Here is a 120,237-nt window from a genome sequence, read left to right on the forward strand (position 1 = left end):
TATATCCCATTTTTACATAACTAGCTTCAGAAATGTTCAACTCCATTACTGCATATAGAGAAGACTCATATTCACCATCTTAAAGTGGTGCTGGTTCTTTACAGTGTAGCCCTGTGTGGTTTGGGCTATATTTCTGCTCTCCTCCTGGCAGTAATTCCTGTGTAAGGGCAGGGTTGCCAGGAGTTATCATGGATTTTCCCTGCTTCAGACATTGCACTGAGTCAGTGAAGGTAGGTCACCTGACCCTGTGTCCAATCAAGAGACACAGGGGCGGTGCCTGCTGAAGCTACTTAGGGCAGTATCATTTCCTATTTAGTGGTTCTGTAGAGTGAGCTAGTGAGAGGAGGAGTAGAGCTGTTAGACCTATAGGGCAATAGGTGGACCAAATACCTCCTGCCCTGTATAGGGGGCAGGGGAAGAGCTAGAGCCACTCTGGGTGGCCCTAGGCCCAGAGTGGCGTCAGGGGGACATCCTGAAGGAAGACAGCCGGCTGAGAGCGACTGCCTGCACCTGTAAGCTGCTGCTTACAGTGTATGAGACTGGAATCTCCCATCCCTGGGAGGGAAGCTCTGCTGTAGGGATTCCACCCCATATCCCTGGGGCCTGCTACAGATGGAGGCGCTGCACCATTGAGAGGAACAAAAGCACAACCCCAGAAACCTGTCCTGTTGTCCCCAATGTCACCGCGGGAGACTAAGGCCCTCCTGTTGCCAGCAGGTACGCACCACATTCAGACATGTAGCCGGAGCTTGAGACACCCTATGTGAGATTGGGGGGGGCGGGGTCGAGGGGCTACAACAGCAATGCTGCTTTATGGCAATATGACTTCAGTAGTCCTGTACTCATTGGACTCCTTGAATCACATGACACAAGCAACTCTGAGGCTGCCAAGCAGACTGTCACAAAGCATGGAAAGAAAGGGTTTAGGTTGTCCATTTCGTGTTAGGTATTTAAAATCCCCCCACAGGCCCGCCCAAATACCCATCTGTGTCTCGCCCCAGTCCGGTAAGTCAGGTTTGTCCCAATGGTGTGTCTTTACATGTAGTTTGTGTAGTCTGTTTATCGCCATGTTGAAAAGTTATGGTCTTCCCGACAAAAATGGGTATATAGTAATGTATGCTAATGGGTGGTGATGTCATGTATGCACTGTATTACCAAATAAAAATGAAAGTTATAAAAAAAAAATAAAAAAAAAAAATTCGGTCGCAATCAGAAATGCTTTTGAGTTTATATAGGAGTACAATTTGGGGGTTCATTCTGCACTGTGCACACGGAGCAAAATATATAAGCCGTGTCAAAGTGAGTTAAATTATACACAATATAATGGGCTGTTTGCTCTTCCGATCGGCACTATCTGAGTATCACTGCCACCTTGTGCCTATCTATCACTGTATTCCCCATTTATCAGCCGTAAAGTTTGTGGGGGCATAAACCTTCCTGGCTAAATCTCTTTGCCCAATCTAAGCAAGACCTACCTACAAAGTGTCATTTGAAGTACTCTTTACTGCTCACAAGTAGGGGTGCAGGTAGCTTCTCCAAAAATACTGGACACAATGGTGAAAAGCGTGACACTCTAGGCACACGCCTTTCTCCGCTCCTTGCTGTTTCCTCCTCTCCTTGACACCCCTCCCCCCCAGGCTCCAGACACCTTCTCCTGATTAGCTGTGTTACCCAGCAGCAACCATTGAGGATGGAGGAAGCTGCCCAGCCCCCTAGCAACAGCCCTGCTCTCTCCCTGCTCAGGGAACTCCCACGCCGCCCCCCCCCCCCCCAAGCCGGTCAGGTCACTATGTCCAGAGAGGTAATAAAGGTATACACATACATGTCCTGTATTACCTCTAATCATATACTGGACAGGGTGTCTAAATACAGGAGAGTCTGGTTCAATACTGGACACCTGGCAGCCCATTTTACAAGTGTGAGAGAGTGTAGTCATACTAATCATACTTTCATTTGTATTGAGAGTAACATTTTACCATTTAATGCATATAATGAACAAATTATACGCACTAGAAATGAAAAAAAACACAGATAATGTTAGATGTCTTCCTGTGTTAGTAATGACAGGTGCATTCCTTGCAGCTTTGGCACGAAGGTGTGCGATTTGCACATACCATGAGACAAAAACACTTAAATGTGTAAACTTTTAATGTGATACTGTTTAAAGCAATTACATACAATAATTGTTTCTAATTTGTTAGTATTATGTGTGTAGGTATTTGGTGCTAATTGCCGCATTTATGATAACTCAACGTGCTCACCTCCTGTAAATTAGAAATGACGCGTGGATGTTCTAGGTCGCACAATTATACGTCAAATAATACATCAAACTATGAGAAGAGCAATTCAGCACGGTACGCGCTTGGCTTCCATAGGGGTCAGGAACGTATGGCAAAAAGCAATGTATTACTGACTGCCAAAGGTTAAAAAAAAAAAAAAAACACGTGTGTGTTTTTCAGGGAGGATAACATTTCATGGCTGGTGGGGCTTGGTTATCAAAGAAGACATCAAATGCAAACTTGGCTCATACGCTAGCCTTCCACGTCGGTGACACGCGCGACACGTAGGTCCGCCTCCATTCCCAATTTGGCTGTGTCATAGGGCACACCAGGGTGTCCCAGCAGCCTATGGGATTCGATTCTTCTGCTCCGCCCTGGCTCTCCATTGGCTGTAGGTTCCTTTAATACTTATTCAGCCCAGACCTCATTGCTGAGCATAATCTTGTGTGAAGCCGTGCCTTGCTGCATTCTGTTCCTGTTTATCCTGCCTTGCAAGGACACACAAGTATGTTTAACAAACTATTATATCCGACTGTAACTTTCTTAACTACATTTTATTATCCGTCTTTCGCTGTAACCCATTTTTCTTCATGTTTGCGATATTTACTGCAGGAGAATGTTAATGGCAGCGAAGACCTGGGGCTTTAATTAATGCGCCGAAACGAACAGCAGGAAATACAAAAATGGATACATCCCCTTGTCCTATGTATGTTAAGGAATTTCTTCCCTTCATCCATATCAACATTCTTTGATACATTGTGAGCAGTAATTTTATCTATCTTATACTATATTAGTGAAAGCACTGTATGTTTGCCTGCCTGCCTGCATGCATGCCTGCCTGCTGGATGTCCGGTGTCCCTAGGGGAAATCTCATTGGTCCCTTGGGCCGCCCCCGCACACCTCTCATTGGCCTGAGGCGGAGTGACGGCCCAAAGGACACACAGGGACAAAAACACACACACAGGGATATACACACACACACGGACACACGGACACACGGACACACACACACACACACAGTAGGGGGGGGGTGTACATTAGCAGCATGTATAACCCGGGGGGGGGGGGGGCCCTCACATACCCGCCGGAGCCTCCGCCTCTTCCTCCCCGAAATCAGCCTCCCCCCCCCCCCCCGGCGCCGCTACAGTCAGCGGAGGAGCGAGTGCCCGGGACACAGCGGGGGAGCGGCCACAACAAGCTGCCTCCCGCCTCAGTTCCACGTGGGAGCGGCCGGACGGGTGAGTGAGCGGCCTTCACCTCCCCTCACCCCCCTTCAAATCACCTCCCCCCCCTCTCACCCCCCTTCAAATCACCTCCCCCCCCCCCCGGCGCCGCTACAGTCAGCGGCGAGTGCCCGGGACACAGCGGGGGAGCGGCCACAACAAGCTGCCTCCCGCCTCAGTTCCACGTGGGAGCGGCCGGACGGGTGAGTGAGCGGCCTTCACCTCCTCTCACCCCCCTTCAAATCACCTCCCCTCCACCCCCCCCCCCCCGGCGCCGCTACAGTCAGCGGAGCGAGCGAGCGCCCGGGACACAGCGGGGGACCGGCCACAACAAGCTGCCTCCCGCCTCAGATCCACGTGGGAGCGGCCGGACGGGTGAGGGAGCTGCCGAACGGGTGAGTGAGCGGCCGGACGGGTGAGGGAGCGGCCTTCACCTCCCCACACCCCCCTTCACCACCCCTCACCCCCCTTCACCTCCCCTCACCCCCCTTCACCTCCCCTCACCCCCCTTCACCTCCCCTCACCCCCCTTCATCTCACCTCCCCTCACCCACCCCTCACCTCCCCTCACTCCACTTCCCTTCCCTTCCACCTCCCTCCACCCCCCCTTCACCTCCCCTCCACCCCCCCTCCACCCCCCCTTCACCTCCCCTCCACCCCCCCTTCACCTCCCCTTCAACCCCCCCACCTCCCCTTCACCCCCCCCCCCCACCTCCCCTTCACCCCCCCCACCTCCCCTTCACCCCCCCCGACCTCCCCTTCACCCCCCCACCTCCCCTTCACCCCCCTTCACCTCCCCTTCACCCCCCCCGACCTCCCCTTCACCCCCCTTCACCTCCCCTTCACCCCCCCCCCCCCACCTCCCCTCCACCCCCCCCCTTCACCTCCCCTTCACCTCCCCTCCACCCCCCCCTTCACCTCCCCTCCACCCCCCCCTTCACCTCCCCTCCACCCCCCCCCCTTCACCTCCCCTTCACCTCCCCTCCACCCCCCCCCTCACCTCCCCTCCACCCCCCCTTCACCTCCCCTCCACCCCCCTTCACCTCCCCTTCACCTCCCCTCCACCCCCCCCCTTCACCTCCCCTCCAAACCCCCTTCACCTCCCCTCCACCTCCCCTCCACCCCCCCCCTTCACCTCCCCTTCACCTCCCCTCCACCCCCACCTTCACCTTCCCTTCACTCCCCCCTTACAACCTCTCACCACCTCCACCCCCCTTCCCACCTCCCCCACCCCCCTTCCCAACTCCCCACCACCTCCCCCCCCTTCCCACCACCTCCCCCCACCCCCCCCTTCCCACCACCTCCCCCCCCTTCCCACCACCTCCCCCCCCTTCCCACCACCTCCCCCGCACCCCCCCCCCTTTCCCACCACCTCCCCCCCACCTCCCCTTCCCCCCCACCCCCCTCCTTCCCACCACCTCCCTCCCTCCCCACCCCCCCCCTTCCCTGAGGCGGAGTCACGGGCCAAAGGACACACAGGGACACAGACACACACACACACACGTACACACACACGCACGTAGACACACACGCACGTACACGTAGACACACACACATGTACACGTAGACACGCACACACACATGTACACGTAGACACGTACACACACACACACACGTACACACACACACACACATGTACACGTAGACACGTACACACACACACATGTACACGTATACTCACACACATGTATACGTACACACACACATGGAGACATACACACACACACATGGAGACATACAAACACATACGTGGAGACATACACACACACACATGTACACATACACACACACACGTATACACTCACACACGTATACACACAGGTATACATACACATAATGTATACACACACACACATGTATACACACACATGTATACACACACACACATGTATACACACACATGTATACACACACACACATGTATACACACACACACACACGTGTATACACACACGTGTATACACACACGTGTATACACACACACACATGTGTATACACACACACATGTGTACACACACACACGTGTACACACACACACATGTGTACACACACACACATGTGTACACACACACACATGTGTACACACACACACACATGTGTACACACACACACATGTGTACACACACACACACATGTGTACACACACACACATGTGTACACACACACACATGTGTACACACACACACATGTGTACACACACACACACATGTGTACACACACACACACATGTGTACACACACACACACGTGTACACACACACATGTGTACACACACACATGTGTATACACACACATGTGTATACACACACATGTGTATACACACACATGTGTATACACACACATGTATACACACACACACACGTATACACACACACACACGTATACACACACAAACATGTGTACACACACACACACACATGTGTACACACACACACACACACACACACACACACACACACTTATACACACACACACATACAATGTATACACACAAACATGTATACACACACACAAACATGTATACACGTGTATACACACATGTGTATACACACACACGTATACACACACACAATATATACATACACACAATGTATACACACACACGTGTATACACACACGTGTATACACACACACACACACACACGTGTATACACACACACGTGTATACACACACACACGTGTATACACACACGTGTATACACACACACACGTGTATACACACACACACACGTGTATACACACACACACACACGTGTATACACACACACACGTGTATACACATACACACACACACGTGTATACACATACACACACACGTGTATACACACACACACCCCAGCACCACCACATCAGCACACCGGTATCCCATGCCCCCCCAGCACACTGGCATTCTCGGCTCCCCACCATTCCCAGCCCCCATCAACACCATCAGCACCCACACATCGCCACCTTTGCACCTCCCCCATCGGCACACCCACATCCGCACCCCCACATCAGCACCAAACCCTCCCAAATCAGCACACCAATACAATCACCATCAGTACAGCCACAGCAGCACTACCACCGCACATGGGCCGCGTGGACCACTCCCCACCCAAATGCCACACCCACACCACAAACATCCCGGGCAACGCCGGGGCTCTCAGCTAGTATTATATATTATCTTGAGAGGCCAACCCAAACGAGGGTTATTGGGAAAAGAAAGAAACTTGTGTCGCCCACAATGTAAAATTGAACACAGTAGATATCTTCCCATAAAATGCCATGTTGTGGCTCTTGCTCCATAATGGTATTATAATTAATATCACTAGTTCTTGCTTTTATGAGTTTATTATGAGTTTATTTTTGACAATATAGCACCTTTTCTTACAGAGCATTACTAGTGAACACTGCATTGAACATCTCAATAGAAGAAAAAAATGTGTGATGCTCTCAAGACAATTGTGTAGTTTAAAAAAATATATAATGAATTGGAAGACAACCTGTTCATATAAATATGTCCTATTGGATCAGGTAATCAGCTATCCCACAAGGCAATGAGGTAAGGATAGTTACCAGTTGATGATCCCTGGATATTGATTGAGGCAAAGCTGGAATGGACTCACTTGGGAAAGCAGATTCCACGATGAAGAGAAAGTCCTTGTAGATATCCAGCACCTCCAGGTTGAATGTGCCTCCGTTGTAGAAATCTTCACAGACAGGGAGAGGGAAAAGAACGGAGCACTATCTCCAATGCTGTAAAAAACAGCCAATAAACCACAGGGTATGCGTTCCCAAAATAAAGCTATTTAATGGGTCAAAAAATCAGTTACAAAGCACACCAACGCGTTTCAGACCTTAGTGGTCCTTTATCAAGATCTCACCCTGACGAGCTTACAATATCATTTTTGGTACCATAGAGCAGCGGTGCACAAACTGGGGGTCGCGCCCGAGACTTTTTGGGAGGGGCGCGGCTCACTTACCAGGCTTCCATGTCCACTCGTCTCCATGACCCCGAGGTGTCATTTGACGCTGCAGGGGGGACGCGACACAGGGGGAGAGCAGGCACGGGGGGCGCAGCGTTGGAGCCAAAGAACAAGGGTGCGCTCACTTTTCAGCATGCTCTCCCCCCCCCCCCCTGCCCTTATCTCCGGCATCAAATGATGTCGCGGGGTCACGTGAAGACATGTGACCCCGCGGCATCATTTAACGCTGCATTGCCGAAGACAAGGTAAGGGAAACTGCAGGGGCCTCACGCGATCCCCCGGCGTTTAATTTACATACCCTGGGGAAGAGCGCGGGGCCTCTGTAACCACCGCACCCCCCCTGTAAAACCTTGCATCCCCCAATTTGCGCAGCCTTGCCATAGAGCACAGAAAGACATATACTATATAGAGAGTGGTAAGTGGCTGAGGGCCTGAGGCAGCAGTTGAACCTAAAAGGTTCTCAAGAAGTACACCTGGGAAACCATGACACTCCATTTGTTGCAGGAGCACTAGGATCTAAAGGGTATCACACACAAGAGTAACTCAAGTAATTCTGTCTGCTTTACAGCACTCTGCTTTACAGCCTTAAGCCAGGTCCCCACTGCCTGCTACAGAGCCCGTTGTAGCGGCCGCTGCGGGGACAAGAGCCGCCCCTCAATGGGGCCGGGCCCGCTGCAAGGCCGGGCCGCCGCGCTGTGTGGCCAGTTTTTCCTGCAGACGCGAAAATTGTGCTCAATACTAGCAACAGAGCGCAAAGCCACACCCCCTGGCGGTTCAGCCAATGAGGGCGAACCTGCCGGTTGACATCACGGCTGCGCCCCCATCATGCCCCCGCCCCTGTCTTTCCCCCTGCAGCTCACTGCAGACCGGGGAACTCGGCTGCACGCACCGCCAGCAGCGCAGACAGCGGGGCCGTAGCCTAATAGATGTTTATTAGTTTGTGTTTCATCCATGTGCAACCAGCTATGGGTCATGTGTTGCCGTTAAGCAGTGACGCTCTTGTGACCAACATACATTTAAGATGCCATTTCCAAGGGAGAATCACCCACCTGCTTTGGCCTATTTTGGGAGAGTAGGTTGCATTATAGCAGTGGTTCCCACTTCCAGTCCTAAAGAACTCCCGAACGGTCAGGTTTTAAGGATATCCCAGTGTAGCCCTCTTTCCCTCTAGTGTGAAGGGTCTACTAGTGCTGGCGGTACCTGTCGGCTCACAGGGATCTGAGCCTCTGCTACTGGGAGCCGGGAGTAAGGAATATACTGAGTGGCAGTGCCTCCACCTGCACGAGATCCGAATTGGATGGGATAACCCCAAGCAGGAACTATTCATAACAGTCCACAGATTATAAGATTAACACTTATAACCTTTACTGTGAGAAATAACCATAAAACATAAATACAATACTAATGGTTACAGCTATACCTCACCGCGCAGGGCGTTGTCCCACCACCGTGTATCCCCACACCGTGTCCACAGTACCAGAGGTGTCCCTTGGTCCCTTCACCCAATAAGTGTCCCCAAAAACTGCCCACCCCTCTAGGCGTGATCAGCGCCTTACTGTACAGATGTTGGTGCACGTTTGGTGAACGGTACGTGCCGGGTGTGTCCACACCCGGGCGCGCTAACAACGAGAAGCAGGGGTTCCACCGATCCAATTATATCCTCCGCTGGATGGGATGTCTCCCTCTGGAGTGACCTCCGTAATGATGGTCGCTCTCTCTCTGGCAGTCTGGTCCCAGACTGCAGCAGCAATAGTTCAAATGAAACCACTGTGGCCCTAAGCTGTCTAACCACTAAAAGGGCAGAATCCCTAACTGAAGGGGCCTTCCCTAAAGCAGCCACAATCTAGGGTGAGTTGAGGCCTATCTGGGGCCTAAGGGATCTCTGGCCTAGTGCAGAGGGTCACAGACCCCCGCACCTACACAACCTCCAAAACGAAGAGCAAGAACAAAAAACCTAGTATGGGCACTCTAGTGTAAAGATGAATACGTTAAAAATAATCTTTATTGTCAACCAAGAGATAAAATAATGGGTATGAAAAAAACTAAGATGTAGCTGTGATCCCAGTGCGAGTGTTAAGGCCTACACTCTGGATCAACTACTAGTGAAACACGGTGACGTGAGCATATCCGTCACTCATTACCAATTCCAAAATTGATCTAGACCAAACAATATTGATCAGGTGTTCCCAAGATAGGTGAATACCAGAATAAAATATATAATAATCAGGTAAATAAAGTAACCTATAGCTAGATACTAAGGCTCTGGTACACTAAAGGTAGGTAGTGATCACTAAATACTATGGTGTTCCCAGGTCTCACTGCACTATACTGTTGGGTGAAGGAAACCGAAACAGTAACAGACACTAGGACAATTTCCCAAAGGTGTATCACAGAACCTTATATATAGATGTATCTGCTTAGATATAAATATGGAGATATAATCCCACAACTAACCCTAGATATGAGCTAGGTAGTGGGATGAGGTGGTAGTGGATAAAGCATTAATAGCTAAATACCAAATATACGTAAATTGCTGGCCTTAAATTACCCATTCCATATGCTGATAAATATCAAAGGGGTTAATAGTGGATGGCCACCAGAACACTATCCCAATTGGATAAAGGGGAACAACCATAGAGATCAACTATAATTATGATAGAGATATACAGATTGCCTCCAGACTCCCCCTAGTGTTAACAATATTGCTATGGGTATAGTAGAGTGAGTGCACAGGACTCTCAGTTCTGGACGGCACCTACACAACCTCCCCTAGCTGCGTCCCAGCTCCAACTGCCAGCAAGCCCTCAGAGTGCCAACTGTAACAACTGCCTCAGCAGGGAATCCTAACACTCCATTGGCCAGGCCTAGCCACCTGACTCCGCAGCCCCGTGGCCTTCTGGGGACTGTAGTCCCCGCGGAACCCTTTTATCATTGGCGCCGCGAGCGCTACCTGTAATGGCCGCCGCAATGCTCCCTGCGCATGCGCAAACCTTGTAATGGCCGCCGCGACTCTCGGCAGCCACTGCGCATGCGTGCGCATATCTAAAATGGCGGCGCCCTGAGCGCTCTCTTCTCCGGAGCTCCGGCGATGCTCTCACCCAGCGTGTTGGCCCCCCGCAGCAACCCCCCTTCTCCCAAGCTGCAGCGGAGGTAAAAGCCCAACCAGGGAACCCAGGCCACACCCCAGCCAAAGCACAGGTGGCTCAAACAGTGGCTCAGTCATTTTGACTGAACCACTTGTGCTGAAGCAGGGATATCATTATAACCTGAACTGTTCGAGGGGTTCTTGAGGACTGGAGTTGGGAAACACTTCATTACAGAATAGATGGTGTAACCGGCTCAGAACTCTGCCGCTGGGCTTCCATGCAATGTGCGACGTACAATGACTTATTCAAAGTAGCGGAGGAGTTGGCAACGTTGCTTTATTCGTGTGGTGGTCTTCCTAACCTTCTGGTCACTGTGATTATCTGCCCGGCCTTTCAAGTGCAGTAAATACCTGGCAAGTGATCATCTGTTTTGCTGATCAATGTTAATTACCCTCCGCAGCGTTGGGGGATTTCGGATGAATAATAAAATTGGTTACAATCCTACCGACAACCGTGTGGACCTCACAAGCATAGCCGTCCTTCCACTCTCCCCAGTGAGACATCTTACCTTCCCGATCAAGTCCAAGATATTAATCAAGATAAATCTACCTTAATTTTGAGATGATCTGCTCACGTAATTTATCAAAATTATGTTAATTATTTCTGCAGGGCAGCAAAATTATTACCTCTTCCGTGTATGATTTGTATTAATATTCATAATTTAATAATTCAGCATTCACGCCATCTGGTTTGGGGATCATTGTACCTTTCCTTTGTGTTATCCGAGCCAAAGAATTCAGCTCTCTCCATTTCTACTCAAATGAAGCCCGTCCTTCGGGACTTTAAATCAAGAATAAGGCACCAGTCCCCTCCCAACTGTTCACAGAGTATCACCAACCCCCCCTCCCCCCACCCCCCTTATCTGTACCTTTGGTTTTGGTGGTACACAAGCATTTTCCATCATCCACCAGCACTAAAAAAAATATCTCCATTCCACAACTGTGTCTGTCATACACATACACAAACACACACACTCACTGGCATTTCAACCCGGCAGGTGAACACAGCTGAATTGACATTTTCCACACTTTGTGATTTTTACACTGTAATTTGACATAATTAATGCCTACATTACTGCTGATAATTTAGCTAGTTAATTAAACTCGGAGGAGATAATTAAGGAGAGGCTACTGCTTGGATTGCTAATTGTTTTTGTCATTATTTTAGGAGGCCGACAGCTGCTGGCTGAGTCATCCTGTTTTGTCAGGTGACAGGTCACGTGACTGTGGAGTCTCTTAACAGAGGGCTGGTGGTAACGTGCAAGGGTTTCTGGGTTGGTTCCTGGGAGTAACCAATCCACCCGACTGTTTGGAGCCAAGCCAATCTAAATAGCTGCTCCACATATATAACTAGCTAAGTCAGCCAGCATTTGCTATGGAGCACGCGGTGGATAGTCTTAGCTCCTTGCAGTTCTGCGCTCCAGCAGCAGCACCAATAAGGCATTCTCTGTTGGGCTAATTGCACACACTGGGTTCAGTCATGACCTCGGAGCCTGCGAGGAAGCTCCCCCTCTGATCCCGCCCCGCCCCCCTAACACACAGAAATAAACACACAACAAAGGTCTGGAGGTTCAAGGGCCACGGCTTTATTTACACAAATAATAATAAACCTTGGTGCGTGCTACCTCTGCCAACGTGCTCTCCCCCGGGTAAAGGCCATTGGCACCCCAACCACAGCCCGCACCCCCACCAAGCCGGGCGCCCGTTGGCCCGGCTGTTAAGCGATACTGGGCTCAGGGAATCACGCACAAATGAGCCCCGCCCACTCGCTCCCCACACGAAGGCTTTAGGGGTTATCTGCACCATAGAGCCCCCGCTGGCAAGGATACCGTGCACTCACCCCCCCCCCCCCCAACAGCCACCGTGACGAAGGCAACACCTGCCTTAAAAATGTCCACCATCAAAGTTTTTCTTTTATCCACATTCTGAAAGGGGGAAAAATACAGCATACACAATATAATTAAACTCTGTCATGTTTATCACACAAAGGGCCGGGTGGGCGGGAGTTCCTTCTTGTGCCAGACTGCCTTCCCGCTCCCTCCCCAGTTTAAATCCCCTAAGCCCCCCCTGTTGCATGGTGGAAAGAAAAGGGGGGGGGGGCGCGCAGGCAGAAGGGAGGGGAAGCATAATCCATCCGGGACAGGGAGGCATTGTGCATCCTAGCGCTGCAGGTGAGGGGACCCCGCAGGGGGGAGGTTAGGTGGGAAGAGGAGGGAGCCTGGCCCCAGCGGTCATGAGCCCCGTCGCTGAGGGGCTCCAAGCTGCCTTCTTACTGCCTTTAAACGTCACCAGCACCGACTTCCCAAATGCTTTTCTTTTACGTTTCTGATTGATTTGTGACAGGAAGAAAAATTATATAAAAATGGAAAGTTGTAATTATTACTGTTCTGTCCCCGGTATATGTTTTTCCCTTTGCCCTATGGCTGCAGTTACTGTTTAGTATTAGTTTGTGTTACTGTGTAACTTCTAGTTGGCGTCTCAACTTGTTGCCTAGCAACCCCTTCTTCTGGCCCCTCTGACTTGGCATAATCCAGGGGACCCCTCACACTTGGTTTCACCCTGCCCTATTTCCTGCTTGTCTGGGTAAGCGTCGTCCTTCCTTTCCAAACCAGCAGCTATTGCTTGTGGTTCTTCCCTCTCTGCTCTCCCCTGAGATAGCTTTGTCTTTTTACCTTCCCCTTATTCTGACACCCCCAAGTCCCCTTCTGTTTTCTGTTTGTACTCCAGTAAAGTTTTCAGAAACTCAAGGAGGACTCTGAGTCCTGGAAAAGGAGATGAGTTTAGCTGCCTGTTTTTACTCATTCCACCTGGGACAGAACAATTAGGCCTGTAATATAGTGCTTAATTAATAAAAATAAACCGGCGCCAAAAGGAATGAAATTCTGACCAAATATAGTCCAATTCAAAGGGTTGGGATGAGTTCCATAGAAGTGTCCTCAATGCAATCTCAAACAAACAAACATATAAGACCACAACTGATATTAAAGATGTTTGACACTTCTACATCTCGTCTTCTAGCTCTAGTTCGCCTATTAATACCTCCTCTCTGTCCTCTACGTGGTTTTTTCTTTTTTTCTTCTTGCTGCTTAGGAGCACTAAATCTAAAGGGGGTTTGGATATCGTGGTGACTTTGACCTCCGGAAAGATGTGCTCCCTTTCTTTGCGCCACTTGTGTCACCTTGTAGCATTCCTTAAGAACTGGAGCACAGCAGGACTGCTTCACTGGAAGTCCCCAATAGGTCTATTGAATTGGACCTTTGAATTGGACTATATTTGGTCAGAATTTCATTCCTTTTGGCGCCGGTTTATTTTTATTAATTGTGTATTTTTTGGTTTGTGTCACCTATTGTTCCTGGCAGCCTTTGCCTAATATTTTAGGAGTTTATATATATTTATTAGTTGTTTAATTGACACTAATTTTTGTAAATTTAGCATTAGCGCTGTTCCCACTGCCCTTTCCCTTTATCTATCTGTAATATAGTGCGCTACCGTGCGTGCGTCAATGTTAATTGCCTGTGTGACCCTGACGTTGCTATAGTTGAGACGTGTGCGCCGCGGCCGTGAGCGTTGGCGCGGCAGATATGAGGAAATACAAGAAATTTGTATTTTCGTGCTGTTGCCGCGCCACGTGACGCTGTGAGCCAATCACAGTGCGGCCTAACGCTGTGACGTCATGGCCATGCCTCCTAGCCGCGCGTGTCACCGCTTGCCCTTTAGGCACTAAACGCGTGCGTAACACTGTGCGCCCGCCCGCACTCGCGCATACTATATTACAAGCCTTAGGGTGCGGCCAGGGTGAGGAGATGCACGCTAACAAGGCGCGACATCAGCGTCTGCCCAAGCAGGAGCGATTGGCTGCCGTGCTCATGACGGAGGGGGTGTGCCACAGATGGGAAGTGGGCATGTCAGACTAGAGTGGGCGAGCCAATGACAGGAGTACCGTGACGTCACATCACATGCTAGATTTTCATTGGTTTGCCAGTCTGCTGTACTTTGATTGCCTCTTACCTGGTCACGCGACGCGCCATCGGGCCGGAAAAACATTTTACTGTTTCCCCAAGCACAGGTCTGGTCCAAGCAAACGTGCAGGCCCGCACGCAACAGCACCTTGGACGCGTACATCAGGAAGAAGGTATATAAACGCGCCGAGCACACGCACGCGTCTCTACACCCTGGCCTTACTGAGAATAGGACCCAACTAGTGGAATGTAACGACAGTACCAGTTGAATTGGTCTTTTTTGGGGTCAATAAGGCCCTAAGTCTGTTCACTGATTGATAACCCCAACACGTGAATAGTACAGTGTATTTATAAGATATGAGACATTAATGTCCGGGATTTTATGCTGAAGAAGTTATAGGATGCTAATGAATGAGAGATTAATGCAGAATTGTTGACATGTACCATGATAGTACTGTATGTTCACACAACTCCTTCTAAGCTCCTCCTATTGCTACAAAGAAACCACAAACAGCCTGACAACAAACAAGCGAATATACTAATACAAAAGCACGTCAGAGCCCTCTGCAGCAAAGAATAACATTGCTACGATTATTACATTTATTCATGATCATCATCACTACGATGATGAGAAATATAGGTGTAAAAGGAGGGGGGAGGGGAGGCGGGGATCTCACCCAACCCCCCCTCCCCCCCCACTCTTCCTAAACCTCCTGGGCATATATCTGGTCCAATATCCGGGTGATTCATTCCGTTATAGGCATTTAGTCGCTATCTCCTCTTCCTGTTGATATCACAACTTCCGGCTGCTGGATTTTCTCCCTTCTGGTTCTGCCGGCACCATGCACCATACCTTGTCCTGGCTCTGCAGCAGAGCTGCCGCGAGGTCAGGTGGCCTCACCTTCCTCTGATATATCACAAGAAACACACTGTGGGGTGCTCATAAACACATATGCAAGTAGCTGTAGGAAGCACAAGTTGATATAAAGTCCTTACATGGAAGATCCTTTAGGTACATATTTTGGACCCGATAGTAAATCTTGAAGATCCCACATATAATCGAATTAAGCTGGAAACATCCCACTTAGCACTGCAGTAAGGATTTAACACGATAAAGTGTCCAAACAATTATACATCGATGTGGTATGATATCTTGGTATATGAGATATACCGCAAGGACTCACGTGTAGTGCAGCATCCTTGGGCAATGATCCCACGTCCTAGGGTACAGGTGTGCTTCAGTCTTTCATGACTGTATCGACAGACATACACTTATTTGTTTGCGTTCCCTATTTCAGTTTTTCCATTAAGTATTTATTCACGGGGATTCAATACTCAAAAGGGTAGATTTGCTTTGAATGTTATTCCTTTTTATTTATTTATTTATTTTTAAATATGCATTATGGATATTATTTCATTCATCACGCTGTACAATTCTGTACTGTTTTGGAGTGCACTTATTTTTCACATTGATAAAGAGCTTAGGCGTGAAACGCATAGGTGTGGGCCTCCTACCTGTGTATGCCTTTTTTATGATCCAATAAATTAGTCCATTTTTTTCACTTACGGAACGCTCTCATTTTGATCTTTACCTATCCTGCATGGAAGTAGCATGGAAGTAGCATGGAAGTAGCGCTGTGTCTTTTTTAACCTGTTCCTCACCCTCCTCCGAGGCTGGCCCGGTGATCCGACCCAACAGGCCTTCAAGCCAGCATGCTCCATGCTCCTCCACTTCCTATTGTAGCAGCTGCAGCAGCTGCACCCTATTCATCCGGGTATGCAACGCTGCTGTGGCTGGCGCCCCTGACTCATGGGTGAGTGCCACCCCTACCAGTAGCCATTTTGCCAACTCCTTGCCACTAGAGATGCACGAAATTTGCACTGCCTATGTTTTGCCCAAACTTTTGGAAACGATTAGAAACGTTTGCTATAGCATTTTAACTCAAAACGTTCAGACAAAATTGACACAAAAGTCAAATTCAACATTTCTCATCGAACTTTGTCATTTTTAATTTTTACAGAAGAGAATCTATAGAGGAGAGAGGGGGGGAGAGGGGGTGAGGGGGAGAGAGGGGGGGGGGGTGAGAGAGCAATTTAGTAGTTTACCCATTGACTTTACACCTCTCAAATACAACACGTTGAGAGATACCTATTAACACACCTGACATAAATGAGATGTCGTCTAATTTAAATATGCGATGTATATTCAAATGTTTTTCATTAGACTATTTTCCAGGTATCTCAGGTGTGCTCACAGTTATTTTCCCACATGTTGTATAGAGAGGAGTCTCTATCTCCCTCTGACTCATCTCAGGCTGTGCACACTTTCCTTGGCCAACTACTTGCAAAAAGTTCCATTTTCAGCTAATCGGAAAACAAATGGCGAATTTCACACAGTTCTAAAGTGTGGGCGAAAAGTTTGTACATCTATACCAGCCACGATCTAGCAAGAGGGTAAGCCTCCCTAAACCTCCCCCTAAATACCACCCCCTTCCTCCTGACCTACCTTCCTTAACTCTTCCCCAACACCAACCCCCAGCACTGGGGCTCCTCTGTCCTCTGCTCTTGCCACGCTTCAGGGTTTTGCTCACTGCTTAGATTCACATTTCTTACTCACTTTCTATCCATATTAAACGTTCTCGTCGTCCTCGTTACGAAGATTTTTTTTCATTACGCAGCCCCTTCAGTTTACAAATCTCTAGTGTCAAAGCTTCGCATAACTCGCTGCATTTCAGAACAAGGTTGAAAGAATGCAGCGTTACCTGCCACACTCCCCCTGGTGGTTCCACGTGCGAATAACAGCGCAGACCCACTTACCACCATGTATTAGAAATGATATGGTAACAGAACAATGTTCCTTAATCGGCGCTACTAAAACATGGTTTACACATATGAATCAGTATTGATACTGACATTTGGTCTGAGGGAATAAACTTGCTTGTAGAGAAAATCCTCATAACAGTATGGTGTGTCGGGGGTTAATAACCATATGCAGGAGTGTGGCTCACTATAAGGAGATGTATTCATACAAAAGTCCTGGAAGAAATAACAGGTGACAACTATATATATATATATATATATATATATATATATATATATATATATATATATATATATATATATATATATATAACACACACACACACACGTCATCCGGTAATCCTCCTATGAGGGCCTATCTCCCTTGAGCTCTTAAATGATCCTGCCATAAATGATAAAGTGTCCTCCCATATTCATAGCCAATGTAGTGAAAAACTTGATGTTACTCACAGTCTGCTGTTGTCCTTCTCATCTTTGGCGTGCCTCACGTGATGATGAATGAGATACAAGGTTGAAGAGAAACGGAGAGCAGCAGCAGCAGCAAAAAGTGAAGGGGCTACAAAAAATTAACTAAAAACATCTTTATTGAAGCGGTAGCAACATGACCCCAAAAACAAGTTTTTGGGGTCATGTTGCTACCGCTTCAATAAAGATGTTTTTAGTTCATTTTTTGTAGCCCCTTCACTTTTTGCTGCTGCGCTCCGTTTTTCTTCAACCTTGTATATTAGAAATGAAGTCCAGCGAAAGCACTCAGTTTCGCAACATCTTTGCACCATTCCAGGATTCCTTTCGCAATTTATGATAAGGATAAAAAAAAAAAAAACGACAAAACTGCATAATCTGTACAACACGTGTTAGTGACTTGTTTAATTGTGGAATACGTTCTTCAGCAATGACAGGTATTCTCCACTATATCTTTTTTTAACTAATTATCTTAAGCCTTTTGCTGCCAGGGAGACGCACAATGCATTGCTTAGCAGTACTGCTACTTATTTGCCCACTTTTAGAGACATTTAGGTGGAAGAGGGCAGAGTAGTTGGCCTTGCTCTAGGTTAATTTAATTTTGCCCACCAGCCAACCAGCTCTAGTGCGATAACGATACAGGACAAAGTGGGCATCATGCAGAACAAGTACAGAATCATTATCGCACACCTGTATATCTGGAGATATCTATTACACGCCACGCCGCGAACACATAGCAAAATATTATTTAACCATAAACAACATATCCGTTCCCAGGAGGACCTTCATCAAGACTGGATCAAAACATTAATTATCGTTAGATGCATTTTTTTTTTTTTACATTTCCCTTACTAGAGTGTGCCAGGATACTGGGACTATGATCCTGCTGGTTTGTAACATCGTTAATAGATGAGCCAGGAATATCAGCACAAATTTGAGTGCATCAATGAAGTACATTTGGACCCAGGGGTGTCAGAGTGATCTAGGGGTAAACTGGCTGTTTTGGAAGACGATCTGTGTGTGAGGCCTGGGAACGTCTGTAGAGAGAGCTGCATACACGCATAAGGTTTTACTAGAGTATCCTAGTTGCGCACACATGGTTGTATATGTATCCCTTCTTACCCGGCTCCGAAGGAGGTTGCATCACATTGATGTAACACAGTGGCAGGACTCGGTCTCTCCAGGTGATGGGGAGGTGCAGGCAGGGCGTGGATAGGCAGATACAATAAGGATGGACGCCAGGAACTTTTGTAAAAGATAAAGGTGTGTTATTTGACGTCCATCTACAATGCTGCATAGGGATTGATATACATCCCACAACAGAAACACACCTCCAAGCCTTCATCATGGGGTACACTAGTGTATAAATTGGCTACATCCATGGTAACCTTATCATTAGATCGAGGGATAGCTCTTAATTTGTTCAAAAAAATCTGACGTATCCCTTAGATAGGAGGCTACTGAAAGGACTACCGGCTGTAACATTTTATCTACATAAATCGCCAATGGCTGATTAAGAGAATATGTAGCTGCAATGATAGGTCTCCCAGGGGGTCTGACCATACTCTTGTGAATCTTAGGTAACATGTAGTATACCGGGCATTTTGGATGTTCCATATAAAGGAATTCAGCCTCCTTCTCTGATAACCAACGGTTATTAAGGCCCATAGCAATGATGTCCTTAAGTTCATGTAATGCCTGTATGCCCGCAGACCTGGCCAGTCCCCAGTACTGAGGTGGGTAAGGTTATAACACGCACCCACAGCAGTGAGGGCGTGCCCGGAGTATGGTAATGCGTTGCCGGGCCTGTTAAGAAAGGGTTAACGTATACTTGCAACATCCAGGATGCCAGAGTTTGGATAGTAATGTCCGTGTGCCACAGTTCAGGGATAATAGAGAGCAGCGTGGTGATGTCCGTAAGCCAGTGTTCAAGGATTGGAGAAGGCAGCGTAGTTGTATCCGAATGCAGGGTTCAAGGGCAGGAGAAAGCAGAGTAGTCAAATTCAAAGCAGAGTTTAAGCCAGGAAGATCCAAAGGTAAACAGGGACAGGAACCAGCGCTGAAACAAACAGGAGAGCCAAGCATAGAGACTGCACACACAGGGGTCACAAGAAGCTATGCAGAGCAATAAGCTAGAGGACAGACAGGGGGTTATAAAGGAGGGAGCACCAATGGGAGAAAAAGGAGGAGCAGAGGGTTGAGTGAGAGGTTGCAGGGATAGGTCAGAAAGAGCAAGGGAGGAGACAGGTGAATCAGACAGGGATATGGCTTGCACGCTATGAGGGGCAGAGCCAGAGCTCCGGGAAGGCCTATATCTGGAGCGTGTGCGCGCCCTCTGTAAGGGTTGGACGCGCGCGCACAGTGTGTGCCAGGGAGCGCGAGGAGCATCTCGCCGCGGGGGCGTTCGCCAAGGAAGGCGAGAGGGCAGGAGAGGCGGCATAAGGAGGTAATGTGGCAGGTGGGGGAATAGAGAGATGCCGCAAGCTGTGAGTGCCGCGGAGAGGATCGAGGGTTTGGGGATGCGTGCGCACCTTGCGGGAAACGCGCGTGACAGCTGGACGCGCGTCCGGGTACGCCACAGAGGAACGGGTGCGGGAAGAAGGGACAGATAGATGAGAAAGCGAGGGGGAAAGGTTAGAGGCAGAAGGAGCAGAGGTGACGGGGACACATTGGGAAGCACGTGTCCCCTGAACCGTCACAGTTCATGAGCATACTTGTGTGTGGGGTCTCTAGACAATTTAATGTAACTATCGGTATCAGAGAGTTGACGCAATGCCTCTATAATCTACATAGTTTTATGTCCACTTATTTTCACTGTTCCCTACTGTATATATACTTCTAGTCTTTTACGTGCGAGTTATTTATGTTCTTATGGGTTATTACCCTTTTTTTATGGGAACTTTATGTGGCACTGTTAGGGTGTTGGTAAAAAGGTTCTTTTGTCCACTTTTTTATTACCAAGAGGCTTAGCCAGGTGCGAGTCTTTGCTCTCCGTTGGCTGGGTCCAACCCCATATGCAGCGCTTTATTGTTGTGACTAGCGCCGAGTCCGGCGTCTTGGTAGCCATGCCAACAAGGGGGAGGCAGTTCCGGGTTTGCTGCTGCGTGCGGCCATCAGGCGGTGCGCCGCACGCATGCGCCGGGTTCACGTGTATGTGAGCTTGATGGGGCACGCATGCGCGGACCTCGGGCGCGGACCTTTTCCAGCTGCAAGGACTTTAGATAGGTAAGCATAGGGGTATATATATGTTCTTTTGTATTATATATGTCAGCCCTCACCTTGATAAAGACTGCGTGGCAGTTAAAATGTTGGTTTGCTTCACTGCTGCTGAATAAATCTCCTAAAGAGAAGACCGTGTACCTGGATTTTCCCCCCTCATCTTGAATCCCTTCTGCATAGTCATCCTACATCACATAATGAGGAGGGGGGAAACCTGTGTGGTCTCACACTGTTAACCCATTAAGGCCGTTAACCCCTTAACTGCAATAGTAGTCTCCAAAGGTGGCTACATATAGATTTGCAATAAAACGCAAGTTTGGGGCAAAAATCAACAGCATTAGGTGTCGAGGGGGAAAAAAAGAACCGATTGGTCTCAGTGGGGTGGTCTTCTTGGATAATTCTCGTGCAATTTTACGGCTGTCCAGATCTGCGATATTGGTGCCAAAACGAAAAAAAAGACACCAGATTTCTCGAAGACAGGTATCCCAATTAAAACATATAAGGTGCCTTTTTTTTTTTTGCATCATTATTGCATCACTTCTTCAGTAGGGACCTCTCTGATAAATAGCACCCACAGACTATAGCAGGCAGCTGTATCAAACCACTCCAGGCAATATAACATGATAAATAATCAATCTATCTCTGCACAATCCTTAAGTGCTTGATGTATCCTTCTGCAAATTGAATCATGCCAGCTACCAGGAAGTTCTCCCTTGTAAATAAATGAAGGGAGAAATGGCCCATATTGAAAAATAATGTTATTAAAGCCGCTGATTAAGTTCTACACAAGCATATGAGAGCAAACTAAAAGCTTTTAGCTTTTTAATTTAAGAAACGAGGAATATGATATAATTTCAATTTGCGGCGGAGATAAGATGTTCTTGATATTGCGGTTGCAATTGGATTACATTCTAATGTACTTTATAAAGTGTCAGGCTAGCTGCAGATTAAGGTATATGTGTAATGTTCTTTATTAACAATTTAATGGACTTGTGTTCACTCTGTCCTAATCAATGATTTTGCCCACCTGGGAGACTCCGTTAATGCAGCACCTGAAACTCCGACCTGTTGAAAGGAGAAACTCAGATATTTATCAGTGTCAAAGATGTGAAGAAAGCGCTGATAACATGAGCACGTCCTTATCTCCCTTTCAGCTCCTTACAGTTCGCAGATAACCAGCCAGTTCAGTCCCGAGGTGATTTCTTGCGGAAGACTGGGGATCGCCAGTCTCGTGTCCTTCTTTTTCATTGGGATCTTGTATATAACCAGATATTTTACACACAAGAGCAATACAGAGACATTGAGCCATGTATGTATCACGATCCAATATGGATAGGGTGACCAGATTTTGAAAATGAAAAACCGGGACATTTTTTTTTTTACATAACAGTTTATTTATTGTAGTACACTTATACTTACGACCATTAGTCTTTGTTACATAGTTGTGTGTGTGTGTGTTGACCTCACTAATCGAACAAAAAAAAACCCAGATGTGAATGATTCTGAACCCCTTAACCAGTGTCTGGATGCCCCCTCTTCACAATTTCTAAAGCAGCAATCCCGCCTGGGATCTTACCTGATCCGCAGTCCCTCAAGGTACTATACTGGAGGGGAGGTGTTCCCTACCTGTCTTCCGAGGTCTCCCGTGTGAAACTTGAGTCAGATCTGGAAGAAAGAAGGGTAGGTTACTTCGGTGTAGGTATACGGCAGTTAAAATAAGACAGGGAGGGTGAGAGAGACAGAGAGAGAGAGGGTGAGAGAGACAGAGAGAGAGAGGGTGAGAGAGACAGAGAGAGAGAGGGTGAGAGAGACAGAGGGAGAGAGGGTGAGAGAGAGGGTGAGAGAGAGGGTGAGAGAGAGGGTGAGAGAGAGGGTGAGAGAGAGGGTGAGAGAGACACAGAGAGAGAGAGAGTGAGAGAGACACAGAGAGAGAGAGAGGGAGAGAGACAGAGAGAGAGACAGAGAGAGAGACAGAGAGAGAGACAGAGAGAGAGACAGAGAGAGAGACAGAGAGAGAGACAGAGAGACAGGGTGAGAGAGACAGAGAGTGGGTGAGAGAGACAGAGAGTGGGTGAGAGAGACAGAGAGTGGGTGAGAGAGACAGAGAGTGGGTGAGAGAGACAGAGAGAGACACAGATAGAGGCACAGAGAGAGAGGGTGACAGAGAGAGGGTGACAGAGAGAGAGAGGGTGACAGAGAGAGAGAGGGTGACAGAGAGAGAGAGGGTGACAGAGAGAGAGAGATTGTGACAGAGAGAGAGAGGGTTACAGAGAGAGAGAGCGTGACACAGAGAGAGAGCGTGACACAGAGAGAGAGAGAGAGAGAGAGAGAGAGAGAGAGAGGGTGACACAGAGAGAGAGAGGGTGACACACAGAGAGAGAGAGAGGGTGACACACAGAGAGAGAGAGAGGGTGACACACAGAGAGAGAGAGAGGGTGACACACAGAGAGAGAGAGAGAGAGAGAGAGAGAGAGAGGGTGACACACAGAGAGAGAGAGAGAGGGTGACACACAGAGAGAGAGAGAGAGGGTGACACAGAGAGAGAGAGGGTGACACAGAGAGAGAGAGGGTGACACAGAGAGAGAGAGAGGGTGACACAGAGAGAGAGAGAGGGTGACACAGAGAGAGAGAGAGGGTGACAGAGAGAGAGAGAGAGAGGGTGACACAGAGAGAGAGAGAGGGTGACAGAGAGAGAGAGGGTGACAGAGAGAGAGAGAGAGAGAGAGACAGAGGGTGAGAGAGACAGAGGGTGAGAGAGACAGAGGGTGAGAGAGACAGAGGGTGAGAGAGACAGAGACAGAGACAGAGACAGAGACAGAGACAGAGACAGAGACAGAGACAGAGACAGAGACAGAGACAGAGACAGAGACAGAGACAGAGAGAGAGAGAGAGAGAGAGAGAGAGAGAGAGAGAGAGAGAGAGGAGAGAGAGAGAGGGGAGAGAGGGGAGAGGGACAGAGAGGGAGAGGGAGGGAGAGAGAGAGAGAGGGGGAGAGAGAGAGGGGGAGAGAGAGAGGGGGAGAGAGAGAGGGGGAGAGAGAGAGGGGGAGAGAGAGAGGGGGAGAGAGAGAGGGGGGGAGAGAGAGAGGAGGAAAGAGAGAGGAGAGAGAGAGGGGGAGAGAGAGAGGGGGAGAGAGAGTGGGAGGGAGAGGGGGAGACAGACACGGGTACACACACACACACACACACACACACACACTGGTACACACACACTGGTACACACTGGTACACACACACACACACACTGGTACACACACACACTGGTACACACACACTGGTACACACACACTGGTACACACACACACACACACACACACACACACACTGGTACACACACACACACACACACACACACACACACTGGTACACACACACACACACACACACACACACTGGTACACACACACACACACACACACACACACACTGGTACACACACACACACTGGTACACACACACTGGTACACACACACACACACACACTGGTACACATACACTGGTACACACACACACGCACACTGGTACACACACACACACACTGGTACACACACACACACTGGTACACACACTGGTACACACACACACTGGTACACACACACACGTACACACACACACTGGTACACACACACACTGGTACACACACACACACACAGGTACACACACTGGTACACACACACACACAGGTACACACACTGGTACACACACACACAGACACTGGTACACACACACACAGACACTGGTACACACACACACACAGACACTGGTACACACACACACACAGACACTGGTACACACACACACACACAGACACTGGTACACACACAGACACTGGTACACACACACACACACAGACACTGGTACACACACACACACACACACACACACACACACACACACACACACACACACAGACTGGAGTACAGACAGAGGCAGCCATGAGCAGATGGCTCTCCGCCTCCCCCTGCACCCACCCCCGCGCCCATCTCCCGCACCTGGGGGGGGGGATAGGAGCGCCGGGACACAAAGGTAAACTGCCGCCCCCCTCCCCCGGAGGGCAGCCACGGGCTCCCGGGGCAGAATGGGGGAACACCGCGCAGCCACCACTGCCAGCCCCCGCGCCCATCTCCCGAACCAAGGGGACAGGGGGGGGAAGGGAGCGCCAAGACAGGAGGCAAAGGATAAAAAACCCACCTCCTATCCCCCCGGGCGGGCAGAGGGGGGGGAGACACCGCGCAGAAGAGCCAGGAGCCGTGGGCAGAGACACACACCACGTGTACTCTGCCGCAGGAAGCGGAAGCCCCGCCCCCAGGCACCCTTCCTTCCATCCATTCCACATGCCGGTCCTTGGTGAAGGATGATGCCGGGGGGCGGGGCTTAATGCCGGGACGCAGGGGATTGGCCAACAAGGTAGGAAACTGCCGGGGGGGGGGGGGGGCGGGAATTAAAAAAAAAAATACTTACCAGCCGGGCTGCTGCAGTCTCCTCCTCCGCGCCGCCGCAGACTCGCGCACAGCGCACCGCAGCTTACTCCCCCACCGTCGGCGACAAAAAATAAATAAATGGGGACACATTGAGGAAAATCCGGGACATTTCCGGTACACACAGAAAACCGGTACAGCTCCCGAAAAACCGGGACTGTACCGGCAAAAGGGGGACGGGTGGTCACCCTAAATATGGACCATTCCCATGGCAGCTATTTATTATATTCTCCCGGCTTCAAAATGAAGACGTGAACAACAAACCTCACGAGGCCGCCCATCGAGCGCGCGGCTGCGCGAGCGATTCTGGAGAAGACAAAACAATTTTTGTCTTTGCCGTGCGACGGCCGGGTCACGTCTGCGGTTCAGCCAATGAGGGCAAGCCGCTTGCGTGACGCATGGCCACGCCTCTCCTTCGCCTCGGACCTCGGTGCAGGTTTCGCGCTTGCGACAGGCGCATGTGACGTCATGCGCGCGGCGACTATAAATCGCGGCCTAACAAGACAATCTCATTGGTGTTTTGCAAGTTGGAGACTCTGATAAGGAACCCCCTTCGGGGTGCATATGTATATGCTCTGAAGCAGTCGTTCTAAACGTTTGCTGCTGAAAATCCACCGTTATTGTGAGTGGGAGATTGAATGTGAAAACGGCGATAACAGCCGATTCGGAGCATATAGAATTAACCCCCTAGTGTAAATCATTCTCTCTCCCTTCACTCTTGGTGTAAAAAAATACCGGTCGTCTGTAGCAATGTGCCGTGCTTGGTGAAAGTTTGGCAAATGTTGTAAGACATTCGCCGGAGAGCGAACGGTTTTGTCAACTTGATGTTGAAGTTGTCAATGTCGCCAAATTTGGTGAATCATGTGGGTTTCTATAAGGAGTTTAGATGGTGATATTTAATGAACTTGGCATGGAGGAATGTCCCAGGTTTATGAGATTTGCAGACCTGGGTAACATCATATGCTGACCATGGGAATTTAATGGCAGAATGGAAAATGCTTTAAGATGCAGAATTGTATGACACAGCTCCCGAAACAATGTAAAGTGAAAGGATCTAGATGAATCGTTTTGGGGAGTCGTTTCTCATCCCCGATCAGCTCCAAAGGCAATAATATCTACCCCAGACATATTGAATGAAATATGAAAAAGCTATATAAAATAAAAAGATTCTTCCTTACATGAGGTGGAAAAAATACATATGTCCATCGAATTTAACCCTATATTAAATTTAGATGACAGATATGTATCCTATATTTGTATTTTCAAAATTGTGATCCGTGTTACATAAAAAGTGAATTCTATACACATACAATTAGCAACGCTTACCAGCTGCTAAACTGGTGCAAACATTGATTGCTGACAACGTTTCTTCCTTTCATTATGAGGGCTTTTTCTTGTTAGTATTGCATGAATTATCAGTAACTGGGAACTCTGAGAAGTATTGATATCTCTAAAAGAAATATTGGGAGTCTTAGAGTTAATGTCAAGTTCTCCTATCTATTAAATTCGCTGCTGCCTACATTAGCGATGGTTCGTGAGGTCCACCCATGTCATCAATGTTAATCAAACTGTGGGGTTTTTATCATCAGCCTCAGGTATGTTTATTACCACCAGCTAATTACTGACAAATTTATCGTACATATCAAATCATTACAGTCAAGACAATCGCTTCCTTACCATCAGTAATGAGACTTTGATATCTATATGTGTCCCTTAATTACGGTTAATTAAATCAGGGGTGCGCAGACTTCCCCGTGCGCAACCCCTGCCTGCTCTCCTTGGCGCCTCGCATCCCCCGCCCCGGCGTCAAATAACGCGTGGGGTCATGTGACGTCACGTTGCCGTGGTAACGTGACGTCACCCCCGCTGCGTCATTTGACGCCGGTTACCCCGACGACGCTTCACTGGAAGGGAAGTTTGTTATAGAGGCCGCGTGTGGTCCTCCGGCATTTCATTTAAATGGCTGGGGGGAGAGCGCGGGACCTCTATCACTGCAGCACCCCCCTCCAGAAAATCTAGCGCCCCTCCCCCCCAGTTTGTGCACCCCTGAATTAGATCAAAATGCCATCAATAGATATAGGTTATATCTTCCACATGACTTCTTTTACTATCTCGGGATCATCTTGTGAGGTTACGTCATCTGCAAAACACTGGAACGCAGATAAAAAGGCCACAGAACCTGCAAATAATGTATACACAATGCCACCTATGCTCCAGTATATTGGGGAGTGGTACCCCGCGTAGGCACTCATTGAACCCACCAGCATGTCTGCTTCCCTTACACGATACTGGATCCCTGTAAATTTGTGTCACAAATGTTAACGGTGCAATCCCATAGTCCGACTGTTACATTTCTCAAGGGCCTGTGAATGGGGAATGTTTGTCAATCAAGTGTTTTCTTTCCCCTTATCTCCCCCTCCCCCCCCTCTCCTTATCAGAGAACCAATAAAGATAAGGGGAGGTGAGACACTGGCTGATCACACAGTGACATCATCTCACACAGTGACATCATCTCACACAGTGACATCACACAAATGAGAGCAACCCGGGGAGATCACACCCCCCCCCCCCCCATGTCTCACTTTAACAAAGAAATTAAAGATATTTATAGGTGTCAGATTTTGGAATCGATTACCCAGAGAGGAGCCCTAAAGTATGTGACTAGATTTAGTTCACTTTGGAGGGACTCCCCCCTTTATGTGCAATTGTTTTCAGTGGTAAAAAGTTTCCATTGTTAAGGCTTAAGTGTGTAAGGCTGTTAAACACTAATTGTGGAAAGGCTGTTAGAAGTAGCAGAAAAGCTGTTCTATGGCAGTGTGTTCATTTTGGGATCCCTAATATATATGTTTTAAGGTGCAGTCTTCCCATAAAGTTTTAGAAATACATATAAAACCCTGTTTTGAGGTCTCTGCTTAGAGTCCATATAATACATGTTGGATGATTAGCCAGAATGAAACAGTAATTTTTTCCCCGTAGCTGAATAATTATAAACAGATACATAATAAGATGTCACTTTGAAGAGCAGATTAGGGTAGAGATGTTTGAATCTGTTTCTATTCAGAAATTCCTACAATTGTTGTTGTTATTTTTAACATGTTGCTGATGGCCCAATAAATATTTTTAACAATCCAGCCTACATGGCTTTTTTTCAGCAGTGCACCGCGTATTCCTTCCCCCATGGGATTCTACTTCCTGATCTCAAAGAAAGGCATCGAACACAAAGACGGAATCCCCTTAAACATGCCAAAACTATAGGTTTACTTTGGTGTACCTTTAATATCCGAAGCATTGCACTAAAATGTTACTTTGTGATAGTATAGCAGGGGCTAAGGTAGTTAATTAAAGGCAAAGCAGCAGTCCAATCTGATGGTTTTGTCCCCCTTTAATACTTGCATCAATACAATCCCCACAATGGTAAGTAATTAGCTAAGTTGCCGATCAATCTGTTCTCCTGTGATCGATCCGCAAAGATTCGGCTCCAGTTCACTAAATGGCTGTCAGTGCAGCAGAAGAGGACCAAAGAAGATGCAAAGTTCTGTGGGGAAGATCATGTGACCAGGCAGTGTCACGGTAGCTTATGACAAGATATAATGAACACCAAATATCTGGGTTGAACTGAAAGAGGCTTAGATATAATAAAATATATTTATTCCTTAAAAAGGTGAACACAGCAATATAGTACAATTAACAGACAAGAAGGTAACACTTACTTAGGGTTGGGGGATGGAGAAGTATCAGCTAGCAATTCTCCAGCAATCCGGTGACATTCCAGGAGGAATCAGAAGCACAACTAAAAACTGTAGGGTTGACACAGTGTATATACCTGAGTAACCCTATTCTTAACATTGAATACAGACTATTGGTGAACAATTATCTGTATCCAATCCCTAACGTGGAGACACAAATTAACCCATGCCCCCCAGCTAATTAGCCCATGTGTACTGGGACTCTATGGGTAGCCCCATAATTAAATCAGGGGCGACGACCAGTTTACCAAATGAAGTATCTGCATTGTTTGTAGGTGTAGACATAACACTTACAAACCACTCCAGTTTGATGATTCTCTACCCTCAGGTAACAATTAGAGTGGCAGAGTCTGCTGATTAGTACTTGGTCGGTTGATTAGTACTTAGTGTAAACAATCCGGGCAGTTAACTTTTGATCACAGTGCTTAGGCTCAATCAGCCGGCTGCCCTTCATGACCTATTAGCATAGCAGATGGTCTGCATTTTCAGAGCAGATCCAAAATACCATACATATATACTTTAATATCTACACATATTAATAAGTTCCATTCTGGTGGGCTCAGTGGGTCGAAATTTGCCAGTTCTTAATGCCTACAGTGACTCCACACATTGGCCAAGTATCAACTCTCTGTGACGTCCAGAACTGGAGATACAGAAATGCACTTTAAAACATTAAAATACATGATTTTAATGAAACATGTGAACAGGGGAACATACATTTTTCATGACATGACAAGGTGTAAACCACATTCCTGGACCGCAGTCCAGTTAACCCCTTGCCTCCCTGGTGAGGTCAGGGGGTGGCCATATGGGGTGCAACCCCTTTAATACCGGGCCAACCCCCTTCTCCCTCTACAGGCAGTCACTAGATACAATTGGTGCACTGCTAGAGAGAGGGCAAGGCTCAAAAAGGGGTGTGCCAGAGCCTGTTTCAGAAGAGGAAGGGAATGTGACTTTGGAAATGGTTGCTATAGAAACAGAAAATGCTTGTTACATTATAATACATTAAACATGTAATTCAGAGTTGTTTTTTTAAATAAAACAATGTTACAAGTATTTTCTCACAGTACAGAACTGATTTATTTTTAAAAAAAAATAAAAAACACACACGTAGGATGTTGCTTGGTCTGCAGCTTTAATATCTTTCCAGCTTTAATAATTAATTGACTGATTTACAGGATTAAAAAATGTACAATTGTGTATTTCGCATGGGAATTTTGGTGAAATTGGCCAATTTCTCCATACGCTCTTTCCTCTCTATTAGTGTTTCTTAACCTTGGGTGTCGGCAGCGGCGGATTTCCACATTTGCCGCCCCTTGGCACTTGCCGGTGTCGCCGCCTCCTTTCTGCCACCCTGCTGCTCATTTGGTACCGGGATTCCAAATGAGCAGCAGGGCGGCAGAAAGGAGGTGGCCAACACAGGCGTGTGCATTCCCATTAGGTCCGATAGGACTAACGCACAGCAAAGTTATATGGGGGCGTCCCCAAATTTTGCCGCCTTAGGCCCTGGCCTAATGAGAAATCTGACACTGGGTGTCGGGGTGTCGGGGTGTCCTGTGGTGCTGTGAACCTCTACCGAGGGTCCCGCGGCCTCCGGGGGGAAACGCTGTCTGGGCACCGATACTCTGCGCTCCGCCCATACTCGCTGTCCTCTCTCAGCCCGGCGCAGAGGAATGGAGAATCGCAGCCTCCCCGCTGTGAGTGTGGGGGTGTGTGAGAGAGAAAGGGGGAGTGTGTGCTATGTGAGAAGGATGGGGGAGGTTGTGGAGTGTGTTAAGAATAAGGGCGAGTATGAAGTGTGAGTGTGTAATAAGGGTGAGTGTGGTGGGTTTGTGCATGAGGAGGGTGAGTGCAGTGCATCTGAGAGAGGAGGGTGAGTGCAGCGCGTGTGAGAGTGAAGGGTGAGTGCAGCGCGTGTGAGAGTGGAGGGTGAGTGTGGTCTATGTGAGAAGGGGGGGAGGTTGTGGAGTGTGTTAAGAATAAGGGCGAGTATGAAGTGTGAGTGTGTAAGAAGGGGGTGAGTGGGTTTGTGCATGAGGAGGCGAGTGCAGTGCATGTGAGAGGAGGGTGAGTGTGGTGCGTGTGTGAGGAGGGTGAGTGCAATGCATGAGTGAGGAGGGTGAGTGTGGTGCGTGTGAGAGAGGAGGGTGATTGCGCTGCGTGGGAAAGAGAATGGTGAGCAGAGGTTCCCCTGAGATTTAAATATCCCCCAGTGGTGCCCGTGCTCAAAAAAGTTTGAGACCCCCTACTCTAAATGTTCACACAAGTCAGGGCTGTGTGTAGTTTTCGGTGACATTTTCATCTTCAGCCCTTTCTCCAAAATTGAGAGTTTTATTGCAAGAGGAGAGGGCACAGTTACAGCCGCCCGCTCTCTTGGGGTTTCCTTGTTTAACAGACCTAGCAATGTGTTACAATCTCAACTTAAATCGCGATTTTCTATGGGAAAACAAGAATTTGGGATTGTTTGTAACTCAGACGTTTTCTCTACCCTCATCCCACCCTCATCAGAGAGCCGATGTATGGAGGCGTTGCCTGTGTAATAATCATTAATCACTCACATGTCACGCCTTAACCATTTCACTGCCATTAGTGCACTTTGGTCCTAAAACGGGATGGCCCCTTTAACTGCTGGAGTCTGCGGAGGTTTAGCAGAAAGTAGGAGGTAAAGAGACCAGAAAATGAAGTTGTTTGCTTTTCCTGATCCAGGCCCTGGAATTATTTACCGCTGCAGGCTATATTAAACTGTGTATGGCAAGTGTCCTCATTTACATACTAATTCATTTATACCTTCTGGATTGATTTATCCAATTTATTTTTAACCCACTAACCTCTGGTAGGAATTGTACTAACATCCCTTTGAAAAGGAAAAGCATAGAGATGAAATGGATACGTTTACCCAGTCCCCCCATGATTCCAAATTGTGGGTACTCTTTGAAAGAACATTGGTTTAAAAATACATTGGCCCAACAAGACGGTTCTGAAGACTTTGCTGCCCGGCTACTCCAGCGAGATATGGCGTTAACGTCACGCATATACAATAAACATCTGATCGAGTCCTCGACAAATTGAAGGCCTCGTCCAGGGTGGAAACAGACGCGCTGGCGCTCCAGCGCTGTGCCCTGCCCCGACGTGCGTTTCCTGGCGGGCTAGGTGCGCGCTCATCTGGGGGGCGCGGCAACGACATCACGGAGCTGGTTCGCCCTCAATTGTGCTTGCTCGGCATTGTCGCAACGTGTCCAGCGTGAGCGCGCTCGCCCGCTCGGCACCACCCTGGACGAGGCCTTAGCCTTAGAGAGAACAAGTGGATGCAGAAAATAAAGCAGAAAACGTGGCATCATAACGTATCAATACGTGGCAGGAAGAACAAGGAAAACATTTTCCAGAGGATTCCGCTGTAATGCTCATGCAGTGTGTCATGATATATCACAACATGTCACGACATGGTGTGGGTCACAGTTGCAAAGATAATGACACGCAAAGTAGAAAAGAAGAGAATGGTTTTCTTAGGCCGCGCTTATAGTGCCGGCGACGCGACGTCACCCGAAAACAAATGCATTGTCGCCGCCGCCGCGTGCGCTTATAGTAAGTGTGACGGCGACAAAGCGACGGGGCGATGTGGTAACGCGATTTTTGGAAGCCGGGAATATTTGATTTTTCAGGGGCTGTCGCCTCATGTGACAGCCTCAGAACCAATCAATGCCCTGGTCGCCCGCGCCGCCGCAAAGCGAAATACAACTTTCGCTAGCTCGCCGTCGCGGGCACTATACGCGCGGCCTTAGAGATGTTGGACAATCTCTAGATAATGGGGGTAACGGGACGGGCTCGATGTGGGCATACCCAGGGTGCCGATATCTGCCTTATAAAGATGGCACCGTTTGGTCTGTGGGAGACTAGAAAGAAATAATATTTCCGAGTGTTTATTACTTGTTGTTCTCTTTTCTCCCAGAAGCTCTTTGGGCAAAGATCTCATTCTCCTTGTGACCTTTCATTTTAATGCCGGCTCTGTACAGCATTACATGCTCAGTGGATGCGATTTAAATAAAAATACACATATACCTTTTCAAATACGAGCCTCTCGAACAACTAATCACCAGACTGTAGTGACTGCTTGTTGTAAACACGCTCTCCTCTTATGAGTCTCCGTAAACATTGCAGCCCTGCCTTACCGTTTCATCATCACATCGTGCAACACTCATTGCTCCCGTGCCCAAGCTGTCCTACAATACTCCAATGAAGGGGTGCGCAAACTGGGGGGCGCACATTTTTTTGTGGGGGGCGCAGTGGTTGGAGCCCCCCGCGCTCTTCCTCAAGGCATTAAATTAAATGGCGGGAAACTCTGCGAGGCCTCTGTAACTCGCTTACCTCCATTCAGCCAGCTTTGGGCAACGAGTCGCCACGGCAACGCGGCATCAAATGACATCGTGGGTCACGTGATGTGACGTCATTTGACGCCGGCACAAAGGTAAGGGGGGGGGGGCACGAGCACAGGGGGAGAGCAGACAGGGGGGCGGCGCAGCACCAAAAGTTTACACAGGTGGGTTTTCGACTGAGCCTCTGATTGAGCCAGCTGTGCTGAAGCTGGGATATCCTGAAAACCTGACCTTTTTTTGGGCGGGGGGGGGGGGGAGGGTTTGAGGGCTGGAGTTGAGAACCCCTGCTCTAGAGTATTTCTAACTGGCACAAATATGTGCTAATACTTTACTATGGATTGGAAATTAATCAGGTGTCATTGGTGATCCATGATACTCCGTCACAAAGAAAAAGAAAAACCGATTCCGCTCACGTCATGTTGTCCACTGTGATTCTCACCTTTCTATTGAGGCTCTAGACTCTTGCGAGACACCCAGTAGCTTCTTGACCTCCTCTGTCAACAATGAAGTTGCAGTAATGCAAAAACCTGTCAGCCACAAACCCCCCCATATCAATGTCCCAGATATATCGGCCCCTGATCAAAATGCTGTGAAGCGGCGAAGAGATCCGCTATATCCAATGACTGGGACAAAAGTCCTATCTACAGCAGGGGAAGACAACATATTGAATGAGGGCCTTATTATGTGTGTATCCTCATCGTCCGCCCTCGTCTCCCCACTGCTGGGTGAAGCCTCCCCCACGATGTTCCAGGTGCTGCGGCTGCAGACTATTTTCTCCATGTTACTCCAACACGTTTCCTCGTCCCATATCAGTTTTGGCCTTCATCTTGGTTTGCCGAGATCCCCTGGAATCCAGTCCAACAATGTTCGTGCGATATATCTGGCCCAGCGCTATTTTCATTTCTTCACCCTTGTGATTATGTCACAGACTTCTGTAAAACCATTCATTCTTATCCGGGCTCTTCGGGTAATACCCAGCATACACCTCTCCATACTTCTTCCAGTTGTCTAAAGCAGGGGGTGCTCAACGCCAATCCTCAAGCCTCTCCAACAGGTCAGATTTTCAGGATATCCCTGCTTCAGCACAGGTGGCTCAATCAGTCCTAGCCTCGGCACAGGTGGCTAGATCAGTTTCAGCTGCAGCCAGTGGCATAGCGGGATATGCGCGGGCCCCCGGGCAAAATCTTGCCGGCTGCTCTTGCGCATGCGTGATTCGGAGCTTGCTGGTAGCGCATGCGCTGTCGGTAAGCAGATTGCCAGATGTGCGCATGTGCAGTTGGGGACAACTATGCGAGAGAGCGGGCCCCCCCAGAGCACAGGCCCCCAGGCTTTAGATACCCAACTGGTTTAAGCACAGGTGGCTCAGTCATTATGACTGCACTGCCTGTGCTGAAGCAGGGATATCCTGAAAACCTGGGCTGTTGGTGGCCCATGAGGACTGGAGTTGGCCGCCCCTGGAATGCACAACGCACAATGATTTTGCCTACAAGGGCTGTTGAGCTGAAACCGAGGTTGCAGCGATTCCAAGGCTGCCGTTATCAAGGCCGAGTTATGAAACCGGTTGCTCTTTTAACCGCAGGTGAGCACGTTTTGCGCTGAAGCGGCCGCTCTGCACGGAGAGAGCCGCCGTGTAATCAGTTACTCTGTGTTTATGGCATCTCGTTTGGAGACGTGACCCTTGTTTATTTTGCACCTTTAATGATCATTCAGAAATTACCGCTGGGAATGTAATTAAGGGGAATGCTGCAGCAGGGAAGGGAGAGAGGAGGAGTCTGGGAAACGCAGAGCCCTGGAGGGATACTTACTGTTCCTTCGCTTCGCTGGAGTGAATTGCTTTAACCCATTAGCTCCTGGAGGGCCCTTCACTGCACACGTTATGTTCAACTGCAAATGATACAAATAGGGCGTTAAAAAGGGACAAAGATATTACACCTTAGTTGTCAAATTCATAGTAAGAAATAAGAATGGGGTGTAATGTTACTTGTTACTCTATTACTCTGCCAGAAAAGCCTGGAACGCACGGCGGTCTTTTCTGGCAGCGAAGGGGTTAAGCGCGAGAGAACCTGGTCCTGATTTCTATGACGCCGAGGAAATGCGCTCAATTCTCCGGCTTTTCCAGGGTCTTTGTCTTCATTGGCAGCCAGGAGAACGGTGCGGCCAACGCCAGTCCTCAAGGGCCACCAACAGGTCAGGTTTTCAGGATATCCCAGCTTCTGCACAGGGGATGCAATCAAAGGCCGAGCCACTGATTGAGCCACCTGTGCTGAAGCAGGGATATCCTGAAAACCTGACCTGTTGGCGGCCCTTGAGGACTGGATTTGGCCGCCCCTGCTGTAAAGCTTTCAAATGGATCATCAAGGAGAAGAACACACAATCTGTCAAATAGGCAGTGTGGCCTCCCCAGATACCACCGCGGATGGATCATCTGAGGTTCACTTCATGCCTGCAACATAGATACCAAACCTCAGGCGTAATGGGGCAGCTCCCCTATAGGTCCATTCAGACACACGCTTTGGTTAAAGGTTCTCTCCCACAGTGCAGGTTAAACCACGGTGATCCCTCCGTTACTTATAATCTAATCTGACAATTAGCATTATTTTAAATAAGTCTAGAAACGTCCAATTATTTTCACGTACAATGCAGACATTGAGTAGGAAGGGAGGGAGTGTACGCTCACACTTGTTTGCTGTAGTAACAAAGAGGGAGAGGGAGTAGGGGGTATGATATCTTTTATAGAACCAACACCTAGTTGGTCTGTTACAAGCTTTCCAACCTCAGTGTCAGGGAACCTGATGAAGGACCATGAGAGGTTGGAAAGCCTGTAACAGATCAACTACTTGTTGTTCCAATAACAGGTATCACACCCCCTCCTCCCTCTCCCTCCTGTGTTACTACATGGAAGAAAGGACCAACACCGCTCCCCACCCTTCTATGCCTCTTGTTTACTGTATTTTACTGAGGAGGTATTTAGATCAAGTCACACCTTGAGCACGTTAACCAACCAACTAAAAATACATGTTAAGCAATGAAGCAATGTATTGCTGATTCCCAGTAACGGAGAGTGGAGATGGTTACCTAAACAGACATAAATAAGTTTGACGCCAAGTTCTGGCAGAAACTGCAGCTGCCAATATCTATATATACTGTACACATCAGAGGAGAGGAGGGGACACCAGACTTTACAAACGTCAAAATAAAGTTTTAACACCTTCTTCAGGACTTGCGTCTCTTGTGAAGTATTTGCCCCCTTCAGCAGCCTCCGCTTCCAGCAGTTAGAATAAGCCGTGTGTAACCAGATGGTTATTTTAATATTGTTAGTGTGCTTTCATTCTCTCTTTTTTTCCGATCTCGAAAGGTGTTAAAGATCATTTCTATATTTCCTGGAAATCCTAATGCAGCACTATTCCTCTCACTACCCCGATGTATAATATTGCGCTGTAATGACATCGCCGGCCTGTTTGATTGGTGTAGGGAAGAGAGAGACATTTTTCTCATCCTTTTGACCTCAGCCATCAGTAACCTCATCATATGTTCAGTCTCTGTGAAATGGGAAGAAGTTGCTGTGGAAGTGGCTTTTACCCGGTGATTTAGAAAATAACAGCATCACATTGATATTAGCACTTGGGGAAACAATGCTTGTGTATGAAACCTGATGCTTTGTGCACATGGCTTTCTGCATCTACTGCCAATGTGGGTATTCTGCAGACGTCCGTGCCAACGCTCACCCACTTTGAGAGTCTCAGAGGAATCTCATTTATACAAATCGGGGGTTTCAAGACGCTTAAGTTTTTTGGGGGCCCATAAATCTCACAGATTTTGCTCCTGGGAGACTGGTATCTCTACTTTTGAGAGAGGAAAATCAGAATATGTAGAAGAGATAAGCTAGGATTATGCTGCTGTGTTTAGGGTATCAGGATATTATTTATTATGTTAATTAGATATTAACCTGTTAGGAAAGAATGTGGGGAATATATAAGGGGTGCGCATTTTAGTTGTAAGATGCGCCTAAAACTCATTTGTGTTTGGGAATCTTGGTCCGCTTCACAGCAGAGCAATGCATTGCAGGCTACGAATGGGCACGGTTCGGACAGGGCCGCCATCATGGGCAGAGCACAGACAGTACCAGACCCGGACACATTTGGGAATCTGGGCCCAACAGGAAGTAGGTCACCACTGAGGTCCCGGGCTCCTTCCTGTGCTGGGAGTAAAATGCAAGTGGGCACACTTCCCCCCTTCATCAGGATCCCCGTTCCCGCCCCACGCTGTACAAGCTGACAGCGCCCAAACCCCCCCTCCCCCACCCCCTGAGTCCACGGGTTCGAAATCCGCACTTCACCAACATTCAAGTTCGTTCACAAGTTCGAGTCGACCTTTTCAACGATCATTCAAATCAGGGCAAGAGGGACATCTTCTGCTCCCTGTGGGTGGGTTGTTTTTAAAGGAATGAAGCTAGGGTATTCCAGGTGTCCGGTATTGAACTGGACTGTCCTGTATTTGGACACTGTCCAGTAAAAAATGAGAGGTGCTGTAATACAGGACATGTATGTGTCCGGTATTTTCCTCCCTGGACATAGAGACCTGACGCACTTTTCACCATTGAGTCCAGTATTTTTGGAGAAGCCGCCTGCCGACCCTAAATGACAAACAATATAACCTGTAAATTTTTGCAAACTCAGAAAAGTTTATTTAAAAAAAAAAAAAAAAAGGCGACCAAATTTCAGGGGTGGGGGAAACAGTTTGAACTGGCAGCTAGTTATCGAGGTATCGGGGTGCGACATATACCCCATTAACTAACGGGATTTGCTAACTGGGTTTAACAAATCCCAGCGTATGAAATGAACAAGGATTTCCCTTTCATGTATACCAGGGGATTGCACTGCCACCTTGTGGACAAGGGCTGGTAATGCAACCCTCTGCAGAAAGTCATTTCCGCTCACCATTACCCAGGAAGTAAAAAGATACATGAATGGCGAGAGGAAGCCACTCACAATGTGTGGGTCCTGCCAACGTAATAATGCACTGCGAGAAATCGCCGGAGCATTCTTCCCGTCACCAGCAAGGATTTTTCTCAGCCAGCGGTTTATACGAATGAACACGAATGCCACTATTATCCGTTTTAATTGCATTGGGATTGAGGCTAATGATTAACCCCGTGGAATGTGCTGAAACAGTGAAACGATTTGAGAGTAACAAAATTACACTGAAAACACAATGGAAATAATCAAATGTCATTTTTCACCTCCGTGAGCTTAAAGCAGCAACACGTGAAATCTTATAAGGGTTTTCAATTTTTTTTTTTTTTTTTTTTTTTAAATAAATCAGTTCTGTAGTATTAGATAATATTGAGTGTTTTGTTTTTATTCAACTGTTAATGCTGTTTTTGATGAGTTTTAAAACATCCTTTGATTTCTATAGCAGGTTTTAGCACACCTCCCAAGCAGTGCAAAATATTTGCAACACTTTCCTGTTTGTGATCACTTGTTGCAAATGTTCCCCGCAGTTTGAGCTGCAAACTGTAACAATAGAAAATTTTACCTTAGTAATATCAGGATACAGTGTAGCTGCCGAGTTACACTGACAGAGGCAGCCATTATGTTAGGCACACACAAGTTTTGACAGATTTATAACAGGAGCACCAAACGATTGCCAGATTAGGTAAGAGTGTAGAAGTATCCATTGTCATGCTTTACATATACAAAAGAAAAAAGAAAAACAAAGTTGGAAAGTAGTATTGCTGCTCCGTCAAAACCTGCGCTTTTTTTCTAGAAAAGGAAAAGGTGCCCGGAGGTGCGGGCGGGATCGGGAGGAATTATTCTTGGACATGCGCAATAATATACACATTTATCACATTTCAAAATCGTTTCGAACCCATTATTTGTTTCAATATAAGAGCTAAAACGAAATCCTCTTAAAGGTCCTATATTCTTTTACCGTTATTGCACACAAGCTTCAACGTGCTGTGTTTTGCGTCTGAGAAACCGCTTCTGATATCACCCCCTCGTTCCCATGCTTGCCACCCAACTCCAAAGTGTTAATGAACTAGATCAGAGGTGCTCAACTCCAGTCCTCAACACCCCCTCTCCCGCCGCCCGCCCCCCCCCCCAAAAGGTCAGGTTTTCAGGATATCCCTGCTTCAGCACACGTGGCTCAATGAATCCATTGCTACAGCACAGGTGGCTCAGAGGCCCAGTCAAACACTTAAAAAAATGGCTCAAAGACCAAATCTCTGATTGAGCCATGGATATCCTGAAAACCTGACCTGTTTGGGGGAGGGGGCTCTGAGCATTGGAGTTGAGCACCTCTGATCTATGTCACTCTTCAGATCATAATTATTATACTAAAGTTGCACATACCAGCAAAAACAGGAATACAAAACCAGGACTGACCAAGATAAGCCCGTGCGGGACATTTAAAGATGGTGCAGCAGGACTAGGCAGTGTAGCAGTCCCAGCTTGTGGGAGCGGGAGGGCTAAGGCATCGCGGCCAAATGTCCTAGATCATATATAGAAGCCCCCGCTCTCTTCCCCACGGATTGCCAGGGGGAGCGCGTGGGGCCTTTTTAAAGTTCTGACTTCTTCATGCCACAGCGTCAAATGATGCCGAGACATCACATGGTAATGCGTTGTCATAGAAACAAAGTCTTATGATGTCATTTGATGCTGCGCCGCTGGAGGGCAGCAAGGAGGAGGCAGCCCCAAGGCAAGTGCCTGCAGGCGGCAGATTTTTAAATAATGAGCGGACCTCTCTATAAGAGTTTGCAGAGTAATGACCGCAGGAAAAATGTGGTGCAGCCAGCACTCCATGTCTATCACCGCCGCTACTCAGCGGGCCCGTGAGAAGTACATGGGGAAGGTCCGGTGATGTCATTGGGGCATTATCGCTACATTAGGGGAGCTCCCGTGATGTTGCAGTGTCCGGGTTTGATGGCGCGGGGGCAGGAAAGGAATTGAGCAAAACTAGACCCGTCTCCTAAAAATATTACTTGTGGAACTCTGAACTGGTCCAGTGCCCCTGGGGGTGTGGTGTTACGGACGGTCAATGCACAGGGTCAATACGCGGCTCTATTCTCTCTTTATTAGAACCAGAACCATTGGAGTCAGAAGGTGGAGATCCTGCTTAGAAACATTGGCGCTGCAATAAAGTGAGAAAACAGTCCCACTAAAATTAATTTGCATCATTAATGTGCTTTTCATAAGATCCTGAATTAAAATGTTGGCCCAAACTTTAATGGGCTGGTTATGTACTAAATTTTGAAAGTAGTATGTAAAGGATTTATCCACAGCAATAACAGAACTGCAGAGCAACACGGCACTTTGCAGCACAGTGAATCACCATTTTAAAGGAGTAATCCAGGCAATGTCCTACGTGTTAAAAAACAAAAACAAAATTGTTCTGTAGTATTAGATACTTACTACCTTTTTTTTAATTTGAAAATTCAACTCTTAATGCCATTTTAATGGGTTTTAATATACTGAGCATCCCTTGATTTCTATAGCAGGTTTTAGCACACATCCCCAGCAGTGCAAGATCTTTGTAACACTTTCCTGTTTGTGATCATTTGTTGTCAATATTTCCAGCAGTTTGAGCTGTAAACTATAACAATAATGTTACCGTAGTAATACAAGAATACATTGTAGCTGCTGAGTTACACGGACTGAAGGATTTGATTGAAACAAAGGCAGCCATTTAGTGAAGCCTGGGAAACAGTATTTTGCTGATCAATCACAGGAGAATCAACCGATCGGCAGCTTCAGTCAGTTTTCAATAAAGGCAAATGCTACATATATGAAAAACAAAAATAAATTCTTTATATATATAAAAAAAAAAATAAAGCTGCTTGGATTGCCTCTTTAAGGCGCCATAGCTGGTATCTTATATAGAAATCTAATTGGTTTTCTGAAACATATGTAAGGGCTTTAATCTGGGGGTGCCAATAACATTCCCCTTAAACAGGTCGCTGCCATCAAAACACTGATCTTATCCATGGATCATACTGTACATAAAGTAACCGTGGCCCTTTGGGACAAGGATATCTACTACGACTTGTACACCCTGTGGGGGAGGAAAAGAGAACTCCGAAATAGAAGGAAGGAGACAGGCGAATAATTATATGTACTCCAGACACCCGCAGGTCCACCAGCTTTGGTCTGGACCCGAAACTAAGACTGACCTTGTTATAGACCAGTCATTGTTTTCCTTCTTTATAGCAGTGATTTAATCTGATTGGAAAGTTCTTATGTGTTTTGGATGTCAACTGTTAAGCCTGTCTACATAAGGACACAGGCAAATATACATAAAAATGTAAGAGCACGGTTTGTAAGGTACAAGATACTATGGGTATGATTAACACTCTTTTTTTTCTTCTGTACGTCTTAGTGAAATCCAATAAATAATTTACTGATCTTAGGAGCGATTGCTGCTTAAAAACATATACACCAGATGTCTTACTTAGAAAATATACACTGGAAGAAAGGTCTGCGAACCAAAGAGCTTACAATTCACGCTGGGTGCTCTTGTCCCCCTGGTGTATAACCTTTCCTTATATTTGGAGGTCTGCAAGCCAACTCATGCAGTGTACACGCTTAGCACTATATAAACACACTGCAAATTCCAAAAGCAGTTTGGAAAACGGCATAAAAACACGTAATGAAGATCCGGCAAGCATTCAATGTATTATTAAAACAATATATTTATTAAATTGGTTAATAAACAATGGATCTGTTAAAGAGGAAGGAAGAAGGTAAGATGTATTCCCTAGTCCTGTAGTAACAAACAAAGGGGGGAAAACTGAGCTCTGCGTGGTCACCTTCTATAACCACTCTCAGAACTAGTCTCACGGAATGTGCAAACGGTGGCTTGTGTATCACGGGTTACGCTCTGCAACATACACAGCTTCGGTTCTCATTCAGCAGGGATCCGGCGTCCAGCCATTCACAGATTTTCGCCTTAAACCGAAAACACTCACACGGGGTTTTACAAAACAGAGCAAAGTCCTCTTCGCAGAACTTTTATGGACCAAAAGTAAAAAGGTGCGTTGCTTGATTTGAAGAGTAGATAAGTGTGATGACTCTTCCTTTCATCCAGTCATGCTGTAAACATTACTCATGATCATTATAAAAGTTAGTTGAGGCAATGAAACCGTGAAATGGTTCTCATGGCGAGTGCTTTCACTGTAACCCACAGTATTACCCAACACAAAGCCTCTCTTTGCAGCAAAGTTTCCCCATCATTGGTTTCTGAATTGCCGGCTTTTGAATGGGCGGTTGCTGGTGTTTTATGGCAAAGAACAAACTTGCTAAATAATGTTTAGTTGTGGACATTTAAGGAAAGCACCATTAAAAAAAAACTAATTCGCAAACTAAAAACAAGCTTTATGCCACTGATGGATGCAGTCATACTTAGTACTGACTTACATGGACGCACACCGTTTAGGAAAGTCTGTGCACCTTGGATGTGAGTTTTTGTGACTGCAGATCATGGAAGGATTTCACATCTCAAGAAAGAACACTTTGATGCTAAAAAGTGGCACATTATATACATATATTTAGTACAACGTAAGATCTCATAACCTGCAAAGAAACCCAAGCAAAAAAGTCAAATGAAACATAATATTGCTCGTGTCCCTGAGGAGATGGAGATCTCACAGCCTCACAAAGGCTGCTACTAACAGAAATGTTTCGGAGGACTCCTCTCTGTTCCGGTGACTTCTCAGCCTAGTCGTAACACACACAGCATGTTTTGCTTGTGTATATTATGTACAAACTCAGGGGTATTCCAGTGTTTCCATGAGAAGTCATGTGCAGATAACATGGCCTTCTGCACTTTATTCGTTATTTTAAATGCTCTTTCCGTTTACGCTGTGTTTTTATCTTTTGGCTTCCACAAGTTTGAAAAGGTGAACCTGGATTTCCTCTTAATGCTGGGCTCTGGGCTGACCTCCTTCTGGGAATCTGGAGAGGGGGGAAAGGAAAGAGGAGAAAGGAGAGAGGGGGGGAAAGGAAAGAGGAGAAAGGAGAGAGGGGGGGAAAGGAAAGAGGAGAGAGGAGAGAGGGGGGAAAGGAAAGAGGAGAGAGGGGGAAAGGAGAGAGGGGGGAAGGAAAGAGGGGGGAAAGGAGAGAGAGAGGAGAGAGAGGGGAAAGGAGAGAGAAAGAGAGAGGAGAGAAAGGAGAGAGAGGGGAAAGGAAAGAGGAGAGAGGGGGAAAGGAGAGAGGGGGGAAGGAAAGAGGGGGGAAAGGAGAGAGAGAGGAGAGAGAGGGGAAAGGAGAGAGGGGGGAAAGGAAAGAGGAGAGAGGGGGGAAAGGAGAGAGGGGGAAAGGAAAGAGGAGAGAGGAGAGAGGGGGTGAAGGAAAGAGAGGAGAGAGGGGGAAAGGAGAGAGGAGAGAGGAGAGAGGGGGAAATGAGAGAGAGGAGAGAGGGGGAATGGAGAGAGGTCGAACGGAGAGAGAGGAGAGAGGGGGAAAGGAGAGAGAGGAGAGAGGGGGAACGGAGAGAGGGGGAACGGAGAGAGAGAGGAGAGAGGGGGAAAGGAGAGAGAGGAAAAGGAGAGAGGGTAGAAAGGAGAGAGGGGAGAAAGGAGTGAGGGGAGAGAGGGAAAGTAGTGAGAGGAGAGAGGGGGGAAATGAGAGAGGGGGGAAATGAGAGAGGGGGGAAATGAGAGAGGGGGGAAATGAGAGAGGGTGGAAATGAGAGAGGGGGGAAAGGAGTGAGAGGAGAGAGGGGGGAGAGGAGAGAGGGGGGAAAGGAGAGAGGGGGGAAAGGAGAGAGGGGGGAAAGGAGAGAGGGGGGAAAGGAGAGAGGGGGGAAAGGAGAGGGGGGAGAAAGGAGAGGGGGGAAAGGAGAGAGGGGGGAAAGGAGAGAGGGGGGAAAGGAGAGAGGGGGGAAAGGAGAGTGAGGGAAATGAGAGAGGGGGGAAATGAGAGAGGGTGGAAATGAGAGAGGGTGGAAATGAGAGAGGGAAAGGAGTGAGAGGAGAGAGGGGGGAGAGGAGAGAGGGGGGAAAGGAGAGAGGGGGGAAAGGAGAGAGGGGGGAAAGGAGAGAGGGGGGAAAGGAGAGGGGGGGGAAAGGAGAGGGGGGAAAGGAGAGAGGGGGGAAAGGAGAGAGGGGGGAAAGGAGAGAGGGGGGAAAGGAGAGTGAGGGAAAAGAGAGTGAGGGAAAAGAGAGAGAGGGGAGAGAGGGGGATAAGGAGAGGGAGAGAGAAGAGGGAAAGGAGAGAGGGGAGGGGGAAAGTAGTGAGAGGAGAGAGGGGGGAAAGGAGGGAAAGGAGAGAGGGGGGAAAGGAGAGAGAGGAGAGCGGGGGGAAAGGAGAGAGGGGAAAGAGGAGAGAGGGGAAAGAGGGATATTAAATCACTGATTATCGTCCCCAAATCGGATAACTTTCTATTGTCGGAGGTGAACATATATGTAATATTTACCTTGTTTTTTTTGGATCATAGCTTGCATCATTTCATCTTCCTCTTTTTCTCTGTGAGCAAAAGACCAGTTTAGACAAGCTACACTCAATACCCTCTTACACACGTTACACACCTTCTATTCAATCACAAGTTCTCACGTTATTTCAAAGACCATTTACCCGCCATCTACAAAGAAGGCAGGCGTATTCTTACGAGAGTAAGAACTGCTGCAAGAGAAGGTCGGGAATTGAAGCTTGACCAGGGGAGGCCAACGCCAATCCTAAAAGGCCACCAACAGGCCTTCAGTTCAGCTGGCTCAATCAGTGGCTCTGTAGTTGACTGAACTACCTGTGCTGAAGCAGGGATATCCTGAAAAGCTGATCTGCTGGTTGCCCTTGAGGACTGGAGTTGCCCACCCCTGAGCTAGAGGGTGGTAGGTTCAATGGAAAGCCCTGGTAATGTACAGGTTATTAAGAATGTATATTAGTGTTTGGACCCTTGATACACGGTCTGCCTTGGAGGGGCTCAATGGCTTACAACACTTTGGCCAAAGGGTTAAACTAAAAGACCATTTTATTCAAAAGATATCTTTACATATATATGTAGGCACTGTACCGTGTATCTGTGTCATTGGATGTGCACTGAGCTCTGTCTGTGTTTCATGTTCTGTCTCTAGTTTTAAATATATATTGCCATGCTCAGTAGCACTCCTCTTTGACACATACACATATATGTGTTGTGGTTATTTTGGGGGTTCAATAATATGAGCTTATAGGGGTCCTGTATCAAATGAAAGTACTCAACTTTTACTGTAGTTTTATAGAGCCATGTTTAAAAGCCAATTAAATGTTTTTCTGGTCCATTCATTTGAATGGTACGTGCACAAGGCGTCTCCAAGCGCAAGAGGGTCTTTTATGGAACAGCAGCGCTTAGTAAATATGGAACTAAATGCTGTTTTAATGTCCAGCTGAAGGAGCAATGCTGTAAGTTTCTAAGTGGCTGGGGTCAGTTTTTAAGTAATTTCTGGGAAAAAAACATAGGTAGCCATTTGTAACATCGCGCCTCCCCAAAAACTATGTATTTAACATCAATCCTACACTATGTAACACCCCCTAACATCTCCCCACCCAAACCTTATTGGGGTCAGGTGTTGGGCTGGACCATATCCCACCCTGGGGCACTCTCCGTTCCACAATGAGCAGCCACGTTTGACCTTTTGTTTCAACATTGTCCCTCATTCCCACTAGATTGTAAGCTCTCAGGATCAGGGCACTCATTACCTTCTGTATGTTTGTCCTTATGTGTATGTAACGGTTTATGTCATTATCAAATCTCTGTACACCCTTTGTATAATAAACACTAATAATACTACTTCTAAGCAGAAAACAAATTGAGGATTTCACAATGAAGTAATGGTCAAGACGAGCCAGGAAATTAAAGGAGGAACCAAAAAAAACTTGTTCTAGATTGAAGTACCAGGCTACAAAGAAGTATTTTCCTTTTCCCATTTTACACTGAAATGTTATCCATGACATTAACCCCCTAAATCACATTACTTCAATCTTGATAGAAAATATGCTGCAATAGCAATAACTTTGCATCCAATGGGAAGTCAGAGTTATGTTGGGATTCCATTATTGCACTGAGCACATCTGTATATCAGAAGCGTGTTTCTGTTGCAGGAGTTCCCCATGTGCAATTTGTGTGTTTAGACTCTATGGTCAGAATTAATTAAGTCGTGGTGCAGGGTATAGCAGCCAGGTCCGGTGGGCGTCTAAGACAATTAGCCAATGCCATGGACATTTACCGCCGGTACATTTGGTGGCCATAGGTAATGTATTTCGTAACTCCTTAACCTAAAAACCCAAACTTTCAACCCTTACCCTAAAAACCCCAACATCTACCGCGAGGCAGAAATGGCCGCAGGTAAACGGCCAACTGTCCCATGGTGGCTAAACAGCTGCGGCTAATGGTCCCTTTCCGATCCGGCGGTACCATTGACTTAAATAGCAGAAAATGCAGGATCCAGCGTGGGGATTTCTGGCCTGTACCCTCTAATGCTCATCTGAACCAAGTCCCATACCCTGGTAACGGTGTATAAAAAGTAACCGAAGCGGTTAGAGGCATCACTCACCGGATCCGGTCTTCATCCAGACATTCTATAATCTCGCTCCTGTTATTAACGATATCGAGATATTTCTCCAGGAGCTCGCTCTCTCGCTCCTTCTGCTTGGAGGACTTCTGTTTCTCTAAACACAGAAGGAGATCACGTCACGAAATCCGCACAGGTAACATTCTATGGCCGCGATTATACCCAAAGCGGCCGGCGGCACTGCGCACCTCACAATCAAATCGCAGCAATCCAATCCAATGAATGTTTACATACCGCGCGCGGCGCCTGGAACCGCAGGGCGGCAGACAGGAGAACAGACCTTGGATTTTGTTCTCAGCAGGCGACAGCGCGTCACGTGAGCGATTCAGCCAATGAGGGCGAAGCGCTCACGGCCACGCCTCCCTGTCTCCAGTTCACGTGCCGCTTGGCCAGATTGCATTCATAACGTCACCAGATCGCGCACATGTCCAGCTGGAGCTAGCACACACACACTAGCGCGCACACACACACACACACACACACACACACACACACACACACACACACACACCTTGGTAGAATACTTAAAGGAGCAACCCATGCAATATCTTACGTTGGGGTTTTTAAGTAAATCAGTATTGTAGTATTAGATAACAATAGTTACAATAAACAAACTGTAACATTAGTAATATAAGAATACATTGTAGCTGCTGAGTTACACTGACTGAAGGATTGATTGAAACGGAAAGGCAGCCATTTAGTGAACCCTGGGAAGCAGGATCTTTGCCAATCGATCACATGAGAACAAATCAAAAAATTGGCAGCTTATGTAATTAGTTTTCAATAAAAGGTAACCAAAGGTTGCATGTATTAAAACAAAAGATTTTTTTATTTTATTTTTAAAGTGCCATTTGGACAACCTCTTTAAAGCAGCAATCCCCCATAATTCACACCCCATCCCCCTTTTTTGGTTTTCGGGATACTTACAGGTGAAGTAACAGGTATTACTTGTTTTTTTAAACCGATTTAAAAGGCCATCCAATAGGAAGCCACAAGCAATGATTTTGCAGTTTCCTATTGGCTCGAGATTTGGCAGCCATGTGGTTCTCCCTGAAGGGAGATTTTAAACCTGGTAACTTCACTGGTATAAAAACATCAACAGACAAAGATACCCCGTGCTAAATCCAACGCGACAAAATACACAGTTACATACTTCAATGTTAGTATTCTCACGAGTAAGGGTCATTTAGTTAAACCTTTTGGCCAAAGTGTTATAAGCCTGCAGCCACGTCACGGCCTGACCAGTATGCAGCCACGTCACGGCATGACCAGTATGCAGCCACGTCACGGCATGACCAGTATGCAGCCACGTCACAGCATGACCAGTATGCAGCCACGTCACGGCATGACCAGTATGCAGCCACGTCACGGCATGACCAGTATGCAGCCACGTCACAGCATGACCAGTATGCAGCCACGTCACGGCATGACCAGTATGCAGCCACGTCACGGCATGACCAGTATGCAGCCACGTCACGGCATGACCAGTATGCAGCCACGTCACAGCATGACCAGTATGCAGCCACGTCACGGCATGACCAGTATGCAGCCACGTCACGGCATGACCAGTATATGCAGGTCCTAACACTACATGCAGTCCTCGGCTATCCAACGGAATCCGTTCTGGAAGTAGCGTTGGATAGTGAAACCGCTGTAAAGTGAGTCCCATGTTAATCAGTGGCGGTGAGCGTTGGATAACACATTCAGGCGTCAAAAAATGGCCCATAGGGAGGCATTGTAAAGCGTTGGATATGCCATTCGTTGTAAAGTGAAACATTGGATAACGAGGACTACCTGTACATGTGAAAATTCTCATTTACCTCTACAGTGGAGGCAGAATGGTCCTGCACAGGCAGTGTTAGTACCTGCATACTGGTCATGCCGTGACGTGGCTGCATACTGGTCATGCCGTGACGTGGCTGCATACTGGTCATGCCGTGACGTGGCTGCATACTGGTCATGCCGTGACGTGGCTGCATACTGGTCATGCCGTGACGTGGCTGCATACTGGTCATGCCGTGACGTGGCTGCATACTGGTCATGCCGTGACGTGGCTGCATACTGGTCATGCCGTGACGTGGCTGCATACTGGTCATGCCGTGACGTGGCTGCAGGCTTATAACACTTTGGCCAAAGGGTTTAACTAAATGACCCTTACTCATGAGAATACTAACATTGAAGTATTTATCTATGTATTGTGTCACATTGGATCTTTGCCTTTTGTTGTATACATTTGGCCACACTCAGTAGCACTCGTTTTGATATATATAGATATATGATGTGATGGGTTCTGGGGTTAGAGATTGCTGGATTTGGGTGTTCATTAACTTCATTGATATCTCAGGAACTGGGGGGTCCCCAAAGCTGAAAATAGTGCAGTTCAGCTCTGGGGACCTCCTAGGTTCCCATCCTGTAAACAAAATGTGGGGTAAAAGAACGAATAGGGTGATTGCTGCATTAACAAATGTATGTGGGACTTAAACAAACCAATATATGATGTTATGTTGGAACTGAATCTTGTGCTCTTATTGTGCTGGAAAGGGCAGCGATCCTTTCCTAATATAATATTTAAAATCGTACTGAAGAGTTGGGGGCAGCGGGTGGAAGGCAAAACATTGTGCACTTGTCACATTACTTCTGGAGGTCCCTGTAGAACTGATGGGGCTGAGCAGGAAAAGTGAAGTCCTAATTGTGAAAATGCCAGCAACATGCACAAGTATGTGGGTGTGAATGCGAGCGTGAATGCGCGAGTGAATGCGTGCGTGCGCGCATGTATGTGTTTACTAAAAGTCTGATCCTACATCTGGCTTTAAAAAAAAAAAAATTCAAGTATCAGATCCCACGCTCTCCCAGCTGGTGAAACCAATGAAACATTTCAGCGTAGAGCACAGGAGGAGACGCCTGGTGCTTAATATGTTGGTATGTAATGTGGGTCCCTGCAGCTTTGTGGCTCGTGTCTCAGGTGGAATCAGGCTGCATCAAACATATCTGCAAACAGCTCTGCAGAAGTCTAGGTGCTTTCCTACAGGTTTCCCCGAATGCAGCTGTGCAAACCTCTGCTGCCCACTTCGTGTACAATTCCCAATCTGTCCGTACAAATGCAAATACAATTCGGCATGTTTTTTCCGGTGGCAATTGATTTGTTTGACCAAATGAAAACGAGTTAGGCCATTTCTGGCCCAAGTTTCCAAAGTCACCTACAGACCGCAGGGGTTTCAAAAATATATATATGTTTGAAAAGAGGATATTTATTTATTTACAAAAAAATAAAAATAAATAAATAAAATCGCAAAATGAAACTTCACTTGTGAAACAAGAACAAAAATGTCAGCGTTATCGTTCGTCTCGGGAACACAAAGGAACCACAGACCGCTGGGAGTTTCATCTTCCCAGCTTCCAAGAGCCAGATGTGAAGGAGAAAAGTCACAGGGGATCTGGCTTTGTCCTGCACGTGAGACACCCAACCTTTCATACAAGCAAAATGCGCCCTCCCTCTCTATGCAAAGCAGTGACCTCTCCCTTGCTTGCAATTCCTTTCTGTGGCGTGGTTTGATCTGTTACCAGACTGGCTCCCTGGGCTCCCTGCTTGGAGCACTTTTCATTTCCTTCAGCCGCTTTGGCACTCGCGGGGTTAACAGACCGGCTGCCAAAGCCGTGCGATCTCACCATTGCCTGCAAGCCTGTCCCACAAGTCCCCTCCCAGGCATCAGCCTCGAGACATCAGCGTGTGAAGTGATCGCAAGCGTTCGGTATACTAACCTGGCAAGCTCATTAGGTTCCGAAGTTCACTCTCCACATCCACCTGTTGGTCCTCCAGAGCCTGCTGCTTAGAACTGAGACAAACAGGAAGCACAGATTAGCACCGTGTGCTTTGTATCGCAGCCAAACAGAGTATAGTTCCAACCAGCTTTTGTTTAGAGAACAGAGCAGCTGCCAATTAGTGCCCATCCCGCTGCCCACACCCCGTGCCCACTCGCCTCTCCAGAATTTGCTGTGGAGATGGACTATTCTGTTCACTTTGACCAGGAGATAGAGGCCAGTGAGACCGGTATAACACAAACGTGACACGCAGTTTTGCTACATTTTCTCCTAGAAACATGTTCGTGTTCCAATTATGGAGGAAGCATTAACGGTGTAGTGGTTAAGGCACTGATCGGCAGCATGATATAGCTCAAGAGCCACAAGTGCATCCCAAAAAGCAGATTAAAAAAAAAAAAATAACTCCCCGCTAGGCTTTGTTTGGTGTTATCAGATTGCCATATAGATCATGTGGTGGGTGTTGGGTTCAGAGCTTGCAGCGATTGTGTGCGTTTGTAAATTGTCGACTGGTAAGGCCTCGGACACAGTGGGCGCGCGCTCGATGGGAGCACATGGCGTTGTGCGCCTGTCGGCCGAGCGATCTACGGACGGAGATCCACAGCGACGGGGAGGCGTGGCTGTAACATCAAGGCTGGTTCGCCCTCATTGGCTGAACCGCTCACGTGACCCCACCGTCGCGCGACAAAAACAAAATATCTCGTCTGCTGAAACCACAGGCCACGCTGTCGCGCGCTCTCTGGCCTGCCTCAGAGAGGTGCAGCCTGTTCGTGCCGTCGCGCGCTCTCTGGCCTGCCTCAGAGAGGTGCAGCCTGTTCGTGCCGTCGCGCGCTCTCTGGCCTGTCTCAGAGGTGCAGCCTGTTCGTGCCGTCGCGCGCTCTCTGGCCTGCCTCAGAGAGCGCAGCCTGTTCGTGCCGTCGCGCGCTCTCTGGCCTGCCTCAGAGTGCAGCCTGTTAGTGCAGTCGCGCGCTCTCTGGCCTGCCTCAGAGAGGTGCAGCCTGTTAGTGCCGTCGCGCGCTCTCTGGCCTGCCTCAGAGAGCGCAGCCTGTTAGTGCCGTCGCGCGCTCTCTGGCCTGCCTCAGAGAGCGCAGCCTGTTAGTGCCGTCGCGCGCTCTCTGGCCTGCCTCAGAGTGCAGCCTGTTAGTGCCGTCGCGCGCTCTCTGACCTGCCTCAGAGAGCTCAGCCTGTTAGTGCCGTCGCGCGCTCTCTGGCCTGCCTCAGAGTGCAGCCTGTTAGTGCCATCGCGCGCTCTCTGGCCTGCCTCAGAGAGCGCAGCCTGTTAGTGCCGTCGCGCGCTCTCTGGCCTGCCTCAGAGTGCAGCCTGTTAGTGCCGTCGCGCGCTCTCTGGCCTGCCTCAGAGAGCGCAGCCTGTTAGTGCCGTCGCGCGCTCTCTGGCCTGCCTCAGAGTGCAGCCTGTTAGTGCCGTCGCGCGCTCTCTGGCCTGCCTCAGAGAGGTGCGGCCTGTTCGTGCCGTCGCGCGCTCTCTGCCCTGCCTCAGAGAGGTGCGGCCTGTTAGTGCCGTCGCGCGCTCTCTGCCCTGCCTCAGAGAGGTGCAGCCTGTTAGTGCCGTCGCGCGCTCTCTGGCCTGCCTCAGAGAGGTGCGGCCTGTTAGTGCCGTCGCGCGCTCTCTGGCCTGCCTCAGAGAGGTGCAGCCTGTTAGTGCCGTCGCGCGCTCTCTGGCCTGCCTCAGAGAGGTGCGGCCTGTTAGTGCCGTCGCGCGCTCTCTGGCCTGCCTCAGAGAGGTGCAGCCTGTTTGTGCCGTCGCGCGCTCTCTGGCCTGCCTCAGAGAGCGCAGCCTGTTCGTGCCGTCGCGCGCACTCTGGCCTGCCTCAGAGAGCGCAGCCTGTTCGTGCCGTCGCGCGCTCTCTGGCCTGCCTCAGAGTGCAGCCTGTTAGTGCCGTCGCACGCTCTCTGGCCTGCCTCAGAGTGCAGCCTGTTAGTGCCGTCGCGCGCTCTCTGGCCTGCCTCAGAGAGGTGCGGCCTGTTAGTGCCGTCGCGCGCTCTCTGGCCTGCCTCAGAGAGGTGCGGCCTGTTAGTGCCGTCGCGCGCTCTCTGGCCTGCCTCAGAGTGCAGCCTGTTAGTGCCGTCGCGCGCTCTCTGGCCTGCCTCAGAGAGGTGCGGCCTGTTAGTGCCGTCGCGCGCTCTCTGCCCTGCCTCAGAGAGGTGCAGCCTGTTCGTGCCGTCGCGCACTCTCTGGCCTGCCTCAGAGAGGTGCGGCCTGTTAGTGCCGTCGCGCGCTCTCTGGCCTGCCTCAGAGAGGTGCGGCCTGTTAGTGCCACGCGAGCACGGTCGCTCACACTATGGACGTTGTTTGGAGCTCTGCGACCCCTCCTCCCTGGATTTAAACTCACCCATCCCACTTTTTAAGTGGTTGGTTTGTTCGTGCACCTGTGGTAGACTGATCTAATAAGACATTTCTCCCTCTATCACAGGTCAAGGTGAATTTTCATGTGTAGTGCTAGGACCTGCAAAGGGGTTAGGCTTTGTCGGGCTGCAGGCTTATAATGCGTCGGCCAACGCGTTCAACTAAATGACCTTTACTTATGAGAAGAAACATAAGTATTTAACTATATCTTTTTTGTCACATTGGATGTAGCATTGGGAATTGTTGTCTTTTGTTAGATTTCCAATGTATAATTCTACAATGTTCTAGAACAGCACTTTCCAGTCCACAAAACGAGCTTCAGAAGAAACAATGTTGAACTAGGAAGGAATAAAAGGGTCAGAATAAAGCGTCGGAACACAGGGGGCCCCAAAGCCCCCAATATTCATTTCGGGCAGCTCTAACCGGTCTTGTGTGATATGAGGGCGTCCTACTTTCCGGTGATCTGGAAGGCCTGCAGTTATTGCACAATAACTCAGGGACAAAGAGTCCTTCCAATGGAGCTCGAGTTCGGTACTTACGTGTACATCAGTTCAGACTCCAGTCTCAGCAGCAGCTGCTTTTCATGGATGAGCTTAAACCAATCCACCATGAGAGCGTCTTCTGCGTCATCTGCACAGAACAGGGAAAATTTAATTGTAGGTCATTCATGTCGGAAGTTGGTCTGTCCCTAAATGGGTCGCTTGCTCTTTACTTCCGTGACCCAGGTTTAGCCACACAGCACACACTGAATTCTGAGCAAATGCTGGCCCAAGTGTTACAGCCCTGCGCACACAGACACATGAGCAGGCCCAGTCTCACCTCCATCACAACTACGCAGCTGTTTCTCCATGTCCACCCCGCGGAGCTCCAGCTGATCCAGCTCTCGCTCAATGCCCAGAAGCTGCTCCTGGATCACCTCTTCTGGGATATACTCCGGACGAAGCTTCACAGAAGATTACATGAGAACGGTTATTCATGCCCTGTTCCCGCCTGCTCAGAGGAACTCCTGCACTGGTCAACAATGGTATGACTTTGGGCAAACTAATGGTATTTTGTTATTAACACTTTCGATGCCAGAGGGGGTGGCACAACCCACTGGCAGAAAAATCCCTTGTGGGGGCGGAAATACTATTTTTTCATAATACCCAAACTGATGCTTTTAGATGTAATTTTTCTCCAAGTGTCAATGTCTCAGACAATTTTTCCCCACGTTTATCAGCTTGTGATACAGGAAACCTAAACATTAGTTTAAGTAAAGCTCTGAAATCTACAGATAACTTTTCGGAGCCGCCTCCTACTCTTATCTGAGCAGTTTGGGTGATTGTAACAAGTCTTTATGCTGCCCGCAGTTATTCCTGTACAAAGCAGCACTGACTTCAGCAGACCTGGACATCTGACAGCTCTGAGTTAAGAGACCTAAAGATCTATTGTAATGGTTTGTACGATGGAAACCATCTTTTTTCTTTTCATCTTTTTAAACATGCGACTTCACACATACTCCACTGAACAATCTGCACCATACAGTATGTACGTTTTAGATGTGAATCTCCTCTCTTATGCTGCCGTTTCGGAGCTGTGGTCCAATTTTCTTCTAAGACAATTGTCATTTTAGAAACAAACTCATTTAAAATTGATAAGAACCCCCCTCTCCCAACTAATGACCTGTTCTCTTCTGTTACCATGTAAACTACACCCCACCTGATATCCATTTCATTCCTATCTAGGGTATTTGTATCGCATTCCACTTTTATATATTTGCATATGGGGTGTAGATATAGCCCAGGCAAAGCCCGGGGGCCCGTGCTCTTGGGGGGCCCACTCAGGGTAGCTGACAGAGGGAAGAGCCGAGACATTTGGGCCCTCTGCCTCCTCTGGGCTCCTTAACAGCAACTTGCTGGCTGGATCAGCAGCTGCGGTGAGGAGGAGGGTTGCAGAGAGCAGGCAGCAGAGGCTGGGGGTGGAACTAAGACAGAGAGCTGCAGAGTGCTGCCCGTCCCTGCGCTCCATGACATCAGGGGGAGGCGTTACCATGTGCTGCTGTGGGAAGGTATGCTGTGTGTTTGTGTGTCAATTTACTGTGTGTTTGTGTGTCCGTTGATAGTGTGCGCGTGCCCGTTGGTTGTGTTGTGTGTGCGCGTCCATTGGTTGGGTGTGTGTACGCGCATCCATTGGTTGGGTGTGTGTACGCGCGTCCGTTGGTTGTGTGTGTGTACGCGCGTCCGTTGGTTGTGTGTGTGTATGTGAGTGTGTGTGTGTGTGTGTGTGCGCGTGCGTGCGTCTGTTGGTTGTGTGTGCGTGCATCCGTTGGGTGTGTGTGTGTGTGTGTGTGTGTGTGCGTCTGTTGGTTGTGTGTGCATCCGTTGGTTGTGTGTGTGTGTGTGTGTGCGTCCATTGGTTGTGTGTGTAAATGTGTCAGTTACAGTTTGCTCTGTCGGTGTGCTATTTGTGCCTCAGGGTCTGTCAGTGTGCTGTGTGTACCTCAGTACAAGCAATTGAGGTAACACGTGATAATCTTTTTATTAGAGCATTTTTTAAATAGTTTGTCATTCTTTACACAATTGTCTATAGTTAACTGTATCAAAACACGTTACTGTGCAGTATACTGTACACCAGTGTTTTTCAACCACGAGTGGGGCGGGGTGTAGAGGGGAGGTTAGGTGGTTATTCTAATTTGTGTATGGGGGGGGGGGGGTTGTGTTAGTGTATTGTAGAGGGGTAATTGTATGTGTGTGGCCAGGGGGTGGAGGGGAGGATTGAGGGAGCCGGATTGAGTGAGGAAAGGATGGAGGGGAGAGAAAGGGGGGAAGAGAGTGTGAGAGGAAAAAGGGGGTAGTGAGGGAGGAGAGAAATACATGAGGAGAGAGGGGTGAATAGAGCAGAGTGAGGTGTAAAACAGGGGTGGTGGGCTCGCAGGGCCAACAACACGCTGCGGGGGGGAGAGGGGGCCAATGGAAACTCCTGAATCTACGGAACATGTTCACTCCTAACGGGGCCCTGAAAAAATATTGCCCGGGGGGCCCGCGCATGTCTAGCTATGCTAGCGATTCACATCTACCGCCTCTGCTGTAAGGCTGTTCCATGCGACCACTGCTATTTCAGCATTTCCTTCTCCCTGCAAACTGCTTCCCACCCATGTGTCCCTCATTCAGATGTCCTCCAACCTTCCATGTATATCACACGCACTTTCATCTACAAACCTTGATGGGTGCCGCCATATGTTTGCTCGCCGGCACATAAGGTGATCTGGTCTCTGACGGTTTGGCTGGAAAGGGGGGGAAAAAAAGGAAGCGCAGTAATGATTACATTCCAATCGGCCTCCTTATGTCCTGCCAATAACGTCCTTATTACACAGGACCCCTACCGAAAACCTAGGGCCATATTTACTGGAGAAAACCGCCAGGCAGACCTGGGCAGGGCCGCTTACGTCCGGCAAACATGACCAGAAGAATAAAGAAAAAACACACAATTCATTGGTCTTTAAAATAGGTTTGTAGCCCTCGACAGCCCGGTATCGATGTATTATACATATTTGGACGTGACTCGCGACATCCTATTCTGCTGGAAATAGGCGCGCGAGAGGACTCGTGCGCTCAGATCGACTTTTGCCTGCTCCTGTGTTTTCGTGCTGGGTGAATCAGCAAACTAATTATTTATGGTGGATTATTGTCCCATACACACCGGCTATGCTATATTTAAATAAAATAAAGTACTGGTTAATGTTTGTTTCTGTTCTAAAATTAGAACCGGGAGACAATTCAGAGGTGCCAGAGAGAGAGTGTGTGTGTGTGTGTGTGTGTGTGTGTGTGACACATGAATGGAGTTTCCAGTTTCCAGTGGAACATGACTCAGAAGGGAGTGCCCACAGCCTAACAACCCTGTATACAGTAGAGCTGGGGTGGAAAACAGCAGTCCTGAAGAGACATTAACAGATCATGTTTAAAGGATCTCTCTGCTTCAGCACAAGAAGCTCAATCAGTGGTTCAGTCTTCAACTGAGCCACCTTTGCTGAAGCAGGGAGATCCTTAAAACCGGACCTGTTGGTGGCCCTTGAGGACTGGAGTTTGCAACTCCTGCACTAAAAGAACACAGCGCGAAACTTTGTGACATCATTACCGGCGTGAGATTATCTCACTGTCAGATGGTTTTTAAACCTCTTTATGTACTGCATACTGGGCGTAGCAGCTCAAAATAACATTCGTCTGGGGAAAAGCAATCGGATTAATAATGATCGCTTCAGGGAAAGGGTTTCAAGGACTATTTACTTAAATATAAACTCCACTGTATACAGTGCAGATGTAGCATGGGTTATTGCACCCACTGTCGCGTTATGGAGAGCTATTCTGCGTCATCACAGTCCTGCTAATCCTACGGAAAAGTCAGACATCCCGCGTGATGAGTGGGTGTCCTAACACTTCCTGCATCTGTACTTTAATAAGATATCACAGGACGGTTATACAAAATCTGAATGACTACAGGACTTGGATTTAAAGCAGCAATCCTGAAAACACACACACACACACACTTTTCTATGCAGCATTCAAACCAGGGGGTCTTCTGACGCTATTTTTCCTAGTCCCACTGGTTCTCAGCATACTTGCCAGTATTACTTAATGGGCATTTAAATGATCATCCAATAGGAAGCCACCCTCTCCCTCCAGAAGCTAAAAATAGCCCAGTTGAGCTACAGAAGCCTCTCTGATTTGATGGCTATAAAAATATATTTTTTAGCACACGAGTAAGCAGAACGGCTGCTTTATGGAACATCTTGATGCCCAGTTTTGGACCATCCTCTTTATAGCGGTTATTTGTTCTCATGACATCAAGCGCTACAATGTCTGCACAATTGACCTATGGTCCGTCAATAAATGTATCACACCCTGCACAGATGTCTGGATTACCCCAGATCAGTATGCCAGAGAAAAATCTGACCTACTCTGCCAATATACAGGATAAAAAGACAGATTGATCAGCACCGACAAGTATCGGTGCATCCGTCTCGCAGCAGCCAAATGCATCTTAGTTAAGGAATTATATAAAACGTTGGTATTTTATCTTCTCTGCACTTTAGTCAAATCAAGACTATGCTCTGATCTTCAGAACTCTGGACTACAAGAAAAACGGGTCAGCAACGGGGTTAAAAAAAAAGAAGAAAATCAGGAGCACACACATCGGATCGGCAGGATGTTTTTAGTGCTTGTGAAGACTGGGATGGTGCTACGAGTGGTTAGTGGTTATAGCAGGGAGGTATCACAATAAACAGTCAAAGACGGGTTATGAGTTGCTCAAGTAGTTCCAGGTGGAGATATCTTTAAACCAGAAGAACCAACAACCACAACAGGGATCCACATGAAGAGAACTATCAAAGAGCGGGTTAGGTTACTGATAAAGCACCCAAAGGTGTAAAACGCGTTGGAGGGTCTTTGTACCACCTTGTTGGTTTTGTCCAACAAATAAACATATTTTTATTACTATTTTGACCGTGACTCCCTTGGCTGTGCACTGCTGTCACCTTGCTTTTCCTGCTCCTAGGTATCACAATGAAATCTCAAGTACTTTGGTGCCTGGAGGTCTCATCTCCACCCAGGTCCTCACTTGTACGAGATGAATCCCTGTCCAGCTGATGCAGGGTCTGTATGGCAAGACTACTCCTCAACTAAACGCCAGGCCGGCTTCATAACCTACAAGGCTTCCTGAAAGCTGAGCTACAGGACTCAGAAAATGATCTATATGGTGACCTGTTGATATTCTACAAGTGATGGCCCTGCTCAGACTTACGATAAGCATTCTCCAGATTGATCTGGCCGTTTCCAGTCTTCTTTGCACCAGGGATAGTTTCTTCTCTCTTCATATGAGGATGCCATCTGGGTTCCTCGTTCTCAGTGGCCATAATGCCATCCTGCCATTTCTGCTCCGGTTTAGGCCAATCTTTAATCAAATCCAGGTTGACAGGGAGAAGCTTTTTCCTTGGAGGGGTTTCTGTGGATGATCCTAAAGAGATTTCAAAGACAGAAAACATTTAGATTTTTTTTTTTTATATATAAATAAGCCAAACGTCGATGGGACAACAAACACAAATCATATATCATTAATGGAAACAAACACTGAGCTGTATGTAAAAGACAACACATTGAAGAAACGAGTCCCACATCCGTCCCTGTAGGATTTCTTTGTACAAATACAAACTATTTGTTGTCTTTCGACACGTTTGGTGCTTGGACTCATTCACATTTGCTTTAAACATAAGAGACACTAAGCAACAGTTTGCATCCCACCAACACCTGCCTCCAATCGCGATATGAACTAATGTTTTGTGAGAGCGAGGGGGGAGAGAGAGCGAGGGGGGAGAGAGAGCGAGGGGGGAGAGAGAGCGAGGGGGGAGAGAGAGCGAGGGGGGAGAGAGAGCGAGGGGGGAGAGAGAGCGAGGGGGGAGAGAGAGCGAGGGGGGAGAGAGAGCGAGGGGGGAGAGAGAGCGAGGGGGGAGAGAGAGCGAGGGGGGAGAGAGAGCGAGGGGGGAGAGAGAGCGAGGGGGGAGAGAGAGCGAGGGGGGAGAGAGAGCGAGGGGGGAGAGAGAGCGAGGGGGGAGAGAGAGCGAGGGGGGAGAGAGAGCGAGGGGGGAGAGAGAGCGAGGGGGGAGAGAGAGCGAGGGGGGAGAGAGAGCGAGGGGGGAGAGAGAGCGAGGGGGGAGAGAGAGCGAGGGGGGAGAGAGAGCGAGGGGGGAGAGAGAGCGAGGGGGGAGAGAGAGCGAGGGGGGAGAGAGAGCGAGGGGGAGAGAGAGCGAGGGGGAGAGAGAGCGAGGGGGGAGAGAGAGCGAGGGGGGAGAGAGAGCGAGGGGGGAGAGAGAGCGAGGGGGGAGAGAGAGCGAGGGGGGAGAGAGAGCGAGGGGGGAGAGAGCGAGGGGGGAGAGAGCGAGGGGGGAGAGAGAGCGAGGGGGGAGAGAGAGCGAGGGGGGAGAGAGAGCGAGGGGGGAGAGAGAGCGAGGGGGGAGAGAGAGCGAGGGGGGAGAGAGAGCGAGGGGGGAGAGAGAGCGAGGGGGGAGAGAGAGCGAGATATAGGAGAGAGAGCGAGGGGGGAGAGAGAGCGAGGGGGGAGAGAGAGCGAGGGGGGAGAGAGAGCGAGGGGGGAGAGAGAGCGAGATATAGGAGAGAGAATACAGCCTTAAGTAGTTGAATCTGTCTAGTTTATTGAAGCCTTTGGTCTGTGGGTCTGTGGGTGTCTGTGTATGTGTATATAAATACATATATACATATATACATACACAGTTCATTTTCAGAACCACAGGAATCTGATACTGAAACATGTTCATTTCTTGAGAAATAAAGAGACATGTTGGCACAGGTAGGTGACTGTAGAAGCATTTATTTTTGAGATACTAGCCAAAATAACATTCAGGTCATTTTAAAATTGTACCAAATACAGAAGAATTTACAATGCATCTGATCACAGACGCGCTATTAGAGAGGGTTGGGGTTCCTTACATTGCATCTGATCTCAGACACACTATTAGAGAGGGTTGGGGTTCCTTACAATGCATCTGATCTCAGACACACTATTAGAGAGGGTTGGGGTTCCTTACTATGCATCTGATCTCAGACGCGCTATTAGAGAGGGTTGGGGTTCCTTACTATGCATCTGATCTCAGACACACTATTAGAGAGGGTTGGGGTTCCTTACTATGCATCTGATCTCAGACGCGCTATTAGAGAGGGTTGGGGTTCCTTACAATGCATCTGATCTCAGACGCGCTATTAGAGAGGGTTGGGGTTCCTTAACCAAAAAAAAAAAAAAGGTTGGAATCTACTGCTCTAAATAAAGTTCCTGGCGCCCTTTTACTCCACCAACCGCTTATACCACCAACCCAGATGCCAGCACGCTGAGAAGGTGTGAGAGACGCTGAGCACCAGCACTGTACATAAGTCACCTTGAAGTGACACTTTTTGAGCTAGGTAAAGAGGGGTTATATAATTCCTGGGGGTTGGTTTTTTTTTTTTGTTTACACGTTGAGCCAGTCAAATCTTTTATAGGTGCAGTCCCACTTGGACCAGAATTAATGCCTGGGACGGGTTTAACCCTTTGAGTGTCGAGTAAGGCTGCAGCCCCCTTCAGCCCATCGAGATCATGTAAATCGCGGTATAACCGACATCGGGAACAGGAGGAGGACTCCACCTCTTCCGTTCCTCTGCCGGTTAGATCGCGCTCAGCAGGACGCAATCGCCCCCAGAAAATGAGACAATGCCCAGGACGTGATGGATTCTGAAGGTTAAAATGGGGGGGTGAGGGGTTCTCAACTCCAGTCCTCAAGCCCCCCCCCCCCCCCCGCCCCCCTCTCCCAACAGGTCAGGTTTTCGGGATATCCCTGTTTCAGCACAGGTGACTCAGGTGACTGGTGCAGAAGCTGGAATATCCTGAAAACCTGACCTGTTGGGGGGTGGGGGGGGGTTGAAGACTGGAGAACCCCTGGGTTAAAATTGGGGGCTTCTCACTCTTCCAAAAAAAATGTGTGAGGGAGAATAAACATTTCATATGAACTATTTACAATAAGATGAAAAATACTGAGGAATTTAAAACTGAATACAGATGGTAATCTGCTAACACTGAGCTACATTTCAAGACAAGTCCTTTTAGGGTAACCCCTGTAACTCCTTCAGTTCCTGGCCCCTGTGCCTCTGAAAAGGTTAAACCGGCCGTGTTTTGCTCCATGGGTTGGGTTACCCCTGGGCACATTGCTGACTCATCACTCATATTCTGCAGGTCATGAAAGAAGTGAGTGAGAGCAGCAGGGTGAGACCTGCCCTGCTCCCCCACAGCACGCACTGGCTTTAACAAAATCCAAGCCCTTTAAAGTTGCTGCATGAAAACTTATTTAAGGCTACAGTACCACTGACAGGCAGAGCGAGACACACACAGGCGGCGCGAGAGAGCGAGAGCGAGACACACACAGACGGCGCGAGAGAGCGAGACACACACAGACGGCGCGAGAGAGCGAGACACACACAGACGGCGCGAGAGAGCGAGACACAGACGGCGCGAGACAGCAAGAGCGAGACACACAGACGGCGCGAGAGAGCGAGAGCGAGACACACAGACGGCGCGAGAGAGCGAGAGCGAGACACACAGACGGCGCGAAAGAGCGAGACATACAGACGGCGCGAGAGAGCGAGACACACAGACGGCGCGAGAGAGCGAGACACACACAGACGGCGCGAGAGAGCGAGACACACAGACGGCGAGAGAGAGCGAGACACACACAGACGGCGCGAGAGAGCGAGACACACACAGACGGCGCGAGAGAGCGAGACACACACAGACGGCGCAAGAGAGCGAGACACACACAGACGGCGCGAGAGAGCGAGACACACGCAGACGGCGCGAGAGAGCGAGACACACACAGACGGCGCGAGAGAGCGAGACACACACAGACGGCGCGAGACATACACAGACGGCGCAAGAGAGCGAGACACACACAGATGGCGCGAGAGAGCGAGACACACACAGACGGCGCGAGAGAGCGAGACACACACAGACGGCGCGAGAGAGCGAGACACACGCAGACGGCGCGAGAGAGCGAGACACACACAGACGGCGCGAGAGAGCGAGACACACACAGACGGCGCGAGAGAGCGAGACACACACAGACGGCGCGAGAGAGAGAGACACACACAGACGGCGCGAGACATACACAGACGGCGCGAGAGAGTGAGACACACACAGACGGCGCGAGAGAGCGAGACACACACAGACGGCGCGAGAGAGCGAGACACACACAGACGGCGCAAGAGAGCGAGAAACACACAGACGGCGCGAGAGAGCGAGACACACGCAGACGGCGCGAGAGAGCGAGACACACACAGATGGCGCGAGAGAGCGAGACACACACAGACGGCGCGAGAGAGCGAGACACACACAGACGGCGCGAGACATACACAGACGGCGCAAGAGAGCGAGACACACACAGATGGCGCGAGAGAGCGAGACACACACAGACGGCGCGAGAGAGCGAGACACACACAGACGGCGCGAGATATACACAGACGGCGCGAGAGAGTGAGACACACACAGACGGCGCGAGAGAGCGAGACACACACAGACGGCGCGAGAGAGCGAGACACACACAGACGGCGCAAGAGAGCGAGACACACACAGACGGCGCGAGAGAGCGAGACACACGCAGACGGCGCGAGAGAGCGAGACACACACAGATGGCGCGAGAGAGCGAGACACACAGACGGCGCGAGAGAGCGAGACACACACAGACGGCGCGAGACATACACAGACGGCGCAAGAGAGCGAGACACACACAGATGGCGCGAGAGAGCGAGACACACACAGACGGCGCGAGAGAGCGAGAGAGCGAGACACACACAGACGGCGCGAGATATACACAGACGGCGCGAGAGAGTGAGACACACACAGACGGCGCGAGAGAGCGAGACACACACAGACGGCGCGAGAGAGCGAGACACACACAGACGGCGCGAGAGAGCGAGACACACACAGACGGCGCGAGAGAGCGAGACACACACACGGCGCGAGAGAGCGAGACACACAGACGGCGCGAGAGAGCGAGACACACACAGACGGCACGAGAGAGTGAGACACACACACGGCGCGAGAGAGCGAGACACACAGACGGCGAGAGAGCGAGACACAGACGCGAGAGAGCGACACACACAGACAGAGAGAGTGCGAGACACACAGACGGAGAGAGAGAGTGCGAGACACACAGACGGAGAGAGAGAGAGCGAGAGACACAGACGGAGAGAGAGAGAGAAAGAGCGCGAGACACACAGAGAAAGAGCGCGAGACACACAGAGAAAGAGCGCGAGACACACAGAGAAAGAGCGCGAGACACACAGAGAGAGAGAGAGAGCGCGAGACACACAGACGGAGAGAGAGCGAGACACACAGACAGAGAGAGAGAGCGAGAGACACAGACGGTGAGAGAGAGAGCGAGAGACACAGACGGAGAGAGAGAGCGAGACACACAGGCGAGAGCCACACAGATACAGCGAGACAGATACACACAGAGAGACGACGAGACACACACACAGCGAGAGAGAAACACAGAGACAGAGAAACAAACTGAAACAGTTTATTAGAGACGGATGAATGCAGCGAAATTCAAATTTACCCCCCTCCCAATATTCTTTATTTTTCTCATATTTTTTCAAATTTTCGACTATCACAAATAAATAAATAAATAAATAGTGCCGGCGTCTCTCGAACGCAAATGAGTTTGCGAATATTCCAAATTACTAAAAAAAGAAGGGAGCCTTTGTAACAAATTCCTTGTGTTTAAGAAAATGGAACTCTTACTGCGTAAATAAACAGTAATTGGGTTATGAAAATGTGGTACCATCACATATCGACTATTGGTGACGTTATTTTCTGGTAATTATTTTAGTATTTAACCCTGTAACACAACCAAAATAATATATTTTATCAATATAAGGCAGGAAACGCCAGGAAGATTTCACCTCACAATTATCAAGACAAGAAGGGAAAGTGAAAGGGGTTTTGCATCAAAACTTCTTTACATATTTTTTGAGAAAACCCCAAACTGGCACCAGGAAAAATAGTTATCAATATTTGTCGGAAACCTAGTGGCAACCTATACCCCACCCCCTCTACCCTCTACCCCACCCCCTCTACCATCTACCCCAACCCCTCTACCATCTACCATACCCGTCTAGTTTATTTTGCAATCTTTAGGGTGCCGGCCATCTTTGTTATTCTGTGCGAGTCTATCAAAGACCGATGCACACGAACGAACACACACACACACACACACACACACACACACACACACACACACACACTTCTAGCACTAATAGGGTTAAGGTTTATAGTGCCCTTACCATTGGTCCCCCGGCTCTGTGGAGTAGTAGAAGTGCTGGGCTGTGCTGGTTTGTTTTCTTTCCCAGCTGGGCTCGGGGTGATGGTCACGGTCACGGTGGTGATGACAGTCGGTGGCTTTTGCGCAGCGCTGCCCTGGTCTATGAGAGGAGACTTGTCCTTTGTGTGCAGCACTCTGTGGGGAAAACACGTCCATATAATAAACTACAGCAACCTGACTCTTACATTGCAGGAGCAGGGCCCGGATACACAGGTAAGGGTTCTCATTGCAGGAGCAGGGCCCGGGTACTACACAGGGACGCCCAGGTAAGGGTTCTCATTGCAGGAGCAGGGCCCGGACACACAGGGACGCCCAGGAAAGGGTTCTCATTGCAGGAGCAGGGCCCGGGTACTACACAGGGACGCCCAGGAAAGGGTTCTCATTGCAGGAGCAGGGCCCGGGTACTACACAGGGACGCCCAGGTAAGGGTTCTCATTGCAGGAGCAGGGCCCGGGTACTACACAGGGACGCCCAGGTAAGGGTTCTCATTGCAGGAGCAGGGCCCGGATACACAGGGACGCCCAGGTAAGGGTTCTCATCGCAGGAGCAGGGCCCGGATACACAGGGACGCCCAGGTAAGGGTTCTCATCGCAGGAGCAGGGCCCGGATACACAGGGACGCCCAGGTAAGGGTTCTCATCGCAGGAGCAGGGCCCGGATACACAGGGACGCCCAGGTAAGGGTTCTCATCGCAGGAGCAGGGCCCGGATACACAGGGACGCCCAGGTAAGGGTTCTCATTGCTGAATATAATATACAATAAATAAGCTGCAATCGCGTTAGGCCAATTAGTTTTTTAATTGACTTTTCCCCTGTGTTCATGGTGCCAGCATTTCCCTTTCCCACCAGGAAATCAACATGGCCACTAAAATATAGCAGGTCCTGCCGACCAATAGGAACCCGCAATGTCAGGGTTGTGGCTTCCTACTGGCCAATATGGGAGAGAGGGAGAGAAGAGAGGAGAATTAAATCTATAAGTATCTTAGTAACCAGGGGGCCCTTTGATCTTAAAATAACACAACTCTGGAGGATCCTCTGGTTCCAGTTACATTTTTAAAAAAATTGAAAGAAAAGAATTTTCACATAGAACAAAAATATAAGAAAAAACACATTAAAATGCAGGATAATTTTAGGAATTCTTTGCCGACTTAATAAAACGGTTCAAAAATAATTTTTTTTTTTAAGGAATGTCCTCTACATTTTCATTCTTATGGCATGAATTGTGTGTGACAGTCAAATTCCCCTCATTTGGATATGATCTTTTAACTAATCCCGACGTGAGATTCGATGTATGGAGGACTGGTTTAGGCCAGTCCAGTTTCACCTCACACACTCTCTTTCTTTGATCTTGAAAAATGAAAAGGCTCGAATATTGCTGTTAATTTGCCGGTTTCGGGTATTTAATGCACTTAAAGCTGCAGACCAAGCAATATCCTACATGTGTTTTTTTTTTTTTTTTTTTTAATAAATCAGTTCTGTACTATGAGAAAATACTTGTAGGATTTTTTTTTTTTGACACTCAGAAATGACATTTTTAATGTAATATAATGTAACAAGCATTTTTTGTTTCTGTAGCAACCATTTACAAAATCACATCCCTTCCTCTTCTGAAACAGGCTCTGGCACACCCCTTTTTGAGCCCTGCCCTCTCTCTAGCAGTGCACCAATTATATCTAGTGACTGCCTGGTCACATGATCTTCCCCACAGAACTTTGCATCTTTGGTCCTCTCCTGCTGCACTGACAGACATTTAGTGAACCCCCGAGCTGCATCTTAGCCGATCGATCACAGGAGAACGGATCGATCGGCAACTTAGCTAATTACTTATTGTGTGAATTGTATTGATGCGCATATTAAACGGGAAAAACCATTAAAATAAAAAAAACGACAGCTTGGACTGCCGCTTTAATAGAGTATTAGGACCGGAAAGTAGCCTCCGCCTGCACGTGTCTATACCTGGCTGGCCATTGGCACACACTATTTTACACCCCGGGAGTATTTTCCCGACGGGGAAAGCAAAGAGTCCCAGGACTTTCCCAGACATCTGTCTCAACTCATTAAAACAATCCCACATTCCACCCATTGGGACACACACAGTGCGCTGTGGATCGGGGCAGGAACTCTGGCGTTCACGCCAGGCAATTGCACAACAACTCAAAAGCCATAGGCAACACTATACAAGGAAACACAAGCACATTAACCCCTTCAGCAGCCACAGACCTTGCAAAGCAGTTTAGAAATCTGGACCCTATAAAACAGTTACACAACCATGCCAGGAAGAGCTGACAGCAACAAAGCTGTACAGAATTAGCACCTTATTAGATATTTTGCTAGGGCATGGCAGGACCGACACACACAGAAGTATCTTTTGTTATAGTTTAAATGCACTAACATGATGTGTCTATTCTGGCAGCCCTATTCCTTCACTATAAAGAAACTCAATTAATATCCGACAGGAGAGTCCTCTCCGGTACGTACCCCTGGGGTGATGCTCTTTTCTCCACTGGCTTGAGCCTTGATCTCCATTCTTCTGGGGCTTCTGATTTTGACACACTGGAGCTTGGATTTTCAGCTGTAATGGGAAATAAAGCTCATTAAAAAAAAAAAAAACACTGAGAATTAAAAAGCAGCACTAATGCCATACTTCAAAGCTTTTTCCATACGTGGCAGGACAAGCAACTCTTAATCTACAGACTCCCGTTAATGTAGAGGGGTTGGTAATGCAGTCCCACCTATAGTGAGCGGGTCCACAGATGGTAATCCTCCTGACATCATAGTGGATGGGCCAGAGCATGCAGGAAATATTACTCACCTTTTGGAGACGGAGCGTTCCCTTTCTGGCCTGTACCAGGGCTGGGAATATTAGGCAGCGTTGGGACGGGACCTTTCCCCGTACTAGGTCCGCTGGCGGCCTTGCTGACAGAGTACATTGAAGAACTTGTTGGGGGTTTAGGACTGGACACTGATTTCGGCACGGCAATTTCTTTCTTTTCTGTGGGGTTGAGTTTATTGGACTCTGCTTTGGGACTGGAGAATTTGGATCCGTTTTGGTGCTGATCCAAATTCCTTAAAAAAAAAAAATGTATAAGTATACACAAATACAATATATAATGTCAATTTATCTTTATGTACCCACACACAAACACACACACACACACACACACACACACTATAATAGATCTTGCACACAGGCCTTAGGTACCCTATGTCAATACAAATCTGAGGACTATGGGTATTGAAACAAGAAATGCCATCAACTACCTGTGCGGGATGTATACAGCACTAGCGTTATCTGCGCCACCTAAGGATGTGGGGGAAGTGGAGCCGGGGAGAGCCTTCAGGAGGAAGCTGCGAGCTTTGTCTTTCTCCGAGCTTGGTTCGGAATTGGCTGGTACTGTTGGAATAGCTGCAGATCTCCCTGGTCCATTGGAGTGAGAATTTAGGAGCGACTCTTGGCCAGCTGCAGATTTGCCATTTGCCGGTTCAGCTGGCACAGAACTCGACTGGAAAAACTTGTCACGGGCGTCCTTGTTTTTTGCAGTGGATGACGCCGAAGACGTCGGAGATGTACTGCTCTCCTTTGGGTCCTCTTTAGTCACTGAGGAAGTCCACCTTCCAGGAGAGCTGGAGACTACTATCACAGGATGGCTGGAGGCTGCCGTCGCAGGATTGCTGGTGACGCTGGAACTGGTTTGCTGGTTGGTTTGTGGCAAATCCTTTTTTGCCTCCTTTTGTGTAGTGTTCGGTTGAGGCAGCGAAGAACTTACAATACCCGAGCTTCCTTTACCGGCGGTAAAATAACCCACCGCCGTTTTCTTCGGCTGCTCGTGGGTAGTTACATTTGCCGCACTCGAACTTCCTCTGCTGGTGTTTAAATAATGGTTTGCCGTTTTATTGGCCGGCTCAGTCCCTGCTGCAGAAGCGCTTGGGCTATCTTTGTTGCCATTGAAAAACCCCACTGCAGACCTATACAGGTGCTCTTGCACTGCTGGGCTCGGACTTCCCTTGTTGGTTGCGTTTGGAAAGTTGGGTGCAGTTCTGTTACCCTGCTCTGCTGCATTAGCAGCACCCGGGCTGTTTGTTTTGTTATTATTATTATAATAACCCACTGCCGTTCTGTTGGTCTGTTCGCTCAGAGCCGAGTTTGCACCAGCTGAACCCAGTCTGTTGGTACCCGCTTTGCTCGACGGTTCCAGCGCCGCAGTACTTGTAATGGTTGGGCTGCTCCGGACACCGCCGAACTGCCCCCCTGCAGGTTGGTTGGAGCCCCGAACTGCTGCGGTGGGCGTGATGTTGGCGGTCGCTGGCGCGGGGGTGAGGACTTGCTGATGGTTGGTGCAGATGAATGTGCCGGGTTCATCCCCAGATTTATAGTTCCCCGGCTGCAGCGTGCCAGTACACTGCTTACACCTGCAACGGTTACAAACAAAGATTAGCCCAGATTAGGCGCATGCAATGGCTTTATGCAAGGCAATGAAGAGGTTAACAAAAGGGACTACAATATGAGCGTATCATACCAGAAAGGTTTGGGTGCCCCACAGACACCCTCGACTTAACCCTTTCCCCACCAGACGGCCCAAGGACACATGGGCCCTGCAATATGCATAGATATGTGCTGCAGGCACCTTTGGCAGGGGGAGGGTTAAGCACCAAAATGACAGTGAAGCACAACCTGTTTTATTGAATCTATTTGTTATGAAGGAACAAAGAGAGAAACAACCACACAGTGGCTAATACTAATGATTAAAATCACTAATACAGGACCCAGCTGTTATATAGTAACACTACGCTCCACCTAAGACCCCAGTGCAAGGAAGAAACGCGCGGGGAATAACGTTCTGCTCCTGACCGGCCTCACCTGAAGCAGTTCCTGTGGTACAGTTTCCCGTCCGCCAGGTGTCTCTGGACCAGGTGCACATGCTTCCTGCAGACCGTACAGCTGCTACTTACAGATGTGCCGCTGTCCATCTCACGCCTGGTCTAAAAGAACAGAGGGGGAGACGTGTGTCACACACTGATCGCTCAACACGGGCGAAGGGCCGTGATTTGCCCGAAACATTGTCGGCTGGGTTTTGCAGCGCTGTATTGCCTCACACCGCCGATGTATACGGAATACTGAGAAAGGATGCTAAATTAAAAGGTATTTGGGTGATTATGTTTGTTTTTTCTCTCTCTGTGCTGAGAAATCCATTTCTGAGTCTAACCGGGTCTGGGTGCTGGAAATCGGTGAATACCATTTATTTAAAGGTCTGTTGAGGATCAACAACCAAAAAAAGGGTACTTACCGCTCTCACTGGAGCATTTTCGATCACAGAATTCCGCTTCAGCGCAGACGGACTTCTCCTCGGGGCTGGGATTGGGCGCGAGTGGGCGGGTTGAGGGCTGGTTGGAGCGTGGCTGCTGAACTTCTTCCCAGCCGGCTCCTCGGTGGTATCTGGGGGAGGGCGCTTTATACCTCCCATGCCTCCGACTAGGAAATAAAACAGCAGAAGTCGTATTAAAAAGCATGTTCCACACCTTGAGTGCCGGGGGGGGGGGTTTGCATTATATTCATACTGCGCCAACAATGTACACCGCACTTTACAACAGGTCGATTACGTCAAAGCAATTACAAAATACAGGGAATACGTGCAAACACAGATCCTGACCCAAAGAGCTTACAATCTACGTGGTATGTTGGGAGCCTTACAGACATAGTTGGAGTAAATGTGCATTATTTGACGTGCAGACGGGGGGGGGGGGAGTGCACCTGGAGTTTGCACAGAGGCGGAGATCATTTAATGAGATGCTTCTTTAATAGCTGAATTTGCAGCTGGGCGGTGACTGGGGAAGGAGACGGTGCTTGGCCTATATGGCGTGGAAGAGCGTTCCGTAGAACGGGAGAGATTAGTGAGAAATGGAGAGAGAATACTGTACTTTGGTAGCTCCGCTGACACTGGGGAGATGAAAGCCTAACCCTAAAACATTACTTAAATAACTATGCGCACTATGGAATTTGACATTAAAATGTAGATATTATGTGTTTCTTTGCAGGAGACTGGATTTCTGAGACATTTAATGCACTTTAGAGGCATTGAAACCCTTTCATTACTATTATTTCTGACACAATGTGGGTTATTGATTAAACCGAGATACGGCACATCACTTCTGCAAGTCAATGGGAGTTTCCATAAAATAGTAGCCCGATCGGCATCATCACAGCTTAACGAATAACCCCCTTGCGTTTGCAACACACAGTATTCTAGATTTAATGATTAACACAAGCGGAGTTCCCCTGGTTTGGTTTCTAGGACTATAAATATTACCTGTGTGTTTATGCCCTGCCGAATTTTACAACAACCATAAATACAGATATCATACAGACCATGCAACCGACTGCACATCTAAACTGGGCAGGTTAGACAGATGTATGTGGAAACATGGCAGTTTAGGACAGGGGTGAGCAACTCCTGTCCTCAATGGCCACCAATAGGCCAGGTTTTCATAATATCCCGAGCTTCAGCACAAGTGGCTCAATCAAATGGCTCAGTCCTCTGCTAGAACCACCTATGCTGAGGCAGAGATATCCTGAAAACCTGACCTGTTGGTGGCCCTTGAGGACTGGTGTTTCCCATCCCTGTGTTAGGCAGAGCCAGACACAAACGCCTTTCCTTTATTCCCCAACAGGCAAGATTAGAAGCTCGGCAAACACGGAACAAGTCCCAACCTCCTCCACAGAAGCTTCAAGGCAGAGTCCCAGCCAATTTGTAGCTAAATAGCTCTGCTGTTTCATGAGGGAATATTTGAACAGGATGGACTTCTGAGACATACACACCTTAATCCAAGAAGCAAATTAGGAGAAAGAAATGAAAGTAACAGAAGTTTTGGCAGAGACGGGCATGGCAAGAATTCAACAGGCTTTCATCTTTGTTCCCATAAATTACATCGCTCTGATAAGGCCCTTTGTAGTCTGCGTGGAAAACAGCTCTGTGCTGCGTGGTGGAGCGAAACAGGTCAGAATAAAAAGCAGAGTTTGCTATGTGAACACTCACCACTCTGCACACATAGGAAAACCCAAACAAGGATAAAGCTTCTAAGACCGGTTTCTTTCAAAAGTGACCCTGTAACTTAGGAGGGGGGCTTATGCTTAATACTTTAAGATAATTTATTTTATTATTTTTTTTAACGAAAGGATGTATTTTTACAGTTGGGTCTCGCAAAATCACTTCCTACAGGTTACTAGAATATAAATAATGTACTGAGTTGTTTTCTAAAGCACTGGACTGTTTGTACTTGGTGTGAATGTGGAATGTGCTCTTTTTTTATTTCAAGTCTCTCTCTGCCCTTTCAATTTGCCCAAGAACTGGACAGAAACCAAAAATATAGACATTTTAAACCTCAATGTCTGATGGTCTGCCGAGCAAAATGACTTGTATTTAAATTTCCTACGGGGTAGCCAAGTTATGAGGAGCGATTCGGAGTCGCCACCATCTGCAGTCCGTGGTCGGATAGCCGGGCGCATTTCAGCAGCTCAATTTTTTAATGTTCCTTAACCAGAAACGGAACAAGGAGGTCAAAGTTTGGGTCATCTGTCGCAAGAGGCCGCATTCCTCCCAGCTCTGCGGTTTTACAGAGCTGCACTCGCCATGTAATGAGCACAATTGAAAACATTTTAAACGAGGCTCCAAGGAGATTGATGTTTTGGCCTCTGCATGAGCTAGGAGGGAATTCCCACAGAGGAGGGGGACCGTTCACCCCCTGCAGAACACACACACACACACACACACACACACACACACACACACACACACAGAGACACGCACACACAGAGACACGCACACACAGAGACACGCACACACAGAGACACGCACACACAGAGACACACACACACACACACACAGAGACACACACACACACACAGAGACACACACACACACACAGAGACACACACACACACACACACACGCTGCTGTTTAGGGATGAGGAGAACTGGAACATACAGCTGTGTTCTAAGAAAACCAATCTGCCAGTAACAGCCGTCATTCTGCGCTGCGCTTTCAAACTCCCTGATCTGTTAGGCATCGGCCAGGCAGGGAACGGGCGCGCTGGCGCTCGTGCGCTGCGCCCTGCTCGGCCGGGCGATTCGTGGCCGGCTAGGCGCGCGTTCGCCAGGGGGCGCGGCTACGACGTCACGGAGCAGCTAAGCGCCGAGCAGGCGCGCCCGCCCGCTCACGCTGGGCACACACATTGTCGCAAGGTGTCTCATCGTGGCGAGCGTGAGCGCGCCCGCCCAGCACCACCCTGGACGAGGCCTAAGGCTGCGGCCACGCTGCCGCCGAGTGTGCTCATGCTTGAGAGCAGTGATGTCACCAACTCTCCAAGCATGAGCGTTCGAGGTCCTGCATAATTTTTTTTCAAGTGCGAGCGGGGTGGGGGAGGGCATGGCAGAGTAGTGACTGGCGCAGATTGGTTGCTAAAGGTCATGTGACACTTCAGCACGCCTGGAAATCAAGCCAAGCGCCTAAGGCCTCGTCCAGGGAGGAAACAGGCACACTGGCACTTCAGCGCTGCGCCCTGCTCGGCAATCCCCGGCTGGCAAGGTGCGCGCACGTCTGGGGGCGCGGCCACGACATCACAGAGCTATTTCGCCCTCATTGGGCGAACCGCTCACGTGACGCGCTTGCGAGCAGCAAAATCAATTTTGCTTGCTTGGCAAGCGGCCGAGCTCAGCACCACCCTGGACGAGGCCTACGGTCCGCGAGCGTACGGGCACACACGTGGCCGGATACATTGACATTCATTGAACTCAATGCGCTAAGCGCCAAGTGTGGTGTGGGTGGGTGTGTGGTGTGGGTGGGTGTGTGGTATGGGTGGGTGGGTGTGTGGTATGGGTGGGTGGGTGGGTGGTATGGGTGGGTGGGTGTGTGGTGTGGGTGTGTGGTGTGGGTGTGTGGTGTGGGTGTGTGGTGTGGGTGTGTGCAGACGAAGAAAGATAGGATAAATATTCACTATACATGATGCCGAATTATTTAAGTGAATACATTTATTATTTGAAATTGCATGTCACTGGCCTCTCACGCTTCTAGACATCAGACAGCCCAAGAAAAAAATACTCACTTGGAGAACGCCCGTGGAAGAAGTTATAATACTGGGACACGTATGTCAGCATACTGAGCCTGTCTGGGACTCGGAGTTGGACCATATCTTCCGCATCCAGCAGAGCTGGAATTCCCAGCTCTTCCTCCGCCACACGGAAAGCCTGCAACACAAAGAGACGACAAAGAGCTCCAGGGAGGCATTGTACGAGAGGACAAGGACTCTTCCAATAAAGGCTTGCGATTGTTGGTAACAGAAGACGACGGCTGGAATACGGACAGATACGGTTCCGCAGCCATATATCTTGGAACGTTTCCACTTACATTGTGGAATAACTCTCCAAGTGTAGCTACTCTATAGGAAAAAAAGCACAGTTTACCAATCAGCAAAGGAAGGGGGGGGGGGAAAACTAATGAGGCGGAAATAAATTGGAAGGGATTTATTCCAAGAAGGAAGAAGTAAAAAAAATGGGCTTTATTGGAGAAGCTAAACAAAGTCAGACAGATGCACAAGAACGTGAAACAATCCAATGGGGACAAGCTCATAAGGATTAGCCTTAAAAAAAAAAAATACAGAACATTTTTTTTTTAAAGTGTTTGGCGAAGACGCCTTTGCTCCTCTGGAATGGAAGAGGTTAATATTGCACTTAAGTCGGGGGGGGGAGGGGGAGACAGGAACTTACCAAATGATTGTTTTCATAAATATTTTCTTTGCTGAGGGAATTGAAATCTCTAAATTAAAAGAGAGGGTGAAAAAAATAGTTATTTATCAGGTTTATGTGACAGAAAGAAGACAAATGTGTCTTAAAATGAAGGACGTTGTTTGGAAAATGCATGTTAAAATCATTCCTCGGGGAATATGTACACAACATACAACGTGCTCTATTTTACTGAAGTCTCCCAGTGCTTTCTTTCCCGTGTCACAGCGACAACACATTAGTTACATCAGCGATTCCCAACCTTTTTATAACATTTGTTTTGCAAACTCCTAATTAATCTTATTGCTAACAAACCTGTGTCACCGATCCCTGGCAGTATATTGTGCTGAGCTCGTGAGGGGAACACACGCTTAAAGCTGTAGACCAAGCAATATCCTACATGTGCCAGTTTGTTTTTTGTTTTTAAATAAATCAGTTCTGTACCAAGAGAAAACTGTTGTAGCATTTTTTTTTAAACATCTTTGAATTACATTTTTTTTATTATAATGTAACAAGCATTTTTTGTTTCTATAGCAACTATTTACAAAGTCACATCCCCTTCCTCTTCTGAAACAGGCTTTGGCACAGTCCTTTTTTGAGCCCTACCCCCTCTCTAGCAGTGCACCAATTGTATCGAGACTGCCTGGTCACATGATCTTCCGCACAGAACTTTGAATCTTTGGTCCTCTTCTGCTGCACCGATGTCCACTTAGTGAACCCTGAGCAGAATCTTCACCGATCGATCGGCAACTTAGCTAATCACTTATTGTGTGGATTGTATTGATGCACATATTAAAGGGAGAAGAAGAGGGACGAAGAAGAAAGAAAAAAAAGCGGCAGCGTGGACTGCTGCTTTAATAAGGCCCCAACCCGCCCCCAGTGTGTGCAGACAGGGGGTATAGCCTTCACTCACTACGGGAGCTTCCAAAGTCTTGCCCCACAATGCCTTGCTGCTATAGATGCAAAGCATTGTGGGGAGCAACTTTGACAGCTCCTGCAGAAAGTGACAGCTGTACACCCCCCCCCCCCCTGTTAAGGTGCAGGGCAGGACCCCACTATACTGCCTTAGAGCCGCTATCACATATACATATATATTTTTAGCAAAGCCTGTGGAGGTTAGATTATTATGGGTCTATACGGTTAAATCTTTTCAGCTCCTGTCCTACTATGCACAGGAAAATGAACCCCGGCAATATTTCTGACTCACCCCCCTCTCTCCCTTGCAGTTTCTGCCTGTCAGATTTTATTCCCAGCTGCATGGAGTCTGCAGACACATACTGTGCCTGCGTGGCTTGCAACAATGTTGCACTCCTTGCCTGCGAGCATGACATCAGTGAGCTGCTACAGCAGTCTCTGAGATCCTCACCAGAATGGGCTAGTCTGCCCCCCCTCCTGTTTGTTCAGACATGGTCTGCCCCTAGACTATTCCTTTGCCCACACCGCACCTCACTTCCTTTTCAACCCTGGAGACAGTGAGTAAAGAACCTTTCTCTGTTTATAACCCTTGGTGAGGCCATCTCTTTTTACCGGTTCCTAACTAATAATCACCAATACACACCATCCACAAGCATCTGTACCCTGCTACCTTTTCCCAATAAAGTGGAGGAAATATTACAGGACTTGGAGTGATTTAAAAGGGAACTGTGTTAATGCTATCGGGAGCCATTCATACCAACGTGCCCTGGCTTCAGAATAATTTATGTACGTCATAGCTTGGTATATTCTGCAACAACTTGGGAAGAAACACTGTATCCGGAGTCATTCCGAGTGTTAAATAAAAAGCAGCCGTTTAATCAATATTGAAAAATAAAATGACTGGAGTAACTTGATGTGAAAACAAAATGTGTTTATTTCATTAGATAAAAGTAGAAACCCTAAATATCTCTGCAATTGTGCTGGGAATTGTAAAGCCAGATATCCCACGGGGGAATAAGATCACATCATATGCATCTCACTGCTCAGCAGCATCCATCCAGGTGTTTCCTGTAAATCAAACCAGTTCCACTGTCACAATGCAAGTTACACAGAGCTGCTGGGCCAAGCGAGGTCAGGCTCCAAGGTCAGGCGATAAGGATCATATAGCGAGACAGGGGGTATGCAAAGCAATGTACAGATGTGCATGCTGCCAGCACGGAAGGAACACACGATTACTGATTAACTAAACCAACAAGGAAGCGCATTACGAAGTCCCTCGCTCCAGTGTCTCACACCAACGACATACCGTGCCGGCCATCTTTATTGAACCCACAAAAATACAATTCTAAATCTCCCCCAATAATCTTTCAGGTTTTGTGGTCACCGCCTTTCTTGACCAATGTTGTGCAAACACATTTTCTGATATCCTCCCATCTTACTTTTGGTCGTTTTCGTGATCTTTTCAGGTATTAACCGAAAATAGAATATATATAATCCTTCTAAAACCTACTGGCCAGTGTCTTGAAGATATGGTATTAGAAACAGGAGTTTTTAATAACCATCTTTTGGCTATTTTTCATATCCCCCCCAACAATAAGAACCGCGTTTCTTCGGCTTTTGTAGAGCAAACATTTGTCAGCAGTTTTTCGTTCTCGTTCAGTCATTGCCACATCGCCCAGCTGGAAAGAGCATGCCCGTCCCGGCCAATTTCCACCAGCCAAGCTCAGAAGGAACTCAGCAGCGTGTCTCATCGGAGTGCACATGTGGCTAATCTAGGAGAGAGCGCTTCCCATCACATATTCACAACAGCTGTGGGTGAGCCGAGATCCAGTAAAGAATCACATGGGGTGAAACCAGCTTCTTCTGGGATAGATAAGGTTGCTACTTCTACCCAATACAAACACTGCTATAACGCAAGATTAGAATGAATCCCTTCATTGCCAAACGGACATGCTAAATCTCCGTCTTCAATACGTTGTAGCAGCCTCTGGCAGTGCAGGGGTTACTGTTCAGTAGACGCAAGGCTTAAATATTTGCTTGAATAAGCAGCCCAATAATAGCCATTTAACATTTTGACTGCATTTTATTGAAAATGTCCCTGTGGCAGAGAGATTACGCCGTCGGCTTTTTATACGAATATTTCAGCAGTGCGATGCAACCGAAGGAAAGGATCACTACAGAAAGCGTTTTTAAAAAAAATATTGATTGTTATAGTGGATTTGCATATCTATATCGTTACGAGTGACTGCAGAAACCTCCACGTGATGTTACATCACCACCCCCTTTTTTTCCCTGTACCCCTGGGGGAAAAAAATATATAAACCGTTAAAAAAAAAATTGTTCAAAATCTACTAAACAATATCATTTTTATTTATAGTATATCACTAATAGCCTCCTAATCCTGCTGCTCCAAATAAAAGATTGTTTTCTTTCCCCCTGTAAAAAAGTTTTTCAATGTTTTCTTTGGCTAGAGGGGACTTGTGTTCTTCTGCTTTGTCCATAGTTTGTAGAATAATTATGAAGCCATTAGTCAGATAAACAGAGGCAGCTGATATGCATAATATTATGCATTTGGAAAATGTGTTATCAGGAAGTAATACATTGAGAGTTACCTCTCGTTTTCAAGTATGTCCATTCTTTAACAGGAGCAAAGAATTAAAACGGCTACTCTAAGGGCGATATAATCTTTCTAAAAGGAAGTCAAAGACACTTGAATGGTATAATATATATTTTTTTGACCTGCCGCATGTGACTTTCTTGTTAAAACTTTCGTGGAAACCATTGTAGTTTTGTTTGTGCACTTTTTCCCCCCGAACACCAGATTCACTCCCGTTTGGCAGCCAGGAAACTGAAGCAGACCACATTGTGTGTGTACACCAGACACAAAGGACAGTAGCCTTGATATATATATAAAACACAACTGCCTGATATCAGCATCAGCTAAACACGGAAACAATCCAACTTCAATGCATTTATCTGCACAACACCGGAATAAAGAGAGAGATGGAGGCTAATTATCCAAAACGGGAGCCATGAACTTCACAACCCAAAACCATTCGGATCTTTATCCTGCTGCCTGGAGCTTCCTGATAACTGAACCTCGCAGAAGAGACAGAAAGGAAACAATACACCCCCAGCTTAACCCCTTCAGTGCCAGCAGGGTTTGCAACGCATGACTTGGCACTCAATGGGTTAACCGCGGCCATGCAAAACATTGCACTTCAGAGGTTGAAGTCCCCAGTAGGATTGTAGACACGGTTACAGAATAAGTAATATTACCCCTCCCCCCCCCTCCTCCCAAGAGAGCATTTTGTAACATGCATTTTATTTTTTTTATAAGGGGCAATCATCTTGTTTTAACCCATTAAACACACACCGTTACTAAAAACATATTCTTGTTTAGGTGGGAAAGTCCCGGCTTGCAGAAAGTACAGAATGACTGTAGAAGCTGTAAGCTCCTCAGAGCAGGGACTCCTCTTCCTTAATGTTACTTTTATGTCTGAAGCACTTATTCCCATGATCTGTTATTTATATTATCTGTTATTTATTTGATTAACACATGTATTACTGCTGTGAAGCGCTATGTACATTAATGGCGCTATATAAGTAAAGACATACAATACAAGCTTTAAAAAAACCAAAAAAAACTATCAACCCTATATCTCTTTTTAAACCTATGTATCACAAGTTGCATCTTTCCAGCAGCCAGCCTGCTACTCGTACACATATAGCATTGCCTCTTATAAACCAATCCTGGTTCAGCCAAAGAAAAGCATAGCAGGCCCCTGTGGCAGGGAAGCGGTTAATCTTGGACGACAACAACGCTTAACTTTCCTTCCTCGACAAAAGGGGAGGTGTCCCAAGCAAAGCATTAATCACCCTCCTCCAGCCTCCTGCAGCCTGGGGGTAAGAACACCTACAAAACAAACACAGCTGATGCGGTTCTTTTTGTTTTATCCTAGTCTTCAGACCGATCCCAAACTGCCAGGCTAGGAAAGGAAGGTGCAGGGCGTGCGAGGAGAGGTGCTGGAGGACCCCCAGATTTCATTATGGGGGCGCTGAGGCCCCTATCTGCGATCGGCCTTTGCAGGCGGCAAAGTAGTCAGGTTGGCACTCAATGTTGAGTTTCCGTAGCTACTGTCACACCACAGGGCGATGCCATCTGCACGCAGCACAAACAAAAAAACAGGGGTTTATTATGTGGGAGCCGGTCCGGAGACAGACACGGGACATCTTCCACTCGCCATAATTATTTATGGGGTCAATGTGACTCCACTGGCATTTGCAGGGAGTAATAAAGATGGCCGTCAACAGTGAGGTCAGAGTTTTGGAACCCAGTCCCGATCATTGCAATTTTGGCATTGCCCAATTTTCTTTCGGTCGCCATGAATGAGTGTCCCAGTATCACCTCCCTATAGCAGCGTGTGCCGTGTATGTGCCGTTATACCTGGTGCCGTGATGTTTGGAACCCGTGTTTATAACGGAGTCTCCTTGTGCATTGCACATACTGTACATGTTGCCGAGTGAGACTGCACTCGTAATCCTGAGAGAGAGAGAAACGATACCCTTCTGGATTGCTGCCACTCGGAGTTTAGCAGTAATCTGCTGATCCTAAGTGTTCCAAGGTGTTTAACCCCTTCCCTGCTGGAGTTGGGTATGTCACAGATCTGCCCCAGAGAAGACATGTCCTCCTCCCTGTTGGTGAGGCAACCGTTTCAACCTCGAGCCTTTTCATGGTTTCTACGGTGACTCCGATATATTTATTCTGTGCCACGGGACACAGAATTACAGATTAACCCTTTCAGTGTCAGATAGGCCTGCCGGGGGTTGCTTTAAATATGTAGTCCCCCATGGACCAGGCTGTACTAAAAACAGCCTGTTCATGCATGTATGCAGCGCCATCCATGTACATAGCACTTCACAGCAACAATACACGGGACATAATATGAGACATAAAATGGGAATAAGTCCCTGCCCCGAAGAGCTTACAATCTAATTGGTAGGTAGAACTTAGACAGTAGGAGGGTGCCAACCCCTTTGCTGCCAGAAATAGTTAATATTAGACCATTTTCACCAATACTAAAATGCCTAAATATGTATTCAATTCTGAAATCAGATTTAACACAGCATGCTGCAGACGTTTGCAAACAAACACTTTAGAGTTTGCAGTGAGTTTCCGTATTAGGGAACTAGAATGGTCCAATGTGTCCTTATTCACTAAAATGTTTTCTGTGCATGTGACGTACAATTAGAGAATGTTGGCCCTCGGACGGAATGTTCTGGCCATTTCGGAATTAGGGTGGACACTTGTTCCAAACTCTCAATGCCACTTTGTTTTCACTTTTTCCAACGCCACCCACACACCACAGGCAGTTACCACGATCCCCGTCCCAGCAACAACTGCTCAGAACACAAGTTATTTAGAAATGCTGCATTCAGTGGGAGGAAGTCTAACATCGCCAGGGAGGTGAATCAGTAAAAACTTTGGAACCTACTTTTAAAGATCTTAAATATAATTATGTATTTGCTGTCCGTATCACCTACAGAATATACGTGGATATAGATATACACACACACAGGCATGTGTGTGTAGAAACTAGGGTTACCAGGTGTCCAGTATTGAACCAGACTGTCCTGTATTTGTACATTCTGTCCAATAAAAAATTAGAGGCAATACTGGACATATATTACCTCTCTGGACATAGTGACCTGACCGGTTTGGTGGGGCTGCGGGATTTCGCCGAGTGGTGAGAGAACGGGGCTTTTGCTAGAGGGCTGTGCAGCTTCCTCCATCCTGATTGGCTGCAGCCAATCAGGAGGTGGTGTCAGAAGCCTGGAGGTTGGAGCCAAGGAGAAAAGGAAACAGCATGGAGCAGAGAGGTGTGTGTGTTAGGCTATGGCCCCAGTCACTGCGTGCACCAGTTTCAGCTGCGACCTGTGGTTGCACATCAGGAGAAGAGCAGAAGGTAACGACGCCCTCATTGGCTGAATCGCCGCCGTGACGTGGCAAACGCTCGGCCGCCGCAACAAAAGACAAAAATCTTGTCTTCTGGCAAAGGCGGTCACACATTGCACTATCTCCAGGAGCGTGGCAGCAGTGACTGGAGCCAGCCCCATTGGAGGGACATAGCGCGTGCAGCCGCGAACAGTGGGGACAAGGCCCAAGTGTATCGAGAGTATTGCACCATTCACCATTTTGTCCAGTATTCTTGGAGAAGCCACCTGGCAACCCCAGTAGAAACGTAAATGTGTATGAACACACACACACACACACACACACACACACACACACACACACACACACACTTTAGTGTCAGGAAATGCTAGCACTTGCAGTCTCATTGTCTTCGTGATACAGGATAATGACAAGAGTGGAAACTCAGTCCCGTTATGCAACTGAAGACAAAGAAATACATCATTTTTTTACACTCTAGTAAAGCAGTGCTATTATATTATTATTATTAAATTATTATTATTATTATGCAGTAGACGTGCTCCTGACCCTGGAACCCACTGGGTTACGTGATCAGAAGGTGCACAAGCAGAGACTAGTTTTAGCCGGTGTGTGTAAGGGGCGCCGCTAGAGACAGCCCAGGTGGTACTCACATGAGGTCGGGTCTGTGCTTGTGCAGTATGGCACAAAACGCCAGCCCGTCTCGGAATGAGGTGGTCATGTTCGTGATGCTGACGTCCCGGTAGCCATCACACTGCTGCTTGCACCACTGCTGGAGCGCTTTTGTTGCCGCCATCCTGAGGGAAGAGAAAACAGGAGTTAGGAGTAAAACAGATGCAAAGCAGGTAACTTGGGGGTAACACCAGAGGTGCGATAGGACGTTGAAGCAATTAACCCATTGGCTGCCCGAGGGGTCCCCATAACATATGTGATAATCCAATTGCTCGTTTCTGCAGTGAAAATCGCCTTCTGTGCTCCGCAAGCGATCTTCCATTCCGTCATCAGTGACGGATCATGTGATCACGTGTCCCAAGCGAACTCCAAGGGTTCAACTGATCACCAAAAAGCAAGGGGTTGATATTAACCCTTACAGCGCTTTAATTATGCTTGAATTTGATTATTGATTGAGCTTTTTCTTTTACGGGATAATTTCCACGTCAAAATAGACCATTCAATGACAGAAAAGAAGCACCCAGGCCGCCCAAGTTCCTCTCCATTGTAAAACCTCGGACTTGATTTGATCCTTGATATGGTCATATTTCACCTTATGTTTATCCAAGTATTCTCAAGCTGCATTATTCTCCACCACCTGCGATGGGAGGCCAAGGATGTGACCAGGGTAAAAACAAGGCAAATATAGCTTTAAAAACAAAACCCCATCAAAAATAACAATGGGAGCATGCGGAGATGGGGAGACGGCTTCCTAATTGTCTACTGACTGCTGTCTGCTTGTAAGCATAATACAATTAGCCAAGTCTTCCGTAGCAGGTCCGACTTTTCCTGTCTCTGACGTCAGAGAAGTATCCTCTACTTTACTGTTGGTTGTGAAGTGAATAATCTAGTACAATAAAAAAAAGCCACCCATATTTTAACGCTGCTATATATTCCCTTTAATCTGAAATCACTTCTGCTGTAGTATAAATTAATTCGGAGTATAACTACACATTTCCAAAAACTCTGCTTAGAGAGAGGGAGTGGCTTGTGACAACATTACTAGCAGCAGCCAAATACAGCTCAACCCCGCTATAACGCGATCCGTTACAACGCGAATCCGCTTATAACGCGATGCAAGCGTGGCTCCCAATTTTTTCGTATTTCTGAATACTTTACAACACGACTATTGCGCAGGGAATCTTATCCTAATTGGTAGGAGCGCAGGAATCATTCTTTTTCTATATGTAAGGCCCATCTTTTTACCTACAGCAAACTTCTATAGGGAGGAGCGCGGTGTTATGTACAGTTTAACACGATAGTTGGCATCTTAAATACTTTATTGTACAATGCATACAATTGCACATTATTTCTAACGCGATCCGCTTACAGCGCGATGTGATTCTTTGGACCCCAAGCACAGCGTTATAATGGGGTTGAGCTGCACGCTACAACTGAGCTCGTCAGCTGGCCGCCCTTCACATGGGCCGTAGACTTTCTGCTCCTGCTAATGTCTCACTAGTTTCTTAGGCAGCCAAGTGCAACTACCCTGCTGACACTCATGTAAGTGAAGGTAATATAAATATATATGGAACAGATGTTATAAATGCTAGAAAAATATTTAAAACTTGCATTTTCACACCCTTAAATGTATTTAAAAAGGACATTGCAATAACACTGTGGTCCTTCTGCTCCTAAACGTTTTCTAATCTGGAGCCTTTTGGAAACTAGTTCAAGAGCCCGGCCTGAAAGCCCCCTGCTCCCTCCACAACCCAATGTAGAATGCTGTATAGAAGCACTTTAAGACAGGCAGAAACGACCATTGCAATCGCTCAGAGGCAGGGATTTCCTTTCCTAATGTCTGATTATATATTTGTTGTATTTACTGTATAATAATTCCATATATTCTGTGGTCTCTTTTGTAAAGGTCTGTGAAATATATATGTGTATATGTAACGGAAATAGCCGTGTTAGTGCAGTTGCGATAGTGCAGAATAAATGAGTTCTTCAGTATTAGGTGATACCTTTTTTATTTGGACTAACAATTTATGTCATAGGACAGCGGTGCGCAATCTGTGGGGCGTGACCCCCAGGGGGGGCGCGAGACTGCCGACGGGGGGCGCGGGGTTTACAGAGGCCCCGCGCGCTTCCCGAAGGCACTTAAATTAAGTGCCGGGGGAGCTGCAGGGCCTCTGTAAACCATACTTACCCGTGGCTCCGGCGGCTTCCTCCCGGCGTCGCCATGGCAACGCGACGTCAAAATGACGCTGCGAGGTCATGTGACGTCACGTTGCTATGGCAACGTGACGTCATTACGCCGGTGCGAGGGTAAGTTGGGGTTGGGGGGGGGCGCGGGAGTGAGAGGACAGCCGGCAGGGGGGCGCAGGGAAAAAAGTTTGCGCCCCCCTGTCATAGGACAAGCTTTTGAGAGTTCTCCACTCTTCCTCAGGTCGGTGATACTGATAAACAGAGGGAAATGGCTAAAACAGAGGTTTGGAAAGCAGAAAAAACAGAGATTTAGATTAGGTGGGTGAGAAAGGGTCACACATATACACACACACACACAAACACGGCTCAACAAATGCACTCGCCTCCTCGCCTGGGGAGAGTGTATTTTACCCCGCTCGCGAGTGTTACCGGTGGCAGGGTGCTGCAGAGTCTCCTGGCATTCTCCCCCTGCAACTTCCGTGTCTCCGCTGCAGCTCCCGTAAAGATGGCTGCGCGGCACCAAATGACACCGCATTGCCAACACATCGGGATGCCAAGTGACATCAAGACAAAGTTGTCATGGCAAAGCAGCGTCATTTGACGCCACGCAGCCATCTTTACGGGAGCTGCTGCAGAGACACGGAAGTTGCTGGAGGAGAATATGGAGAATGCCGAGAGACAACGCCGGTAACACTCCCGAGCAGGTAAAATGAGGGGGGAGGGTTTTTTTTTTTGAATGATAGAAAGAGATACACACATCATAGCAGAGCTGTCAAGGGATTTGTTTAAAGCTATACATCGGTAAGGAGACGCGTGGGAAGAGTGCAGTGATACACCATCGCATTACGTAACTCTCAATGTACTGTTTCCTGGTGAAACATTTATATAAATAAATAAATGTAGCACAGAGTGTAAAGGAGGAACAGTTTGCCACAAGACATGGAATTTCCACTTATCTGTGCCAGATGTGCTTGTCATACAGAGCGGAGGGGCACTTTGGTACAGAAAGGGTTACACAACAAGACAAGTCTACAAGGTGGATGCGGTAACCAATTATTTTTACAGTCACTGCACGTTATTTACATATATACTGTCACTCGCTGGAATAATTCACGTTGACACATAAGGATCTCTCACTTGCTGCTCCCAGTTAAGTGTAAATATAGCACAAACATTTAGGGGTGAAAAGGGAGCCTTTGCCTTGTACTTTACAGGAACAGCAGACACATACAGGCTGGAACTAGGGTTGCTGCAGATCCCCTGGGATTATACTTTTTTTCATTATGTCAACCCTATTGAACTGCGCTATGGAATATGTTGGCACGTTATAAATAAATGATTATTGTTGTGGTTACCAATCCAGCACCCCCATCCAAACAGTTTCAGCACGTGTGTATATATACACACACACACAATTATATTTCCCTGGCAGCCCTTCCCACTGCGTATAACTAGCAACCTGTTACATTGTAGCACACGGATCTGCACCCTCACACTGCATGTAACTAGCAGCCTGTTACACACAGGGAGAAGAAGTGAGTAAAGACACTGACTGGCACTGAGACCTTGGGCAAGTCACTTTATCTCCCTGTGCCCCAGGCACCAAAAACATAGATTGTAAGCTCTATGGGGCAGGGACCCTACGTAAAACTAGCAGCGCTATACAAGAACATCCTACAGTATTATTATTATCTGCACCCTCACACGGTGTAACTAGCAGCCTGTTACATTGTAACACACAGGGATCTGCACCCTCACACTGTGTAACTAGCAGCCTGTTACATTGTAACACTCAGGGATCTGCACCCTCACACTGTGTAACTAGCAGCCTGTTACATTGTAACACTCAGGGATCTGCACCCTCACACTGTGTAACTAGCAGCCTGTTACATTGTAACACACAGGGATCTGCACCCTCACACTGTGTAACTAGCAGCCTGTTACATTGTAACACACAGGGATCTACACCCTCACACTGTGTAACTAGCAGCCTGTTACATTGTAACACTCAGGGATCTGCACCCTCACACTGCGTGTAACTAGCAGCCTGTTACATTGTAACACTCAGGGATCTGCACCCTCACACTGCGTGTAACTAGCAGCCTGTTACATTGTAACACACAGTGATCTGCACCCTCACACTGTGTAACTAGCAGCCTGTTACATTGTAACACTCAGGGATCTGCACCCTCACACTGTGTAACTAGCAGCCTGTTACATTGTAACACTCAGGGATCTGCACCCTCACACTGTGTAACTAGCAGCCTGTTACATTGTAACACTCAGGGATCTGCACCCTCACACTGTGTAACTAGCAGCCTGTTACATTGTAACACACAGGGATCTGCACCCTCACACTGTGTGTAACTAGCAGCCTGTTACATTGTAACACTCAGGGATCTGCACCCTCACACTGTGTAACTAGCAGCCTGTTACATTGTAACACACAGGGATCTGCACCCTCACACTGTGTAACTAGCAGCCTGTTACATTGTAACACTCAGGGATCTGCACCCTCACACTGTGTAACTAGCAGCCTGCTACATTGTAACACACAGGGATCTGCACCCTCCCACTGTGTAACTAGCAGCCTGTTACATTGTAACACACAGGGATCTGCACCCTCACACTGTGTAACTAGCAGCCTGTTACATTGTAACACACAGGGATCTGCACCCTCACACTGTGTAACTAGCAGCCTGTTACATTGTAACACACAGGGATCTGCACCCTCACACTGTGTAACTAGCAGCCTGTTACATTGTAACACACAGGGATCTGCACCCTCACACTGTGTAACTAGCAGCCTGTTACATTGTAACACTCAGGGATCTGCACCCTCACACTGTGTAACTAGCAGCCTGTTACATTGTAACACACAGGGATCTGCACCCTCACACTGTGTAACTAGCAGCCTGTTACATTGTAACACACAGGGATCTGCACCCTCACACTGTGTAACTAGCAGCCTGTTACATTGTAACACTCAGGGATCTGCACCCTCACACTGTGTAACTAGCAGCCTGTTACATTGTAACACACAGGGATCTGCACCCTCACACTGTGTAACTAGCAGCCTGTTACATTGTAACACACAGGGATCTGCACCCTCACACTGTGTAACTAGCAGCCTGTTACATTGTAACACACAGGGATCTGCACCCTCACACTGTGTAACTAGCAGCCTGTTACATTGTAACACTCAGGGATCTGCACCCTCACACTGCGTGTAACTAGCAGCCTGTTACATTGTAACACTCAGGGATCTGCACACTCACACTGCGTGTAACTAGCAGCCTGTTACATTGTAACACTCAGGGATCTGCACCCTCACACTGTGTAACTAGCAGCCTGTTACATTGTAACACTCAGGGATCTGCACCCTCACACTGTAACTAGCAGCCTGTTACATTGTAACACTCAGTGATCTGCACCCTCACACTGTGTAACTAGCAGCCTGTTACATTGTAACACACAGGGATCTGCACCCTCACACTGCGTGTAACTAGCAGCCTGTTACATTGTAACACTCAGGGATCTGCACCCTCACACTGTGTAACTAGCAGCCTGTTACATTGTAACACACAGGGATCTGCACCCTCACACTGTGTAACTAGCAGCCTGTTACATTGTAACACACAGGGATCTGCACCCTCACACTGTGTAACTAGCAGCCTGTTACATTGTAACACACAGGGATCTGCACCCTCACACTGTGTAACTAGCAGCCTGTTACATTGTAACACACAGGGATCTGCACCCTCACACTGCGTGTAACTAGCAGCCTGTTACATTGTAACACACAGGGATCTGCACCCTCACACTGTGTAACTAGCAGCCTGTTACATTGTAACACTCAGGGATCTGCACCCTCACACTGGGACACAGCACACACTCACCCCGCGGGACACGGCACACACTCACCCCGCGGGACACGGCACACACTCACCCCGCGGGACACGGCACACACTCACCCCGCGGGACACGGCACACACTCACCCCGCGGGACACGGCACACACTCACCCCGCGGGACACGGCACACACTCACCCCGCGGGACACGGCACACACTCACCCCGCGGGACACGGCACACACTCACCCCGCGGGACACGGCACACACTCACCCCGCGGGACACGGCACACACTCACCCCGCGGGACACGGCACACACTCACCCCGCGGGACACGGCACACACTCACCCCGCGGGACACGGCACACACTCACCCCGCGGGACGCGGCTCTCACTCTGGGGATGTTCGGTGCAGCGGCTCCGGGTGACGTCACTCCTCACTCCCTGGCCGCTCTGAGCCCGGGATACAGTGCAGCGGGAGTCTGGCGCTGGGGGGCGGAGACACACAAGAAGGGGCGTGGTGAAGCAGTGCGAGAGTACAGGGATAGTTGTACAAGTAGGCGTGGTGTTCTGTATGTGGGCGGGGTTATTCTGTTTATGGGCGTGGGTTACAGAAGGGGGCGGTGCCTAGAAGTCCTCTCCTTATTTCAGAGCTGGAACAGGGGCAACAGAGAAACTCACATGGGGGGGGAATATTGGAGGGGGGAATATGGGGAGGGGGGAATATGGGGAGGGGGGAATATGGGGAGGGGGGAATATGGGGAGGGGGGAATATGGGGGGGGGGGGGAATATGGGGGGGGGAATATGGGGGGGGGGGGGGAGGGAATATGGGGGGGGGGAATATGGGGGGGGGGGAATATGGGGGGGGGAAATATGGGGGGGGGGAAATATGGGGGGGGGGGGAATATGGGGGGGGGGGAAATATGGGGGGGGGAAATATGGGGGGGGGGGAATATGGGGGGGGGGAAATATGGGGGGGGGAAATATGGGGGGGGGGGGGGAATATGGGGGGGGGGAGGGGAATATGGGGGAGGGGAATATGGGGGGGGGAAATATGGGGGGGGGAATATGGGGGGGAGGGGGAAATATGGGGGGGAGGGGGAAATATGGGGGGGGAATATGGGGGGGGGGAATATGGGGGGGGAATATGGGGGGGGGGAATATGGGGGGGGGAATGGGGGGGGAATATGGGGGGGGGAATATGGGGGGGGAATGGGGGGGGGAATATGGAGGGGGGGAATATGGGGGGGGATATGGGGGGGGGAATATGGGGGGGGATATGGGGGGGGGGAATATGGGGGGGGGAATAATATGGGGGGGGGGAATATGGGGGGGGGAATATGGGGGGGGGATATGGGGGGGGGGGAATATGGGGGGTGGAATAATATGGGGGGGGGAATATGGGGGGGGGAATATGGGGGGGATTGGGGGGGGATTGGGGGGGAGAATAAGGGGGGGGATTGGGGGGGAGAATAAGGGGGGGGATTGGGGGGGGGAATATGGGGGGGAGAATATGGGGGGGGGGAATATGGGGGGGATTGGGGGGGAGAATAAGGGGGGGGATTGGGGGGGAGAATAAGGGGGGGATTGGGGGGGGAATAAGGGGGGGGGATTGGGGGGGGGAATAAGGGGGGGGGGATTGGGGGGGGATTGGGGGGGGGAATATGGGGGGGGGGATTGGGGGAGGGAATATGGGGGGGGGATTGGGGGGAATATGGGGGGGGGAATATGGGGGGGGGATTGGGGGGGGGGATTGGGGGGGGAATATGGGGGGGGGATTGGGGGGGGAATATGGGGGGGGGATTGGGGGGGGAATATGGGGGGGGGATTGGGGGGGAATATGGGGGGGGGAATATGGGGGGGGGGATTGGGGGGGGAATATGGGGGGGGGGATTTGGAGGGGGATTGGGGGGGGAATATGGGGGGGGTTGGGGGGGGATTGGGGAGGGGGGAATATGGAGGGGGGATTGGGGGGGGAATATGGGGGGGGGAATATGGGGGTGGGGATTGGGGGAGGAAATATGGGGGGGGAATATGGGGGGGGGGGATAAGGGGGGAATATGGGGGGGATGGGATGGGGGGGGATGGGGGGGGATGATGGATGGGGGATGGGGATGGGGGGGGATGGGGATGGGGGGGGATGGGGATGGGGATGGGGATGGGGATGGGGGGGGATTGGATGGGGGAGATGGGGGGTGAGATGGGGATGGGGGGGATGGGAGGGGGAGGGATGGGCGGGAAGGGATGGGGAGGGATGGGGGAGGAGGGATGGGGAGGGATGGGGGAGGAGGGATGGGGAGGGATGGGGGGATGGGGGATAGGGGGGGTAGGGGGATAGGGGATGGGGGATAGGGGGGGATGGGGGATAGGGGGGATGGGGGATAGGGAGGGATGGGGGGGATAGAGGGGGGAGGGGATGGATGGGGGGGGGATGGGGGAGGGGGATTGGGGGAGAGGGGGATTGGGGAGGAGGGGGCTGGGGGATTGGGGAGGAGGGGGCTGGGGGATTGGGGAGGAGGGAGATTGGGGGAGGATGGGTTTGGAGAGGAGGGGGATTGGGGAGGAGGGGGCTGGGGGATTGGGGAGGAGGGGGATTGGGGGAGGAGGGGTTTGGGGAAGAGGGGGATTGGGGGAGGAGGGGTTTGGGGAGGAGGGGGCTGGGGGATTGGGGACGGGGGGATTGGGAGGGGGGAGGGGGATTGGGGGGCTGGGAGATTGGGGAGGGGGGGCTGGGGGATTGAGGGGGAGGGGGCTGGGGGATTGAGGGGGAGAGGGCTGGGGGATTGGGGAAGAGGGGGCTGGGGGATTGGGGAAGAGGGGGCTGGGGGATTGAGGGGGAGGGGATTGGGGAGGAGGGGGATTGGGGGGAGGGGGATTGGGGAGGAGGTGGGAGGGGGATTGGGGGAGGGGATTGGGGAGGAGGTGGGAGGGGGATTGGGGTGAGGGGGATTGGGGAGGAGGTGGGAGGGGGATTGGGGAGGAGGGGGATTGGGGAGGAGGGGAGGGGGATTGGTGAGGAGGGGGGGGGGATTGGGGAGGAGGGGAGGGGGATTGGGGAGGAGGGGAGGGGGATTGGGGAGGAGGGGGGGGGGATTGGGGAGGAGTGGAGGGGGATTGGGGAGGAGTGGAGGGGGATTGGGGAGGAGGGCTATAGGGGGGGATTGGGGGGAGGGGGATTGGGGAGGAGGGGGATTGGGAGGGAGGGTGCTGGGGAATTGGGAACTGGGGGATTGGGAGGGAGGGAACTGGGGGATTGGGAGGGAGGGAACTGGGGGATTGGGAGGGAGGGAACTGGTGGATTGGGAGGGAAGGAACTGGGGGATTGGGAGGGAACTGGGGGATTGGGAGGGAGGGAACTGGGGGATTGGGAGGGAACAGGCAGGGAGGGAACTGGGGGATTGGGAGGGAAGGAACTGGGGGATTGGGAGGGAGGGAACTGGGGGATTGGGAGGGAACAGGCGGTTGGTTTGGAACAAGGGGTTTGGGGGGGAGGGAACAGGGGGTTTGGGGGGGGCAGGGAACAGGGGGTTTGGGGGGGCAGGGAACTGCGGATTGGGGGAACTGGGGGATTGGGTGGCAGGGAACTGGGGGACTGGATGGGAGGGAACTGGGGGATTGGGTGGCAGGGAACTGGGGGACTGGATGGGAGGGAACTGGGGGATTGGGTGTCAGGGAACTGGGGGACTGGATGGGAGGGAACAGGGGTATTGGGTGGCAGGGAACTGAGGGACTGGATGGGAGGGAACAGGGGGATTGGGAGGGAACAGGCGGTTGGTTGGGAGAGAACAGTCGGTTGGTTGGGAACAGGGGGTTTGGGGGGGGGGGACAGGGGGTTTGGGGGGGGGGACAGGGGGATTGGGGGGGAGGGAACTGCGGGATTGGGGGGGAGGGAACTGCGGGATTGGGGGGAACTGGGGTATTGGGAGGGAGGGAACTGCGGGAGTGGGGGGAACTGGGGTATTGGGAGGGAGGGAACTGGGGGACTGGGTGGGAGGCAACTGGGGGATTGGGAGGGAAATGTGGGACTGGGTGGGAGGGAACTGGGGGATTGGGAGGGAAATGTGGGACTGGGTGGGAGGGAACTGGGGGATTGGGAGGGAAATGTGGGACTGGGTGGGAGGGAACTGGGGGATTGGTTGGAAGGGAACTGGGGGACCGGGTGGGTATTATTATTTTTTTACAGTGATGTCAAGATACATTTTATATTCCCAAAGGATCCCACATGGGTAATAGGGACAATGTAGGAGATTTGCATTATTTAAAAAAAAAATCAAATCAGACAATTGTAAGCAGTGTTCAAACTATCTTAAAAAGTAGTGGTACTGTCATATGTCTTGTTACAAGAAAGGATAAACTTGTTTACCCTATGTTTACCCTATAGCATCTGCCATGCCTGGCAGCTAAGGTGAGGAATAGCGCTATGTACTTTGTTTTAAGAAGAGTTTTTTCTACCGTATAAAGGGAGAGAATTACTCGAGTGCTCATTAAAAATGTTATTCTGCTCACATATTGTATCATAAAGCGCCCTAAGGTTTAACAAATATTGTTTGGCCAGGGCCAGACCTTGGATCCTTTTTCTGTGCCCGTCTCATATGGAAAACCATATGAAAGTTTGGGTTTAAAGTTAAAAAAAGAGGAAATGTGGAAAGAAATAAATACTAATATAACTGACGTTAAGAGGAAGCATCATTTCAGAAACACCAAAGATGACTCAAACCTGTATAAAAAGGAGCCGACTTTGGTTTTGTCAAATTAAGGAGCAGATCTCTTCTGAGGTCATATTAAAAAAAAAAAAAAAAAAAAACTATTGCAACACAAAATATAACCACTTTTTTTTTTTCTTTGAAAAAGCACAAGATAAGGCCAGCAAATAAAAAAAGTAGTGGTTTTCCATACTCCTTGCCCCCCTCCCCCTCGACTGTGTCAATTCTAAGCATCTTGTTGATGGAATATGCAGTAGAGGGACTCTGGTATTGTATGTGCTATAGGGAATCCGTACCTGAATCACCCAAGGGTAAACATTAGACAAATGTATCTCGGAAGTCGGTTAACGCATTTCGAATCCCACTGTCCTTTCCTAGTAACTGTGGGCAAATCTTTTTGTCTTACATTGTAAGTTACTGTATATGGGGCCGAGAATTGCCCCTAAAAAATTCTGCACACACTGTAGGAAAAAATATACCAATCACGTTTGGTGCGTTCGACACAAATTCCTTAGACTTAAGAAACTTCACGCAAAGCTATTGTTTCTTGCCACTCAGAATGAACAATTAATTTCTCACCATTTTGGGTTCAGGACATTAACTTAAAAATACATTTGGCCAGGTAACACAAATCTGACTAAGCTAAAATACAAGTTTATTCTGCTAACCAAGCAAAGCGAGCAATATGAACGCTGCACAAGCGAACGATTTGTCCGGCAGCACGGACCTGTTGTAGTTAACACAATTTTACAGGGACTGAAATAAAGTGGATCATGTTTTTCAAAAGGATTTTGTGTCTCTGGGTAAACTCACCTGGAAATTAATGACATGTTTAAATGTATATTATTAAATACAAGCAACACGTAGACATTTCATTTTTAGACTCTGTTCTGCGTACAGTTATATCCCATCCGATGGCGTGTCAGGAATCTACAAGAACTTCTTGTCGGGAGGAAGATGTGTTCCAAAGGGGGAATTCGAATTTGATTAGGAACTTGCCAGAGTTGGGGTTAGGCGCCTTATAAAAGTCTCTTCCAAATGTTTTAGAAATGTAGAGACACTTCTGTAGCCCCCCTGCTAGGGACTACTAGTAGTTAAGGGGTTAAGGACCCTAGAGGGTTAACTGTGTGGAGTCACACAGTTACTTCCCTCCCCATCATCTGATCCATGATGACTAGCACAAAAGATAGCCCCTCCCCAGTAGGTCTTGGGACCTGTAATTTTACCATAGTGAGATGGGAGGATATATATATAAACCTCCCCCAGTGTTCTAGAATCCGATTCCTCGGGAGTAGCTGTTGGAGAGGGCCTCACTGTATGTTATGTAAATAAGTGTAAGTGTATAGTTATGTGTAGTACGGATGTCCTGTCACCTTTATTGTTTTCATTTAGGGAACGTGCCCTTTATAGATAGAGCCCATAGTAATGATCAGAGATTGTTCTCTGACCAGAAGAGGAGCCGGCGAGTTCCCAACTGGGAGTTCTCAGAGTAGAAACTCCGGAGCGTCGTTGGATCAGGCCCATTGGAGGGTCCTAGTAAAGTCCCGATCTGATAAACTATAGAGGAAGAACACTAACGGGATACTGATCCCCGAGAATAGAGTGTGTCCCCAACCAGAGTCCCCCAGATACAGGGGCATTGAGGAAGCTATACAAGAGATTGCCAATCTAACATTACTAAAGGACACCAGTATAAGTACCTCCCAGCGTAGGAGTGAGAGCTACCAAGGGAAGAAGCACAGGGTAAGCATACGGTTTGGCACCAGTTAATGTCTATGAGAAGTTTGTCCTATGCATGTGGAGCATTCCCAACAGATGTGAATAAAGCTCTTTATTTGTAATATAAAAACTTAAAAGCGCCCTTAATTCGAACATAACTACTGCCAGCCTGCACGGATCCAGCACCCTGCAAAGATACGATACAGCCATGTAAATAGTCTATCATGATGTAACCTCCTTAAGAGCTGGGTTATACGTCATTTCAGGGAATCTAATTATAATTTGGACGTGTGCCACTAAAGGTTCACCTTCTAATTTAACAGCTACAAAAGTATGTCAAAATAAAGCAGCGTTTCTTGTTTGTGAGAAAGTAGTGCTATTTTAAACTCTGTCACCGAAACAGAACATGTCTCAACTTACAGTGATACTAAGAGAATGGGCAGCGAACAGCAATAACAACTAATTAGATTATCTGTGCCTATGTGTCTCTCTATACTTCAAGCTCCGACGTGTGTGCTGTTTAAAGGACATACACCTTAAACGTGACTAACCACACAAAGGTGCTGGATCCCAATGAATATTATTCTGTTTTTTAGGATCAAAATAATTATATTTAGGTGGGGAGGGGGAGACGACTTTAGAAGACTGGGCATTTTCATTCAGATCCGATACTAATTTTAATTGAACCGTGTTCATTTGAAAGTGTTTCTGGACATGCAATATAAGATGCAATAGTGCCTATTATGGCAAATTAATCAACTGCATGCTGGGCACTGAAATAATGAAATATACAAAGTTCAGCCGCTTTGTTTCAGCATGCACAGAGGTTTGATAAAATACTCCTAAGCACAGAACCAGGGCACATTTGCAATTCACTTTTACCCCCCATGGGAAAAGCATAAAACCACATTGTTCCTCTGGAGCAGGAAAAAACTGACCCTTACTCGGAATCTGTGAATATATGCAGCTTCTAGCAAAGCAAGGACCTACACGGGAAGCTTTCTGCTTATCCAGCTAGTTTAATGTTTTTTATCATCATCATCATTTCTTTTTTTAGTAAAAACACGCCTCCACTTAGAGCAGCCGTCCAAGCTGCCGTTTTTATGTTTTTATTTTCATTATTTTTTCCTTTTAATATGTGCATCAATACAATCCACACAATGATAATTAGCTAAGTTGCAGATCGATCCATTCTCCTGTGATCAAATGGGGAAGATTCAGCTCGGGGGTTCACTAAATGGCCGTCACTGCAGCAGAAGAGGACGAAAGATGCAAATTTGTGGGGAAAATCATGTGACCAGGCAGTCACTAGATACAATTAGTGCACTGCTAGAGAGAGGACTGGGCTCAAAAAGAGGTGTGCCAGACGAGGAAGGCGATGTGACTTTGTAAATGGTTGCTATAGAAACAAAAAATGCTTGTTACGTTATAATACATACAAAATACCATTCAGAGTTGTTTTAAAAAAAAATGCTACAAGTATTTTCTCATAGTACAGAACAGATTTGTTTTAAAAAAACACACGTAGGATACTGCTTGGTCTTCAGCTTTAAGGGGACATCACAATACGTTACAGTTAAACAAATTAAAAGGATATACAATTGTTTTGTTAGACAGGAAAAGCCAGAAGAAAGAGGTAAGTCTTACACCGAGCCCCAAACAGAGATTAGGTAGGTATACACCTACATTTCATGACGTAATAACCAAGTTGGAGACATATGAGCTCTCCCATAACACATTGTTTTATGCTAATCAGGGCCACTTCCAATAAACTGCTCCGAAGCTAACAACCAATTTCTGTTGTGTGGTTTAATTTGAGTTACAATAATGTGCTCGGCTGGAATAAAGAAGACGGAGTAACAGATTCAGGAAGCATTGCCTTACACAAGGAGTGGAAAGGAATTGTCATCAGCATGTGCATCTGCTGCTTTTAATCTGCTTTCCTAAAATCAGTTGACATCCTCTCTGCTTTGATTTAAACAAGATTGCAGACATAGAAATATCTAAGGCATTAACCGCTTCACTTCCAGGGGGCCCTGCATACACATTGCAAAGCAATTACAATTAACTGATCAATGCGGCGTATCTATTTAGCAGGTACTGTACTTATTTCTTAGGTCCTGAACCTATTTAAACCAGGGGTGCTTATTGCAGCTGTTTCTGGCTTTAGCTAGTTAAAGTAGATTATAGATCAGTGACTGATCCATGTGTTATAGGGAAGTTTTCATTATTTCTATTTTATGTATATATTAGATAAAAACCAGAGATATAAATGTTGTATTGCCCAAATAATCTTTGCAAACAATAAATTGCATGTTTTACTGTGCCTTCATAGGCGGTGCAGTCCTCACTTAGATTGTAAGCTCTCCGGGGCAGGGATTTCCTTTCCTTTTTTTCTGAATTTGCTGCGATTATTGTATTATTATAATTCCCCGTACGCAAGTGTCTCTTTGTAAAGCGCTGAGTACACAGTGGGCGCGGTATAAATAAGGATATACATACATCTCATATTGACAGAGGAACTAAAGTGTACATATTTTCCCTTGCCTAGTGTTGGAGGGTCTGATATGTGGCTTATTATTGGTCCTGATGAAGGTCCCATGTGATGGATTGGAACATTGGCGTGTGTCTGCGCTCATACTTTGCTGACCGGTTCCTTGGAGCGCTGCCTACTGACCTGGCGACTCTAACGGATTTTCTCTGGGGCTCACTAATTCGGGGTCAGTCTCACGCATCTTTAACATCAGCGATCTCAGACTTCATTGGGGTCTCACTGATGAAAGTCAGAACTTTTCCATTATAATACCATTGTTTGGGCAAGAACAAATAGCGCTGATTTCAGTCTCTGTGCCGGGGTTTAATCCTTTCCCAATGCCTTGCAGGCCCCTCTGGCAGTGAAAGGGTTAAGCTCGTTACTTTCTCTGTAGGATGAAACAAGAAATCACCCCCCTCCCCCCCGAGACTTTTTTTAAAGGACGTCAACCACGATTTACTCCCATAAAAAGCATGGCGTTATTTTAAACTAGATGCAAACAAGCTCATTACAATCCGAATTATATTCTTCTGGTCCGCAGCTCTGTGAAGGGTAGTGCCAGGAAATAACGCTATGTTGTTTAAGTTGTGCCTAACTCTGGCGTTACTCCCAGCCAGACCCTGGAATATGTCCGTCGCTGGAGAAGAGAGAAAGAGATTCAATAAAGTCCGTTAACATCGCTTCGTGTTCGCCAAAATGTATCGCTTCGCTTCAGTCATCTCCAAAGCGGCTCAGTAAAACGAGTCTACATGGAAGTAACACCAAGAAGGTAATAGCGTCACATTATTACAAGATAATCTGTTGGTTTTCAGTATCATCTCTGTGCTGATGACACCCAAATGTAACCTTCCTCCCCTGAGCTCTGCCCCTTCACCTGTCCTGTGTCACAAACTGTCTCTCCGCAATCTCCTCCTTGACGTCCCAACATTACTTGAACCTTAATATGTCCAAACAGACTTAATAATCTTTCCCTATTCCACTGGTACCCCTACATCCAAACTCTCCCTCAATGGTACCCATACACCCAAACTCTCCCTCACTGGCACCCCTACACCCAAACTCTCGCTCACTGTCACCCCTACACCCAAACTCTCCCTCACTGGCAGCCCTACACCCAAACTCTCCCTCATTGGCACCCCTGCACCTAAACTCTCCCTTACTGGTACCCCTATACCCAAACTCTCCCTCACTGGTACCCCTACACCCAAACTCTCCCTCCCTGTTATTAATATCATTATCTCATCAACATCCCAAAGCCCGCTGCCTAAGGGTCATCTTTGACTCTGCCCTCTCCTTCATTCCTCATATTCACTTCTTCACCAGTCCTGCCACCTCCACCTCCAAAATATTGCTAGAATATGCCCTTTTTTCACTCATAACGCAACTAAACGCACTTATCCTGTCCCGCCTTGACTACTGTAACCTTCTTCTAGTTGGCATTCCCATCGTCCGCCTCTCCCAACTTCAATCCCTCCATAATGCTGCTGCCAAACTCCTCTGCCTCACTCACCGCTCCTCTTCTGCTGCTCCCCTGTGCAAATCCCTACACTGGCTTCTAGTATTCTCTAGAATAACATTCACACACCGTAGCTCTGACTTACAAAGCTCTCAGCGACGCTGCCCCCCCCCCTTACATCTCAGCCCTTATCCCCAAATATATCCCATAATACCCGCTCTGTTCTGACATCCGCTTTCCTCCTGCCGTATTAGGCTGCGTCCATAGTGCAGGAGACGAGCGACCGATGTAGCTCGCGCCGAAAACAAACACTAGGACGCGAGTGCGTGCACAAAAGCGACGGGGCGACCAAAGCTTGGTGCGACAACCAAGTTTGAATTTGACGCGCGACGGCCGGGTCACATGAGCGGTTCGCCCAATGAGGTTGTTGGTACAATAGTTGCAGCCCTGATACATTACAAAGGATGGTATTCGCTGGGTACTTTGTAAGGATACTGATGCGTTGTAGGGGTGATCCCCTAGATGTGTTCTCACTTGGATTACTGACATCTTTGAACCCCAGTTAACACGGGCTCCCTTTCTCTGGTGATGTTTCACTCCTGGCTCTTATCTGCTGTGTCCGACAAGTGCTGTCCTGCCAGACTTGGAGGCTCTGCATTCGCCGCACTCATTGGCAAAGGTAGACAGTGCTCTGAAGAGCTTACAATCTAAGTGGTTATGGTTATGGAGGAAAGGAGATTTCACCAGCAACAAAGGAAAGGGTTCTTTACAGTAAGGGCAGTTAAAATGTGGAATTCATTACCCATGGAGACTGTGATGGCAGATACAATAGATTTGTTCAAAAAAAGGTTGGACATCTTTTTAGAAAGGAAAAGTATACAGGGATATAACAAATAAGTAAACATGGGAAGAATCCTGATCCAATGAGTAATCTGATTGCCAATTCTTGGAGTCAGGAAGGAATTTATTTTTCCCCTTATGAGACAGCATTGGATGATATGTCACTGGGGTTTTTTGTTTGCCTTCCTCTGGATCAATATACTGTAAGTATAGATATAGGATAAACTATCTGTCTAAATGTAGCATAAGTTGAACTTTATGGACGTACGTCTTTTTTCAACCTCATCTACTATGTATATATATATATATATATATATATATATATATATATATATATATATATATATATATATATATATATACATATATATATATATATATATATATATATATATATATATACATATATATACGTGTAGAGGTATCACACCTAGGAGCCCTACGCAAGATCGCCAGGAAACTACAACCCATCCTCCAGGAAGATACAAGACTGCAACAGGTCTTCCCTGAAACACCCTTATTATCATACAGACAACCCCGTAATCTCAAGAATATTATGGTGAGGAGTAAAGTATTCAGCAGTACCACTGAATGCGGGACAAAACCATGCTAGGACCCAAGATGCAAAACCTGCGCAATGCTCTACACAGCGGACACAATACAAATACCACACAGGAATCGGGAATACAAAATCAGAGGAAGGTTCACCTGTTCCTCCAGCAATGTCGTGTACCTCATCATGTGCATGAAATGCCCAGGGGGCTGCTACTACATAGGTGAGACAGGGCAGGGGCTAAACAAGAGAATGAACCTGCACCACCACAGCATCACACGCGGAACAAGAGACAGTCCTGTTGGCGAACATTTCTCTGACTCTGGCCATAAGATGAACGATCTGAGGGTTGCCATACTCAAAGGTAATCTTAAAACACTGAAAGAGAGACGGTTGCATGAATACAAATTTATGCAACTGTTCGGGACACTTAGCAGTGGCCTAAACAGAGATCGAAATTTTATGAGTCATTACTGACACAAGTGAACTCTCTTCCCATGAGCGCTATAGGCCATGTCTGTACATACTGTGCTATATGTATGCACACACAGCTGTCTTTCACACATACTTATACTCCTTGTTTTTCCATCCCTATACACCAATAGGGACCACATAGTATCCACACACACTTTTAGTTATGCTACTAACTCTCACATTTCCACACCCACCCACACCATTTATATCCGCTCCCACTCCACCCACACCTTTTGTAAAGCACTGTATATAATGTGGGCTCTCCATTCATGTTAATTCCCACTGATACACATACACAATCTTTCATCACTTGCTTTCAGGAACCTTTTGACACCTCCAGCCATAAAACACATCCACACCGGGGGAAGGACCAGCACAGATAACATTCCAATAGACACTGTTTATAGTATAGCTTTTGCTTGCTTCATTCATTGTAACATCGCCGGAAGAAGAGATCAGTGTATCTCGAAAGCTCGCACAAATAAAAGCATTTCGTTAGCCACAGAACGGTATCATCTATTTATTTTTTGATATATATATATATATATATATATATATATATATATATATATATATATACGCAGAAGAGTTTTATATCAAATATTTGCCAAATGCGCTTTAACTGCTTAATATATAGCAGTAACTATTCGATTTTCTATACTATATAACTATGACAGAAAATCACTTCAAAATATTAGTAGGCAGTTTAATGATTTCATTATTCAAAATTTCGTGCTGTCAGATTTCTTAACTCGCCAGGAACAATGTACGTACGTACGTACGTACGTACACGTGTACACATGTATATAGTGGGATAGAACGGAGAGTGCTAATATACTTGTGGTGTTAGTTCAAGTGGATTTGGGCTCATGAAAGACCAGGTTAGAAAATATATGCTTATAAAAAATAGCACCATAAAATAAGTAAATCATTCATTAACAGTGAAAAAATTAAGTTAATAATTATCTCACTAATAGTCCAAGTGTTGGTTCAGAAAGCAGTAGAAAATTAGTGAAAAAAAGCTCTAATATAAATTGGTGAACAATATAATGATACAATTCCAATAGTCCTTGAAGTCTGATAGGCTGCCTAACGAGTCAAGCTGATTGTCTCCACAACCAGAATGGATATGATAACAACCCAAAGTTCCAGGCACCACGTTACTTCGGAATACTCGTGCACTGTGCAGTTCCTGTAAACGCGATCAGTTGCACGCGAGTGGCAGATACAGCTTTCTCAGGACAAGTATCATCATCTCTCCAGCAAATGAAAATATCAATACAACTTGTCAGCACATTCACGTCTCAGACAGATCTTCTCTCCAAAAATCCACCAGCACTAGAAAGAAAAATGCAAATCCGTAATGTTGTATTGTTTTATTGGTTCAAATTTTCAGCTTCAAGCTGTTCAAGCAATATCCTACGTGTTTAGTTTTTGTTTAAATAAATCATTTCCGTACTATGAGAAAATACTTGTAGCATTTAAAAAAAAAACTTTCTATATCAGCCATTTACAAAGTCACATTCCCTTCCTCTTCTGAACCCTGGCCTCTCGAGCAGTGAACTAATTGTATCTAGTGACTGCCTGGTCACATGATCTTCCACACAGAACTTTGCATCTTTGGTCCTCTTCTGCTGCACTGACAGCCATTTAGTGAACCCCGAGCCGAATCTTCACCGATCGATCGCAGGAGAATGGATTGATCGGCAACTTAGCTAATAACTTGTCAGAGAGGAGAGGGGGGTAAAAAGAGGAGAGGGGGGTAAAAAGAGGAGAGGGGGAGGGGGCAGGGTAAGAGAGAGGGGAGGGGGGTAAAAGGGAGGGGATAAGCGAGAGGGGGGTAAGAGAGAGAGGGGAGGTGTGGTAAGAGAGGTGAGGGGGAATAAGAGAGAGAGGGGAGGGGGAGTAAGAGAAAGAGGGGGAGTAAGAGAGAGAGGAGGGGGAAGGGGGAGTAAGAGAGAGAGTAGGAGGGAGGGGGTGTAAGAGAGAGCAGGGGGTGGGGGGGGGGGGAGAAGTAAGAGAGAGACAGTACGGGGTCCAAAGTAAGAGGTGCCATGTATCAGGAAGCAGCAGTAAAGGTAGATAAAGTACCTGTGTATTTCTTAAGTAAGAGTTCTTCCTGTTCCCATTAGCTGTATTAGTGATGTTATTGCTGTTCTCTCTGACGGTGTAATCTAGCATACAGCCGCGCTACTATTACTGTGTGTTATTTGCGTACAATGAAGATATATGGTATGTCGGAAGCACAATGAGATCGAACCAGGCCCCTCATATGCACAGTTTGACAGCTGTTGTATGTGGAAATAAATAAAGTGTGTGTGCGTGTGCAGACAGAACGGAAGTTCCCGGGGTGATCGCTCCAGTTGCCACAGTTCGTAATGTTCTTACAGTGACGCTGACTCAATGTTTTATTCCCGGTGAGCAAAAGGAAACTGTGTGTGAGGAAACAAAGAAATGTAACATTGTAACCAAGCACAGTGAGCAGACCGGTCAGCCGGAGGCAGCCAGGGCACGGTGTCCAGTCCGGCCGCAGGGCACGGGGCGTCCAGTCCGGCCGCAGGGCACAGGGCGTCCAGTCCGGCCACAGGGCGTCCAGTCCGGCCGCAGGGCACAGGGCGTCCAGTCCGGCCGCAGGGCACAGGGCGTCCAGTCCAGCCGCAAGGCACAGGGCGTCCAGTCCGGCCGCAGGGCACAGGGCATTTAGTCAAGCCGCAGGGCACAGGGCATCCAGTCCGGCCGCAGGGCACAGGGCATCCAGTCCGGCCGCAGGGCACAGGGCATCCAGTCCGGCCGCAGGGTATAGGGTGTCAGGGTACGGTGCCTCAGGGTACAGGAAGTTAGAGGAAAGGGAATACTCTGTATAAAACAATACAGAGTATTACACATACAGAAGTGACCGGGGTCAGCAGTCCCCCATGAAATATAGGACACAATACAGCATGATAAGGATCCAGAGAACACTGCTGACCTTTACAACACAATACTGCTATATCCCTCCGCCGGTACAACGCACACATAATACTCACATTAAGGCAAGCACTTTTTGCACTTGAGTACTATTAAAGCATCAATACTACGTTTCCCCTTTTTATCTTCTATATGTAAAGCGTGTGTCTATGTATCATTCTACATTCTTACCTACGCGGGCAATCGTTTGGGGCTCCTGTTATACACCTGTAACAATCCCGATTTTGTGCCTAACGAAATGGCCGCCTCTTAACTTTGTGCTGCAGTCTGTGAAATGCTGCAGCTGATATGTAACATTATATGACTAAGTGTAACACATTATTATTACAGCTTCCAGAGTAATACAGTCTGCTGTTTGGAATACTGCAACAGATCTGTGATACTTTGTTGCCAAAGGGCAGAGCTCCAAAAGGTGTGTGTCAGAGCTCGTTTCAAAATAAGAAGCGGCTATGACTTTCTAAATGGTTGCTGTAGCAACCAAAAGTTGATCAGTCCATTAAAAGAAATCATTACAAATGTAATTAGGAGTTTAAAAAAAATACAGACAGAATTATCTAATACTACAGAACTGATTTATTTTAAAAAACCATATAGGATTTTTCACGTTTTGCTGCTTTAATGATCTGTTCTATGTTTTTTCTTTAACTCTTTCACTTCCTGTCCTGCTTGTATTTGTTGTTTGGATGTACAGAATAATTGTTCTCTCTTTGCTCTGTATTGAAGACGTCTGCATTACATATTTGTAAGAATATATTAGAAACAATAAACAGATAAGAGCCAGTCCTGGATATTTACAAGCAATGCTCTTAAACTTGTTTCCTAGATCAGGGGTGCGCAGCGCTTACAGAGGCCCCACGCTCTCCCACAAACCATATAAATGCCGGGGGAGCCCGCGAGGCGCCTGCAAGTCCCTTACCTTGTCTCCGGCGGCTTCTGGCTTCGCATCGCCATGGCAGCGTGGCGTCAAATGACGCAACTGGGTCACATGACGTTGTGACGTCACAAAACGTCAGAGAAAAGGTAAGGGGGTGGGTGTGGGGGGAGAGCAGGCAGGGGGGGGAGAGCAGGCAGGGGGGCACAGACAAAAAAGTTTGTGCAACCCTGTTCTAGGTGTTGCCAGGCTGAACTTATACATTCTCTATTTTAATTCCAATTCAAGAAAATGTAGAAAAACAGAGGACATACAGTAACTGCTAAAAACCCGGAAACACAATGACCATCTCATTGTGAGATAGTAGACCAGTCCTGTTTATTCAAGTAGCTCATGTTCCATTGAAACGCTAGATTTGTACAATACAGAACACACACACAAACACACACCATGAAGAAGGGAGATATTGCACAGACACACAATAAGACACCATGAGGAAGGAAGATACTGCAGACACACAATGACACACCATGAGAAAGGAAGATATTACACACACACAACAACACACCATGAAGAATGGAAATATTGCAGACACACAATAACACACCATGGGGAAGGAAGATATTACACACACACACACACAACAACACACCATGAAGAAGGGAGATACTGCACCCCAGACGGACACCCCTTGTCACAGCCAGATCATTCCATAAATGACTTAAAAATTAAAATCCTCAGTGGAATGTTTAAAAGCATCAAGAACGGAAAACATCTGAACTCAAAATTATAATACACTGGCACTAAAACACCTAATGCTGACATGGGGTTTCTAACACACTACTGCGCCATCATTTTTTGTAATGTTTCTCCCTGCATCTCTGTGAATTTTACAATGAACCCTATCTCCGCCCTCCCCCTCTCCCCCCACCCCCACTGCTCTGTTTATTCCTTCTCTGCATCATATGCCTTAGATCAGGGGAGCGCAATCTTTTTTTATCCCTGCGCCCCCCTGCCGGCTCTTCCCCTCTCTCCGCGCCCCCCCCCCCCCCTTACCTCGGCTCCGGCGTCATGACGTCACGTTGCCACGGCAATGTGACGTCACATGATCTCGCGGCATGATTTGTTGCCACAGCGACGCGTCTCCGGAGCCAAGGTAAGTGAGGTTTACAGGAGGCCTTCGCCTCTTCCCCGGCGCTTCATTTAAATGCCTTCGGGAAGCGCGCAGGGCCTTTGTATACCCCGCGCCCCCCGCAAACAGTCTCGCGTCCCCAGTTTGTGCACCGCTGCCATAGATAGCTGTCCTGTTTTTCTTTTTTTACATCTATGTTAAACTCCTGGAATATTTTGTAAATCAGTATCGCTGACCTGAGCTTCAATTAGGTAGGAGGTTGCCACCCTCCAATCAGCTAAGACTAGCTGAACAAGAATTGTAAAACATACAGGACACCTACAAGCTTATATGCTTATATATATATGTTGTGGTTATTTTGTGGGTTCAATATGAGCTTGTAGGTGTCCTGTATGTTTTACAATTCTTGTTCAGCTAGTCTTAGCTGATTGGAGGGTGGCAACCTCCTACCTAATTGAAGCTCACTCCCTCCCAGATTTAAATGGTTAAAAGCTCACTCCATAGCATCTCCCACTCTCAGGGGAACTTGCTTGCTTGCAGTGTGATTGTGACAAATCTAATACAGAGTGCTTTTCCTGGTAATGTACAGGTTAATAAAAGCTTAAATTAGACTTAGAACTTTGCAACTAATATTGACAGATTTACTATAAATCATTCTTCCTGTTATTACACAGGTTATTAAGAATTTATATTAGTGTTAGGGACCCTTGAGATGTGGTCTGCCGTGCAGTGGCTCTGGGGCTTACAACAATTTGGCCAAAATGTTAAACTAAGAGACCATTTTATTTATACATATATATTTAGGCACTGTACCGTGTATAAGTTTTACTGGATGTGCACTGAGCTCTGTCTGTGTTTTATGTTATGTCTCTGGTTTTAAATATATATATTGCCATGCTCAGTAGCACTCCTCTGTGAAACTTATATATATGTTGTGGTTATTTTGGGGGTTCAATATGAGCTTGTTGGTGTCCTGTATGTTATTCCAAATAAACAAGGTATCGCCTAATACTGCAGAACTCATTTACTCTGCACTATCGCAACTGGACTAACACGGCTATTGCTACTTAATTTACAAACCAGGACAAGGTGCTCATAAGTGGTATTTTTATTTGCTGTACAATAGAGAACGCAAGAAACAGGGAATAGACCATCCAACATTTGGCACATAAAAACAGGTACACCTTATTTCTGCTTCTCACCTGTCTCCCCTTCAATCAATCTTAAATGCTGCTGCTAAAAGCACTTTATTTTGTCCTAAATCTGTCTCAGCGTCTCCCCTGCTGAAATCCCTCTCCTGGCTTCCTATCAAATCCCGTTTCACACACTCCATTCTCCTCCTCACTTTTAAAGCCTTACACTCTTCTGCCCCTTACATCTCAGCCCTAATTTCTCGCTATACACTCGCCTGACTCTTGTGTTCTGCTCAATGATGTCTTCTCTCTACCCCCTTTGCATCTGAAGCCCTCTCCCGCCTTAAACCTTTCTCACTGACTGACTGCCCCACACCTCTGGAATGCCCTTCCCCTCAATGTCCGACTAGCACCCTCTCTATCCACCTTTAGGAGCTTTCTTAAACCCACCTCCATAACAAAGCATATGGGTAGCTCCGTGGCTGAAACTATACACCTCATACATCGACCGTGGCCCCTTGCACAAAAACTTGCCAGAACACCCCCCTACTGTCTCTGTACGTTCTTCCTACTTACCAATTAGATTGTAAGCTCTTCGGAGCAGGGACTCCTTTTCCTGTTACTTTTATGTCTGAAGCACTTCTTCCCATTATTTGTTATTTATATGATTGTCCCATGTATTACTGCTGTGAACCACTATGTACATAAATAGCGCTATATAAATAAAGATATATATATACAGTGCTCGACAAACCCGGTCGCCCACTCGCCAGGTGCGAACGGAAATTGGCCGGTGGCCAGCTATTTTTTCCCCCTGCTCTGTCCACTGCTCTGAGCAAAAAAAAAATTTTTTAAATTAAATAAATAAATAAAATATTCTCCTGGCTGATTGGCCAATTGGGCGTGACGCGAAATGGAGCCATTCCTTCTCTGCAGGGTAAGTAATGGCTGCTGCTTCTCACGCGGTGTCCCTGTCTCACTCCCTTGGCTGCCCGCGCTTCACTCCCTTGACTGTTACCCCTGGTTTCCGCTTCCCCTCCGGTCCCCGCTGCCCCTCGGTTCCTGTTACTGCTCGCGCGGGCCGTGAGATGACAGCTCGGGAGTTCCCCCTGGTCTCCGCTTCCCCTCCAGTCCCCGCTGCCCCTCGGTTCCTGTTACTGCTCGCGCTGGCCGCGAGATGACAGCTCGGGAATTCCCCCTGGTCTCGCCCCTCGGTTCCTGTTACTGCTCGCGCGGGTCGCGAGATGACAGCTCGGGAATTCCCCCTGGTCTCGCCCCTCGGTTCCTGTTACTGCTCGCGCGGGCCGTGAGATGACAGCTCGGGAATTCCCCCTGGTCTGCCCCATGGTTCCTGTTACTGCTCGCGCGGGCCGTGAGATAACAGCTCGGGAGTTTCCCCTGGTCTCTGCCTCCCCTCCGGTCCCCGCTGCCCCTCCGGTCCCCGCTGCCCCTCCGGTCCCCGCTGCCCCTCGGTTCCTGTTACTGCTCGCGCGGGCCGTGAGATAACAGCTCGGGAGTTTCCCCTGGTCTCTGCCTCCCCTCCGGTCCCCGCTGCCCCTCGGTTCCTGTTACTGCTCGCGCGGGGTGGGATATAGCAGCGGGGGTGTTCCCCTGGTCCCCGTGTCTGTCTCCACTTCCCCCCCTCTCCACTTCCCCCCCCCACAGAGTGTGTGTGTGTGTGTGTGTGTGTGTGTGTGTGTGTGTGTGTGTGTGTGTGTGTGTGTGTGTGTGTGTGTGTGTGTGTGTGTGTGTGTGTGTGTGTAGGAGAGTGTGTGTGTGTGTGTGTGTGTGTATGGGATATAGTGTGTGTGTGTGTGTGTGTGTGTGTGTGTGTGTGTGTGTGTGTATATATATATGGGAGAGAGTGTGTGTGTGTGTGTGTGTGTGTGTGTATATATATGGGAGAGTGTGTGTGTGTGTATATATGGGAGTGTGTGTGTGTGTGTGTGTGTGTGTGTGTGTGTGTGTGTGTGTGTGTGTGTGTGTGTGTGTGTGTGTGTGTGTGTGTGTGTGTGTGTGTGTGTGTGTGTGTGTGTGTGTGTGTGTGTGTGTGTGTGTGTGTAGAACACCAGAGGTACCCCCCCAATCAGTCACCCCATACCTAGTCAGTCAAAGTCATCCAGTCAGTCACCTCCTCCCCACCCAGTAACCCCCCCGTCAGTCAGTAGTCCCCCCCAGTCAGTCAGTTACCCCAGTCAGTCAGTCAGTTACCCCCCCATCAGTCAGTTACCCCCCGTCAGTCAGTTACCCCACCGTCAGTCAGTCAGTTACCCCCCCCCCCAGTCAGTTACTCCTCCCCCCAGTCAGTCAGTTAATTATTCAAGTAATTTTATTTATGTATTTTTTAAAAGTGGGGGCGGGACTAGGGGTGGGGTTGGGGGCGGGACTAGGTGGCGAGTAGATTTTTTGGTTCGGCGAGTAGATTTTTGGGTGATTTGTCAAGCACTGTATATATATATATATATAGATACATACAGAGGAGCTTTTAGGCAAGTGAGCCCTCGGAAGGAGGCACAATAACACATACAGTATACATAGTAATATGCTGAGATCTCATTGCCGATACAATCTGTGTATTTCTAGATTTATCTGTATATACGTACTTATATATAGGAGCAGCAGCGGATTTCCTATTAGATAAAGAGCATAGATCACATATAGCGGTGCTACAAATGGCTCAGATAACCAAGTGGTCAGAGAAAAAGTCAAATAAAACTTGCTTGAAGAATCAAACTGAAGTCAAACGACAGGAAATGAATAAATGCTGGTGTAGTCAGGGTAATCTCATTGAGGGGAGGTATAAATCAATGTCCTGGTAAGTGGTACAGATGGGGAATGAACCACTGTTTGTCTGTATATCCTCCAATGTGGACAATCTCCCTAGAGTATGCATAAACCCTGTATGTACAGTCCTAGCAAAGTCCCATAGACATATGAGCCCCAATAATGAAAGGTTACACACATGCAGTCATTGAGGTTCTTCTTAGTCGCGTGCATCCGTGGTTTCATGTGGCGTGCATCCGTGGTATCATGTGGCGTGCATCTGTGGTACCATGGTAAGTTGATCCCCAGGGGTGAGGAGAAGGAACGCAGCACAGCCGTGCAATGCGAAGGGCAAAAATCGGGGCTACAGCTGGGTACTAGGTAAAGAAATCCTTTAATACATCACAGACAACATGGTACAGAAAAAGAAGGCACTCTTACGCGTTTCACGCTGATCCCAGCGCTTCGTCAGAGAGTATATTTTTTTTCTATTAGGCCCGGGTCTAGTGCGGCAAAATTTTGGGGCGGCAAAAATATCCGCCCCCATATACATTCGCAGCGCTCTCAGGCCTATCGGGGCTGAGGGGAAGTCACTTACATATGCCGGGCGCCTCCCTGCTGTCTCCTTTCTTCCTCCTCCTCCTGATTTGCAGTGTCAAATGACGCCGCGGCATTACCATGGCAACGATACGCCGTGTGATGTCACATCAGTGACGTTTGCGGTGTCCTTTGACGCTGCGAATCGGAAGGAGTAGGGCGGCAGAAAGGAGGCGGCCGGCATACGTAAGTGACATGGGGTGGTGGATTTGGGAATCCGCCGCTGTGTAGAAGTGGTGTTTAATCCCAATTAGATGATTAGCAGACACATCATCGATCTTCCGGCTGCTTTTTCATTAGCTGGAGCTTCAGCCATGGGCAGAAATAGAGAAATAGGTGCACTAGGTATAGCCAGTGGCGTTCTTCCCATTTGGGCCGGGCCTAGGGAGGCAACATTTGGGGGCTTTGCAATTCCCCCCCCCGCCCCCCATGATAAACACACGCCCCGCTCTCTTCCCCGCTGATACCGGGGGAGAGTGTGGGGCCTCTGTAAAGGTCTCTTACCTTCTCCTTCGCACAACCCTCCACCATCAACGCTGCGTCAAATGACGCTACAATGTCACATGGTGTCGCGTTGTCATGGAAACGCTGCGACGCTGAAGGAAGCAGCCCGGGCGGCATCAAGGTAAGTGCCTATGGGTGGTGGATTTTTTAAAGCCGCCCCTGGGTACAGCTGAATGTAATAGGTACGGGACATAAAACAAAAAGCAGGTACAGTTGGAGAACATTGTATTGTATGTCTTTATTTATATAGCGCCATTAGTGTACATAGCGCTTCACAGTAGTAATACATGTGGTAATCGAATAAATAACAGATAATATAAATAACAGATCATGGGAATAAGTGCTTTAGACAAACATAACATTAAGGAAGAGGAGTCCCTGCTCCGAGGAGCTTACAATCTAATTGGTAGGTAGGGAGAACGTACAGAGACAGTAGGAGGGAGTTCTGGTAAGTGCGTCTGCAGGGGGCCAAGCTTTATGTATCATGTGTTCAGAATATCCACAGTGCTATTCGTATGCTTCTTTAAGCAAGTGTGTCTTAAGGTGGGTCTTAAAGGTGGATAGAGAAGGTGCTAGTCGGGTACTGAGGGAAAGGGCTTTAGATAAAAAGGGGGTAGAAAGAAGACATCCTTGAGCAGAACGCAAGAGTCGGGGTGGTGCATAGCGAGAAATTAGGGCTGAGATGTAAGGAGGGGCAGAAGAGTGTAAAGCTTTAAAAGTGAGGAGAAGAATGGAGTGTGAGATGCGAGATTTGATTGGAAGCCAGGAGAGGGATTTCAGGAGGGGAGACGCTGAGACAGATCTAGGAAAGAGTAGAGTGATTCTGGCAGCAGCATTTAGGATAGATTGTAGGGGAGACAGGTGAGAGGCAGGAAGACCGGACAGCAGGAGGTTACAGTAATCAAGACGGGAGAGAATGAGGGCCTGAGTCAGAGTTTTAGCAGTCGAGCAACAGAGGAAAGGGCGTATCTTTGTTATATTGCGGAGGAAAAAGCGACAAGTTTTAGAAATGTTTTGAATGTGAGGGGCGAATGTGAGAGAGGAGTCGAGTGTGACCCCTAGGCAGCGTGCTTGGGCTACTGGGTGGATGATCGTAGTTCCAACAGTAATGTGGAAGGAGGTAGTAGGGCCAGGTTTGGGAGGAAGTATGGGGAGCTCTGTTTTAGCCATGTTGAGTTTAAGGCGACGGAGGGCCATCCAGGATGATATAGCAGAGAGACATTCAGAAACTTTGGTCTGTACAGCAGGTGTAAGGTCAGGTGTTGAAAAGTATATTTGTGTGTCGTCAGCATAGAGGTGATATTTAAACCCAAAAGATGTTATTAGGTCACCTAGAGAGAGTGTGTACAGAGAAAAGAGAAGAGGTCCCAGGACAGAGCCCTGGGGTACCCCGACAGATAGATCAATATAGGAGGAGGAGGTGTTAGCAGAAGAGACACTGAAAGTACGATGGGAGAGGTAGGATGAGATCCAGGATAGAGCTTTGTTCCGAATACCAAGAGTATGGAGAATGTGAAGGAGAAGACGGTGGTCCACGGTGTCAAATGCTGCAGAGAGGTTGAGTAATATGAGCAGAGTGTAATGACCTCTGTCTTTGGCAGCATGGAGGTCGTCAGTTATTTTAGTGAGGGCTGTTTCCGTGGAGTGAGCAGTGCGGAAGCCAGATTGTAGAGGGTCTAGGAGAGAATAGGTGTTGAGAAAATGGAGCAAGCGAGAGAATACAAGACGTTCAAGGAGTTTAGAGGCAAAAGGCAGGAGGGAGACAGGTCGATAGTTAGAAAGACAGGTAGGGTCAAGCTTGCTGTTTTTGAGTAATGGTATGACTGTTGCATGTTTGAAGGAGGATGGAAAGGTTCCAGAGCAGAGGGAAGAGTTAAAAATGTGTGTGAGTGTAGGGATTATAGTAGGAGCAAGAGGTTTTAGGAGATGGGAGGGAATGGGGTCAAGAGGGCAAGTGGTAGAGGGAGAAGTGGCGATCAACAGCGACACATCCTCCTCTGAGACAGTGGAAAAAGAGTCAAGGAAGGCAGGAGGAGAGTTAGGAAGAGGTGTAGGATGGGAAGAAGAAACAGAGGGGATGTTCTGACGTATGGATTCCACCTTTTCCTTAAAATAGTCAGCAAAGTCCTGAGCGGAGATGGAGGAAGGAGAGGCAGCTGAGGGTGGTTTGAGTAGAGTATCAAAGACAGAGAACAGTCGGCGTGGGTTAGACTTGTGCATGTTGATTATTGCAGAAAAGTAGGCTTGTTTAGCTTGCGAGAGGGCAGAGTTGAAACAGGATAGCATAAATTTGTAGTGAAGGAAGTCTGCGAGAGTGTGAGAATTCCTCCAGAGGCATTCAGAGGAATGAGTGGAGGAACGCAGCATGCGTGTTTGGGAATTTAGCCAGGGTCTAGGGTTAGAAGGGCGAGTGCAGCAGAGAGAAAGCGGGGCATGTAGATCAAGAGAGGAGGACAAGACAGAGTTGTAGTTCCTGACCAGGTTGTCGGGGTAATATATGGAAACCTCGGGATACGGAGTTAGGGTGATAATGCAGGATTAGGGGAGCCCCAGGTCTGCGCAAGTGGGAACTTTAATTATTCTGGTGCCTCTTTTTGCACCAGGACTGTCCCTGCTGCAAGGAGATCCATGTACTTGATCTGTATCCTTTAAATATTACTGTTTATCACAGTCTGCTAACTGCAACAATAAGGTAGAAATAGTGCAAAATAACAGTTCCTTGGTGGGGAAATCATGGCTTCCATCAGGATTCATTTTAATGTAAATATTCTGTGCTATTTTTAACTTCAGTTTTATAGCTGGGAGAATAGTATCCCTCCCCTCGCCTGCCGCTCCCTCCCTGTGTATATACACACACATCCGGATATATTCAGCTCTGCAATCAGCATGTCACCAAAGGGGTACAGTTACACTATCACTTACAAAGAACCGATTAACAAATCCATATCAACAGGGCATCAGTCAGCATACTAATGAGTCAGAACAGCGCAGTGGATTCCTGTTCGGCAGCTGCTTATGGGTGAGGCCAATTATCTACCTGTGAAACCAAAAGTAGAACTTGCATGTCGTGTCCACCAATAAGGCATCTATGTAATCAAAACGATCTTGAAAGGCGTGACTGCAGTGTAATGCCGGTACCTCTCTCCCCCATCGTACTACTGTTCCAGAAGCAGACACAGCAGAAATGTTGGAGACCAAACAAGGTCCATATGTGCTCACCGGGCTTTATTCAAACAATGCACCGCCAGTAGATGAAATGTGGTGACCTCTATGTGCTTGAGAGCATCACCACATTGAAAGAAGCTTCCGATTAGTCTTTCCCCCTCTGTTCTTAAAGTTGTTATATATTAAGAGCCACAGCTTTGCCACATTTGTCTATCCGACGTTCTCTTGGAATCAGACAGTACCACACACTTGTAAACAGTGCTTCTATCGGTACACAGTATAATGGTTCAGACGTATACATGTGGTAGGGTTCAAAAATACATATTTAGCATTGTTTTTGTGTGCGATCGACTCCTTCGTGCTTCTGGATTCCAATGCAGGTCTAAGCATGATCATATTAAGGTTACGGCTATAAAATAGCAATCTCCACCACACAAGGATTCTGGTATGGACAGGCCATGTCTGGACTTGTAACTGGTCACCTTTAGCTCCCGGTTCCCAGAACAGGAGATGTTTCAAGTCTTCAGCGTGGCAGAAAGCCATGACTTTGAGGATCGGATTCTCAAACAACCCAACAAAAGCAAGAGAGAGAAAGAAGGTTAATTGTCCCCTTATGGGAATAAGCAAACTGCCCTTGTTCTCCATCTAAAGCTTGAAAGCAAACGCCGCAACTTTGGTACACACAAAATAAGTTAAGGTTTCATAATTGAAGGACATTTTCAAACCTTCTTGGGAATACATTTATTGTCGCTTTGGATTTTAAATTATTTTACTGTAAAAAAAAAAAGTCATTTTTACTTTCTAACTTGTATGTTATCAGTTATATTTGTAATTATTAAATGCTAATAGGACAGTTATCAGTTATTACATCTTAATTACCCCGCAATAACTATCTTATTGTATTTTAATTAAATTCTTAATTGTTGCCGAGAGTTCCAACAGTTCGCTGGTATAATCTCCAGGTTTCATTAGCTGAAGCATTAGCCTTTGCTAAAAGGGCATGATTTGAAGATGTGTGCTGCAAATATTGGAGTTGGATTATACTTTCGGAAAATAATTGAGGGAAGAGGGGAAAAATAAAGCAACTTGGTTCCCAGAGTGGGCAGCTATCTCTCAAGAGCAGGGATGCGAAGGGATTTCATGCAAGTCCTCCAACTCAAACACAAGTTTGGGTTTCCCAGTTTCCGACGTTCGTGGATTTTACTCCTTGAGAGCAGCCGTACCCGACCACTTGTTAGCAGTGGGCCATCAGCTCGTATACGGCGAGTTCGGTCTTGCAGATAGAAATCAGACCTTTCCTATTAACCCCTTCCTGCACTCTTGGAATGGGTAGTGAAAATCACAAGGGGCGGCATGCGAGTTGCCCTTATGATGTAACCTGCACGTCATTTAAGTATTAATAAACGTTTTTACTAGGAAATAATGTATTGAGAGTTAACGCTCGTTTTCAAGTATGTCCTGGGCACAGAGTTATGATAAGTCTAGGGTTGCTAGGTGTCCAGTATTGAACCAGATTGTGCTGTATTTGGACACTGTCCAGTAAAAAATGAGAGGTAATTCTGGACATGTATGTGTCCAGTGTTTCCTCTCTCTGGAGAGTTACCTGACCGGCTTGGTGGGGGGGGTGGGGGGCACAGGATTTCCCCAAGCAGGGCTGTTGCTAGGGGGCTGGGCAGCTTCCTCCATTCTGATTGGCTGCACTACCCAGCAGCAGCCAATAAGGAGGAGGTGTCAGAAGCCTGGGGGTAGGGCCAAGGAGAGGAGGAAACAGCATGAGACGTGTGTGTGTGTGTGTGCGCGCGTGTGTGTGTGTGTGTGCGCGTGTGTGTGTGTGTGCGCGTGTGTGTAACACTTCGCACCTTTCAACATTGTGTCCAGTATTTTTGGAGAAGCCGCCTGGCAACCCTAATGACAACACATGGAATGAGGTTGAAATCATGTGATTGCTCAGGAGCGACCATGTGAACAGGAAGTGCTCAGGAGGGATCATGTGAACAGGAAGTGCTCAGGAGCGACCATGTGAACAGGAAGTGCTCAGGAGCGATCATGTGAACAGGAAGTGCTCAGGAGCGACCATGTGAACAGGAAGTGCTCAGGAGCGATCATGTGAACAGGAAGTGCTCAGGAGCGACCATGTGAACAGGAAGTGCTCAGGAGCGACCATGTGAACAGGAAGTGCTCAGGAGCGACCATGTGAACAGGAAGTGCTCAGGAGCGATCATGTGAACAGGAAGTGCTCAGGAGCGATCATGTGAACAGGAAGTGCTCAGGAGCGATCAAGTGAACAGGAAGTGCTCAGGAGCAATCATGTGAACATGAAGTGCCATCACCGGAGGGTTTAAAGCCACAATCCCACCCATTTTTGTACAAAATTAGAACCGCTGGGTCTTCCAGTCCTAAACCTCAGTTTTCAGCTCCCCCCCCCCCACCTGAGATAGTTACCATTATAGTTGATGGTTTACTACCTGTATTTTCAAAGATGGCGCGCACAGTCACTCAATAGGAAGCAGCAACTGCTTGCATACAGTGGTTTCATTTCTGGAATCGGAGCAGAAACACTGTTACTTTAAATTGCTGACTGAGCCACTGATTGAGTCACCAGTGCTGAAGAAGGGATATCCTGAAAACCTGACCTGTTGGTGACCCTTGTGAACTTGGGTTGGTCCCCCTTATCTTGGAGGTTTCCCATGCCATCGTCCCCATTGGCTGCATCAATGTATCTCTAATGTTATTTTGAATTGAAAGCTGTGTGGGAGTGTGTGTGTGTGTTTACAGGGACCTGTGAAACTCATTCTTTTACGCAACCCTGGAATATATGTTTAGTTTGAACTGCGGGGAAATCCCTCATACAGAATAAATAAGGACAACTACTTAAGCAGATGGTAAATGATTCAGACTGATCAACAACCAAAGACGCTTAGTCATTCTCTGTTCAGTTGTGAGACATTCACTTTGCGTTGGTCTTTAATCATAATTATTTGTACTTATCCGTATAAAGTTTTGACAGTGTACACAGCACTCTGCAATACATATATACACACACACACACACCACACACACACACACACACACACACACACACACACACACACACACACACACACACACACACACACACACACACACACACACACACACACACACACACACACACACACACACACACACACACACACAGTGTTTTCTGTGGTGCTAAAGGTGCCTGAACCCAAAGAAATACATAAACTACAATAAGTAATTCAGCTTTAAAGGAAACCCAGTTTGTTTTCCAGCCCTATTCCTAACTAAATAAGTTTAATTAGCTAAGTTCATAATCACTATATGGAGTTCCTAGTCAGTACCAAGAAAGTCAGATGCCATTATTATTCGGATCCCCAAGTTCCTTCACTAGAATAGCAGTCTGTATATAATAAAGTGTCTCAGAGTAATTAAAAAAAAAAACACACACACACACATTTGGTCAGAATAACATTTCTGTTTATTCTTTGCATACACCTCTGGAATACTCTCCCACTGCACCTACTTAGCAGGTACTGCACATGTGTTTGGGTCGTGTAAGACCAGCTCTACCTACAACACAGAAGTTTTTTGTGTGTGACAAGCTGCATAGGTTAGGACAGGCGTACTCAACTCCAGTATTCAAGCCCGCCTCTCCCCCCCAAACAGGTCTGGTTTTCAGGATATCTCAGCTTCAGCACAGGTGGCTCAATCAGCCCCTGCTTCAGCACAGCTGGCTCAATCTTCGACTGAGCCTCTGATTGGGTCACCTGTGCTGAAACAGAGATATCCTGAAAACCTGACCTGTTGGGGAGGGCTCGAGGACTGGAGTTGAGCCCCCCTTGGCTTAGGCGAGTCCATGGGAATTACTTGGAAGTACCTCCACCCAGCACAAGCTGAGCAACTACAGTGCTATCTATCTCATGTGCAAAGCGTTGGCGGGTCTGGCCTAGCGCATTGAAAGTGTGGAAGAATGATCAATTCTCGCCCTTTACCAACAGGTCAGCAATATCGCAGAATGTAACTAGTGGCTTAATTTTTTTTTTTTTTTAAAGCTCTTTAATTTGAGCTGATTGTTTCCCGTGTGACTATACACGAGCGCTCTTCTGGGCAGAGTGACATTCTGTGGTTTCCAATGAAGAAATCTGTTTTTAAACATCTTGCACCCACATACATAATCGCGTATAAACACCCAGAGTAATGAGGACTGTGAGGGTGTAGGGACTGATAAGCATTGTTACCATGACTGCAACCACTGACCTCTGACCTGCACTGCTTTCCCGACTGCAGCCAACTGATAATGTGTAATAAAATAAAGTCATTATCTGGTTTTACAGGTATAAGTATTGTTGCAACACAGCGTAAATGTTGGGTTACAGAAGCTTGTAGGTTATCTCGAAGTTAGGGATGGGGGGGGGGGGAGGGGGCTCTTCCTAGTCACGTTGGCTAAGAATTGGGGAGACTTGCATCTCCAGGATCGCAAAATCTGCATCAGATACCAAATATTCCTAGTATAAAAGTGTAGGTATATTAGGGTTAGGGTGGGTAAAAGAAAATGACAGTCCCCTCCTGCAAGGTATAAACAATAAAGACAAAGGTGGGCACCTGTGGACGCATCTGTAAGTCTTCCACCGGTCCCCCAACCCTGTTCGTTCACCCCATTGTGTCACACACCATAGAGTGGTAAACTACAGATAAGGATTCTGGGAAATTACATGCATATGAGCACACTGTCACTTTTAGCGTGATATCTATTTTAAACACTGTTTTTCTACCACACTGTGGAACCCCCACAAGATTGTATTTCCACTTCTCAGAATCCCAGCACACTTATTTCACCCCAGGTCCTTAAAAAAGACATATTTGATATGATATATTTTCGGAACATGTACACCTTTCACCAAATCACATTGAAAAACACTGCAATAATACAGATTTATTTTAACAAAAATCTAGTACAAACTACAGTGGATTTGATAGAAAAAAAAACACAAAATCCAGTATGGCATTTTTTTGTAAAACCTCCCGGTTCAGCAGAGAACGTTGAAAACACCTGTTCTAGAAAACTGTTTCCGCATGCCTCGCACGTACCAAATGACTGGCAGTTAAATTAAGACGCGCTAAAGCGTAGCACCTTTTAGTAAATAAGGCCCAAGGGTTTTATGTGACAAGTGACAACAGGATGAATGAAGTATGTTTTATGGACAGCTGGAAGAAAAGCAGGTTATGAAACATAGATAGGTAGAGCCTGACTTTCTGACAACACAATATAAGTTGCATATTCTATAAAAAAAAAAAAAAAAAAAGGATTTAACATATCTCAACCCCTTCTCTGGCAGATCTCTCAAGTAGGGAAGAATCTACCTTCAAATAGGAGCTGAACCACATTCATTTCAACTCAGGGGATGCCCCCCCGAGATACTTACCGCTCTGTAGCATGTCTGGCTGGGTAAACAGTATAGAGACTTAAAGCTGCACCAAGCAATATCCTACATGTTAAAAAATCAGTTCTGTACTATGAGAAAATAGTTGAATGGCACTTAAAAGTATTATAATGTAAAAAAAAGTATTATAATGTAACAAGCATTTTTTGTTTCTATAGCAACCATTTACAAAGTCACATCCCCTGCCTCTTCTGAGCCAGGCTTTGGCATACCCCTTTTTGAGCCCTGTCCTCTCTCTAGCAGTGCACCAATTGTAACTGGTGACTGCCTGGTCACATGATCTTCCCCACAGAATTTTGTATCTTTGGTCCTCTTCTGCTGCACTGACAGTCATTTAGTGAACCCCCGAGTCGAATCTTCGCCGATCGATCACCGGAGAACGGATCGGTCGGCAACTTGGCTAATTACTTCTCATATTAAAGAGGGAAAAATTTGGGCTGCTGCTTTAAATCTCCCGCAGCACGGGAGCCCATACGAAGCCGTGGGAGATGTAAGAACCAGGAAGTACAGGTAGCACCAACGCAGGTATCTCGGGGAGCAGGGGCTCCCCAAAGTTGAAATTAACACGGTTAATTTCCCGAGACCCCCCTGCAAAAATACAACGTGGCATGCAATGCCGCTTTAAAAAGTTCGATTTTCTGAGTATTGAAAAAATTGGCGATTTAAGCCAAGTGTGGATGAAAGTTCGCACTTCGTTAATCTTTAAGTCTAAGGCCTCGGACATGGTAGCATTGACAGCGCTCAGCAGCGCTGACGCT

At 47.8% G+C, this 120,237-nt stretch overlaps 1 protein-coding gene across 2 annotated transcripts; it reads right to left on the minus strand.

Moving 5' to 3' along the window:
- Nucleotides 1-42,334: 42,334 nt before the first annotated feature.
- MICALL2 (MICAL like 2) lies at nt 42,335-89,139 on the minus strand. 2 transcript variants are annotated; one of them, XM_075565562.1, is made up of 18 exons: nt 89,002-89,139; nt 82,572-82,715; nt 75,036-75,084; nt 74,375-74,516; nt 70,564-70,748; nt 70,137-70,258; nt 68,540-69,688; nt 68,091-68,344; nt 67,757-67,850; nt 65,243-65,415; nt 59,163-59,375; nt 56,585-56,649; nt 54,207-54,330; nt 53,927-54,017; nt 50,966-51,039; nt 47,189-47,303; nt 45,076-45,125; nt 42,335-43,613 (listed from the first exon to the last, which is right to left on the minus strand). In XM_075565562.1, the coding sequence occupies exons 2-18, from the start codon at nt 82,712-82,714 to the stop codon at nt 43,516-43,518; spliced, it is 3,141 nt and encodes a 1,046-aa protein (XP_075421677.1). In that variant the 5' UTR covers nt 82,715; nt 89,002-89,139; the 3' UTR covers nt 42,335-43,515. The 2 variants fall into 2 exon arrangements, with proteins under 2 accessions (XP_075421677.1, XP_075421678.1); XM_075565563.1 differs by lacking the exon at nt 89,002-89,139 and adding an exon at nt 88,677-88,762.
- Nucleotides 89,140-120,237: the final 31,098 nt, after the last annotated feature.

The sequence above is a fragment of the Ascaphus truei genome, chromosome 11 (genome assembly GCF_040206685.1).
Source record: "Ascaphus truei isolate aAscTru1 chromosome 11, aAscTru1.hap1, whole genome shotgun sequence".
In the NCBI taxonomy this organism is placed as follows: domain Eukaryota; kingdom Metazoa; phylum Chordata; class Amphibia; order Anura; family Ascaphidae; genus Ascaphus; species Ascaphus truei.

Coding starts and splice junctions, on each gene's coding strand:
- MICALL2 (XM_075565562.1), bottom strand. CDS start 82,714: ATGGCGGCAACAAAAGCGCTCCAGCAGTGGTGCAAGCAGCAGTGTGAT. Junction 70,749..74,374: donor CTTCCACGGGCGTTCTCCAA/GTGAGTATTTTT, acceptor TTTATTTCCTAG/TCGGAGGCATGGGAGGTATA. Junction 68,345..68,539: donor GCTGTATACATCCCGCACAG/GTAGTTGATGGC, acceptor TTTTTTTTTAAG/GAATTTGGATCAGCACCAAA.